Below are 137,497 nucleotides of genomic sequence, written 5' to 3'. Positions count from 1 at the left end.
CACCTCAGACTAGACAACCGAATTATTTTACTAAAACACAGCACTACACTTCACTATATTGAAGTGTTACTTCAATTCTTTAATGTACTTCTGTTGACTCTAATAAATTATTGTTTCTTTTAAAGATCTTTTCACATTTCAATTAAAGTATTCTCCTTCAAAGTATAAATATAAATTTGATGATGAAAATTTAAAAATATGACCAATTCTTTCTCCATCTTCATTTAACATGTAAAAGTAATTTCCATTAATGAGTTATAAATTGTTATTCTTTTTACTAATTTTGTTAGTTTCAATTATAAGTATGGAAACCATTTCTATTTTTAAAAAAAATGTATTATTTAATTGTGTTTTGAGACTGTTTGTGATTTTCCTAGATATTTCAGGCAAATGCTGGAGCAGTTCTCTTTTATATGCAGAGTGGCCATACTTAAATATTTCAGACATGTTCTGTATATTGTACAATTATGTATCAACCTGTTTGAAATATTAATTTATTTAGAGACAATTGTGAAAACTGGAGTTCTGTTTTAAAACGTTTATTAATTTGTACCAGCAGTTTTGGTGGTCCTTATGTTCACTTCTCAAATTTTATGCTAGAGAGAGTGTTGAGCACCATTAAACAGCTGGTCACATTCCAACTGCTGTGTACATCGTTGTTGGTTCGTCTTATGTTAATAAAATGAAAAATTGTTATTCTATGTAAAATGTTAACAAAAGAAGAATTGATCAAGAAAATGTTTAAGTACAATAATTAATGAGTGAAATAATCACATACACTCAAAAGCATTAACTAACCTTCAGTCTACCACTTAAGAAAGCATTTTGAAGACCACAGTACTATTACGTAATGTATAAAGAAATGAATACGTGTAAAACTCTCAAAAGTGGGAAAAAAACTGCAGAAATCTTAGAGGTAGTTATTAAACTCCGAGAAAATCAACAAGAGAGTTTAAGGTTAAATAAGAAATTTCAAGATATTCAGTTCATCGAATTCTATACAATAAAAAATGTTATCATTACACACTACTGTTTAATGTGTAGTCCCATGGAGGATTGTGACTGTAGGTTGCTTTTTTAGAGTTGGAAGTTAAATGAAGTCAGACAAGGTAATCCTAACCTATTTAAAAATATTCTTTAAAGCGATGAAGCAACTGTAAATTATCCAACAGGTAATTAAACACAGATAAATTTTGGTCTGGACTAAGTAATTTCTGTAAAATGTCTATATATAATATGTGTGATAGCATTCAAAATTATTTGAAAAACTACAATCGCTAAAGTTATTCATAATACTAAAAGTAATCTTTTAGCATTATCTTATATGTAATTCAAACAATAAATCTAAAATTATATGGGGAGTAATCAAAAGAGAAAGCAGGTATGGAAATAAAACAGGTCAAATAACTTCACAAATATACAAAAGCACACAACTTCCATTATCCCATTTCCTATTTAGTCACTGGAAGAATTTAATAAATTCTTTTCCAGTATTTCAAAGAAGAATAATACTGATCCATTTTAAACAAAGGCATTCATCTTGAGTTGTTTTGTTGAATCAATTTTTTATTTCCTATTGATACCCAGGAAGTTAAAATTTGTATTTTATATATAAAAAATTAATATTCAGGGGTAGGTGTTGATGAAATTTCTGATTGTATTTTAAAAAAGCCATAGGTGCTATTATTTTCCTGTTACAAATTTAATTAATGAATCTTTCACCGAGATCTAGCATTACTAACTGCATGGATGATAATAATATTGTTACACATACTGTATGTTAGTCATGTTACTCTGTTTCCAGATGCTCCATTGGGTGAAGCAGAAGTTGGCGTTAGGGCAGGTGAGACACCATTCCTTGGTGTATGGGCTGTGGAACCTGTAGATATAGACTGAGTGGTTTCTGAAATGGCACTGAGAAATGTACCAGGGATTGACCAACTTGACCCAGATATTTTCTATCATCTGCTGCCTGTCATAAGAGAGCCGTTTTGCAGACTGCTCTCGGGGTGCCTAAACTGGGATTGCTTTCCAACTTGTTGGAAGGTGGCTTTGGTGAGGGTGCCCTTAAAATCAGGAAAGGACCCAAGTGAGGTCAGCAGTTATTGACCCATCAACCTCTTGCTGGTAATCGGCAAGTTGCCTGAAAGGCTAGTTGTGGAATGGCTCTGGGAAAGCATTGATATGAACTCATTTCTAAATCAAGGCTAGTATGGCTTCATGAAAGGGGTTGGCACCAAGGATTGCATCTTAAATGCTCTTGTCGAGGTGGAAAGCACCAACTGTAAATATGTTTTGAAAATGTTTATGACATAGAGGCATTTCCTTCCATGTGTTGGAGTTCTGTCCTCTATGAGTTGGAACACCACAATGTTCCCGTAGCCCTGCAGGCCGTAGTACGTGACTACTATCGGATTGCATGGCTCTGTTTAAGGATGTGCACCTTGTTGTGGAAAACTCCATCACCAGGGGAAGCCAGCAGGGCTCTGTTCTCAGTCCCTTGCTGTGGAACCTGATATTCTACGGATTTTTGGGACTGGCATTCTCGGAAGGGGTTACGACCCAGGCTTTCGCCGATGCTGTCTCGGTTAGTTCATGGTAATTCACGATTGCAGCTAGAAGACCGAGTGGAGAGAGCTGGATGGACATTCAAAATTTAAGGATTTCTGTGCCCAAGACGAAGTTTATGCTTGTCAAGGGTGCAGACGAATTATACAGTCGTAACCCCTACATTAAGTATAAAGGCTGTGTAATCAGCCGAGTTTGAGTTCATAAGTACCTAGGTGTTTTGTTTGATGAAAAGTTCTGTTTAGCAACCACATTAGGCAAGTAGCGGCAGACGCCGTCTCTGTGATGCACAAGCTTAGGAGGATTGCTCAAAAGGATTACAGACTGTTGGGCCGTCATTTGTACATGGTGTATCGAGGTGTCTTCTAAAGTATGACCTCTTACTTTAGAACAACCTCTTAGTTGTCTGTTTGGGCGCATAGGTTGGAAAGAAATCGAGCACTTATTCAAAATTTAAGGAGTACCCAGTGGTACCTTATTGTATGTACTGGTGTCTTTAAAATCCCTCCTGCAAGGCTACCACTGTATTGGGAAAGGCTCTCCAAGTTGATTTAGTGGCGAATGTTTGGGCGGCCATGTGGAAATTGCGAAGAGGCAGGGAGGCCAAGGTATTTGGGATGCAGTTTCGAGCTGAGCCTGTGCCGGAGCGGAACGATGATCTCAATGCACCGGTTCTAAATTTTGAACAGTTACCCATCTCCCACCTGTGGAGGAGGCTTTACAGCCTCGTGGTGGAAGCATGGCACACCATGACAAAGGGAAGGTCCTTGTATAGATTTATACAGGATCTAGGAGGACTGAATGCCTCTCCTTTGTTTTTAAGGGCAACGGGAGCCCGAGTGCTCTCCAACCATGTAAATTTAAACCAATATTTGTTTCGTTTCTACCTGGCAGCTGCTGAGCTGTGCGTCTGTGGGCAGGTCCAGTTGAATGAACACTTGATGCTCGACTGCCCAGCTCTTGGGGAGGGCCAGAACTCAGGCCACCCAGGAACATAGAGGTCAAGGGAAAAATTGGGCACTCACAAGCGGCGAGTCAATGTGGTGAAAACCACATTGTTGGACCGTGTGGGAGTTCCTTGTTGCGGCAGCCGACATCAGTAGCTTAACTAACGAAAAAGACTCCTACTGTTCTGTTGTAGGAAGCTAACCGAGAGATATGGCTGGCTACCAGCCAGATTAAGGCTCCAAGCACTTTAATGGTGGTCAGGTACTTGCTGGCATTCAGTGGCCTAGGCATGGCAGCGAATTTCTGTCTTTGATGAGATAAATTAATTATTGATAATTATATATATTTTAGTAGTTGACGAGATGCGCCTACTCATTTTAGTGATATTTGACAAGTGGGTGGTGGGACACGTAAGCGAGTGTTGTATGGTACCATGCTTATTCCACTCATGCTTTTAGGTTAGTTCTAGGAGCTAGTTAGGACACTGGTCGGTAAACTGTTTTGTGGCTCACTAGCCGTTTGTCGCACAGACATTCGGTCTTATGCTTTAGGGTGACCAAATCAGGTGGTGGTGGGAGAAATGCCAAGCAAATTAAAACCAAACCCATACTGTGAAATTTTTTGTGTTTTATTAGATGGCAAATTCTTTGGGACGATCAAATTGATTTTGTTTACAAAAAAAGCTGTACTGTTTTACTTTGAAGTGCTATAATAAAACATTAAGCTTGACATAATTATTAAATATTTATTATGCTTCTGCATATTTCCATCTGAAATATAATTACCTTGTTGTTATCGAACTTGACAAGAGAACTGTTTTCATGTAACGCAACACAGTACTTTGGCTTAACACAGTGTCTTCAACCTGCAGGCCAGCTCAGAGAAGATTTTTGTGCCCCTTAGACTGGTAAAAAATACCTTTAAAGATTTATCTGTTATTTTTATTTGTAGTCACATCAACAATTAAAGTCATTAGCGATTTATCAGTGTAATGTGACTGTACCGGTATTTTCTGTCTACTTTACGTTTTCCGTAAAGAATGCATAATCACATGCATAATCTGCATGTGTGTGGTGCGTGTAAATACATAACAGATACTTAGAACAACCTTAAACCAGTTGATGCAATCCACCAGGTGGACAAAAATGACACTCTTCTTTAAAAAAATAGCTACCACATGATAATTGAAATAGCTACCATTTCTTGTATTAAGAGATTGCAGGCTGAAAAGAAAAATTATGGAGTAGTACAAACGCCAAAAAAGAAAAGAAAAGATTCAAAACCTGTTTTAGGCCAATTTGACAATTTCAATAAAAATGTTGTCAGATCCAAAGTCCATGGTTTCTTTTTTAAAAATGAAGTGCCCACACTTACTAAGCTATTTTCAGCTGTCAAAACTGATCTGGATTTACCAAAAATTAGTCAGACACTAGTTTACATAAGCTTCCTTTATTGATGGGTTTCAGATTTGCAGGAAAAAATGGAAATAGTTTTACATTGATAGAGATGACATAAGGATTTGGCAAAGATTTTTTTTTTCAAAGGAAATATTTGAAACAAACTAAAGAGTTTAGAAAAATGAGAAAACGTTTTTTATCTGGATGAAACTTGGGTGAACGCAGGTCATTCAGTCAACAAAGTTAGGTGTGATACTGTTAAAACATTAAACAGGCTTTTCTGTCTGGTTTAAGTACTGCTGTAAATATTTCTGTCATTAAACGTAGCAATGCCCATATTGTAATTTCTCCCTGAACTTAGACCCTACATAAGATGGCTAATGGCTAACATTCAAATAATTGTAAAATAGATAATTATTTTGTATGCTAGTTAAAAATTTCTTGTGTATTCACTTTTATTATGTTACTGTTCTTGTTGAACATCTGAGGCAGAATATCCTGGAAACGGGAAATAGCTAAAGGAGAAGATAAATCAGTAGAATTCACTGTTTTATAAACAAACATTATTTTGTTTCAATCCTTTTAGCACAAATAATTTGTCAGTGCTTTTTCAAAGATTTTTAGAATACAATGTATTGAGAAAAAATGCATGTCTTTACATTTATTACTATTTAGTGTATGATAAATAGTTGCTCTCTTTGTATTTATGAAAAACTTAAAAAAGTGATAATAAAATGAGTGACACAACAAAAACAAGAATAAAAAATGTTTATTCACCTTCAAGATCTGTAGGAAGTGGTTGATTAAAAGTTTTTCAGCTATTGACATTTTTCCTAAAATTTCAGTTACTACTCCACAGTAAATAACTGCAATGATTGACGGTAGAGCTGAGCAATCACTTACATGCTGATGTGATTTAAATAGAAGGTATTTGTAAAAATGCATAACGACCAGCAGATATGAAATCGTAAATAATGGTGATCAACTCTTCAAAACTAGACGAGACTGCGGACAGTCTTGTACCAGATTTGAACTACAAAGTTGAGGTACTTAAACCTCAAACAAGAAATACTGTTTTTTAGTTTATTTAGTTGAATACCTTTTAGTTGTACCAAAAAATTACCTTGTAACAGTGAAGAAAAAAATTATATATGAAGTATTAATTGCTGTATGGTGTACATATATATATATATATATATATATCTCTTTATTATAAGTAAATAATTTTACTATATATATATATATATATATAATCATGCTTTCATGCTAATTTTAACAAAAAATATTCTTTGCTATTCTGAAAAAAAAAACATAATGAAATATTCTTTTTAAGTGTAACTTAAATAAATTACTCATGCTAAATTCAGCTCAGTTCTTTGTCCATCATTTCATATCTTTTCTCCATCTCATTGATAAATATTGTAATTATATTTAAATTTATTTTGACAAAATTAATAGGACTGTTTGTCTTAACTGATCTCACAGTGAAATGAGTGACAAAAGTGCATTAGATTGAAATGGTATTGATTGAGCAAAAATCATCTGCCAGCTATATTCAAAAACAATAAATTTTATAGAAAGCGTTTCCAACAAATTATTTATTACTTTAACTTTATACCCTTCAATTTTCACTATGCTAGTCTTTTGTTCAAGTTTTATAGATGAAGTAAGATATTTTTTATCACTTTCACTCATTTATATTCAAGCCAAAAAAGAATAATTTTGAAATAGTTCAGGCTTCAAAGTAGTTTACGTTAGGTAGCAGTTCTCTATGAATTAACCAACCTCTTAAATGTGAAAATAAGTTATCTAGCAAATTATATCTTTTCTCTGTTTAGCCTCCAGAACCATCGTAAAGTATTAATTCAGAGGGTGAATGAGGATGGTATGTATGATTGTAAATGAAGTGTAATCTCAAGTTGACCATTTCTGAGATGCGAGGTTAATTGAAACCCAACCACCAAAGAACACTGGTATCTACTATCTAGTATTTAAATGCATACAAATGTAACTGCCTTTACTAGGCTTTTTACCTTGCTCTCGATTTTGAAATCAGCTGATTTGCAATGATGAGTTCATCACTAGTCAAACTCGATGGGTTAGCCATTTACATCTTAGCAGCAGAATATAATTATATTAACAATCATCTGCTTATTTCTAAACATTATTAATCATTTTCTTTTTTCTGCTCTTTTAACTGCTTTTTGTAGATACTGGGTAAATGTTTATGAACATGACTTTCATAAATAGGCATTTTCTTTATTTTTATAACAAAATCTCCCTCTACAAATCATGAGACCTTGCCAGTGGTGAGGGGGCTTGAATGCTCAGTGATACAGAGTAGCTGGACCGAAGGTGCAATCATATCAGAGAGGTATCTGTTGACAGCCAGACTAAGGAATAATTCCTGAAAGAGGGCAGCAGTTCTTTGAGTAGTTGTTAAGGGCATAGGTCAGGAGGACTTAAATGGCCATATCAACATCACTCATTCTGTGCACTCATTCAGTACTGTGCAGCTGAAAGCAATGGAAAACTACAGCTGCTTTTTTTCCAAGAAAATGTAATTCTCTGCACTTTCAAATAATAAAGGTGGAGGTGCTTTCATTGGTAAAATATTCTGGAGGTAAACTAGTTTCCCGTTTGGATCTCCGGGTGAGGACTACTAAGGAAGGGGTAACCAGAATATTAAAAAATAACATTCTATGAGTCAGAGCTTGGAATGTTAGAAGTCTAAAAAAGATTGGTAGGTTAGAAAATTTAAAGAGTGTAATGGATACATTAAATGTAGATGTAGTAGGAATTAGCGAGGTTCAGTGGGAAGAGGAAAACAACTTTTGGTCTGGTGATTTTAGAATAATAAACATAGCTTCAAATAAAGGGCAGGGAGAAGTAGGTTTCATAATGAACAAGAAGATAGGGAAGACAATAGAGTATTTCAAAATCCATAGTGACAGAATCATTGTAATAAGGGTAAAATCAAAACCTAAGTCAACAACGATTGTTAATATCTGTATGCCTACATGTGTCCATGATGATGAGGTAGCGTGTTTATATGAAGAAATTGATTAAACACATAAAAGAAGATGAAAAAATAATAATATTTGGTGATTGGAGTGCAAGCACTGGAAAAGGCAAGGAAGGAAATATTGTGAGTGAATATGGGCTGGGCAAAAGGAATGAAAGAAGGGATTGACTCATACAGTTTTGCATAAAGTATAATTTAGTAATTGCCTGCACCCAGTTTAAAAATCATAATAGAAAAATATACACATGAAAAAAGCCAGGTGATACTGCAAGGTATCAGATAGATTATCTCATGGTTAAGCAAAGATTTAGAAATCAACTCGTCGACTGCAAAGCTTACCCTGGAGAAGACCAGTTTGGTTTCAGGAAAAGTATAGTGACAAGGGAAGCAATTTTAGTGCTCAGATTAATAGTAGAAGGAAGAGTAAAGAAAAAAAAACCAACATACTTGGCAGGTATAAACCTAGAAAAAGCATTCGATAACATAGAATGGAACAAAATAGTCATCATTTTAAAAAAAAATTGGGGTTCAAGTACAGAAATAGAAGAGCAACTGCTAACATTTACAGGAACCAAACAGCAATAATAATAATTGATGAACATAAGAAAACCTGTAATAAAAAAGGGAGTCTGACAAGGATGATCCCTATCCCTGTTACTTTTTAATCTTTACATAGAACTAGCAGTTAATAATGTTAAAAAACAATTTAGATCCGGAGTAACAGTACAAGGTGAAAAGATAAAGATGCTACAATTTGTTGATATAGTAATTCTAGCTGAGAGTAAAAAACACTAAGAAGAAACAGTGAACGGCATGGATTAAGTCCTACGTAAGAACTATCCAATGAAAATGAACAAGAACAAAACGAAAGTAATGAAATGTAGTAGAAAAAATCTAGATGGACCACTAAATATAAAAGTAGGAAGAGAAAAGATTACGGAGGTAGAAGAATTTTGTTATTTGGGAAGTAGAATTACTAAATATGGATAAAGTAGGAGCAATATAAAATGCCGAATAGCACAGGCAAAACGAGCCTTCATTCAGAAATATAATTTGTTTACATCAAAAATTAATTTAAATTCAGGAAAACATTTTTGAAAGTCTATGTTTGGAGTGTAGCATTATGTGAAAGTGAAACTTGGATGGTCAGAGTACCTGAGAGGAAAAGATTAGAAGCTTTTGATATGTGGTGCTATAGGAGAATGTTAAAAATCAGATGGGTGGATAAAGTGTCAAATGAAGAGGTGTTAATGAAGAAAGAAGCATTTGGAAAAATATAGTTAAAAGAAGAGACAGACTTATAGCCTTATTTATATATATAAAGCCACATATTAAGGCATCCTGGAATGGTTGCTTTAATATTGGAGGGACAGGTAGAGGGGAAAAATTGTGCAGGCAGGCAACATTTGTAATATGTAAAACAAATTGTTAGGGATGTAGGATCTAGGGGGTATACCGAAATGAAACGACTGGCACTAGATAATGATTCTTGGAGAGTTGCATCAAACCAGTCAAATGACTGAAGAAAAAACAAAATAAGAGATTTATTTGTTATACTTATGTAAATAAATATATGTTTCATGCCAGTTTTCTACCTTATCAAACAATGCTAGTGCATGACTCCAACCTCACTTTCTAAGGTTGATAGATATTCAACAGAAGAAATAATTCTCCAACTAGTTGTAGAGAGTCATCAAATACCAAGAAATCTGGCTTAATGGAATCAGATGATAATCTTGCTACTACGAGGGCTATTCAGAAAGTAAGGAACGTCTTGGAATTTTAAAAAAAACCAAGTACAAGAAAAACTTTTTATTATATACATGTGAAAGAGGGACTAAAATACTACTTTTCAACATAATCACCATACAAATTCAGGCACTTATCATAGCGGTGGACAAACTTTGAAATTCCTGTGTCATAGAATTCTGCCGCCTGTGATCTCAACCACTCAGTGACGCGTTTTTGGCACCCATCTTGCACAAAATTTGTGGTAGCCTAGCTTCTGTGAAACAATTTCAAACAATAAAGTCCGTGAAACTTGTGGGAAACATAGAGAAAGCTCAGTTATTGTGAAATAGCGGTTTTCACGAATCTTTTCGTCAACCTTGGAGACCAGATCGTCAGTCACAATGCTCGGACGTCCACTCTTCTCTTTATCGTGAACGTTTGTTCGGCCATTTTTAAACTGAATGCACCACTTCCTGACAGAACTTTCACTCATTACGTTGTTCCCGTACACTTCACACAGTTCCCCATGAATTTCTATTGGTTTTAAGTTTTTTGCCAACAAAAAACGAATCGCAGACCGCAACTCTCAACTGGCGGGATTTTCGATTGCAGCACACATTTCAAATTTGTATATAAAAAAAAAACGGGCAGTGCGGAGATGTTCCCGTTGTCACGGCTAGACGCTGACTGAGGTGCCAAGCACGAGCACACCAATATATACGCGATTGGCGTGCGCCTGGCGGCGTCAGGCGGTAACGTTCCTTACTTTCTGAATAGCCCTCTTATTATTGACAAAATGTTTAGATTTCATAGTGTCATATAGATAGTGTCATAGATTTCATAGAAAAGATTTCATAGTGTCGTATATAGTATCAATAATATTCTACTTATACACAAAGGACCACACCTTAACACACTTAAACATCATGAAATGTATAAGCTTAAAGAAACAAACAATATACTAATGAACAGATAACAATTTAAATCAAATACGCTTTTTTTTACTGCACTCATAATACAAGTATCTCTAGAGAAATCAATGCATTGTACGAGGTCTGTAAATAAAGTAATGTGACTGGTTCAGAAAAACATTTTATTTACAGTCCAGTTATACATGGACTCTATCACCTTCAAAATAATTCCCTTGTGAAGCCATGCAATGCTTCAGACAGTTTTTCCACCCTTCATAGCTGTGTTGGAACTTGGAAACCGGAATATCCTTCAGATAGTTGGTTACATTTTTTTTTTTATGTTTTCTACTGTTCCAAAATAGTGTCCTTTGAGGTGTTTTTTAAAGTCAGGAACAGGAAAAAAGCAGAGACTGAAGTCAGGTGAATAAGGTGGTTGAGGAACTACAGGAATGTTTTTCTATGCCAAAAAGTCATTAATTGAGACTGCAGTGTGACAAGGTACAATGTCATGATGCACCATCCAGTTGTCTTTGATGGCTGATCTCATGCAGACAACTCTTTTCTGCAGTCTTTCAAAAATTTCTTGGTAAATATATTGATTTACACTCTGTCTTGTAGGCAAAAAGTCCTTATGGATGGTAAAGCAATTACTATCTAAGAAACAAATTAGCACGGTTTTGATTTTTGATCATTTTTGCTGTATTGGGACTTGGTGAGTTTGAAGTGTGCTACTCCTTGCTCTCCTTGTTTTGTTTCTGGGTCGTACTCAAATATCCAAGATTCATCACCAGTAATAACATTTTTTAGAAAGTCTGGGTCAATTTCAATTCGCCATAGAAGATTGTGGCACACTTCCACCCTGTTATTTTTCTATTCAACAGTGAGCTATTTTGGGACCAATTTTGCACAAACTTTTTTCATGCTTAATTTGTTTGCCAAAATTTGATGGACTGTGGTACAATTCAAATTCAATTGCTCTACAATCATTCTGACATTAATCGCTGGTTGTATTGGATCAAGTCTCTGATTTGCTCAACGTTGTGTTCACTTGTTGACGTTAACGGTCTTCAAGAGTGTGAATTTTCCGCAACTGATTTTCGGCCATCTGAAAATGCTTTAAACCACTTAAAAACTTGGGCTTGTGACAGAAAGTCATCTCCATACACCCTTTTCAATTTTGAAAACGTAGCGTTCTCACAGAGTTTAATACAAAACCTGATTGTGTAATGTTGCTCGTAATTAGTAGCACTCATTTTGTAACGCACAACAAAAACTCGTTTCATGAAAATGTTACATCTCACATGTCAACAGACTAAAAATATTAATACCTAATATAAATCAGCTGTTCATATAACCATATGTTTGCTAGTAACTTTACAATGTTGTCACTTTGGCTGCCAAAAAAACTAGTCTCGTTACTTTATTTACAGACCTCGTATATTGATGTCATTTGCTATCAGTTGGGATTCTTTAGTTGTGTACTGATTTTGTTCAGAAGTTTGAATTCATGTGAAAGCAGATAAAACTAATCACCATTAGAATTTACACAAGGCCATTGTATATGTTCTTGTTTCATTAACAGAGTACTGCTTCAAGATGTTTCAATATAAGCCTTATAGAAAAACAGTGTTTTCAAGACTGTTTTAACTCATCATAGGGTTTATAAATTTTATGACTTAATTATGTTGTATTTAGAGAACAACTGCAAAAAATATCAAATTATTCAGTAAAAATTTTTAAGTTCTGTTTGACCCCCTTTTCTCAACAGCTACCTCATATAACATTTTTAATAACAGCTACAACTTTAAAAATGGATTTCCAGTTTTTAAACTTAAAGTTAAACAAAAAATTATATTTTAAGTATGGTTCCATTTAGCCTTCTTGCTTTTTGGGGTTGAAAGTTTATTTACTAGAATAAGTTTTTACTTCATTAAGTTGGCAAAATATTTTGCAACTTTATTGAACAAAGCTAAAACAAATTGTGCTTAAATAAGAAAAAAAAATTGACCTTAATAACACCTTTTTTGATGTGGATAAAAATTAGACCAAAACTGGGATATATAATGAATGTACTTAGCTAATTATTTCAGCCAAATTTTAACTTTTTTGGTGAACAAGTTATCGAGATATGAAAGAAAAACTGTTTAGAAATATTATTGAATATCGCTCACCGCTAAATCTTTACTTAAAACTTTGGAATTTTAAATAACTTAATAAAGTACTTTCATTATACTAAAGCTCAGTTTTGTACAACCACTATAGAAAAGCTTTAAGTATGTAAATTAATACGTATTTATTTACAAAAGTATGATCAATGAATCTCTCATTTTGGCATTATAAAAAATTAAAAATACCAATTTATAGATGTCATATTAAAAAAAATTTTCCCATTATTTACAAAAAGTGGTTTGAAAAAACACTTAACATGAAGAAAAGAAAAATTAAGTTATAAGCTTGTATAAACCAGCAGTAGTATTTTTCTACAATCACTCAGATCTGTTTTCAAATATCATCAAATTGTTTATGTAAGGAATTTTTTGTTAATAAATCTTTCTCTTTTCAAGTTTCCTTGAAAAGCTACTAGAGGAACTAAATTAAAATAAAATTAAAAAGAAATCCTTAAAATTGTCCCATTTGGGGTAAAATAGTGTTATACATAAAGCAGAATCATGCAGAAGAGTCAAATTAAAGATCTCCTGTTATGAAAACTGTTAAAACAGGATTACCTATTTTTACTTTCATTTCAGATTTAAGAAATTACTTTAAAAACCTTGAAGAGTGGCTGCAACTTGTAATACAGAACATAATTTTACCGATAATTGAGTCTTATGTCTTTTTTACCATTCTTATATTAACTCGCTCTTGAATTATGTATGTGAGATTCATGGTACGGAATATTTCAGTCTGAATTTTGAAGCACTTCCTATTATCCATTTGCTCTGAAATTTTTCTTACAGGTTTGCTCCTGATGACAACTCATTTTAGCAACATTCTCAAGTTGCTAAGTGAAAAAAATGCCCCTTGAGCTTATGCAACCTTGTTTACATGCATATTTTCTTAGTGAAAGAATTATCCATGTTTGTGATATTATCATTTCAACTGATTAAATTGAACAAAAGTATTTTTTCTATGGTTGAGGTAAAAATTCAGATTTCATATAAACATTACATTCAATATTTGTATCTGATGATTCATGATAATTATGAATCGCATACTAAAATGAAAGTCATTACTGCTCTTTGATCATAAGTGAGAAGTGCACATTTTCCCCACATAAATAATATCAAAATCACCTTAAAATTAAAAAAAAAACCATCAAAAAGGTTAAAAAAAATCAAAAAAGTAATTTTGCTGCTGACAGAACTTGAACATGTGACGGTACACAAGGTGAAAAAAAATTGTCTGCAACACACTCCGGCTGGAAATTGGAGGCTCTATATTAGACGCACTTAAAAGAAGAAATAAAAAAAATATGTAAAAAAAAAATGTAAAACCACTCTTAAATTAAACATATTAAAAGCTAAAAAATAATTTTAGGATGATATCTCAGAATGGATTTGACAACAAGCTTTGATGGTGATATGTAAGATTTTGTGAAAGTTATAGCTTCAAATTAAATATTTGATGTTTTTGCCAGTTTTTTCATATGTGTGATAAATGTCATAAAGCAGTGGTAGTCAACCTGGTCCCCAGCTTACTATTATTACTTTTCTGAAAGTAATAATGAGACCAATCTGTGTCAACAGTAAAGAATGATGCCTTTTATTTGGTAGATATTTTCAAGAGATTTAATGATGTCAATTTACAGCTACAAGGAGCTAATAAAACTCTTATAGCTTGCCAAAGTATTGTGTTATTATTTACTGACAAACTTGAACTACTTTGTTGTAATTTATTGAAGTGAGAATTTCATCAGTTTCCTAAATTGTCATCTATAAAAGAAGATGTAACTCCAGACGATATGGATAGATTCACTAGCCACCTCAACGAATTTAAATTGGACATGGAAAAATGATTTGAAGATATTTTGAAATTGAAGGTGTATGACTGGATGAACAATTCTTTTACCGCAAATATTGAAAAGACTGATACAATTTGCCAAGAAGAACTGTTAGAAATTAGATGTGATGAAGAAAGTAAACATAAACAAATTTATGTTTACTTTCTTCAAGTAATATCTACCACTTTTTAAAGTGGTGGATATGAAAACCTATGGCAAAATAAAAAAATGCCTGTCATACATCCAGATATCTGGAAAATGATGTTTAGTTTCCCTACTTCATATCTTGTGAAATCAGGCTTTCGTGCTGTTAATCATATTATGATCAAAGAAAGAAGCCGCCTGAATATTTCTGAAAGAGAAGACTTTCGTTTGTTCCTTACAAAAACTGAGTCAGACATCCAGTACTTAGTTTTGCAGCGTCAGCCTCAGGGATCTCATTAATAATTTAATTAATCAAATGTAATTTCATCAGACTTTGTGCTTCTGTGTATGCAAAGTATAAATAAAAAGATAGATTTAACTACAGTAAGTTGTATAAAGATTTATTCTGTCAAACTTAGCAAAAGTCTGACTTAAATTATTTGGTAAGTAATTATTATTATATGCTTTAACTTGCTGTAACTCTGCTTTAAAAATTTTATTAAGTAAAGTTACTTCCCTACTTTATAAATCACCATTACTGTGGAACTGGTGAGCGGTTAGAAAATTTTACCACTAACAGACACAAAAGTGGGCGGTAGATATCAAACAACAACCGCTGGTATAAAGAATGGGAGCTTATGACAAAGTACAAATCTTTGCATCCCACTCTTTAGGGAATTTATCATGCATATGTAAAAATTGGGAAAAACATCAAATTTTTAATTTAAGCTATGACTTTCGCATAATCTTACATATTACCATCAAAGCTTGTCAAATCCATTCTGAAATATGTCCTAAAATCATTTTTTACCTTTTAGTGTGTTTAAGAGTGGTTTTAAAATTTTTTTTATATACAGATGTAGCATATGTGATGAAAAAGGTTTTGTAACAGGTAGTTAAATAACTCATGATAAGAGAGGGAGGTTTTTTAGCGGGTGGAAGTCCCGCATTGTCGTCAGTGCAGGTCTGACGATGACTGGCAGAGCTTTTTCCTCCCCATACGGAGAACAATGAAAAAAAAAAATTAACTATTAATTTATAATAATATAGTAATTTGTAAGTATTATTAAAATAACAGCCAACATTAAATACGGTTAATTTTTAATTAGTCTAAAACAATAATCACAGGGATTTTTTGCTGATAACCTTACATTTTAAATATAAACCAAACATACTGTGGAAATCCTTAATATATTAAAAAAAAAAAAAAATTACTTAGGCAGTACAGGTATAACATTTATTCTAGATAAAATTATTCACTATATAAAAATTATATTCTCTGAAACATTTATCATACTAAACAAGATACTCTTAAATATTTGAATAATGTGGTCTTCATTATTGTAATTTATTTATAGACCTATTGCCTACATAATTAAAAAGTTGGAAAAATATTCTTTATTAAGTAAAAAACTTATTTTAGTAAAAAGTTTGCACAGATTTAAATTGCTAATGTTATAATGTGAATGAATTCATACATAGAAAATTAAAAAGAAAAATATTATTCTTTATATCTAATACATATTTCACATAAAATAGTCGATGAATAAATGCTATAGTAAGGTAGTAATTTTTAAATGATTTTTATTTCAAGAATTAAATAAAAAATACTGTGCTTTTTACACATATATAATACGTCAATACAATTTGTGTACTTTTATTTGAATTTATTGATCTATTAATATAAGGCATTAATGGTGTTTATCAATGCACATTAAAAAGGCATTAATTATAAAACTTATTTATAAATAAATAATTATGCAAATATAAGACTAAAAACTATTTGTATATTAATTCAAAATAAATTAAATTATTTTACAAATGCAATTTTTTTTAAGTCATGCAAACAAGCAGTTTATTATCGTCTGAACTACAAAAAAAAGGGGAAAAAACATAATAAAATAACATTTCTGTGGTAAAACTAACCCATTAATTTTTAAAAGTGAAAAACAAAACTATTATAAACATTTCCAACAAAGATAAAAATAAAAATAGTGTTATTAATGGATCTCATCACTAACAATAACCAATCATTTGACACAAAAAATTCATGATCCATAAGAAATAAATCTTCTATAGAAAGGCTCAATGAAATCAATTGAATATTAATATAATTTTAAAAAAACTAACTTTATCAGTTCTAGTTGTGACGGTTGTATAATCTGAATTTTTCTATTTTAATCATTTTTTTAATACAGTAACAAGCCTATTCAAATTACACAATGAGATAAGTATCACAAAATTAAAAAAAAAAATTAATGTGCGTTTTATTAATGTTTAATTGTATTCAATAAAATAAAATCCATTATTTACTGAAAAACAAATGTTTGTTGATGAATTTATTAAAAGAAACGTTGAAGGAAATTGTATGAAATGGAAGGAAGATTAAGTTTTTGATTGATGTATTAAAAAACACTCATATTCTTTATACACTGTGGAGGAAAAATAAGGACCTGCAGAGCAGAAAACTAGAAGAAGATCAATTTCCAGACACATTATCTAAAAAATGCATACGTTACTTAGACTGTAATTAAAGATTTCATTTACAGAGAGTGAGAACAAAAAGAAAGTTATGGTCATATACTTACATACCGTAATGATTGCTTTTTCATTTAATGCTGAATAGGAATTCTACTTGAAAGTAAGGATTGTACAACTCATTATACAAAAATTGGAATTGTGAGAAAATATACATATGATTGCTAGTCGAGCAACATCAGTTTTTTTTTAACAAATCTTTGTTTATCACAAAGAAAGAAGTTGACAGTGGAAATGATTGAGAAGAAAAAAAGGAATGTTTTGAAGAATTCTAAGACCAGAATAAGCGGTGGATATAGATTAAGAAACAATAAAAATCTATACAAGAAAGTTGAAAGAACATTAACTTTCAAGAAGAGAAGATTAATGTTCTATAGTCATTTTAATAGAATGAGGAAGTTAGTGGACTGTTTTGAAAAGCAGAAAATGACAAAAAAACCGGTTTAAAGAAGTTAAGGAAGACATGGAAAAGGAAAATATCAAGATTTAAGATTAATAGAAAGTAGAAGTGATTGTAGGGATATGATAAAAGGAATTAAGGACTCTCAGGTTGAAAAGAAAACATCAAATCTGAATATAAAATGGAATGAAGAAAGAAAGAAAGCATGTGCATTTAGAACAAGAAAATTTCAGGAAGAAAAGAAAGAAAAATCAAGACAAGAAGAATTCATAATTGCAAGCTTATGTGTGGTCATGTGAGACTACAACAAATTTAAAAAAAAAGAATACAAAAAGGCAAATTACATATTTCCTTGGTTCATTAATCAGTAACTATAATTTAATATCAATTAACATTTTATAAAACAAAAAAACTTATTCTATTAATGGTTAACGATTACTGTGATTAATTCTTAACAAATTATCATATATATTTTTAAATGATTTCTTATTATCAATTGTTCCACTGTTAAATTTCTATTGAAGAAGGTTCATGATGCATACTTTCAATAAAAAGCCCATTTCCATTTACCTGTAACATAAATGAAAATAAATAAATAAAATTATTTATCATGTTATAATATGAGTAAAATTAGTTTTATCAATGAACATACTTTATAAGAGTATCTTGTTCAGGTTGGATATTTTCATATTAGATATGGATGTAAGTAAAACATATGACATAATATGGTGTGATAATGAAATAAACTACAGATCTGATAGAAGTACAACATTGGATAAATTTTTTTTTTAATTGCAAAAGGTGGATTATGTAAACATATAGGTAAATGAAGATATTGTTAATAAAAGTTATATTTTTTTACATATAAAGCTGAAACTTTGTTTGTTTTCGCATCTTATGAGAACTAACTGGCCAATTTCTTTCAAATTTGCAGGATACATTTGTGTTACCCCAGAGAAAGTTTTAAGCCATAGACCAAGGCGTAGCTCCTTTGTGGCCGAAGTTGTGAATTCATGTAAAGATATTCATTAAAGAAAAAAAATTAATCCTTTTACTTCATTATTACACTCGTATTTCTGTCATCGTGGCAACAGAAATAAGTTATGAATTTTTTGTCGTCAAAAGTGAGTGTACTTTAATTAGTTACTACTATTCTGTCTTTACTAATTCAGTTTCTTTTTCAGGTTTCTATAAAGCTTGAATTTTCTATTCTTACAATCAAATTTTTTACCAAAAAACTTGTAAATTGTTAGAAATTAATCCAGATTAGAGACAATCTGATGAAAATACACTGAATTGTTAGTATAAGTAGAGAAATTTGTTTAAAAATGCTCAAAAATGGTGAAGAATGAATCATATAAGCACTGGTTGAGGACTTCCACAAAAGGCAGGATCATTGATGGTGTCATTACATCATTCAGGAAAACTTGTATATAACTGTGCATGTGTTATCTGGAATTTTTAACATCTGTGATGGTGATATGAAGATAAATTATTAAAAAACACCTAATAGATTAAAATATTTGCACCTAATAGATTTCAAAGGTTGTTCACAATGAACACAAGATGCAACTGTCACAAATATTATTATAAAAAGAGTAATATTATTATAGAATATTATCATATCATTGTAGTAAGAGTAGGAATGAGATGATTGATTTTTTTGGAATCTATGATGGTATTGGAAAAAATATCTGAAATTTATGTAGTACATTATCTATGTATATATAAAACATTATTTTCTGTTCATTAATCGTATTATATTGTACATTATACAATTTATTATTATGTATAAGAATAAATTGTGTATTTCTTCATGCCTGAGGAAGATTCAGATTTGTTTTTCAAAGTATTTAAGAAAGTTTGAAATACATGGCATTTTGTTGTAGTTATACTTATTCTTACAGAACATTAACACATTTTAATATAAGGAAATTACCATTTTTCATGTTATGAAAGTAGAAGCTTAATTGGTACAATTCAGAATAGGTAAGTCAACTGACTTAGAATATCATGAGAGAAGGCCCAACTGAAGCAGCGTTAGAAGAATTGGTAGTAGAAAAAACTGAAATTTTTAATTGATATTTAGAAACATTGGTAGTAGAAAAAAACTAAAATTTTTAATTGATCTTTAAAAGGAAACAGTAGTTGTCCAGGAACTCAAAAGTTTAACTGAAAATATAAAAGAATGAGAGTAGATGTTATAAACAGGACCTGCCACAAAAGTTTTTATCAATAATGAAGTTTTGATGTATAATAAACTTAAATTTATAATATTCATGGCTAAATGTTTTGTTCACAAATGTTTATCACTATTTAGGTTTCTTTAAAGTGAATAATTTGAATTATAATGAGGAATGTAAGAGAAATTTTGGTATACTTTATTCAACTGAACAACTTACTCTCCCACAGCTGTTTTCAGTGATGGATTGAGATCATTTGGGGCCCCTAGGCACAGGCAAAAGATGGAAGATGACTTTGTAAATTGTTAAAAAAAATATTAATGAAACAAACACAATTTTATTTACGATAAAAAACTGTTTTGCAATTATACACAGCGCATATATAAAATTATATTTTAACTTTGCATATTTTTGTAGCAGCAAATTCGCAGATTATTTCTTTGAAATCTGTGTCTAACAAATTCATGCTGTATGTACAACAAACTCTTTGAGACGTGGCGCTTCTCTTTTGATTTTTTATTAATGACAATTTGGAAAATAATATCTCCACTTCACAAACTCCACAAGCTAAAGTTAAATGTAATCTAAATCCTATAGCACCATTTGTATAGCAGTTGAATTTTAAAACTTTTTTAATAGTTCTTCAAAGATTTTCTGTGCCAGTATATATATTTTGAACGATTACTTTTATATGCTCATGACTGTTTGATTTTGTTTTCTAATTATTTTTTCATTTAAATCTGTTACTTAATAATTACTGAAAATAAATGAAAAATGTAAATGTTTCTTTATGACAATGAGATCTTCATTCAATTTCAGCAATTAGGCGATCACAGATTACAAAAAAAACCTCTGCTTTAAATTTTTGTTTTGAAGAAAATATTACCAGATTCACCAGCAAATAATTTTCTTTTAATTTGACATATTTTATCACTTTTATAACACATGATTAACTCAAAATCGGATCAACTTCATATTAGTAAAAATTTTTGCAAATTATTTTCATATTTTCTGTCAGAGTTACAACTAGTTTTATAATAAGTCCTTCCATTTGAAACGTGAACCTTACTTTATTTATTCTTTCCAAATATTTGGTATTTCATAACAAAATAAATCGAGAATACATGTAACTATGTATTTTACATAGTTTACACAAGATATTTCTTCTTCATTTCAAGCGTCATAACTTCGGTGAGAATCCTGAGATAAGATTTTCAAAATTAACACAATTTCCATGCAGTTTATTTTTAATGAGTTTAAAGCATTGTATCTAGCTGATCATCTTGAGCCAGAGAGAGAATTTCAACATAAATAGTCTCTCATTAACATTTAAATTCAATGATTTTTTCTTGGATATCTCTTCTTTCATCAAATTCAGCCATATATTGAACCAGACAAAAATTGCATAGTTTTTGTACAACCCCAAAAAATTATATTGTCTCTATACATACACTGGCTGCTGTCCGCCCAACAATATTCAGGGAAAGCACTACATGGTATAAACGCTGCAAAATTATTAAATTCCTGGATAACCTGATATTTTCCAGACATCTCAGCTGCATTATCATAACTTGAAGGAGAGCGGGATTTTTTTATGTTTATATCCTACTCTCTTAAATATTGCACAATTTCTTGATTTAAATCATTTTCATTGTGGTGTTTTTAAAGACAAAACTTTAAAAATTATTTTGAAACTTCAAAAGGTTGCGAGTTTACGTAACTAATTATAACTAAGTTGATTGAAATGTGTCACATCAGGGGTAGTAAACTGCTGTAAACTGTTTCTTTTACTGTTTTAAAATTAAATTAATTACATCGCATTTGAAAGACTGGTTTTTTCCAGTAAGCATATCAGTGATAGGTCATGTTTGTTAAACAGTCATCAGTTAGGAAAGGTATGACAGAGACATTCCCATCAAATCACATAAATAACAAGGATACAGTAGACCAAAAGATTCCCACATCCCAAGTCCAGATCTTGTGAGATCTTGCCAAAGTCCACAGAATACCCTAGGGATGAAGGATAACAAAACAGAGTGGATAATGTGAATAGGACAATCAGCATACAAAAGGACTATGAAACAAGACAGAGAATCCGATTTACGGTTTCTTAAAAGGTCGTTATCCTGGATAATGCAGCAGCACAATGATTAGGGACTGATAAATGATGATATTTGACCTGGTAAAATATATTATGATATGAATATTATACGGATAAAATTAAAAATAGACAAAGAAATAAGGCAGTGGTTTTTGACTCTGTATCTAATGAATATTTTACATACTTGCCTCCCACCACGGCTCCATTATCTATTGAATTTATTTAACAAAACATTTCAATCTAAAATTTTTTCTACAGAATTGACATAGTATAATCCTTTAAAAACATAATCCTTTAAATATAAGAAATTATTGTAGAATTTCCATTTTTAATACTTAAAACATTCACTAATATTATCTGTTATCTGTAACAAAATAAGGGAAATTGTAGTAGGATTCAGAGGGGCAAATGACTTTTTGGAGTGAAAGTGACTGTATTGATGCTGGTTTTTATCTTTCTTTAGTTATAAACTTGCCACTTACATTGACCAAAAAGAAAGCTTTTGGTATTTTTATTGATCTCTAGAGCATTTAGTTTGATTTGTTATGAAGAGTTGTGTTGAAAATTTTACAAATAATCTGGAAATAAGTAATAGCATTTTAAACCATTCTGATGGTTTAAAATAATCATGAAAATGTTAGAGCAAATAGTTATTTGCTCTAACATTTATTTCTTCTACGTGATTATTTCTTCTACAGATGAGCTTTCACGTAAGATTGAGATTATTGAGGGCTTTTTACAAGCAGAAATAAGTCCTTTCCTTTTCAGCCTACATTCTTCTGAGATATGTAGTTTTTCATAAATTCTGGTGTGTTTGAAATTAATTTTATTTGTTTAAGTTATTTGATTAAGATAACTTAAGATGAATGATATTGTAATTTTGTTTTCTACATAAGCAGAGGCTCAGAAAAGTATGACAATTTTGGAAAAATTTGATTTTTCCAGAAAAATTGAATTCTGTATTCATAACTTCTTTTGAAGTCTTTTGTGTTTTTTTTTCAGAAAGGATATTGATGTATAAATAAAAATCTTTACTACTGTAATAACATGATAAATTTTGTACAAATTTACTGAGAGGGGCCCTCTCAGTTCATTTTTTTCAAGATTTATTGATCCTGATTCATTGATTGGAACATTTTAAGGGCTCCAAATCTGTTAACTGAAAATTAAGAGGTATGTGTTTGATGCTTTGGCTGAAACTACTCTGTTTTACCTGGGTGAAATATGGTGATGTAAATTGAAAGTGGACAATTATTATCTATAAAAGTCTTCTGAAACTGTACTTAAACGCTCCCAGAGCGTATGTTCAAATCAGAATGAGAAAATTCATTCCGCCCTTAAAATCTTTAAGATAAAGGTTAATTGATGTTTAAGCTATTATTAATGGGTGATAACAGACTTTCTAGAATTTGTTGCCTTAGACTGATGCCAATGGATGGTGAATTTAAATTACCCTTTAACTGGCATTTGTGTTTAAAATTAAATTTATGTCTATCAGGTCTCAATTTCTCTTAAATTGCGATATGGATTCCATTTAAAGCCAGAGAGTAAATTTGATATTATCATTTGAAAATCACTTATTTAGTAAGAATATAAATTCTACTTTAATTCTTCTTTTTGTTCATGTTATAAATTGTATTAAGCTATAATGATTTTGAAGAATTACATTTGTATTTATATTATAACTGCTATTTTGAAAAAATAGAAGTTTAGCGCATTGTGTCTTGCCTCATGTAATAAAATCTTTAGTGTTGTTTGTAATCTTGATAAGTATGAATTTATCTAGAAAGTGTATGTAGGTTATGGAATAATGACAAAAAGATAATTTCCTTTTTTTTAATGCGAAGTTTAAAAACTGTCGCTTATAATGTACACAGGTAATAATTTTTATTTAACTGTATCAGATGTGATATTTTCTACAGAATATTCTAATTATTCGTTAATAATATTTTTAATTTAAATTTAATTACCAGAAATTAAAAGATGAAAATGTATTTTGTTACCTTATTTTTAGTTTGAAATTAAGGAGATTGTTGCTTATTGGAATAAGAATATTAGGTTAGGTGATTTTTTTTACAGTTATTATTAATATCCAAGCTAACTAGGTATAATGTGTGTATTATTGATCAATTACACACTCTAAGTAGTAAACTTGTATCAGAAATAAGGTTTTATTATAGATATGCTAAAAAAATTTGTTTTCTTCAAGATTCTGAAGTCATTGTAAACACGCCCCCTTAAAGAAAACCATTACTTACCATTCCCGTAATTGTATGCTATGAGTAAGGACCAACTAAATTTAATTGTTCTGGCAAATCTTCATAGGAAACCTTTGAAGTGATATATTTACATAATATTTTTAGAGGACTGTTGATAGAAAGAAAAAATAGAAACAGAAGGCTCATCTAGAAGCGGAAGCTAAAATGGAATGGAGCAATTGATAATGTAAAGATGTACCCAAGAACAAGTACAAACACTGATGATGATGATGATGATGATTAACATAAAAGAGTGATTCTATCATTCTGTATCGCAAAGGAAGGTATTAAATATTTATTTATACTTACTTCACCATTATTCATTAAATTTCTCTTTAGTTTTTGGCGTGCCTTAGCTGACTGTACTCTTTGGCTCAGTATCTGTAAATAAACATTTCAATAACATTACCCAAGTTTTAATTTGTAAAAGAGTATATCTATTTGAAATGGAAACCACTTTACTGTATGTAATTACTAAAAAATTACACATAAAAATATACCACTAATTTACAGTTCTTTGCAGAATATGTAACATCCTGTTCAGAGTAGAAAACACAATTTTAAAACATGAAGAAAACTCACTAAAATTAACACATCTTCCGACAGTACTTAATAAGTATACATAGCACAAATATTCAACTTTTATATAAAAATTACATCACTTAATACAGATACCTTTGTCAGCCCAACAATAAATAAGTAAGGAAAATTAATAAATCTTTTATTTTGATGAATTAGAAGCGGGTAGATATGCAATTACACAGATAAAAAAGGCTAGATTAAGGGAAACCATGGTAAAACCTTGATCAGTGCAGCATCACAAGATACAAAATTAATAATAAAATAGAAAATAGGTATGATTAAAATCCATATTAATAATCTAAAATTTAAACACAAGAAATAAGTAATATTAAAGTAAATACATGCATACTAAATGTAAAAAATAATTGCAAGATAATTCACAATTTACCCAAACATTTATGTAAGTGCTGTCTCGAATACATAGAATTAAAGTTTAAAAAAAAAAATATTATTATTATTTAAAAATTCATCAAAAGAGTACTATTGTTTCTATAAAAAAAAGTTGTTTAATTGTACTTTAAATTGGTGGGAAGAGTATTTTAAATGGTTCGGTAATTTATTAAAAATGGAAACAGAAGCATAATAAAGTCCCTTGCTCGTAAACTGAAGTACCATAAAGTTGCACAAAAATTGTTCTATTATCTGGTTTGTTAGACATGGTTATTGCTATTTTTTAAGAATAAGTGACTATTTTTTTTTTTTAACAAAGATTGCATATTCATGAAAATGAACACAAGGAACATATTTAATTTTCTAAATACGGGTAACAATCAAAGTATGGGCAAAAATCTAATCTGATTTTTCACTCTTAAAAACTTATTCTGGCTTTTTGAAGGTGCCCCAAGAAATTGTATTTCACTTCAGACATTAATTATATATTATTATTATTATTAATAATAATATATAATAAATATGTAACAATAATGACAAACTTAGCGTTTTATTAAGGACGCTTCAAAGGAAAACTGTACAATTTGATTTTGTTACATATGAAATCAATTTGATCATCCCAAGAGAATTTGTCATCTAATAAAACACTTAGAAATTTTGTTTTATGGATACATAAATACTATTGTTATCGTAAATGGAAATTCTACCTATGCGATTAGTAAAGTTATATCTATCTGAAAATTACAGAAAAGAGCTCAATCAATAGAAAATTTGGCATAAGTAATAGTTACCCATCATAGTTATTGACAACATGCAACATAAAATACAGAAAAAAATAAATTCATTCCTATTGAATGAAAATGATATCAACCACAGCTAAAAGTTTCAAGAAAAAAGTTCACTTTGTTGTTTTCAAAAATGTAGACAAGGAACCCAAGTTAAAAAAAAGCCATTAATATAATAAAACACTTTTAAACACAGTACCCAGGAATGTATATCTGAACTGAACTGATTGGACTAAACATGGCATCAGAGTGACTGAACTCGCAGATATAAAAACACATGCAGGCATTAGGCATAGTTTCAGAATAATTTTCTTGTAAATCTCCTCATAGAAACAGGGCATACATACAAATGTTTTAATCAGAACATGTAAATTTTAAATACAGGTCAAAAAACCAAGGGTCCAGCACACTTGAATTCTTAGCAGAAGAAAATCATGTTAAACACACAAAACACAAGTTGAATATACTACAACATTAAATTGTTAGGTAATTCTAGCTGATAGTACATACGCTCTTTAGAGATTATTAACAGCCCTGGAGGAAGGAATGAAAGAGTTAGGAATGAAAATAAATGAGGAAAACTAAAGAATTAGGGACTATGGTGACAGGACTGGGAAGAGCACAATGGAAATAAAAGGAAGTATAGCATTAGCAGAGTAAGCCTTCAGTAATTAGAGGAGATTATTACCATGTAGTAATTTCTGGAATTAGAGCTGTGAAATAAATTAGCCAAATGGAGTGTCTTGTATGGAAGTGAAGCATGAAAAATGAGGAAGAGGGAGGGGACTAGATTGAGGATTTTGAAATATGGATATGAAGAAAGTAAGATGGAAAAATAAATGAGGAATGAGAAAATAGTGAATAGGATTAAAGAAGAAAGAGCACTTTCTGAAGAAAGTGCTCTTTCTGTCAGAAATATGTAAAAGAAAAGGAAAGTGATTAGAGGAGGGTCAATAGAAGGAGAAAGGAAATGAGAAAGAAGAAGATTAATGAAGTTAGTAGATGAGGTGAAGACTGGTAACTACAAGGAGACAAGAAGAAGGCTTGGGTCTGAAGTGGATGGATACAGCAGTGGCATAAGAGATCTGCTATCAGGCAGAACACCACATGATGATGATAAACGCTTAAGTGGCTTTTTAATCTTTTTTAGGTGGATGCTAGTAATAACAGTCCTACTGGTAACTTCATTAGTGAAGACATAACTAATTAACTTCAAAATCTTTTGGAAAAACTATTTCTGTATAATTAAAAGTAGTCATTTTTAGTTTTCAATAGTTTTATAATTAAATTTAAAAATTTGTTTAATATTCCAACTTTTAAATGAAACAACTTATCAAATGTTTATTCACAATGTTTTCCTATTGTTTTTTAATATTTATAATTTTTGATAAAAAATGCCTTCATTCTTCTAATTTGATGAATATAAATTTTGAAACTGGTTTGCCAAAGATACTGAAATAAGAATCTACCAAGTAAAAACTGTTTATTAGGAACCACTCCCATTATTTTATAAGTGAAAATTGTTACAATTTCATAATTTATAAACAATAAATTATTTAAATCATTACAACAACAATGGATCTGCACCCACTTTCTATGTAAAATATATTTCCTTTTTTGGCTGTTATAGAATAGAATACTATATAGTAATGCGATTTATATAATAATGCTTGATAACATTTCTCCAAGCATTAGAGAAATGCTTGGAGAAATGTTAACTCTCTCTCATTTTAATCATGTCTCAACCATTCATTTAATTTAGTTTTTTACTCAAAAAAAAAAAAAATTAATTAATATTTTTTTAAGATTCTTATCTAAAAAATAAAAATAAAGATTATCAATACCTGTTGTCGTCTCTGTTCAGCTTCAGCTTGTTTTTCATCAAGAAGTTCATGTGTAAGTGGTGTTATCTGTTGATCCTCCAAACGTTGCAGTCGTTTTGGTGGATGTTTTTTAATAAGACTTGATGAATTATTATCTTCTGAATCGTCATGAAGAGGGACTTCAAATGCCAAACCTTGAGCTAAATTCAAAATATAATTTGTCCATTAAAAATAATTTTTATAGAAAATGTATCGTTAAATAGTGTGTTTACACATATTATTACTTATACACAATAAATAAATTAAGAAATATTGTTTTTTGTTTTCTTTTTTAATTATACATCATCATGAGATTTTCTCTTCCTAGTTTCTTTGGATTAGGTCTATGGTTGTCCTCCACCTCTCTTTCTTTGAAAGCCAGTTGTAACATCGCCATGCATAACCAAGTTCATGATTGGTCTTCGTATTCCTCATTTAAATACAAGATTTTCTATGGTGATCTTTTCTCTCTCATTTTAATCATGTCTCAAACCGCTGAAGATTTGACCTTATAATTCTATAACTATTCTGTGACCTTTTAACTTTGTTTAACAAACTATTTGATTTTGACTTTCTCTTACTACTAATGTAATCTCTCTTTATTCTACCTCTCTTATGACCTTATCTTAGCTGCAATGTCTTCCTTAAAAATCACTTATCATGAAATTCATCTTCATAGACCGCATCTACTTGAATTTTTCTACATCATATTTCTACTGTATATGTAAATGAATAAAACATGTATTTTACATTGTTTTTATGTTTCATACGTTCCATTTCTTTCTACATATTTGCATTCATCTCTAGTTTTCAATTCTATGAGAAGGTATGTAAAAGAGGTAAAGAAATGATGAATTTTTTATTGACGTGGGAAAACCATTCAGCTGTCCAAATGGGATGAACTAATGAAAGTATTTAAAGGCCAAACAATAGATTAGAAAGATAGGAAGCTAATTAAAGAACTGTACCTGAATTAAAATCAACTATGAAAAAAAGATGGACTAACTCAGTGGTTCAATGAAGAACAATAAGTCTAGCAAGGGTGCTGGCCTATCCCCAGCTTTGTTTAATATATAACTAGAAGATAAAAAATGGTTTAGAAGAGTATGATGAAATTAAATCAATGTAGAAGGAAAGAAAGTAAACAGTATAATTTTTACATATGACAAGATTTTTTTAGGAGATAAAATACAAGTGATTTCAGATTTAGAAGAAATTAAATATACTAAGAAGATGAATGTTAAGAAAACAAAGTAAAGGTAGAAGACAGCAAGCCCAGAAATGTCTTAACAAAAGAAGGAAGAATTGTACAAGCAAAATGGTAGAGGTACCATGTTAACAGGAAATTGCAGAAGGGAAAATGAAATATTTAATAAAAATAGCAATGGCTAAGGACATTTAATTAAAAGAAACAATCATTTTGTAGTATGATGGAGTAAGATATGTTAGATGTTTATCTAAGTACATGGGATTAGAAAACGAATGTTGTATTTGGCTTATACTTCTGTACGGATGTGGAGAGTGGATATGGAGAGGATTGAGGAGATTGGAAAAGAATAGAAGGTTTAAATAGCCAGATGCAAAAATTAAGAAATAGTGAAGAGAATGAACAAGAGTAGAAGTTCAAATGGAATTAGAAGGATAAAAAATAGAAAATATTAAAACGATCAGTTGAAAGTTGCAAAAAGTGGGGCCAGGAAAAAGTAAAAATTATAGAGGATTAATAAGATTGCCTAGCAGGAATTCAAGATTCTTGCTAGACAATTATCTAACAAGAACTCAAAGTTTAGCTTGAAGTAGAGGAGAATGGATTTATAATATATTACTGAATTAATCTTTTTAAGATCATATTATTTTTCTATACTGTTAAATTCTATTAATATAAGCCATCTAGTACAGAATATTGAGATAAGCTATAACTTACCTAAATTATATCGTGAAAGTACTTTCGCAGGATCCTGCAACCCCAATCATGATTAAAATATTTAATTAAACTGCATATTAAACTAAATAATGATAAGTGAATATTACTTTATTATATGAGTACTGCTATCTGTTGCAGTTTTTGTAAGACTGCCTCAAACATTGATGGTTTATAAAACTGAAATTTTGTTTATATAGATAATATTTTTCTAATATATTTAATTTTCTTTCAGATGTTTTCTTTATTACCAGGGTATATGTAATGAGAATATAATCAACATACCGTGTTCATATTAAAACTGTATATGTATGATTGATGTTTGCACTAATCTACTCTCAAAATCCTGTAAACATTTCTAACATCTAATAATATTAAACAAATTAAATTCTTATAATGAAAATTTTAAATTCACATTTGAGGTAGATAATAATATAATGTTAAATTGTTTATATGTCAGTATTGAAATAAACAAAGACAACCAAACTGAAACATAAGTATACAGAAAACTTACATCTAATAATATTACAATTCATAAAAATCAAACCATAGTTGGCATATAAAATTAACACTTATACAAATACGATTAATAGAGTAATCAAATACACATATAATAAAGAAAAGTTAATGAGATAAACATCGTAAAACATATAGCAGTTGAAAATGAATATGATATTACTTTAATTAATCATATTTATAAAAAAAAACTATCAAAACAGTAAAAATATAATATAATTATATATATATAATAATATATATATTATAATTAATATATATATATATATATATATATATATATATATATATATGTATATATATATAAAATATAATTACCTTATGACCATAATAAGACACGAAAAAGAAAAAACATGTACGTAAAATGAGAATTTATACACATTATCATTGATAACATTGCTAAAACTTACAATAAAGAACTGTTTAAACTAGAATATAAACCTAATAACCATGTAATAGAATATATAAAAAATAAAAATAACAATAATAATAAAATAAACAATCTGTGTGGAATTTATAATGATTGTGATTGTAATTGTAGTGATTGTGATGTTATTTATTATTATTATCTTTTATGACTGCATAGGATCACTTTAGTCAGTCTGTTATCAAAGTCTCTTTGATGGGACTGTTTTGGGCCTTGCGGTCCTTCCACAACTTTTTCATACATTCTGATCTTTGTGCCCTTTCTAGTGTTGAAAATGTTCTTGTTGTGAGTTTTTTCTTGTGAGTGTGAAGCGACTGTTTTAGTTCGCTTTCCTTGTTTAATTTTATCTTATCTGTGGTATCTACTGATGTAAGGACAATTTCATTCAAATCCTCTCTTATTTCTCTAAAGGATAAATGAGAGATTTGAAGGACGGACTCATGATATATCCAAAGAATCCTAGTCTCCTCTTATGCATGGTATCAGTGATGGGTTCTAACTCTTTGTGAACTTGTTGGGCACAATCCACCACTGCCCATATTTCTTGTACTTTTTATTGAATCAGGTTCTTCCAATTCTTTCAATTTTCTGGAGTCTTTCTGTCTTTAATTATTCGTTCAGGTGAAAGAGTGTTTCTGCTGCACAAGAGGCTTCTGGCTTTATAACTGTGTTATAGTGTCTTATTTTTGCATTTATTGATAAACATTTTTTACTGTAAGTATATCAGGTTAATTTTTGAGCATTAGCTAATTTGTTTCTTTTTATTTGGATTGAGGTTTTTCTGTTTAACTTGTTTGTTACTATTTCTCTAAGTTATTTTAATTGGGTTACTTATTTGACTTTATTACCGTCATATTTACTTCTTTAAATCGTGTTGGTTTTTGGGGCATAAATTCTGTCTTTTCGAATGAAATTTTGAGGCAAGTTTTGAAGTTCTAATATCTGTGATTTAGCGTTGTTGATGTCATTTGCTAGCAGTGCCAAGTCCATAGCATCTATGAAACCAAGATAGTTTTTTTTTCGGTCTATTTTTACTTTTGGGGGCATTTTTTGAGCCATTCCCTAATTATCATTTCTAGAGTGCAGTTGAATAGTAGTGATGAGAACCCATTGCCTTTGTGCAGTCCTATTTTGATCTCAGAAGGTTCTGAGAGCTCGCCTCTGAATTTTACCTTTGACTTAGTGTTTGTGAGGGTCAGTTTTATCATGTTTGTTAATTCGATGATCTGTAGTCTGAGGTGTCTCAGAATTTTTAGTAGGGATTCTCTGTGGATGCAGTCATAAGTTTTCTTGAAATCTACAAATGTTGTTACCATGTTTCTGTTTCTTTTCCTGTTGTAATCCATTATTAGCTTGAGATTCATGATCTGTTCTGTATAGCTCCTCCAGGATCTGAATGTCCCTGGGATTCTCCTAGTTCTTTCTCGATCTGTGGACCGATCCTGTTGAGGATGACTCTTGAAAGAATTTTGTATGATGTATCTAGGAGTGAGATTCCTCTGTAATTTTTAGGATGTGTTTTGGGGATAAAACACACCCTAATTTTTTGTGTAGCAGATGGATGAACGCTGTCATCCAGTGTTCTGGTAGTTCTTCTTTGATCCAGATGTTGACAAGCTGTTGATAAAGGGCAATTTTTGCTGATCTTCCTACATTTTTCCAGATCTCTACAAAAGTCTGATCTTCTCTTGCTGCTTTGTAATTCTTCTTCTCACCCAGTGCTTCATAGATTTATTTTATTGTGGGAGGGCTGATGTTTTCTGGTGGTATTGTTATTGAGGTGTTGGTGATGAAGTTTAGGAATTCTGTCGGTTCTTTGTAATTTAGGAGTTTGTTGAAATATTTAGCTAAGATTTCTGTATTATCTTTATTGTTATGGCTCAGTTTACATTTTCATTCTTTATTAGTAGGGTTGTGGGTTTGTTTTTTTGGAACTGATTTTTTAAGGTTTTGTAGCAGTCTATCGACTGTGTTTTATTGAATTCTTCTTCTGTTAACTTCAATGTGTCTTTGTAATGTTATTTTTTTATTCTCCTTAGGGTTCAGGTGGTTTCTTTTCTTTGTTTTACTAGATTTTGGAAGGTTGTTTCTGATTTTTGGTATTGATGATATAGCCATGCTTGATGTCTTTTTTCCACGTTTAGTCACATTCACTGTTCTCTACCATTGATGTTTTTTACAGAATTTTATTAGGACTAATTCTTCTGCAATTTGTTTAAGGTGTTTACTAGATCTTCGAGTATAACCGTGATTCTTATTTTTTTGGTTGCTTTTTGATAATTTCCATTCTTCATTAGTCGGGTAGGATCCATTTTTCTTTTAGTTGGTTTTGTTGCTTTTGTGATGCTGTTTATGTGGTAAAAACAAACAAATTCTCTAAAACTAGATTTCTTGAACATTAGAGGAGTTACAAAAATAATTAATTAGGTAGGTTTATATATTATGGCAGACCATGTAATTTACAACAACAGATAGCAGCATTCATATAATAAATTAATATACAATTTTAATTATTTTAAATTTTAATATGCAGTTTAATTAAATAATTCAATCATGACTGAGGATGCAAGATTCCACGAAAGTACTTTCATGGTAAAATTAAGGTAAGATGTTGTCTTATCTCAATTATTCTGTATTAAGTGGATTATATTAGTTTAATTTTAAAAAAAGAAGAAAAAAATATATATCTAGGGTCAAGATACTGAACCTACCTAAGTACAGATATTATATAAACAAATAAATCTTTTGTTCTGATTGGTACATAATGATACAATATGTAGTGGTAGTGGTAGTGGTGGTGTTGGTGTTAGTAGTACATAATTTCAGGTATTAATAGGTAATGTTCTCTATGGATAAAAAAAGGAATTGACGTAGCATTTTCCTGAATAGATCAAAAGAAACCACAGTAAACCTTGATGAGAGCAAAATCCCAAAATGCACTGTTTATTATAAAATAAAAAATAGATGCAATTAAAGTTCATATAAATTATTTTAAATATAAACACTCGAAAAAAATACATGAAGATACTAGATATAAAAAAATAACTACAAAATAAACCATGATCAGAAGGAGTTAACAAAAGTTATTTGAGAACACATTTAGGTATGCGTTGAACAATATCTAGAAAATTCAGGGTTTTTAATCTTTAATAAGATTTTATTTAGCGTTATTTAAATATTCATTAAGATAATATTTTTGCAGTGAAAGAAAACTTTTTAATTTAAAAAAAAATAAACTAGTGGAAAGAATTCTAACCCTGGAGTAGTCGCACGGTTGGCAGTTGTCACCCACCTGCCATTATTTAAGGGTTATTCCCTTTCCATAACCCCCACCATTTTGTTCCTTCCAGTATCTTTCAAGAAGACCCTATTGTTGGAATCTACAGTGTCGTCGTTCAGTTTACCCTTCAACTAAGAAAGGTATTTCACCTCAAACTAGTTTGGTTGACAAGTGACCCCACGCGACCTTTTAAGTTATTTTTCCGGTAAGTAATTTTTTCTTTAATAATTTGTTTTATGAGATAGATATTTATCAATTTGTTATTTTTCATCTATTTAGTTTTTCCTTCCAATAGAAATAATACCTAAACCCTATTTTATTTTTATTTTTACATAGATCATGTCACAAACTAACAAAAGAAAAGTTGAGTACTCATCAGATCCCAAAATTTGGCAGCAGTGGCTCAAAGAATTATCTGATAAAGAGGAAGAAAGGGTTTTCAAGAAGACTGCACACTAGTTTCTTACTGTCCAAAAAGGAATCGGGCAGTTCTTCTAATCTTAACATTATATCACGACAATTATATCGATGAGGAAACAGGTGAGTTGTCTAAGCCTGAAATCGTAACATTTTATAACCACATTAAAATTGGGGTTGATTTACTTGACCAACTAATAGCGAGGTACAGTGTGCAAAGAAATACTCGTCGATGGCCAATGGTTGTGTTTTTTAATCTCTTAAATATTTCAGCGATCAATGCACTTTGTATTTACAAATCAAATTCAAAAAATAAAGTGAGCAGAAGTATATTTTTACAAAATTTGGCATGGGAAATGGTTAAACCACAAATTCAATATAGGTCTACAATATTGCAACTACCTATTGAATTAAGGCGCCGGGCATGTATCCTTCTTGGTACTTCAATGCAAGAGCCAGCATCAACAAAAGGAAGAGAAGTTACTAGAGGAGGTTGCCATGACTGTGGGCGACAAAGAGATAAAACCACAAGGAAATGGTGTGATATGTGAAATGTGGATGTGCAATGATCATTTAAAAAGTGTTTGCCAAAATTGTTTTTAAAATATTTGTATTTTGTATTAAATTTATGATATTCATAACAGTTAAAAATGTGTTTGCTTTTATAATAGAATCTACTTATGGTAAATTTGTGACTTTTACTTGTACTTAAAAATGCTTTTGTTTGCTTTTACAATATATTTTTCAAGTTATTTCATGATTGTTTTTATTTATAAACCCTTTGTAACATTAAAGTAAGGCATAAAGATTAATAATTAAGTAAGTAATTAAATTATAGGATACCAAAAACAAAATCATTCTGTGGGTGACACTGGTCAACCATGCGACCATTCATGTAACTGTTAACCGCGCGACTACTCCAGGGCTAAAATGGTTTAGAAATCTATTAATAAATGCAACACAAATTTTTTTTTTTTTTTTTTTTTTTTTTAATATAAGTGACTTCATTTTAGAAAATATTTTTCATTATAAATATAAACACAAGGATAAATTCAAAATTTTAATTTTCTAGATGTGTATCTAATAAATTTAACATTTTAAATTTATTAAATATTGGTCTTTATGTACGGGTGTCAAAATGATATGAAAGCCCATTTTTGTATCTCAAAAAGCCATTCCAACTTTACTTAAAGATATTACGATGAACTGCTGGGATTTACCCTTAATTCATATCCTTCAGTTTTCAGAATGGCAATCCTTGGAACATTCCAGGTATTGTGTAAACATCAGATTGTAAGAAAATATAGTTTACTATTTTTAGGATCTAACACCTTTTTATCTAATAAAAGCAGTGGAACAGCAAAAATATTTTAAATACAAAATAGTCAAAATTATTATTTATTTGTTACCTTGTTTTTTTTTTATTAAAAAATAACAGTTTTAAAAAATATTCGATTTGTTAGAGGTACATTTATCAAACCAGATTACAGAACTGCTTTTATGTAATTTAACATACTTGTGATACTAGAAAAGGGCCTCTTTATTATGCTTTCATCCCCATTTTTATTAAATGACCAAACCACTTAAAAGATTATTTGACCGATTTATTAAAAATAAAATTAAAGGATTTTTTTTTACAGAAACAATATTACTCTGTTGATGTATTTTAATAATACTAATTAAAAAATATAAAACTGAATTTTCTGCAACTATTCAATGGCGTTTTAATGAAAATTTATTTCAATTTCATAAAATTTTTAAATACTTTCTGAATGGTGAACACTTTGTAATTATTTTATATATAATATTTAAAACGTATTTACCTTAATAGCATTACATATACGTACCTAAAATGTGAGAAATATTTTAAATAATTAAAATGGAATTTAAAAACATCTATGTTTTATTTTATAATTATGTATTTTATGAAACTGTTATCAGGTTTTTACCTTAGTTTCCTTTGATCCATCCAGGCAATTGCTGGGCTAGTTTCTTTGTTTTTATTTACCGTACACATCTCTGGTGTGATCTATATAATGTATTATTAAGCGCTGATCAGAATAAAAGATTTTTTTTATTATGTACAATAAATAAACACATGTTAACAAATATTTTGAAAAAAAATCAGTTGGTCAGAAAAAAATCGAATTTGTTGATTATTTTATTAACAGCTTATAAATATTTAATTTATACTAATACTGAATCAAAAAGCGAGCTATTAATTATAACATGTTGCAAGTATGTTATATGATGATAATCATAACCTCCTGTGCCATAAATATGATTGTAGGCATGAATTAAAAGGCATTCCCTAAAATATTATTCAGCCATTTTCTGGAGCGACTAGTAAGTCATGTCAGACTTACTGTATGAAGGAAGGAATGAGGTTGTTTCCTTTTCACTGATTTCAACTGATTTCACTGATTTTCCTTTTCATCTGATTTGCAACGAATTGTTGCAAATCAGATGATAAGCTCGTTTAAATGCAGATGTTATTCAACCAGATAATTGATATTTTCACTATAGAGTGGAAGTGTCATTTATTGCTCCTGCAGTGAATAGTCACCGTAGGAGCTAACCATATAGTGAAAATTATTACGTTAATCTGGTCGTGAGAAGTTTTACTCTTTGAATATAATCATATTAAACTGAATCCAGGATTATTTGATTTTTTGTTGACATCAAAAATCAAAATTATTACACTTATAATCAGTTAACACGGAAATTCCATTACCCAAAATAAATTTGTTTTCTGTTAAGTTATATTTATAGATAATACTTGTAAAAGATGAGGGCTGTAAACATCTGTTAAAGATTTTATTTCTGTTTATTTCTTTCACTGACACATATCAACTACAAGACACAAAACCTTATATTATTGTGATAAAATAAAACATTCTACCAGTGTCTTCTCTGAATTACTGTATTACAAAAAATTCTAAAAAAATTTATACATATTTTTTTTTTACCTGTTTCAATTATGTTATAAAAATTCTTGACAAGCTATAATATTTATTTTATTTTTACTCACATGCACGTGCAGAGATAGAAATTTCATCGTCAGACATATTGCCGCTCGAAAGAGGTGATACGTGTGTAGCACTATTATTTGGATTATTAGTTTTTGGAATAGGAAAATTAGAGTCAGCTGGTGCCACAGATGTGGCTTTAGAGGCACCACAACCCATTTCATTCAATCATCAAAAAATTTCATGATTTTTTTTTTTTTTTTAATTCTATATCTTCATAGACGACAGTCTGAAACAGAAAATTATATTTTAATTAAACATTTCTTAAAAAGTTTTCACTTCATTAAATTATTTAATTAAATTTTTGTAGATTCCATGTGAAAAAATGAAATGTGTGGATAAATGAAGTAAAAAAATTTGAGTTATGTTGTTTCTTAAACTTTTAGATTTGGCTTAGAGTTAGTGTTTTTTTGTTTCATATACCACCTCTGTTTTTTGATGGTATCTATTTTTATAAAAATCTTTTTTAAGTTACATTAGTCCCAATTAATGTAACTTAGAAGAAAGCAGCTTAGTTGTTTTTTCCCTTTTTACTGAATACCGACTGGACATAATTTAATAGGAAATATAACAATTAAACAAACAAAAAAGAGGAGACGAAGTTGCAAATTTAACCAAGAGTGGTTACAACACGCAGATTATATAAAATGGTTGCAAACAGTTCAAGAGGACGATGAAAAGGCAAGATGTTGATATGCAGTATAACCTTTAGTGCTAAATGGGATGGTGTAAATCTGTAAAAACGCATATGGAAGCAACCAGTCGTACAAAGAATGTAAACTTCACTTGCTTGTACCTCCAATTTGGAAAACTTTCTTAAACCGAAATGTTCCAAGTTTGAAGATCAAGTAACAGCAACAGAATTATCACAAGTTTATTAATGCTAAAAAATTAATGCTACAACATTTCCTAATTCTATGATTTGCAAAAACACAAGACTTAGGCGGACAAAATAGTCTCTGGTATAAAATGTCTTGGCTCCCTATGCACTTGAAATAATTTCAATTAAATTTATTAAATAAGATTACATTTTGAAATAAGAGTATTTTAAAACTTTAATTACGAACAATTTTTTATTATTTTTATAAATGTATATATATTTTTTCATAATTATTTATGTAAACACAAAAAATCTGAAATATCGACTGTAAAGAAAATATACTGTTCTTAAAAAATTAAACAGAAGCATCAAAATATTTTCATACTTTGCCGCTAGATAGCAGATATATACAGATAAACATTTAATATACATTTTATTAGTTTTTGAAAATAAGATGTTTAACGGGTTAAATTAAAATTTATTAAAACAAAATTATCGTCTATACAGAAATACAACTTTTTTTTTAAACGTTTAATTTATTATATCGTTTTGTAATATGTTTTGCGATACTAATTTGGACGTTTGCTATTGTACATTATTTATAAAAACATGCATTTTCGATTAAGTTAATTATTTAAAAATTTATATTGTTGAATTGTTAATTTACTATGCGGTTGAAAGTATTACAATATTATTAAAAAAAGTGATTAATTTCTGGATTTTTTTCTTATTTCTAACACGCAAAAAATATGCGTGAAAGCTTAGCACGGACTTTTTTCTAAGATCGTAATTCTACCAAGCAAAATTTTATTTTTAATAAAATAAATGGTAACCGTACTACTTAAAAACAAGCTGCGCAGAAAACAATTTTTCTGCGCAGCTTGTTTTCTCTTTAAATTTCAATTTTTGAGAGAGTTTATTTCACCCCAAATAAACGGTTAGCGAATTGCTTTAAATTTGTAGCCGATTTCTTAAAAATAAAATTTAATAAAAGAACTGAGAAAATATTTTTTTATTTATTTTTATAGCAGTAACTTCTAAAGGAATTTGTTTGTTTTTAAAAATATTCTATTTTACATTTTTTAATTTAAAATATCGCTAGGCTTAAAAATTATCTGCCCCGTCTGGAATAAGGGAATGTTTTATTTTTTCTCCAGTAAGTTTTCAAACTATTTTTTTCTTTTTTTTTATATTTTCGCGGGAAAATATTTTGAGTATAAGAATTACATTCGGCTATAAATTATGCTATAATCATCCAAAGTTAAGCAGCGATGACAACAGTAAAGGGCTAAATTTATTCTCATCGTCAGTATAAATTCATCGTCAGTATACTGTAAGTATAAACTGTATACTAAAGAATTTTTAAGTTATCTAAAAAAACTTATAATGGCACCATCAGACAAATGTACTCTTAAAAAAAATCAAAATACTATCAAGATTAAACTGGAAACGATTGCTTTTGAAAGAGTAAGCCTAAAATGTAAAAACATCTATACACAGGTCTAATTGAGAACCTTCTACTCACAGAATGGCTTTTAAAAGCCATTAACAATGATGATTCAATTAAATTTAGCAAAATTAACAATGTTACTTCTTACCCCACAATATCACTATTATTATTATTATTATTTTTTTTTTTTCATTTTAATGGTTTAATAAATAAGCTGACGACGGAAAGTTTTTTCATATATACCGCCGCCACTAAAAACGACGTCCAAGGCGAAGCGGTAACATCTTAGTCTTTCGTCTGGAACATCTCCGATTCGAATACCAGTCAAGTACGACTTTTTTCTTACTCTACGAGATTTCTAATCTATATCCTCACCCGTTTCCTTTAATCTCGATCGCGAACTACGAATACGTTTTCATATTGACGCGTCAAAAACCTTATCGTTAAAAATTTCTTCTCCTTTTTTTGTTTTCTCTTCTCAGAAACAATTTTTGTGAATTAAAACTTTTTCCAGAATTGTTTTAATCTCTTATTAATTTAAAAATGACAAACTTTGATTTCTTTCGCTAAGTATATCGGGTATAAATTTTTACAAATAATAGTGAATTTCTTGCACTAAAAGACTTAAGCTTCGCTTTAAGTAATCAAAGGTATCCGATCTACTGCAAAGAGGAATTTTAATCTCGGAAATCTCAACGGTTAAATAGCTAATTAAATAATTATTACGCTGCGTGTATTCCCGCCTGAAGTATAATTTCTTAGGCTTCCTCAAGCAATCAAAACGAAATTTCAAAATATAATTTCTGTCGGATAGTCAGATCGGTGTTACGCGCCTATAAGTATGGATCGCGTACACAGATATTTAGACATTAAAAATGTCGAATAATCCTTATATTTATCACAATTTACAATTTGTTCGTGAAAGTTATTTGGAGACGCATTATTTATGTACACTATGAAAGAGATGAAGAAAATTTATGGTTTTTAAATTTTTTAATCAATATTTAGTAAAAATTCATCGACAGAGTAGTATTTCTAGACAGGGTCGCACGAACACTCGTTAGTCCGTACCCCGGCACGGAGTAAAAAAGTGGAGGGGTGCAAAATTGCCAAAACAACATGAGGAAAAAATTGTAACGGATTTTCTGAAATAATTAGAAAGTTTTTGAACAAAATTCTAAAAAAACAATCTAATTTAATGTACTAATGACCACAAAACTTTCAAGGTACTAATTCAGTAATCTGTTTATATATAAAAGGCAATGTCTGTGTAACTGTGTGTGTGTGTCGATTTTTTCGCCTTTTTCAGCGAAGTTCCTTACTAGAATTGTTGAAAGTCCGGAAGTTGAACAAATACAGAAATATTTTTTATACCTCCTAAAACGATATCTAATACCCTCCAAAAAGAGACCAATTTCAAATCTGTACGATAATTAGACACGTGTCAGTAATTAATTAAAATAAGGACACTTTTTCGGACGAAACGCTATTTTCTCCTTAAATATTTTTGTAAATCGCGATAAAACCTTTACTACCTGTCATACAAAAACGACTTTTTTTTTAGAAAATACCTTCAAGAGCTGGCTTTCAAATAAAAGAAAAATTATTCAAATCCGACGAGAAAATCGTGGAATAAAGTTTTTTTTTTCCAAAGCCGTAAGTTTTAAAAATTACCAGCGTTAAGCATGTTCCGAATGCTTCTGGGAAAACATCTTTTTCCCTTTTTCTGTTCGTCGTGATTGGCGGACGCCTGTCACATGGTTAGAGGGGAAGGGAGAAAGAAGGCACGTCCGTTGCGAAGAGGAAAAATGGTTATTTAGCATATCCAAATTTTGGGTTTCCCGTCGCAGTCAATTTTCTTATCTTATGTTTTTTAGTCAAGTAACTGGAGGCAGGTGCAGCAGTCGCGTCGTACATACAATAACAGTGGCAGTGGCGGTGTGTTAGTTGGACCGTCGCCCGTACACCTTCGTATCAGTTAAGAAGATAACAAACAGTTTTATTTTTATTTATTTACGTATTTTCGAAATTTTTTAGTGAGCGATTGCATTCGGAGCGACTAATAGTGAGCAAACCACTTTATTTTGCCTTGAACTAAGCAACATACAAAATACATAATATATATTAAATAATCGTAATTTTTGTTTATCTCTAAACAGCTCTCCCGAAAGAAGTTTGCCCAGAGGTAAGACTTGTCTCTGTTTTTGTTTATAAGTGTTTAATTGCTCTGACCGTTGGAATTGCCGATCTAGAAAAATTTGGATAATGATTATAGCGAGATATGATTATAAAAATATTTCACCGTCAAACATGTTTATTTCGACACTTTGTATAAAAGTATTTTCTCTGTGATGAACATCTACATCGGAAAATTTATAGAATTAGATGGCCAGGAGATTACGTTTTAAGTTCGTTTTGCATTTATTTATTTAACATTTACTTATTATTCATTTGTTTAGTATTATTAATGTTTTTTACTTTGGTTTTAGTATTTTATTTTAGTTTACTTATTGCCATATATTCTACTTAGCAATTTAGAACGATTTGGATAACGATTATATAACGGAATAATGTTTTTTTTTTTATTTTGATTTGTATTTTGCTTTTGTTTTCTTTGTGATATATATTCTGTTCCAGGAGATTCCGTTTGAAAGTATTTTCTCTGTGATGAACATCTGTAATAATTTCCAAGGAAATTATCCCCGTTCATTTGCACTGGAGTTCTATGAAAAAGTATTTATAAAGATTTGCAATTATTTACTTTGTAATTGTTCAATATCTAATTTTGTTTTTTATTAGTAAATTTTATTTTTATTTTTTTATTTCGATTTGTATTTTACATTTGTTAGCTCGAAAACGAATTGATGGATTTGGTCGGTCTTTTTAGATATTGAAATTTTGTTTCATATAGATTTTCATCTAACAAACTGTTTTAATGTATCCAAAGGTAAAATATTTGCACTATATACAGGGGGAATGGAAAAGTAAATATGAAAGATTGTTAATTTAAAAGTAAATTTTCTCTTTAAATTTGTATCCCGGTGATAGTTTATTTCCATTGTTTCTTTATTTACATAATGTCAGACCGTAAAAAGAAATTATCCGTTAGTCAGTTCAGGAAACGAAAACTAAAGACGGAAGCATCCTTAAAAAAAAGCTGTGGTTTTGGAAAAGTTTTTCAAAATAATTCTGGGCTCAGTACAAGTGAAAAAAATCAAGATGATTTGGACAGCGTTGAAGTTGATGTCGTTGTTCAAACAGAGCAGTCTTCATCGATTTCTGCGCGGTCAGGTATCTGATCGTATTGAGCAACAAGAAGATGAAGAGGAAGAAGCGAAGTAGGTAAATAATGCATCGCACTTGCAAGTGGAGACAGATGAAGATTGTCCTGTCATTTTGGTTTTGAGTCCTGATCCGGGACTATGACCTGAATGTATTTGCGATGCAGAAGGATTTGTCTTTCGAGAGCAGGTCCAGCATCCTCAGTGTACCACTTTGATTTTACTACTGATACCAGCGGACGTAGGTTCACCTCAAACAACTATACAACATATTTCAACAACGGAGAGAAAATTCACAGAAATTGGTCGGTGTATTCTATAGGCAAAAACTCAGTTTTCTGCTTCTACTGTAAAATTTTTGCGACGGCTACATCTTCTTTAGAAAAGATGGCGATAGAGATTGGCGGAATATAGTACAAACCCTCAAACATCATGAGATTATAAAATAAAAATAAAAACATTTTGAAACTCAGAAATCCTGGTTTGAATTGAGTATTTGTTTAAAAACTTCGCAAACAATAGATGCTACTTCTCAATGATTTTGGAATGCAGAAACCCAGCATTCGAACGCCGTTTTTCATCATATAGTTTCGATCGTCAAACGTTTAAGAGAAAGCTGCTTGGCATTTAGAGATAGTAACGAAAATTTGTATGATCATGATAACGGAATCTTTTAAAAGTTATCCAACTGTTAGCTGAATTTAATCCTGTCATGGAGGAGCACGTAAGTAGGGCTTTGATCAAAGAACATAAAATAACCACATACGTGGGTAAATCCATTCAAAATGAGGTCGTTCACCTAACTACACGTAATGTTAAAAATCGCATATTAGATGAAGAGAAAAAAACAAAATATTCAGTTATATTAGATTGCACATCTGTCTTGAGTAAAACAGAACAAATGACCTTCGTTATAAGATATGTGTGATTGAACAAGAAAAGATCAACATTCGCGAACATTTTTTCGGGTTTCTTCCGATTGAAAGTTCAACAAGCCGACTTTCCGATGTCTTACTTCGAGATCTAGGAGATCGTTGGCAAACATAAGAGGCAAAGGATACGATAGCGGGGCAAATATGAAAGGAGAACATACGCGGGTGCAAGCAAAGATTAGAAATATCAATCCTCGTGCTTTTTATACAATTTGGCAACCACTCCCTCAATCTGGTGGTAAATGATGGCCAAACCATCATTAGAAGGAGCTAACCTCTTTAATATTGTTCAAAAATTGTACTTATTTTTTTCTTCATCGACTTTCAGGTGGGCCATTTTTTTTTTTAGCTCGCGGAAGAACTAACCTTTCGGCGACAGCAGGTGGGAAAGTCGAATTGATGCTATAAGCTGCTGAGTTATCAAATCGGTCAAATATATGATGCATTGCTTAGCATTTACGAGAACAGAGATATAAGTAGTTCAGTAAGAGATGAAGCATCTGGGCTACATAGGCAAATACAATTCAAATGACCTCGTTCTGTAGTGATGCGGTACGAGGTATTAAATCATGTCAATGCCGTTTTAAACTCGTGCAGGGAAAAATTTACGATACTGCATTGGCAATAAAACTTTTGGAAAGTTCCAATATTTTTTTTGGAATTTGAAATCGGATAATCACTTTAACACCATCCTTGTCGATTCTGATGAATGGCATCCGACACAGAAGCAGATAAAAATTTTGTACAAATTCCTAGACAACGAGTTCGTCGGCGAAAAAGACAGTTTGATAATGAAAATCAGAATGAGCCCGTAATCGATGCACAGGAAAGATACAAAAATTGAATTCTTTTACCGGCTGGTTGACACTGCTATCAATTTTTATAACAAATATTTTTTCAGATATTATTTCAAATATTATAATAATAATATATTAATGATAATAATATTATAATGATAATATTTTCAAATATTATTTCAGATGTAACATCACAACAGTTACTTCTGTTTTTTATATCATATGAATGAACTAAAAGATGTTAGTTCTTCTGTAATTTTGGCCGATTGAAGAAATTTGGAAACCATTTTAACAGATGAAGAATCATCGGCTATAAACAGCCTGGAAATTTGTGATGACATTATCAGCGGTGGTGTTCTCTATTGGAAAAAGATTTACTACCTTTGGAAGTTTTGAAAATTGATAACAAAAATGAATTTTACCTCTAAACTTGAGCATTGTTCTAAGAATTGTACTAACTCTTCCAGTAAATGTTGCATTCGCGGAACGTAGTTTAAGAACTATTTACGAACAACATCTCATTAGGAATTGAGTATGAACTCAGTAACGATAAAGTAGTTATCTAAAGTTATGTTTTGTGAATTCTCTGAACTAAATTTCGTAAAAAAAATGTCTGATTTATGCTTCTGTTAACTGTTTTTTTTTTTAAAGAAAAATTTAAAATGAAAAGTTAATATAAGTATTTGCTTTAGTTACTGAGTTACATTGTTGTTTTTTGGACGTTCGCTAAATAATGTAAGAAAGACCATATACTTTTTTTTTTTTTAGATTGATTAGTTCCATAAGGGCGCAATTTTTTATTTTGCACGTGGCGGTTCAAAGGCTAAATCCGATCCCGTTTCTAGATCAACTGTACGCAAAAATTTTATAATTCTTGGCTAGCAAGAGTCCGACAGCAGCTCTGCTAAACATGACGTACTGTCCGCTGTAAGACTAGATTAAAGAAAAGCGCTGAGAAATAAATTATCTTGTCTTAAATCATCGCTAATATAAAAATCTTGTTCGGTTTTTTCATTACTAATCCTTAAATTCGAATGCTCAAACATTATATTTAAGATCGTTTTCTGCTCATTGAAATCTATAAATAAATTGTGTCGCATATCTCTCTAACGTATTTGTATCTCTTTTTTAAAGAGATTTGAATTACGTTGACAATTTTCTTCTTTTGCGCCTGTGTTCCGTCTAAATCTATATCGATACCTTCTAATATAAATTTCAACAAAAATTGTTTTACCGTGAATCGTCGTATAACAGAACTGTAAAAACAAAGTTAAGTCGGTCGACAACGAACACTGAATCGATCGGAAGCGATACATTTTTTAGCGATATGATGATGCATATTTATTAATGTGTCAACAAAAATTGATCGGGCGAACTGGTACAAGGGCGCTTGTTTTGACCGAACGTCAAACCAACTTTTTTCTTCCGCTCGTTTGTACATTAAATACGTTAAATTCAAATCAGAATTAAAGCTTAAACGATCGTTTCGACGAGGTACGCTTCCAGATTAAATTTTGACTAAGTAAAGGTAATAAAATAAAATAAAATGTCTCCTCCTACTGACTTTTCTCAAAAGGCTTTCCGGTTTTGCGCCTACTGCGCACGAAACAAAGCGGTTATGTTATTTTACGGGAATTTATTTTAGTCAAAGCTTGTTCGGCTAACTTCATTAAATTTATTATTTTACTTAAGTTAATTTATTAGGAAACTTTTTCCGATCGATCGCGATCGGTTACTGAGACTGTTTACGTCGACTAGAAGCGAATCGTCCTTAAACGCACCCGACCTTTGTAAGTATTTAATGAAGCGTCTGTTTATATATATTATATTCGTTTTTTAAACAGATCGGCCGAGTTAAAAATCTGATCGGGTGGTCTTTAGAAATACCGTACTCTTTTTCGACGTTGCCTCTCGCTTTTCTACGACCGTTTTGTACTACGTATACGTATCCTGTGTCCGGATCGAGAAAGTTTTCGATCGGTTTTCTATTATTTAAATCGAAGGGATTATACATTTTCTCCAAATTTTGTTAATAATTTTAATTTACTTTAATAAATACCGTTTTTTGATTACCGTTCGTTCGTTGCATTACTACTTAGAGTCGAGCGTGCAAAATTGCGCTTTCGTTTATTTTACTTTTACTTCCGTCTATTTTAGCCGTTTTATTTAATTTTTTGCCCTTAAAAAAATTATGTATTTATACTGCGGATGTAGTAAAAATTATTATAATTTATTTTTCACGAAGGAATATTTCAATCTGACCTTCTTAATCTACCGTTCGCGGACCGGTAGGCTAAAAATGTTTACGACTTGAGTAAGCCGCGTCGGGCGGAATAAACCGTTCTTATACAGATACGCCCGGATCGTTCCTTATTTTTATCTCGCGTATCGTTAACGATTCGTAAAAGCTTTCTTACGAATTAAATCTTTTAAATTTTCTTACGGGTTAAACCGGGTAGAATATATTTGTAGTAATAACCTAACTTAACAGGATAAATTTAATATCGAGAATATTTTATTTGAATGTATTTTATAAGCGATATTGAATCGTCGGTCCAGTAGTTTTTCTTTTTTAATTTTGAAACGCCCCCTCTACAATTTTGTGTCCCAGAGGATTTTATGAGTTCCAGATATAAGAATCGACTATTTTAGTCGTCGTTTTTTTAATTCGAGATCGATCTGCCGAGTGATTTACAACTTTGAATTTCCCCTCTTTTTGAGGCCTCCGAGCAGATTTAAAAATGTTTAAGGCTTAAAACCTAACAGGGGTCAGACTAGAACCGCCTTGCCGGTTTCATCGAATTCGGCTCGACGATTAATTTGTGATTCTCTAACAGATAGAGAGATTTTCATTCTTTTTAATATAAAAAGATCTTTCCGATAAAACTTTACGCTCTGTGTATCTTCGTTATGTAAAAGTATTATGCTTTAAAGATGGTATATAATTAGAAAAATGTGTTGACGGCCACCTTACATACTATGATAAGGGTTGTCGTACGGTCGTAGTAATATATATATATATATATATATATATATATATATATAAAATATATACCATGTATAAAATCTTTTTTTTTTACTTTTTATCGAAATACGTCACCGACGTTTTTATTCGTTATGTTTTAATTCTTAAATCAGTCGCCTTGTAATCATTCATAAATAGAAATGTTAGCTAGTTCATGTTGATGATTACGGTGAAGTCAAATTATGAATTGTTTGGACTAAATCTATATCGGCGTCGTTGATTATAATTCAAATCATTGTTATTAAATTTATAGAAACGGTAGGAAATCATCGTGACATTTTTCCTTGAAGTCGATAAGGAAATAAACGTTTTATTCCGGTTGTTATATCACGATACGTTATTTATAGATCGCTTCGGGAATAGGTATATACGAGTAAGCTACTCCTCCGATTAAAAGTAGGATCTGATCCAGGATTTGCTGGGAAAGTCCAAAGGAAACACGGTAAAACCTTGACCGCTGTCAGCATCGTAGATACAGAATTTTTAAAATCAAAAGTACATGCGATTAAAGAAAATTTTGATTATTTAAAATGTAGACGCGTGAATGTGAAGATAAATACATTAAATACAAAAAACGACAAAAAATTAATAAAATTCGGAAAGCATTAATAAAAATTAATCGAGCAAATATTTACGTATACGTTGAACAGGTTGCGTACAACTCAGATTAAAAAAGTTTTAATTAGTATCGTTTAAAAATGAATCGATAGAATAAAAAGTTCATTCGTACAGAGTAAAATTCATCGTTTCTACAAAAGAAAATCTTTTAATTGTACTTAAAATAGATAAGTGCAAAAAAGTATTTTAAACGGTTCGGTAATTTAGTAAATTTTTTTTATTAAGAATAAAGTCCTTTATCTTAATCCGATTTATTGTGTACCGAGTTACACGAAAACAGTTCTTTTGTCTGACGTAGTTATCTTTTAACAGCGATCGACTATTATTTTTAACGACGATTGAACATTATAAATTTAAACACGAGGAAAAGTTAAAGCTTCTAATTTTTTAAATATAGGTCTACATGATTTATTTTACGGACAGCAAATAATGATTTGAAAGTCTATCTTTATATCTTGATACTTATTCTGACTTTTTTAAGGACTTAGAGGATATGATGATATTACACCTCGGATGGGAATAAACATAAGCGTAAATGTCTTTAATAACGATACGTTTAGCGGGTTATTAAGGCGCGTTCTAAACAAATAGTATGCTGTGTTGTTGCCGCATACGAATTCAATTTGATTATCCCGAAAGAATTTTTTATCTAATAGAACATCCAAAAATTTCGCTCGGGCAACAAGAAATACTGTCGTTATCATTAATGAAAATTCTATCCGCTCGATCGGCAACGTTACGTGTAATACGTATGTTGCTCCGTGCAAACCTTTTCTGGATTTAAGTTTTGAGTTTTTCTTGAATTTAAAACGATTTTTTTTATCTATAATTTTTTTAAAAGCTTTTTCATACGTAATTGTTATCTGAGATAAGATTTTTTTACGCGGTAAATATTTATTTTAGTAAATTAAAAGGGGGCGCCGTTTTGACATTTTTGAAAGTGACGTTTTGAAAATTTTCTATTTTGCAGAATAAGACGCTAGTCTTAGATTTTCCAAATTTAATTAAAGTTTGTTTACCCGTTCCTGAGAAATAATTTTTTGTTGAAAATCAAAAAATGGCGTCCAGAAGGAAAACAAAGAAAAAACATTTTGGTGCCCTAAATCGGTTCCTGAAGTTCGGCAAGTACGTCCCGGGACACTCTATATGTACAAAAATATACGTGAAAAAATGTATACTTTTTACATAAATAAAAATAAAACAAAAATAAATATATGTAGATAGAAATAAATCGGTAATAAATGATCCATTAACGTCTAAATTGCAAATACATGGAATAACTGACAAATAACACCAGAAAGTAATGTAATAATAAATTAAAGAGTTGCATGGAGGCGACTTTCTAATAAAATTAGACGAAAAATATATAAATAATAACTTGATAACAAAGTACAAGAATCGTGAATCAAATAATTAGAAAAAATAAACACAAGTTATCTATGTAGTGTAGAGAGAGAGAGAGAGAGGGAGAGAGAGAAAGAAAGAGAGAGAGAGAGAGCGAGTGGGGGGGAAATTGATTGAAAAAGTGAGCGAAGATTATTTTGAAATATTATAAACGAAACATTTAAAATAAGAAAGTCATTGCAATACACGTTATAGAATCTCAGAATTCTGTTTAATACGGATGTATCACTTCATATTAACGGATGTCAGAATATATTAAGTACAAAGCGCATACTAGTATCTTACGGAAAAAATTCTATTAAAACATTTTTTAACATAATATATAAAATATTGGGGTTGGGGAAAACGTTTCTTCATATTCTCCCTGCAGATGAATTTAGAATCGCATAACCGGTAATATTAATCGAATCTGTCAACCCTTGCGTGCTTTGAAAGGTAACATATTCCTGAGTATTTTCGAAAAAGATTATGATTGTATTAGTTTATTTGTTTAAAAGTTATCGCCTCTTTGAAAACGAATGACGATAAAGAAGTTTGATAAGTATAGAAATCTTACGAGTATTACAAAAAAAGGATGTATGCGACTCAGGTTGCTAAAACATTTTGTGATTAGTTGCCGGTACATTGCCGCCACACAGCTGATTCAAGATTTTTCAATCTAGAATTTTGATATCGATGATGAATTTCGTTCTATTCGGCCGATGACTGAAATAAATCGATTAAATCATGGAAAGCACTGAGCAAGACCTTAGCAGTCGAGATCGGTAACAAAATAAGCACAGACAGTTTTAAACATCAAAAGAGTTTTAAATCGTTTGAAGAAGGCTGGACACAAAAAAACATCGATGTTTGAGTGCCGCATGATTTAACAATATAAAATTTAACGAATCGTATTTCCATCTGCGAAACGTTGCTAAAGTGAAAGGAGATCGAACCTTGTTTAAAACGGCTCACAACCGGTGATGAAAAATGGATCACCTACGACAATATTGCACGGAAAAGTTCGAAACTAAGTGAAAATTACTCAAACGGTAGCAAAGTCAGAAACGATACCAAGAAAAATGATGCTGTGTGTGTGTGTGTGTGTGTAGGATCGCAAAGGAACTGTTTATTATGAGCTGATGCCACCCGGCCAAACGATTAATTCTAACCGCTACTGTCGACAACCGGAGAGATTACGCCAGGCAATCGAGATGAAGCGATCAGAAACGATCGATAGGAAAGATGATATGTTCTAGACGACACCGATTTTCGATCGGTCGAAAATTGAGAAAGCTTGACCGGGAAGGTTTTATTCATCCACCGCATAGTTCTATTTTACACCGGTTTCTATTTCCCATCGATTTAGGTTCTATAGAATTCTGTTAACAGTATAAAGTTGGCTTTAAAAGTAGGCCTGTGAAAATCACTTAACGGTGTTTCGTTCGGAAAACATAGAAGTTCTACGGTGAGGGGATATGATTTGCCTCAAAAATGGCAAAATGTAGTTGGTCACAACAGCACATACGTAGTTTAATAAACTTAATTTGAATTTTAAAAAACTTAGTTTTTCTTTTGCTATAAAACACGAAGAAACTTTTTCCACCACCCGATTGGTAGTTTTAACTATTAACAGTTATCTGTTAGTTATTTTAACTAGTTTTTTGCGTTATTTTTATACATAACAACAGTTATTTTTTTAACTGAATATATGAAATAAATACAAAACAAATTTGATATTTACAAACCAGTAAGTTCAAAGAATCTCTGCTCGGCGGTAATTACTATAAGTAAGTAAGAACTAACTTTCGACGCTGTTCTCTACAAATGTACGCGCTACAATCTAGCACTTATTGTCATTTAAAAACAGAATAATCTTTATGAATTTAGAAAACACTCTAATTCTTAACTCGTATAATCAGTCGAAATGCCAAAAGATTCAACTGAAATAGAATTTCCCATTGTTCGATCAGTTAATCGCTTATATATATATAAATTAACGATATAATAATGGTTTATTAATAGGGCAATTTTGCTATTTAATATTTTATTGTTAGTAGAGAAATATTTTAATACGCTTCTATTACAATAACGGGCGTGTACAGTAAGTGTACACGTGAGATTGTTATTTAAACGTATAAGGTTACAGAAAATAAATCATTATGGCTAAAACTAGTAATTAAATCTATTAAATTTATTTAAAACAAGTAGGCAACTTAGAATAATAACATTTAAAAACGTTTAATTATTAAAAATTGTCAAGTTCTTAACAAGGTTACAAATTAAAAATAAATTATATACGAGTATATACATAAGCGTAGTCAAAATTCAATTATTTTTTTATAATATATTACGTAAACAGAAAAATTTGAAAATAAAAATGATAAATGACAAATGAAATAAAAATACGGCCTCTATAACCGAAATAAGTCAATACTTACATTTAATTACGTTACATTTAATTCAGAAAATTTATCGTACATTATACGAAGTAGTTTAAGGGGTTTTTAATAGGTATATTGAAATGTCAGTTAAGCCCATCGGTTAAGTCTTAAAGAAATTCCAAAATTAAAAAATAAAGTATTTCCAACGTTTCTAATCTAAGACAGTTTATTATTTATTGACATTTTCTTTAGTTATTATACTTAGATCAAACAACTTATAAGTAATAGCCGATTTAGTCGATAAAACTAGACAGGTGGTCCTTTGACATCTTATCTTTTATGTATAATCGAGATCTGTTGTACCTAATTAGTATAAATTGATACGAATTCATGTCTTCATAGATTATGATATTTTTTTTTTTTCAATGTATTAAAATCTTAGTATATATATATATATATATATATATATATATATATATATTAAAAAAATAAATTATTTAAAAATTAGTAAAGGGTCTTATAGATATTTAAATTTTTAAAAAAATAAACTAATAAATTTTTAATTTATAAATAAGAATAATAGAGGTTATTGTTCAAGCTATAAAAAAAATAAATAAAATTAGTAATTTAAAGCCAACTCAAAAAAGGCGCTAAAAAGGAAAAAAAATTCTTAAATTTTTTTTTTAAATTATTAATATAATAAATAATATAAATAAAATAATAAATAATATTAATTATTAATATTTTTAAATTATTTTTTTAAACTATATTTTTTTTTATTTCTCTTTCTATGTACTGTATAGTTGGCCGGTACGGTATAAAGGTAAGGTATATTAATAGGATTCAATTTTTTTTACGTGTCGGGGATTTTGCCGATCGCGGCTCCCTTCATCGATAAAACAGTTTTAGGATTGAAAAATTCCGGTAGGATGTACGTATACTGATCTGTTTTTTGTTGAAGTATTATTCAGACTGGGTGGACCGATTCGGATGAAATATGGTACGATGATTTCTGTAAAAGGGGCGTTGACTCTCGTTTTACTTTATTTTTGTCCAATCGGGCATCGGGGTAAGGAAGATACGGATGTTCTGGATCCGGTATCGGAAAATTTTATTTAAGGGTAGTTAGATATTTTCATTTAATTTAATTCTTAGTGTAGTTAAGATAGTTTTTGATGTGTTCTTCTCGTTAAATCTCGTAAAGCGGTGAGGGTAACATTTTTTTTTTGTTATTTTTGGATTCAAAGTCAGAGATTGTTGTAGTAATTATTCGATTGTATAGCATTAATATATGTATCTATTTGGGTAATTTCATTAAACCCGGGTTAATGCTCGAGTTGATAAGCATAATTTTAGTTTATTTTATCAATTGTAGTTTTTTTACTTGAGTTGGATTAATCGACTTATACGAAATTCCGTACGATTACTTTTGGATCATTTATACAAGTTATTTTTCGTTACAGTTAGTCAAGCTTGTTTCGGAAAAATTAAATTATACGAGTATCTTCGGTGTGTTATTAATAAAAACAATAAGAAAAGAGTTTTTTTTATCGATGCGGGCAATGATAAACGCGGGTCTAGAATGTAGTCATCGATTAAAGAAATATTGGAAAATTTGATAAAAATACTAATAAAAGGATGAAAAAATAAAAGCCATGTTAGAAATAAAACTGAAAAATAAGAAAAAAATAAGGGGTTAACAAATGAAATTAATTTACTTCCTGCAGGAAGTAAAATTCTTTAAATCGATGGAGATGAGCGCGGAACGTTGCGAGATCGAAATGTAATAATGGAATATTGTCCGTGGGGAAGAAAAAAAAATTGGAAGACCAGGAAAAAGGCGGAGCGATGAATATCTTAAATACTGGAGGAGAAAGCCGGTTTAAAATACCTTAGAACAGCAGAAGGTGAAGAAACTTAGAAAAAATCTACATCTAGAAAAAGATATCCAAAGATTAGAAAAAATCAAATTTTAATTTATTTAAAATACGGATAAACCTACAAAAAACTTTCTGTACTAAAAAATGCGTTCGCAACAAACGCGAGGCAAAAAACTTGCGTATCGATAAAAATAAAAAAAAAAATAGAAAAAAATTATGAAAACAGACTCCGTCAGCTAAGGCTCTTTGGAATGCAGAAATTTATGGCGATTTTTTTTACCAGAAGGAATTTCTCGTAAATTTGGGCGATAGTACTGTGAATGTAAGAACGATTTGCGACTACATCATTATGAGCAATCACTGCGCCATTATGATCTCACTGCTGCATAAAGAGATATCGTCTGTTTCGTTTGTTCCCGATAATCGCGAACACTACCGAATCGATCATTACGAAATTTTAAGTGCAACTTTTTTATCACCCCGGAATGTTAACCGCAGTTCAATCCTCTTCGATTTCGCTTCTATATAAATCATAAATTAAAAAAAACTCATAACTTATTTTACTAAATTTAATGTCATTGTCTAATCTGTAGGCGACCCGCGGGAACCCAGCTTCAGTCGAATGAAGTAGTAGCGCTCTGTAGATTTTTATATCCTGAACTAAGAGAAATTAGTTCCATGAGAGTAAGCCTTACACGTAATCGGAATTTTTCGAAACTATTTCAAATTGAAAGGAGAATATTGAAGTTATTCAAAAACTAATTCGGTAGAGCAAAGTCCAGAAGTTTCATCGTTCCATTTTTTGGCAACGCAACGGTTACATATTTTAATCGGTTTACCTGCTTGAATATCTTTAAAATTCAGGTATTAATTTTAGCTTATAATCAAAAGCTATTGAACTCGATTTTGGGCCAAGCGTAAATGTTGTTCCTCAAGTCTTCGATCTGGTATTAATATATTCGTAACGCCTAGGTCAGCGGGATGGAAAGAAGAACTTCTACGGCTACTAGAATTTGTAATCGTAGAAAACATGAATTTACAGTACGTAAGACCATTCTTAAAGACTTGAAGAGCAACGGTCGATGTCAAATACAAGCGGTCAAATACAAGCCGATGAAATATAAATTCGACTTTGAATTTCTCATAAAATCATCGCAAAACGTTATGCAAGATAATAATGGTCTACAGAGTTTCAAGTACAATCTTGAATCGAGATCTTTTAATGAATTAAACAATTTGAAATCGATTATTCATGTTGACAAGATTCCAGTAGGTGAATATAGAGGCCGATATAATGCGCCTACAGTCGATGAAGTATCTGTATTATTAGCGGACGAAGACAAAGGTCCAGGAGATACTGTGTTACACGGTCGATTACAACGTATTTCTGAGCTTCATCGGTCTTATCAACCGATAGAGTAGTACGATAATATAATTCAAACAAGAAATATAATTTGCCCAGAAGTTTGATAGTTCTTTAATTTTCATGTTTTATGAAATTTTATTTTACTGAAAAGTTGTTATTCATTCAAATTAATCTATTTTTTCCGGTAAGATGTGAAAAGCGATATCTCTTAGAGCAACAGCCCACACACTTAATTCCAAAACAATATTTCCAATTATTGAAGATCTACACGCGTATAGCGCAGGGTAAGTAGCAGCGGAGAATGGTAGTATATGTTCACACACACACACACACACACACACACACACACACACACACACACACACACACACACACACACACACACACACACACACACACACACACACACACACACACACACACACAACACACACACACACACATACATACATATATATACTTTTTTTGTCTTCAGTCATTTGACTGGTTTGATGCAGCTCTCCAAGATTCCCTCTCTAGTGATAGTCGTTTCATTTCAGTATACATATACTCGTATATATCCAGGCAATTACAATCCGATATTAAACAATAATGGGGATAAAAGAATGACAAATATCGTTAAATTATTGAGAAAATATAATTTTTTGTTTAAAAATTTCTCCATTCGTGTCATCTGGTAAAAACATAACGAGATTATCAGCGTAACTTCTTAAAAAAAAGTCATGAAATCGGTCCGTGTAATGAAAAATAAAATTTGAAAAAAAATTAAAAATATAAACAGGCTCCTTGCGTTAAAAGAACTTCCTTCTTTTAATCTCAATGAAAATGGTTTTTAATGATTTCTAGTTATTAAAAAAAATTTAATAATGTTTTTTGTGAATAGTTTTGAATTAAAAAAAAAAAAACTAAGGTTATATATATTTGTTGACGGCATGGCGGCCTTTCGTTTAGGGGAATAATTAATTACAATTATTAATACTGCTTATGTCAGTGCCAAATTACTTGATTATTCCAAATACGTGTTAACTTAGGCGTATTAAAATAATTATTTAAGATAGATAAGTGGCTTACTCTGCATACCTGTATTTGTAGCATTTCCCTTCTCTTTACACGTACATTCACATAGATTGAACGATTAAGTAACCAGTTCGACTCGATAAATTCGCCTTGTAAGATAACTTGGTTGGTTTTTTTTTAAATAGTTTAATTAGTAGAAAGGTAAAATTGTTCGGTTACAATTGAGTTAGGCCAAACAAAAATATACAAAACTGCGAGTTTAGCTTCACTTTAAAGAAGAAATGCCATCCGATATTTTGAACAGAAGTTGGCGTAGCCGCTAATCACCTTTCCGGGATATTATTAGACACAGGCTGAAGATCGACCGATCGCGGATATTTTAAGTCGATTCTTAGAATTACTAAAATTTTATGAGAGTCGTTGAATAATTAAAATACAAATGACCGTAGAAAAATTATTTATTCAACAACAATGAAACTAATTCTTCTTTTCAACATAATCCCAGACTGCATTTAGTCACTTGTTCCATTTCTTTGTGAGCGTAATTATTCCAGATGTTCGTTCATCTAAGTGTCTAAACCGTTCTTGTACCGCATTCTTTTCGAACTTGGTGCCACTTATTTTAGAGGACCGAAAACAAAAAATCTGATGCTGATCGGAACTGTAAGGTGTATACGGAATCAGAACCCGATTCTAGGTTCTATTCTGGCTCTGATAGTATGTCTGCCGTTGTATGCAGAAGGTAACTTGATTGTGTCTTCATTCGGCAGCTCTCAGATAATCATCAGGTTGTTGTCTGTTTGGATGTTCAGAACTCGCATCTATATTTGCAAGTTCATATTTTCAGTATAGAAATCCTGCTGATCATCATCTTGAGGTCTGGGATAAAATCCTACGATTCTCTAGGACTAAATCACCAATCATTATTGGTGCGGATGTTAACGCTAAGTCACTATTGTGGCATAGTGGTTTCACTTACGGTGGCGGTGAATTAATAGAGGAGCTTTTTATCCCAATTTGGTCTACAGGTATATAATGTATTTGGTGACTTGCCCACCTACATAGGTATGATAGATGAGTGTCGACTGTTTGGTGGAACGAACATCGACGTTACAATTGGTAGGTTTATTCCTGCCATTGTTTATAATTGAAAGGTGGTTGATGATTGCTCAACTGATTATCAATTGATTGTCTATGAAATTTTTGGTGGCCTGAGTGCTACCGATGTAACGTTTTGGTTCAGCAGGGTCGTTTCCTATCCCACCTGGCTGGTCTAGTGGTTAACTTGTCACCGCAAATCAGCCGATTTCGAAGTCGTGAGTTCTAAGGTTCAAATCCTAGTTAAGACAATTACTTTTATATGGATTTGAATACTCGATCGTGGATACCGGTGTTGTTTGGTGGTTAGGTTTCAATTAACCACACATCACAGGAATGGTAGACCTGAGTCTGTTCAAGAGTTCACTATATACCCTCGTACATTCATACATATAATCCTCATTCATCCACTGAAGTAAAACCTTAAGGTGGTTTCCGAGGCTAAACTGAAAAAAGAGAGGATGAGAGGGTCGTTCCTGTACAGGCATGCGGATTGAAGAAAATTTGTTTACTTCCTTTCAGCCAGGCTTCGGGTTTTGGATCGGAATCTGGATGTCTTGGATTTGGAAGACTTGGCAGTGGGTTTGTAGGTGACTTTCATTGACACCGGCGAGTGTTCAATCCCCCGTAATTACGGTTGAGGCTTGCCCCGTGGTGGAGTAGGGAATTGTCAGCTTTAAAGAGGGCTGTCTGTCGTTTGCGGAGAGCGTCTCAGGGTGAGGGTATCCGATACACCGGGCGGTCCTTGTTGCTGAATTTAGAGATCGGAGATCTCAATATTTCCATAAAGTCCGGACTGTGGAGAGGGATCCTGGCGTCCCTTTTTGCATGAGCAAGGGGGGAACAAGGATCTCTGGAGAGTAGAACATAGAGTCTTGGGACAGAAACGGCGAAGGACGTTTTTCTGTCCGCTCTCTCGACCAGGTTTGGTGTAATTTCAGATACGTCTGAAATTTTACACAGATTACTTGACGATTTACTGCCCGATGACAGTAAAGCTGGATCCATCTTTTTTTTACATAACCTTACAGAAAATAATCCAGCGACGATAAATTACACGATCTTTTAGATCGATTTTTAACTCTTTTGTATCTCGCCAAGCGTCTTCCAAATCCGTATTGATCAGTTCCTGCCACAAAAAATAATTTATCATCGAAGCGTTCGGCGTCTACCATAAGCGCTTTATCGTCTTCATTTTCAAAAAAAAAGTAGAGTCCAATAACGCTCTCGATTCGTTAACTTCAAGATATCGTGAGTAAAATGACTATTCGTGAACTTATCTTGGATGTTTATCGCCCCGAATGCGAAAATTCTACTTTCTGATGAGCCAGTTAAGATAAACAGGCTTCATCCCTGAAGTTCATTTTAACTACTATGTTTTCAAGCTACTAATTAACAAACGTACGATGCTTCTAAGGATTTGCCGACGTGATTCGATGCGCAAAATAAATCTATTTCGCACGTAAAATCGAATCTACCTATAAACTTAAAGCGTGGTAAAGATGGCATCATCAAATCGCTTCAACCGGGGTGGAGTCGACTTAATCGGATTTCCTGCAATATTTCCGCAAACCGAGCCGATGTTTTCAACCGAACGAAATCAACTAACACTGTCAGGGGTCTGTAAATCTTATATAAGCCCGCTTTTCCAGTATGTATTCACTGTAATACAATTTTTTGCTTTATCGAGTGATTATGAAAATTGAAAAAAATCACGAAGTTTGCCAAATGGAGTTTTCACAGAACACAAAATACGTTTTAATGATATCGACGTATAGTTCCTATTGTGAATCGTATAACGGGTAAATTTATTAGTGCCAACAAATGACGTAAATAAAACTCAACAATCGAACAGTATAAAAGTAATCTAACGGACATAATGACATCTGGTAGTTACTGGAAAACCTACTACGAAGTTAACAGACTGACGCTAGAACGGCTTATATAAAATACAGTCGGACATTCATTCACCGTGAAATACGTTTATTTTTTGTTTAGTTTTTCAAATAATTATTGACAGTATTACCAGTTACAGAAATTTTTAGGTCGATAGAAAAGCGGTGAAGGATGCCATTCTTTATTTTTGACCGCCTTAATTAAGGGAGTTATTACCTATCTGTAGAACTCCGTTTTGCGTAATGACGATGGATTGAAATGCGTTTGAATCCAGAGCCTGCTCACTTATGTGATATTGCTCAATTTTATATCGCGACCGGCATTGTTTAACCGGCGCATTGTTCACTTATTTTTTAAACGTAAATAATGCTGTTATAAATCTACTATTTATTTATAGATTATAAATCTATAATATTTTTAAAATATAAATATCTACTACCTATAAATCTAATTTTTTTTTTCATTGTCTTTGCTGTGCATTTGGAACCTACAAAGCTTTTGTGTGTTTGAGAGCACGCACACACAAGCGCCTATATTCGTATACCGTCGTATTTTACATGTTTACCGATACCTTCCTTTTTAATTTTTACTTCTAGATCGATATTTACTTAAATATAAAATAATGATAATAATAATAACAATAAAAAATAGCTTTGCAAGGTATTTATTCGTAATATTATGAATAATTTATAATAGTTTAATGCCGCACGAACACAAAACGGTACCGAACGTTCAGAAACGGAAGAACAACTGCGAGTGACGAACTGCGTGTCATCTGCAAATACGACGGGCAACGCGGAACGCGTGAATGAAATGAACTTGTGTAACCGGCGGATTAAAATTAGAGTGATTGCAAATGAACTTAACACCAGTTATGACAGTATGTTTGCGATTATTCACGATCAGCTTGGTTACCGTAAGATATATGCACGATGGTGCCACCTGTTGACCGCCAACCACAAACATCGATGTTTTGCGTCTGCTCTTTCTTTCCTTGAACGTTATTTTAGGAACGGTCCACAGTTTTTGAAACAAATTATCACAGGGAATGAGAGCCGGGCGCTTCATTGCACTCCTGAGATTAAACGAGCGTTACATGAATGGAGACACAAAAATTCACCGCAGCCGAAAAAATTGAAATCGTCCCTACACGTTCGAAAAGTTATCCAGACAGTCTTTTTCAATTCTAAGGGAGTTGTTTACGGTGAATTTATGCCTCGAGGAACAACTATCAATGGCGAATCTTACTGTAGACTTTAAAAAAATTGCGTAAAGCCGTTAAGATCGAATACCCGGAAGGAGCGATGGGGTCGTTTTTCTTCACGACAACGTTACTCTTCATTCAGCTTATGTGACGAAAGAGTTACTGTAAAAATGTAAGTGGGAAGTACGGTCTCATTCGCCTTACAGCTCTGACCTAGCACCCTGCGACTACTACCTCTGTTTGGTCCTCTCAAGCGAGACCTGGGAACGTTTCGTTAATGATAATGAACCGAAGGAAGCGGCCCTTAAATGGTTGAAGGAAATTGGTCGACAAATTTTATAAGAGTGGAATTAAAAAACTTGTCACAAGATACGAAAAGTGTTTACAAAAACGTGGTGATTATGTCTTAAAATAGATAAAAATATGTAGTTTTTTGTTCAATAAAAAAAGCCTGTCTTATAAATATGTGTGTTTCATAGAGAGGGTGTAACTTACTTTCTGATCGTGTAAATTATTTTCATTTTTAAAATGATTAAGATTTGAAATTTCTCACAGCTGCAGACTATGACAATCCAAAATAACACAAGACAAAAATTATGCGCGGCTTAATGCTAAAAGGTATGGTAATCTGTTTATAAACTAATTTAAAAAAATTATTAGTGTCCGTGAAATAAATATTTAATAGTGTATGATAAAAATTAATTCAAGTGTGTAAAATAATTACCGTGCTACAATCTTTGAAAATTATATAAAAAACTCTGAGTTAAATAAATAAATAAATAGATTTAAATAAATAGATATATTATACGGATCGTTATGTAAAATATATATTAGATAGATCACGTCAGCAACGGATAGATATGGTATTCCGTAGATAATACAGAGGAACTGCTCCAGAATTTGTGTGAATGGATCAAAGGAAACCGTGGTAAAATGTTGATCAGAGCAGCGTCACAACCGATACGATTAATAATAAAATAAAGATAGGTGCGAGTAAAATCCCAATAACTATTTAAAATATAAACACGTGAAATAATGTTAAGGTAAATTTTAAGAAAACACAGTATATAAAAGATAACTCCGAAGTATATCGTAATTCATAAGGCGTTAATGAAAATTGTTTGAGCAAACATTTATGTAAATGTAGAACAGAAATGTCAAAAATTCATCGTGTTTTTTAATTTAATATTATTTAAAAGTTCATGGACAGAGCAATATTTTTTCTGTAAAATATAAAGTTGAAGGAAAATTACTTTAATAAGGCCCTTTCTCGTACGCCGAAGTATTTTGTTAAGTTACAGAAAATAGTTTTATTACGTGGTTTGATACGAACGGATGTTGTTAAGAATTATTGTCATCGATATTGTTAAGTGACCGTTCTTTTTATCAAAGATTTTCACATTTACATTCATATTAACTCTTGGATAAATTAACGTATTTCTTTTTCTAAATATCGATTTACATTACTCACATTTATTTGCGCAAAACAATGACCTGACAAGCCGTTTCTGTATTTTAAAATTTCGTTCTCATTTTTTAAGGAAGCCTCAAAAATTGAAAGTATACTTCAGTTGCGAAAAAATGTAAACGTAATAAATATTTTATAACGATATAAGCTTAGCGTTCTATTATGGCGCTTCAAACATACAGAGCACGGTTTGATTTTGTCGCGACTAAATGGATTTAATCACCCACTAAGGGTAATAGAAAAAGTGTATTTACAGATTTGTAATGTACGCAAAAGAAGTAATTCAAGAAATGGTATCACACTTAGAGAGACACATTAAAAACTTTTTTTTTTGTCTTATCAGTGTAATAATTACAATTAAAATTCCTACTTCTATTTTACAGACATTTACGTTTATCTTGATTTCTTTTTATTATTTTCCTTTTGTGTTCAGTGAAGTCTTCTCTTTTTATCATCCAGTAGTAGTTCACTCATCATAGATTCATCCCATCTGCCTTGTTAACATTGTTCCATTTACAATACGTCTTGGTGGAACCTTTCTTCTTTTTCATCACTGAAGTCGCCCGAGTTTAAAGGGAAAACGTCCGAACGAGAATGTAAAAAAATGAATGTTCAATTTCATTCTCCAGCCTAAATTTTTGTGTTTTACTAAGAGTTCATTTATAAGCCGATCGTGGTCAAATATATTTTCAGGAATAAATTTTCTTATTTACGGTCCGAAGAATATTCTCTCTTTTAATTTGGCTTCACTTACAATCGTGAAAGACCCTCAGCTAAATGTTTAAAGCCTTCTCCATTTTATATAATGCTTTTAAAAAATTCTTTTAAAAGCCTCTTAAACGATTCTTTAAAAGCCTAAATTCTTTTTTGTAAAGCCACTCTGGAGACCGAGAAGAAGCCTTATCGCTTTCAGAGCAGCGATGATTCGCCATGAGTGTTCATCATACTAATAGATTTCAAACTTTTGACATTCTTTCATTCCTACAGCAACTGCTACCGGTAAAGAAGAAAACTTATTCGAATTACGCAACAGCACTGCGCTTAAGCTTCTTTTTGATGGTTCTATAAATAAACGCCGATCGTGAATAACATACTCAATTTCCAGTTCAGACATTAGGCCCATAACATCACTGCAGGAACAAATAAAAACTTCTCTTTTAAAGTATTTCACTAAATTTTCGTTTCGATTTCTATGTACTGAAATTTTAGTATCCTTGTTTAAAAATTTCCATTCTTTAAGACGTGAACCTACGGGTTCTGCGTGTCATTTCGACAAATACAAGTCACAAATTAGGTCGCTCAGTTCTGCTCGTGTGATGAGGCTCAGTCCAGTATTTGCTTCTTCTGGAGCATAATTAATATCTATTGAAGTTGAGGTCGAGCATTTTGGGGAACCAGAAATTTTTTTCCAAGAAGTTGGAGCGATCAGAATCGGTAAATCAACGCCATAAAGTACCGGTCTCACAGCTGAACGAAGATTTGGGTATGCGATACTGCTTTAATTGTTTGAATTAAAACCGGTAACATCTTTAAGCAAAAATAGCAGTCATTATAACGGTTAGTAGGCCGTTGCTAAATCATAGGTACGTCAAAAGGTAAATGCTCTTTGTCCTTTTAACCGCCGGGTTAGTTTAATATAACACTTGATGCATGCTATATGTGAAGCCCAGGATTTATCTCGGTCAGACAAAATTATGTCTGTCGAGGGACAGACAAAATAACGTTTGTAAGCGGTTTTTCAGCAGATTCGATACTGGATTTCGTTGACTTTTCGTGGTGAATTCTGCGCAACGTAACAAAAAATATTTGGAGAATTTTTACTTCATAAAATTGTTTCACCATGGAGGACTATAAAACATAGCGCGAAACACATAGACGCGCGCGCACACACACAACTTAACAAATCTTGATATACAATAAAATAATACAAAAAGTTATTCTGTCATAAAAATCTTTTATTAAATTTACGGCATCACTTATGAAACAATCTTTATAATATGCGTTTGATAAAACCACTACCGCTTGAACTCATACTGAAGAAAATTTCATCGTTTTATTTGACACGCTAACGTGTCTATACATGTCTGGCTTGACGTGAAATGACATCATTCGACTGTTGTGTATGACGTATAGGTATACAGCATGCATCACAGATGCATAAATCAGATGTGAATAAGCAAACATACAGACGTACTAACTTATTTGTATTGTTTGTTCCACGAATGATGGAACAAAAATCTTTAAGGGGTTGTAACTTAAGAACGTTACGTGATAGGTTGTTTCGGAATACATATTCAGATTCGGCATGTAAAATACTACATAGCACACCTACTTCCTTTTCGGTTCCATTTTATGTTGACCGGTGATGATAGACGCTTTTAAACATTTTTAAAAATCCACTTAAAAAAGCGTCCTAAAAAGGAAAATTAAAATTTTTGAATTTTCTTAAAACTTGGTCATTTAGAAAGAAATCTAAACCGTATTTAAAACAACGACCAACAACTTATTAAACAGCAGTTTGGCATCGACTTCAAAAATTTATAATTTAAAAAAAAATTAAAAAGAACTATAATTTTTAGGGTGATTTTTATTAAGAAGAATTTATTTTTTAAATATTTTTTATTTTACGATTTGAACCTTGCTATTTTATTTTAATAAGAGTCCATGAGCGGTCGATAAGGAATAGGTTGCTCTTGAACCTTGAGACAATCCCCACGATACTATAATAACGAAAACACTTACTATCAAATATGCGTATAAAATCGGCAATTCTAGTACCAAGAGGGTAACTACAACTGTTAATTTTGGCGTAACATTTGATGAGAAATTATTTTTCCCGCAGCATGTAGATGCCACGGTATCAAAAGGTAGCAGGATCTTAGGATTGATATTGTGGGTAAACCGTCTGTTTATTAACGTTGAATCAATCTTAAGGTTATACCGAACTAACGTTAGATCGATTTTGGAATATTGCACGGTAGTTTGGAATTACAAGAGGTTGTAAACTACTTCTAAGATTGAGGCGCTTTTAAAAGAGATTTTTTTACCATCTGCTAGAAAGAGGCTTCGGCGGGCATAATTATTAGCTGCCAGGAGCATTGTATCTGTTAAAGCTTATACTCACTAAAAACAGGAAGGACATTGCAGGATGTCGTATTTGTTTATGAGGTCCTTAATGCCAAGATAGACACTGATATTTCGTATGACGGGGTTAGAGGCCGAGATTAAATGTAAGGAATCATCGTGCCTTACGCCTGAGTCAGAGAACGCGTTTTTCGCCGTCGGCTAGAGTACGGATATTATTCACGGATTAAGCAGGTACACTGATATTTTTGATATGAGCTTTGTTACGAAGCTCGAAGATCAGATTTATGTAATGGAATTTGTTAACCGTTAATATAAGAATGCTAGTGATGAAGAAAGTAAAAGGAACTATCGGCAATTAAGAAATGCTATAAACAGGAAGTGCAAACTGGCGAATGAAGAGTGGATTAAAGAAAAGTGTTCAGAAGTGGAAAGAGAAATGAACATTGGTAAAATAGACGGAGCATACAGGAAAGTTAAGGAAAATTTTGGGGTACATAAATTAAAATCGAATAATGTGTTAAACAAAGATGGTACACCAATATATAATACGAAAGGTAAAGTCGATAGATGGGTGGAATATATTGAAGAGCTATACGGCGGAAATGAATTAGAAAATGGTGTTATGGAGGAAGAAGAGGAAGTTGAGGAGGATGAAATGGGAGAAACAATACTGAGATCTGAATTTAAGAGAGCATTAAAAGATTTAAATGGCAGAAAGGCTCCTGGAATAGACGGAATACCTGTAGAATTACTGCGCAGTGCAGGTGAGGAAGCGATTGATAGATTATACAAACTGGTGTGTAATATTTATGAAAAAGGCGAAGTTCCGTCAGACTTCAATTAAAGTGTTATAGTCATGATACCAAAGAAAGCAGGGGCAGATAAATGTAAAGAATACAAAACAATTAGTTTAACTAGTCATGCATCAAAAATCTAAACTAGAATTCTATACAGAAGAATTGAGAGGAGAGTGGAAAAAGTGTTAGGAGAAGACCAATTTGGTTTCAGGAAAAGTATAGGGACAAGGGAAGCAATTTTAGGCCTCAGATTAATAGTAGAAGGAAGATTAAAGAAAAACAAACCGACATACTTGGCGTTTATAGACCTAGAAAAGGCATTCGATAACGTAGACTTGAATAAAATGTTCAGCATTTTTTAAAAAATTAGGGTTCAAATACAGAGATAGAAGAACAATTGCTAACATGTACAGGAACCAAACAGCAACAGTAATAATTGAAGAACATAAGAAAGAAGCCGTAATAAGAAAGGGAGTCCGACAAGGATGTTCCCTATCTCCGTTACTTTTTAATCTTTACATGGAACTAGCAGTTAATGATGTTAAACAATTTAGATTCGGAGTAACAGTACAAGGTGAAAAGATAAAGATGCTACGATTTGCTGATGATATAGTAATTCTAGCCGAGAATAAAAAGGATTTAGAAGAAACAATGAACGGCATAGATGAAGTCCTACGCAAGAACTATCGTGTGAAAATAAACAAAAAGAAAACAAAAGTAATGAAATGTAGTAGAAATAACAAAGATGACCACTGAATGTGAAAATAGGAGGAGAAAAGATTATGGAGGTAGCAGAATTTTGTTATTTGGGAAGTAGAATTACTAAAGATGGTCGTAGCAGGAGCGATATAAAATGCCGAATAGCACAGGCGAAACGAGCCTTCAGTAAGAAATATAATTTGTTTACATCAAAAATTAATTTAAATGTCAGGAAAAGATTTTTGAAAGTGTATGTTTGGAGTGTCGCTTTATATGGAAGTGAAACTTGGACGATCGGAGTATCTGAGAAGAAAAGATTAGAAGCTTTTGAAATGCGGTGCTATAGGAGAATATTAAAAATCAGACGGGTGGATAAAGTGACAAATGAAGAGGTATTGAGGTAAATAAATGAAGAAAGAAGCATTTGGAAAAATATAGTTAAAAGAAGAGACAGACTTATAGGCCACATACTAAGGCATCCTGGAATAGTCGCTTTGATATTGGAAGGACAGGTAGAAGGAAAAAATTGTGTAGGCAGGCCACGTTTGGAATATGTAAAACAAATTGTTAGGGATGTAGGATGTAGAGGGTATACTGAAATGACTAGCACTAGATAGGGAATCTTGGAGAGCTGCATCAAACCAGTCAAATGACTGAAGACAAAAAAAAAAATGTAATTTGTATTCCTTGTCTTTATTGTGTAAGTATACCAAGGTTTTACTGTTCCATTGTGCAAAAAAATATATATTAGTAGTTAAACAAGGAAGGGTAGGACTATTCAAAAGGCAACTCAAATGGACGCAAGGCGTTCTCCCTCAAAAAAAAAAAAAAAAAGTGTAAAACTTGTGTCAATAAAAATAAGAAAAGGACTACTGTGGAACTTTTTTGACTTTCCTGAAAAAAAAACCACATCAGATTCATATCATTATAACAATTTATTAATAAATAAAGATAACGATAAAAAAGTCGTTTAAGTGGACAATGTAATTTTTTCTTATATTAATCTCTCGCTGAAGGCATCTGAAAAACATACATTGAGATTACCAGAAGAATTTCCTATATAGAGTAAAAGAAAAAAGAAAAATCGATCCGTTTGTTGAAAACCATACTTGAACATACATATAAAAAAACGCGTACGGGTTGAATCAAGGACCTTCTTTTTTGAAATCATTTAAAAATAAATATAATTCAAACGTGTGAAAATAATTAATAAATAGAATCCGTACAAAAATAAAATAATAATTTAAAGGAATTAGTTGAAAAATATTCGATTACACATACAAAAACAAGTTAAACGAAGATATACATTTTCTGGTTTATTTAATTATTTAAAAATCATTAACTGAATAATATTGTTTTTATATAAGAAAATCTTTTAATTTTATTTTAAATAAAGTTATAATTTATATTGAAAAATGTAAATAAAGAAGAAAATAAATCTAAATGAAAATCATTAATAAAAGTTTTATTTACTTATTTTGTTTGTACATTTAAATAAAAAGTATTTGTACAAGATGGCTGCCGTATTGCGATAGGCTGACGGTAATGAAGGCGTAATGGAAAAAAAAATGATAGGGTGTGATTCGTTTCTTCGATTTTGGATTTCAGATGAAAGGGGCGTGGTTTTGAGCGAAGATACGAAATAAAAAAAAAAAAATTATTAGATAAGGAACCCATTTGTAAAATTTAGAAGAGTAACAGAGTTTTATTTATAAGTTAAATTCGAGGAAAAGTAATAGTTTAATAATTTTAAATAGCTAAGACACATTTAAAATTATTTTCGATATCAGCCGTGGAATCCCTTAAAAAGAACAGAATATAAAAATAAACTATATAAACAAGAAATCATTCTTAGAATCGTAGATAAATTTAGTTTTAATAATTGTTTCTTATTAAATGTAATATAATTCTCAGCTTTTGTCTTTTGTACCGTTTATTGTATTTATAAGGAAACCTTAGCGCGACTCATTTCGGGTAATACTCGAATTTCGTTCTACCAGGATAGTAGCCTTATCAGCCGCAACCGATGTGAAGTACGCCTGAAATACCTCCAGGAAAGACGAGGGACAATTTTAACCTGAATGTTACGAGCTAAACAGGGTACAATGATCAGAATTCGTCCCCTGTTATAGAACGGAACAAACCGCGGAGGTTTAGACCCTCGCGAAGAGTGCAATATAAACCCGAAATGGAAACTCTCTAAGCGGGGTAGATACTACGGGGATTTATTAACTATCATCCTGGCTACATCTACAGAACCGTATTTACTTACTACAAACCGTAGTTTGTATAACTTACTATCAGACAAATTTACATTAGAAAAACAAATATCTTAATAAATAATTTTATATTACGTAATAAGAAATGAGCTCACTCGTAATGACATAACGTGCAATTAATTTTTAAATCTCAGAGAGTGCTATTATAGCCGTTAAATAAGAAAAAAATACGGGATGAGAAAAGTGATTTTGTTTGTAAAAAAATCGTTATTTATTGTTTTTCTTTCAAGCTCGTTATTAAGACGGTAATAAGTTTGTTGTCGCTATAAAATACTTATTTTTTTTACGTATATTCCCGCCTGAAGTATAAAATTATCTCCTCAAAAAATCAGAACCGATTCTAAAGAAACAAAAAGATCGCTGTTAGGCACTCATATCAACTGATATTTAGAAAATTAAAAATTATAACTTATCTTGTATTTATTAACATTTAACCTTTGTAAAAGGAATAATTACCTATTTAAACGAAATAAACAGTCTACTTCTATCAAACCAGAAAACAAAAATATTTTCGTGTAACTTCGGCTAACGAGAAAGGGCCTTATTCTATCGTTATCGTTTTTAATAAATTACCGAATCATTTAAACAACTTTTCCATCGGTTTATTTAAAATACAATTAAACGAATTTCTTTGTAGAAACAATATACTCACTCAATCGGTTTTTAAGTAATATTAATTAAATAATCTCTTAAAAATCTGTTTATTCTGATCAACGTTACATTAATGTGCGCTTTAATTTTTATTAACGCCTTCTGAATTATATTATATTTAATTCTTTATACTTATTTTCATGCGCCTTAATATCAATAACATTTCGTGTATTTATATTTTAAGTAATTAGTATGAGTTTAACTAAATCGGTTGTCTATAGACTTTTCGAAGAAAAGTACGGTATTACTATCGGTCGCATGGTAGGAGAAGGAAGTGAAAATGAATCTTCATTATGTTTTGAAGTATGAGGAGTACGGAAATACCATTCACTTAAAAATCGGGTTTCCTTTTGTATTTATTTATAAATAGGCATATGTATAAAATTTTGAGCCGACTAGAAATTTTTAAAACTTAAAAAAAATATATTTTCTACATTTTTGTGAAAATTTTTAAAACTACTAGACGATTTGATTGAAATTTAGATATCGCTGTAGCAGTGTATCTGAAGTTGTACATGTGAAAATTTTATACGATTGGTCGATTCGTTCTTAAGTTACGTTCGATTTAAGATCGAACAAGTTTTGAGATTATGTTGCTGCGTAGTGATTGTAGCGGTTTTATTTCATAAGCGTTTATGCAGCGACTGTTAGTGGTGGGGGAGTTGAAACTTGATGCTTGTTTTTTATTATTCTTTTTTTTAGTGTAGTCGTGCTTTTTTGACATGTAATTATTTTTTTACGGATCAATTTTGTTTTTGTAAAATCTTAACTTTGAAGAGTCGATAATTTTTCAAAAGGAAACAAAATTTTTATTTTTTTAATTTGTTGTTAACTGTGTGTTTTGTGATGTCGTTACGATCAAGATTTTACAACAATTTCTGTTGATTCATCCAAACAAATGCAGAGACAGTTCCAGTTTTTACCTGTGGAGTAGCATATTCCACGTCCATTACTGATGTTACCTATGTAATGTATTACTGTCTACCGATCAGAATAAAATATTTATTTATTTACGCGGATAGATGCAAACCGTCTTAGAGATTGCTACTGACATGAAATAAGATTTTTTTGGAATTCGACGAACCTTATATTTTTTTTTTTAATTTTCTTAAATTTTCTCATTGAAAATACTTTAACAGATCGTGAGGTTGTATATGACACTTTAACAATTCAATATTAAACATTTATAACAATACGAAAGAAAATTTCGTAAAACTTTTTATTTAGACAGAGTTTTTAATTTTGAAAATATTTCCCATATTATTTACCGAGAAATAAATTATTTATATGCAATCGGAAGAGGAACCTATTTCACAAAAAAAAAATCAATCGAATACTATTCGGTCCAATTAATAAAGAATACGACTTTATAAGGGGCAATTGTATTTTGTATTAGTTAAGATATTTTTTGAAAATTATGGTATTCATAGTGTTAATAAAAAGCAAGGACATCAGCTTGAAAAAATGCAGACTGATCAGCACAATTGTTTTCCCTGTTGCATCCTACGGTTGTGAAACGTGAACCAATAGGCTGACAGGAGCAGGATCGACGCTTTTCAGCTCTGGTGTTGACGCCCGGTGCTAAATATCCCGATGGCGAGCAAAATAACTAACATAGAAATTTCAGATAAAATCAAGCCTATTTTTTCCTTTAAAAGCCAGATGCTGAAGCTGCAACTATCGTATTTTGATAACGTCATGAGGAAAAATATTTCCTTAGAAAAGGATATCTTATTAGGTAATATGGACGGAAGAAGACGACTGGGTCGTCCAAGAACCCGTCGGCTAGATACCATTAAAGAATCGATCAGCAGGACCGTGGCGGCAGTGAAAGAAGCTGTAGGAGATCGGAGGAGGTGGAGGAGCATGACCCATTAAATGACAGAGAGCCGTACATGACTGAACGATTAAGAAGAAAGTTGTGAACAGTCTCATAAATAATTTTTTCCCTAGCTTTTAATGATAAGTGTTTTACGTGCGTAACTTTTATTTCTTTAAAAATTCGAGGATTTGTTTGATAAATGCAAAAATAATAATGTGAATGTATGTAGAGGCCATAAAAGTTAAACGTCCAATTAACCTAACGCAAAACAAAGTTGACATTAAAAATGTTTTCAAAAGTGTACCGTGCGGGACCTTATTCGGGGCATTGAAAAGATGTAACATCAATCTATATATGAGGAATTTTATGCAGTGTTTCCTCTCCGAAAAATCGACGACGGGCAGTTCTACCGAGGGAGAAGTGCTGAGTTCCGCAGCGCTCAGTGTTAGGTTAAACATTGTGAAACAACGCTTATGAAAAAAATCCTGAAAGTTGTGCTCTCCAAAGAGGCAGCACTGCCAGAATTCGCCGATTACTTGGCTCTGGTCGTGAGAGCTAAATCGGAGCGACTAGTAGTGGACACCGGCAACGAGGCGATATATAGGATCGTCTCGGGTCTTCAGAATATCTTGTTGCAGCTTTCACCGTAGAGATCCGAGCGGTTATGATCTCAAGCAGGCAGAAGCTCATCCCAATTCATTTACGGTCGGAAACAGGTCACCTACCTCTCTCCTGCGGTGAAGTACCCAGAGATATGAACAGACAAAAACGCCACGTACTTGAGGCGTTTGACCGAGGTATCTGAAGGCCATTTTATCGGCCATCAGATAAAAATCGGTCGAATAATGACCGACAATGATAATATCCTCGCACATCAAAGCAGTGGTTTTTGTCAAAGCTGGTGCTCTCAAAAGTTTTGTACGGAACAGGAGCCTGGTCTGTTGCGCTCGAAAAGGAAGAGCCCAGGCAATATTAAACCGAGTAAATAGGGCTGACTGCCTACGAGTGTGCACGTAGGCAGCTACAGAACCACCTCGGCGGTGCCGTCTTCGTAATGATCGGCCTCACTTCCCTGGATCTCCTCGTTCGTAAGAAAAAGGCTATGTACCAGGGGTATATGTTACGCAGGTGGCAGTAGAGATGGAATCAGTTAACGAAGAATAGATGGAACCCCGACTTCCAGCGGTGGCTCTATCGCAAGCACGGAGAACTGGGATACGATCGTCCCTGTCTCTGACCGATCACGGTCTCTTCAAAGTATATCTGTGCGCGCGAGCATCGAGACTCTCAGCCGTGCGAGATTATTACGAAAGGGAAGACACCGTGTTGCGGGAGGTTCTTGTAGCACAGGGAAGTATGCTCGAGAGAAATTGCGTATTAACCGCCGATAACATCACGTTGTCTACGCTGCAGAACGAACGGGTACGCGGGTCGAGGATGTTGATGTCAATCATCAGTACAAAGATGCCAAAAGAAGTCTAGGGAGGAATACTCCTTGATTTTCCCGTAGCACTGTATTCGTAATTAAACCAAATCCGGTCTCTAGAGAAGTAATTGATAAAAAAAGGTCTCTTTCGGCACGCCGGAAGGCGGAGGTAGATTTCACCGGTGCTAAGTAGGGGATAAAAAAAATGTCCACCTTAAAGTTAAGGAAAACTTCAAATTTACTCGATAAGACTATGGTTGCATGTGAAAAAAGTTTCACATGTTTAGCATACGACTAGCCCCATCTTACAATTCAGTAACATTTTGATCATCCCTTTCCGTAAGTGTTGGTCCTACCAAAAATTGTTTCAAACAAATGTTTTACGTAATATTAGTGGACTAATGACCACTTTAAATCGATTCGATACTCAGCGTCTTAAAGGAGGTATGATTTTTTTTGTCTTCGAAATCCCATTTTTCCACCCCCTGGGCCAGTGGTTGGTGATATAAACAAATTTTTCTTACATGTTTTAGGCCCTTATCCAAAGAATAGTAGGAACTTTAAATGAATTCGATATTTTACTAAATAAGAAAGTTATACAGATATTTTGTTTTTTTCGAAAAAGCCTCCCCCCCCCCGTTATTTCCAACCCCATGGTCCGATTTTGGCCGTTAACGAACTCGACCGAGATTTTGGAATGAGTTATTTTTAAGGAATACTTTGAAAGTGATTGGTGCAAAATTACGACAGTCATCGTGTCCACAAGAAGTGAGATACACGAAAGTGAGTTTATTATATATATATAAACTTCTGAGCTGACGGTGGTTTTGGGGTCTGGAGGATGTAAAACGCGAAGATATGTCGAAATTTTCTGGAAGTTGAATCATGGTACCCGTTACAATAGGTAGCTTTCTTATGAAACCTACCTAAAATGAAAAACACACTAGGAACAAGTAACTTCCAAAAATGTCACAGCCATTCAAAAAAATAAAATAAACATCCCGTCTCAGGTTTACTAAGAAAATTTAAGAAATAAACAATTTCCGTCGTGTACTTTAATAAATTAAATATACTTTTGCGTCTGAACACTGAAATTCAGATCGTACAAAATACTCCTTCACTCGATTCACCGCAGGAACTGATTATAAAATAAACGTCATTAATACTTTTACCAGAAACTACGATTAGTACCGCTCGTATTTTTTTACATGTGTTATTGTCCTAAGAAAGAATCGATGGATAGAGTAAAGAAGCAAATCAAAATTGATGTACAGCTATTTAGTTACATAGCATCTTAATTGCTACCGTACACCTTACGAGAACGAACAAAATGTAATGACTTTCGAGATTCGATGACTTACATAATCAAATCTCGAAATTTGAACCCGCCTATTTAAAAATATTAACCCGATTATTTTAATTATTTTTATAATGTATATCCAGCAAATTATCTTCAAATAAAGGCAAATATTGAGCATTTTATATACAAATGAAACGTAATTACAAATAACAGAATATTCTTTTAACAAAAAATTCTGAACTACCTAGAGTTGTAATTATTGTTTACTTTTTCGACAGATTAATCCTAATTTAATCTTTTTCTAGTTTACCTTCAGAACAAAAGACAGCCAAAGTAGAAAAATAATTAAAAAATAAAGTAGATTTAAATAAATTTACCGATGACCTATTTTATCAAATAAATAAAAAGTTATATTTTTAGTTAATTATTAATATTATTAATAAACTTGAAAATAATGAATCGGTAGGTTACGTAAAATGAAGTATTATTAAATAAAAAGGGTTGCGGACGTGAAAAAATAAAACTAGACTTCAGTGCGACAATAGATGTAAAAAACAAGTGCTACGCAGTCCTCAATCAATCTTCTATCAAATTTATATACACGGTACATATTTTATTCCTAACTTGTTACTTAACATTTTAATATTTATTAATTCTAAAACCGTTCAGCTACTTACGTTAGTGACACACTTTTTTCCTTAAATAATTAATAAGAGACCTTGTCCAAGATAAGTTTATTGTTGAAGTTAGATGTTTTTTTCTATTTCTACACGGGTGTATTACTGAAGTTTAACGGGTTTAAAAAATATTTTTGTTAATTAATAGTGCGTTTTAAATTAGAAGGGCATCTTTTTTCAAATGAAAGAAAAATCGATTTTTTAATTATATATTTTTTTTCTTGTTTATACGGAAAAATATGTTTCTTGTTATTTTAAAAATATGTAAAAAAATATTAAAATACTAAAGTATTGATCACAATAAAAAACGGGTGGACGATACGACTGAAGGAATACGGGTAGGTTAAAAGATGTATTACTACCAGAAACATTGTAACAGTGGTCGATCAAATCATACAGTAATAAAAAAACGTTAAAGGACTATTATTCCCTCTGATGTATTGAGGAGGTTTAGGAAAGGTTTCTTCGTATCCTCCAGGTAGAGGATCGCATAAATAAAATAAATCAAATCTACCGACATTCGGGTACTTTTGAAATGTGACACATCCCTGAATATTTTTAGAAAGGTTGTGATATGTTTATTAAAAGTTATTGCGTTTTGAAAGTAAGGAAGTAATTCGATATATTTTGAAATTTTTTTATAAAAAAGGAAGAATGCGATTTAGGTTTCTAAAAACAATTTTTCGTGTTTATAGACAGATAACAGGTATCACTACATGCGACACAAAGCTGGTTCAAGAATTTTCAATCTGAAAATTTTTATGTCGATTTTGCACGCTCGCCGTAGAATGAAAAAGTCGATAAAATCATGAAGAACATTGAGCAAGGGAGGCGCATTATCGGTCACGATATGAGTAACTAAACAAACATCGATCGCAAAACGGTTTTAAACCGTTTGAAGAAGGTCGGATACAAAAACACTTGATGTTTGTGTGCCGCAAGATTTCAACAGTGAAAAATTTAATGGATAAAATTTTCCGTGAATCCTTGAAAAGGGATGTACAACAATAATGTACGGAAAAGTTCGAAGTTAGATGAAGTTACTCAATCGGTGGCAAAGTCAGAAATGACGCCAAGAAAAGTGATGTTGTGTGTGTGCGCGCGTGGGGTTGTAAAGGAACTGTTTATTACGAGTGCTGCCACCCGATGAAACGATTGATTTAAACCGCAACTATTGACAACTGGAGAGATTACGCCAAGGAATCGAGCGAGATAAAGGCGTCAGAATCGATCGATAGGAAAGATGTCTCTTCTAGATGACACCTGTTTTCAACCGGTAAAAAATTGAGAAAGCGTGGCCAATAATTTCTGATGCATCCACCGCTTAGCTCTGTTTTGCACCATCAGATAACCATTTGTTCAGGTCTCTACAGAAGTCTTTTAACGTTATAAAGTCGACTTCAAAAGAAAGCTGTGAAAATCAATTATTCCTTCATTCACCCAAAAAACACAGACGTTTTACAGTAACGGTATTATGATTTTACCTCAACAATGGCAAAAGATGGTCTATCAAAACGATATACATTGGATTTAATAAATTAAATTTGAATTTTAAAAAAAACGAAGTTTATTTTTGCTTTAAAATACGAAAAAACGTTTTCCTCAATTCTTTTATTTTATGAAAAAATATACCCGGGAAGATGAAACGAAGAGTGGCTAAATGAATCGCATACTATCGCAGAACATCAGCGGATGAAAATCTTTCCACAATAATGTAAACATGAAATAGTAGAAATACAATGCAGGTGAAAATTATACTTCCAAATCCATTCCATGTACACCTAATTATTTCAATCAGATCGTTGGAAGTAAATTTAGAAGAGCCAGTACTGCTAGGAAAATTCTAATATGAACTTAAAAAAAATGCAAACGAATCGTTCGTCTATGATATCCCGGCATGAACTTCAAACTCGGCCCTTTTTTTTGATTAAAAGCACTGTTTTAAAAGTAAATATGATGCTATAATTTGTTTCGGTAATGGAATATTGTCAAATTAATTATTACAAAAATTGTCCTGAGTACGAAAAGAGTGAACACAAGGAGAAGAAAGACATCGCATCGATGTCTTTCTTCTCAGTGAAACTAAAAAGGAAGCAGGTTTGGTATGTATAGAACCAAATCTCTGAAAAAAAAATTGATAAAAAAATTGGTCCTGATAATTCATAATGATATTCAATATGATTCATTATGATATTTCATAATGTTCTTCGGAATTTCAAAAATTCATTAACAAAAAACTATTTCACTCATAAGAATAAAAAAAGTACTGTACGAAAGAGTATTTCAAATAGTTTTTTCCACATATACTAGGCAGTTAGTACACCATTTGCTTGCTAGGCGTCGACAGTACAGAAAATGGCTGCCACGGGAAGCGAGAAGTCGGTTTGTGTGTTAGAATTTCACTTGTCAAGTAGTAATTTCTGTGCAACGTGCGTTTCGGTTGAATGTCATAAGGAGCCACCAAGTGACAATTCAATTTGTGCACGGTATAAACAATTCAGTGAAACCGGTCGCTTGTGCAAGCGAAAATCAACCGGTCGTCCATCAACCTCAGAAGTCAATGTCGAACGTGTGCGTGCAAGTTTCATTCGCAGCCCGTCAAAATCGACTGCGGCTGCAGGCAGAGAATTAGGAATTCCGAAAACATCAGTGTGGAGAGTTCTCCGTAAACGGTTATTATGCAAACCGTGCCGTCTTCAATTAATCCAGCGTCTTACTGATGGAGATAAAACACGTAGGCTCGATTTTTGTTTACAATTACAGGAAAAGATGTTGTTAGATGAAGGTTTTCTAAACAAGATAATTTTCAGCGATGAAGCTACTTTCCGTATTAGCGGCAAAGTAAACCGTCATACCGTGCGAGTTTGGGGAACTGAAAACCCACACGCTTATGCGGAACACATTCGGGAATCTCCGAAAGTAAACGTTTTTTGTGCGATCTCTCGTGAGGCAGTGTATAGGCCGTTCTTTTTTGTGGAAACGACAGTAACCGGCACGATATACCTGGATATGTTACAATTATGGCTTTGCCTCAGGTACTTAACGACTTCATTTTCCAGCAAGATGATTGTCCTCCCCGTTTTCATAACGAGGTTCGACAGTACCTTTACACAACATTACCTCGGCGCTGGATAGGACGTGCGTCTGAAGAAGACCAACACATTATGCTGCGGCCACCAGATCACCAGACCTCACGCCATGTGATTTCTTTCTCTGGGGTTACGTGAAAGATAAGCTGTTTATCCCGCCGATGCCGCACGATATCGCTGGGCTAAAGGATCGCATAATCATTGCGGTCAACTCTATCGAAAATGACATGTTAGAACGAGTTTGGCAAGAGCTAAACTTTCGTGTTGATGTGTACCGTGTCACCAGAGGAGCACATATTGAACATTTATAGATTTTAACAAACCAATTAAAATAAGTACCACTATGATATATCGTTGAAAAGCTCTCAATGATGGCTTATTACTGCAGTTAAGAAAATGTCCAAAAAACCTTTTTTTGAAATTTCAGCTTTTTTGGACACTTTTGATTCAGTCGATTGCAATCAAAAGGGGTGTTGCACAACTAGCTGTTACAAAAGTCCTAAATCAAAAATTTCAATATCCTACGGCTAATCGTTTTTGAGTTATGAGAGATACATAGGTACGTACAGGCGTCACGGTGGAACTGGTCAAAATGGATATTTCCGTTGAAATCTGAAAACTAATTTTTTCGCGATCACAATACTTCCTTTACTTGGTACAAGGAAGTAACACAATACTTCCTTTACTTGGTACAAGGAAGTAAAAAGAATAATGCTAACAATTCTGCTTAATACAATTTTTCTCACTTGGAAATTTTCGCTAATATATCCTTAACGAGAAGACGTGAAAAAAAGAAAAAGAAGTCATTTCACCTAAAAGATGTTTCTTCTAGGGAAAGTCTTTAAGATTATATCTCATCTAATTTTTTTTTTTAACATAATCAGCCCCATTCGAGTCAAATTTCAACTTTTTTGGATATAGGGAAGTATCCGTTTCGAGTAGAAAATGAATAGCCACTAGCAATTATTTTTCTTGTATTTTAAAAATTTGTTATACGGTAGTAAAAGTAATTTTTTTTTAATCTAATTACCAATGAATATCGGATTTTGTTAATAAAGAAATGTTGTGATAGACGAGGAGACGAGTAGCTAATCGATCGAATTATTATTTTTATTTATAAATAATTTAATACGTAAGAGAAGAACCTACGAGAGAAATAAACGATTCGCAAATTAAGTTAAACGACAGAGACAGGGACTACGGTTCGGTGCGTGTGAATATTAGTACGTGATTATTTAATAGCGTAATGAATCTTCCTAAGAGAATCAACGATTTAATTCCTTCTCATTAAGTTAATAAATAAATGAATGAATGAATGAATGGCATTCTCACCCGTCTCTTCTTTAAGATAAATTAAATAAATATAATTACATAAAATCGGACGAAATTTTAAACAAGAGGGGAAATAGAAAAAACAGGAAATAATATCGATAACACGAAGCTGTAAGTATGGTGATGTCTTTGTCGCAGTTTTCACGAGAGTCCAGTAATAGCCCAGTTCTCATGGCCTGCATCACGCGCCGTCCAAATCTGTAAGCGTCATCACTTTGTTTTTATCTTACGTATACCAAACTGTTTACGACTTTACGGTGTGTAGACGATCGGTTATTTGTTTATCATTTTTCATCAAACGATCGATCGACTGCTCCACATTTGTCTACGTAAATCTAAATAATGAAAGAAATATATTTTATAAACCTCCACATCGTAATCCTTATAGATTCAGTACTTCTGCGTAAATTTAATTTTAAAAAAAGTAACGGAAAATTGAGGCTTGTCTTATTTTATCACCCGATTATTCATATGATAACCGTTGAGATTGAGATTTCATTAAATTTTTTGGCGCCAATAAGTATGAATCGTGAAGACTAATATTTAGAATGCTAAATTATCCACTCTTTTATATTTATCGGTGTACAATCTTTGCTAAATATAAGTCATTTATTAAAATAAATTACTTATCTATCTCTAATGAAACAGAAAACACGATAATTCGGCTCACGAAAAAGGACTTTATTACGCTTAATTCAAAAGATTTAAGATCCGTTTAAAAAATCTTCTCACCAATTTATTTAAAATACAATATAAAAATTTTCTTTTACGGGATCGGTACTATTGATGAATTTTTAAATAATACTAATTAAAAGAATTAAAAAAACCGCTGAATTTTCTGTTTCCCGTTCAACGAAAACATAAATATGCGCTCAAACAATTCTTATTAACGCCTTCTGAATTTTGGAACTATTTTACGGTAATTTTTTTTTTTAATTTAGTGTAATTTAGTGTCTTTATACATTTATTATTATTTAAAATTATTACTATGTATTCTATTTTTTTTTAATTACAATAATTTATGGTTTAGTGATGTATTGATCAAAGTTTAACCGCGGTTTCCTTTTGATCAATCCTGGCAAATGCTAGAGCAGTTTCTTTTATTTTACTTGCGTAGTAGCATACTTATTCATTCCTAATGTAATGTATCATTATGTACAGATTAGATTAAAAAAAAAAGCTGACAACACAGTTGCAGGACTTTCCCTGGACGCAGCTTTTTTCCTGATGTACAGCGATAACCCTAACCAAAATGGCATCATTTAATATCTTTAACGGTTAGTTTCGATCTACTTTCAAATGTGGCTTATAGTGATCCCCCTCGATTTGTAGTTTCATAGAGAAAAATAGGTCGTTTTAGAGTAGTAGCAAATATTATATTTCATTTATTTATTTTTTTTTTTTTTGTTTTACTGCTGAGCAGTTATTTCTAAAAGGTACTGTAGACCGCTTTTCAAACTAAAAAAATTAAATACTGCCATTTTGGTTAGGATGATCGTAGCTCAACGTTTTTACGTAACATCTTTATTTTCAATACGCGTTAGAATGATGTTAAGACCTTATCTACGTTTTCCATTTGAAATATTTGACCTGGCCCCTAATTTGAGTATCCCGGATTCTAGGGATGCGGTGGTCTCATACCGAAAAATAAACTGTTTCGAAGTAAGAGCGTTTGACAAATTTCATTTTTCTCTGTTTAACTGAAAAATGAATTTAAGGATTTCCATACTTTAACAGTAAATATGTCTTTTTCTTATTCTTACGTCGAAATTGTAATTGATATTTAGTATTTATCTATAAATTTAATTTTACGGAAAAAAGATAATTCAAATAAATTTATTTTTTCATTTGAAAAATGAACCGGTGATCCTACAATAGATAGCCAAAACTATTATCTTCTATTTTTTGGTTGCAAATAAGCCATTTAGGACTTAGAGGCGTTTTTTTTCCTTCTTTTGAGACCATATCTGTTTCATTCTTCTACCGGGAGCCTGTTTTCTCTCTTTGGTCTACGTTTTTCAGATCTTCTTCTTTCTCGACTTGCCGTTTCTGAACGTTGGTGAAAAAGTCAATCCGTTTCGACCGTCTGCTTGAGTTATTCCTGTCAGCTTTACGTCATTGTTGATCTCAGCAATCCATTTTATCGTGTCTGTATTTGTTTTACTTCTGTTTTCATAGATTTCTACTACTGTCCGGATTCATTCTTTTGATATATACATAACATTTTAATCCGCGTTTTCTAATGTCCACATGAAGTTTTGCGTACTGCTTGATTTCTTGATCGCGTCAATGTCTGTATTGTTCGCCGGTACATTTTGATTTTAAACTCTTTCTCGACGTTTTCTTGTCCGCTTTTCTATTTAAATAATAATAGTAATAATAATTATTAATATTTTTGAAACATTCCGTAACGGAGAAGTAGCGTCTTTGATTTTTCGGAAAGTACCGGGTACGAATCCCGATCAGGATTGACATTTTCACGCGACAAAATTTAATTTCATATTAAAAAAAAAAAATAAAGAACGGGAAAATAACTGAAAGCGGCCGTAGCTTGCAGTTACTTAGCGTGAAATAAATAAATAATTATTTCAACCGTACCGTTTCCTTCATTAAATATGAAATTCAAACGTACGATATTCTTATTACGAGGAAGTTATAAAAGAAAATCATCCCTTTCGTACTAAAGGTTTTATACTACTTTCTTATTAATATTTAAACTTGCTATAAATGCAAATACGATAACAAATAGTTCAAAGAACTTCCATTCTGTTATAGCAAACGTATTTAAGAAAATAAAAGAAAAACTAAATTAAAAAGTCGGAATTTTACAGTTTAGCGTAACGTAAACAATACACAACACCGGTGAAATCTTTTGAAATCGGTAAAATGCAATTTGTTTCCGTCATTCAAGAATATAGAATTGATTTCACAAAAATCGATACGCCAACTATCGAGTATCAGTCGGTAACTGTTCAAAACGTTAGGTCTAAATACTTGCAGTTCATTAACATTTTAGCGTTCAAAGCGCGTCCGAAGGTTGAAACGTCTCCACGTGCTTGACTTAAGGGCTACTGAATGACAGTTTGATAAATGAAAACGCCATATCTAGTGATATTATTCTCGTTTACCTTTTTTCTTTATTTTCTTCGATTTTACTATTTACTTGTTTATCGGTTATTTTTTATTTATTAATATTTTGTTTTTACGGACTATTAAGTGTCGGCAGAAATTTTGTTTTCTCTAATGGACTTTAAGATTACTGCTTACCGATAACCATTATTATGAATACTTATTACGGGAGTTCCTTAAGAACCCCTTAACATGCGCTTCTTATTGTACGATTTACTTACGGTTTCGCTTAAGGAGCCGATTGTAAATTTACTGGTTATAGAACAAAAAAATTTTAAAAACGTCTAACTCCTCTGAAGAATTGTTTTTTTTTTTGTCAAATACTTTGGACGTTAAAGTTTTTTGCGACCGAAAAAGAAATAATTTCATATTTGATCTAATAAGTTAATAATTCCCAGAATGAACTGATCGAAGAATTACACAAACAAGTATTATAAATTAATTAATATTAAAGTATTAAAATATATTAATTAAAAGATTCATTAATATTAGTACGTTGACGAAAAAGAACAGGATATATGTTAAATATGCACAAAAAACCAGTAGATAAAAAAAAATCCCACACCAAAAAACTTTACAAAACGAAACGGAAAATTATTCCAAAAGTAAATAAATAATTTTTATTCTAAAAGAATAGCAGGAAGCATATAATACTCGTATATATTTCTGAAGAGAAGATTATCAAATCCGGAAATGTGGAAAAATTCCGGGAATACTATTATATAACCTGATATTAAAAAGTTTATAAAAATTAAGATTTACATGAACCCGCAATGACAATCACGAGACACAGACGAAGAATATAATACCTCACTTACGAGAATCAAAAACTGTTAAATTTTTACGCGCTAATATTCTCTCAAACTGTATTAATTGAACTTATTTTGTTTGGAATAAAATAGGGTCCGTCAATATCGATTTTAAATTGTCGTCGGTATTGACAGGATTTAACATCAGATATCTCAAAAAACTTATAGTAATTCATTATAAATCTATTTAGAACTGATTTTCATATTAAATTAATATCTTTTCTGTTATTCCCTGCGGTTCATAAAATTTCAATTTTCAAGATATTTTATCGCAATTTGCGGTAGCATAAAGGTAAAATTAATTACAAAACTTCTCATGTTGTAACTCGTCTACGAGCGTATCTATTAATTACACGACATAACCGCATCGTCTTTGGATAGCATGAAGAAAAAACTTCTTCAAACAAACGATACGTGAATTTGTGCGAGTGATTTTTTACGTATTCGTTCAAGAATTTGATTTAAAGTTTAATTCGATTTCGTTATATTATTTCTAATTATTTTTTTTTGTGTTTTACAGTAAGGTGTTAAGGATAAGGTTAAGGTGAAGGTTTTTAATATGAAAAATGAAACGGTGCTTGTAATTAAAAGGATTTTAGTCGGGCTTGACTGTCTAGTCAAGCTTGTTTGAATTTTCACAAAAAACGTTAGTCTTAACTTGATAAATATCACCGGGATAGTTTTTTCAATGTTTTTCCCGAATTTCCCGTACAAAATTACATTAATACCTCTTCTTTTATTACAAGCCCACCGTTAACGCTTGAAGGTCAAGCGGTTAACTCGTTGTCGCAAATCAGCTGATTTTTGAAGTAGAAAGTTCTGAGGTCCAAATCCTAGTAAACGTTAGTTGTTTTATACGAATCTGAATTAGTATTCAGATCCGAAAAAGGCCGACTTTTAAAGTTTTTAAAAGTCAGTAGACCGGCATCATCCGCTGTCTAGTGACAGCGGATGCCGGTGTATTATGGTGATCGCCCTTTCTTTTTCCTTTTAGCCTCCGGTAACTATCGTTTAGATAATACTTCAGAGGATGAATGAGGATGATATGTATGAGTGTGAATGAAGTGTAGTCTTGTACATTCTCAGTTCGACCATTCCTGAGATGTGTGGTTAATTGAAACCCGACCACCAAAGAACACCGGTATCCACGATCTAGTATTCAAGTCCGTGTAAAAATAGCTGGCTTTACTAGGACTTGAACGCTGGAACTCTCGACTTCCAAATCAACTGATTTGGGAAGTCGCGTTCACCGCTAGACCAACCCGGTGGGTGTACTATGGTGATCGGGGTTCAATTAACCACACTTCTAGGGAACGGCCGGTATACCTCATTTACATGTCATACATATCATTCTCATCTCATTGGACAAGGGGAAAGGTTCAGTAAGACAGATGTCAACGTACCCATTAGAAAAATAAAAAAAATTTAAAAAACCTTTATTACAAACATTTAGTAGGGAATAACAGGAAAGATCCTTAAATGGTTTTCAAATTATTTTAATTGTTATTTTTCTAACTACAGTATTATATAACTATAGTATTATTTTATGACTAAGTTATATAATACAAGCGTGTAACATACAAAATTAGCCGTAAGAAATAATAAAGTTGCCATAAAAAACCGCTAAAAAGTAATGATTTTTTTTCTATTTCGACGTTTTATATCCGCACTGCTTAATAAGTTGTTAATTTTTTTTGGCAGTCTTTTCACAAACTCGAAAATTATAAATTTTTAGTTGTGATTTTATTAAAGTTCATTATAGACAAACAACTTAAATTTTAATTAAAACTAGCGTTTCTCGGCACGTCACCACTAGCGAAATATATAATCAGAATTTGAACATGAATACAAAAAAATCTGATGTGGACAACACATGTCTTCCTTGTACGCCTATTAAATTACATTACACATGTTTTGCGCAGTTCATTTAAACTTATTTCATTTGAAAGTGAGATACGATCCTCCAATTCTTTAATAAAGTGGACAGTTACACGATTGCTGAAATATTAGTTTTTATTAACATCAAATATTTTTACAATTTATTTCTCCAACAATCTTACATGAAATATTAGGAGTAGAAGTCCTTTTATTACTCGTATTAATATATCTGAATTATTAGTATCTTCGTGAGTTGCTGATTAACAAAGGTTTCAGATTTCTGGTGTGTCGTGTAAATCAAAGTTAATAATAATTAAACTATTCCCTTTAGTGAACTCCTGTACACCGGTTACAAATGTTAATTTCGACCTTACGGTGTAAAATATCTAGTTTTTATTATTGGATTATTTGAGGAATAATCAAAAATGAAAAAGAAACACTCAAACAGGAAAAAGAAAGATAACATGAAGATAACATATATCTCAAAAAAGACAAGGAGATGAACGTGAGGAGGAAGAGAATGTTAAGAACAAGGGAAGAATAAAAAAGTAAGAGAAGATGATAAATATAAAGAGGAAGAAAATGTTAAAACTAAAATCCAAATTTAAATTTGGATTTTACTTTTTCTTCTGCAGTACTAAGCCCTCATTCAGAGCTTTTCAACGACACATCATAAGTGAGACTTATTTTAATCGGTTCCAAAGTTACAGCCAAATAAAATTTTAATTAATGAAATATTTGGACCTTAGAAGGGGAAGGCACATAGGCCCGATTCAGACTTCTTTTTTTAACTTTGTTTTAAATTTAAATATATTGATTTATTAATAATTATTAATCCACGCTCGGAAAATCGGAAAAAAATTTACAATAGTTAATAATTCAATAATAACAATAAAATAAATAAATATGAAAAAAAATACTGACTAACAATAGAGCATTAGACAAATTCATTTAATAAGAGTAACAAAAAAGTGGGAATTTATAAATAATAAGAAAAGCAGTGAAAAATTGTTATTTTTACAAATAAAAGAGAAGGAAATGAAAGCTGAGTTTTAAATAAATATTCGATACATGAAGAAAAACAATCACATAAATAAAAAAAATATATTATTAATATATATTTCGCATGCATATATGCGATTTATCGATATATAATAACATAAAAAATTTACAGTAGCCCACCACGAGACATGTACCAACGAATCGGGATTTTCCGTTAATAATTGTTTTATTGCGGTGCTAAGCTAAGAAGACGCACACACAGTCAGGCACACGTACAAATGACCTTTAGTAGGGTAGGATGCGAGTCCAGAAACAACAAAACGGAAAACAATATTTTCTTTTACCTCCATCCCTTTATAGGCATACGAGTCAGAAAGTATTTTAGCTAAGAGTCATTAAATTATGCGGAAAAATGAATTTAAAACACATTTCAAAAGTTTACCCTTTGTGTAAACTTTTGAAACGTGGAACCAGTGAGATCTATATCGCCTTATTCTCTTGTTGGATTGTGACCAAAATCAAATTATATAAATATTTATTTATGTGTACAGAAATGATCATGTCAGCTTTCATCCAAATCGATCCATCCGGTCTAGAAACGCAAAAAAAAAAAAAAAAAAAAAAACGGGCCAACATAAATTTTACAAAATTTGACGTGATTAGCATATTTTCTGTCAAATAATATACTACTAACTATACAGCCGGGAAAGTAAAACACGAAATGGTTATTATCAATATGAAAAATGAAAAAATAAATGGAACGCCCATTTATCTCATTTTATGTATACAATTAAGATTCAGGTTTTTTTTTTAATAATTAGCGCTGAATATTAAAATCTTTTTTTATCCTTATGAAGGTGGAACCATTTATGAATATTTTTATTTGTTACGTATCATAGTAATGGTATCATGATCGGTCGGACGCGTTGTTTGAATAACTCGATTTTGTCCGCAACAGGTTGCCGTTTCTGAAATGGCTTGAATATTATCGCCGAGTAATCGCTATAAACAGAGAAGCCGATAAACTTTTTAAATTTTAGATCTAGTTATCCGAGAACTTACTTTAAATTTCGTGTTTAATATTTCTAAAAAATATTTAATCCTCGAAATTTTTTTAATACCCTCTAAAAATTTTGTAAAACAAGATGTTTATTTATTTTAAAATGTATTTTTTCCTGAATTTCAATAATAAATTATTTAAATATTTACTCGATCGCAACCTATAATTAAAAGCACTTTTTAGATAACTGATAATTCTTATAAATAAAACTAACCATCAAATGATGTTATCCATTAAAACTGCTGAAAAAAAAATGATTCTATTTATTCAAGGAACTGTAATATTTCAAACGATATAGAAATTTTAATTAAATATAAAATAAATAAATAACTTATAAATAAATTGTATGTTCGTAGAGATTAAATTCATTCGTTTTTATTTTTTCACGTTTTTAATCGTTTTCAGCGTCGGAATGAATTTATTATACTCAACAGAATATTCATTTATCACTGAATTAAATTAGTTTAATTAAAAAAAGGAAATTATTGAAATAATCTAACGAGTAGAAAAATAAGTAAGAACGAAAGTAAGGGGATCCTTAAATAAGTTTTTAAATGTTCAAAATAGAAAAAAGAAATTCAGGAAATTCTCTTACCTCGAAACGATCTATTTTCAGTACATATAACACCGATATCACCGTACTTCAAGCGACCAGGAAACAGAAGGGGCAAATAAAAAGTTTTAAACGGAAAAAGTAGCGGTTTTGACGCATCATTTTAAAATGGATTATGATAAACACAAATCTTATCTAACAAATGTTACTTGGTGTACACAATGGCACCGATTTAATATTTTGTACTAGATTCAAAAGTCCCTACAGTACATTGTAGCTAGCGGTCTCATATCTACAAATAGATTATTTTGAGGTAAATCTGCTTAATTTTATTCTCTTTTAGTTTTTCACTGTTGAGCAGTTTTGTAATGAGCCACGGTTTTTTTTTACCGACGTAAGGATTAGTCAGTCGTTAGGACTTTTTTTTAATTTTGCACCGACTTCAAAAATTTTAAATAATAAGCGAGTGAAAAAAGTATTACATTTTACTCTTACGTATATTTTTTAAGAAGCTTTTTTTCCGCGATAAGTCGCTATGAGCTCCACTTTAGATTGTTTTCTCTTTTTTCAGTATCGATCTATTTTATCTTGTTTGTTCTTGTTTCATTCTGAAATTCCCTCGTTTTTTGTTTTTGTTCAGGAAAAGTCTCGGTTGTTAATCGTTCGCTTTCAATTTCTAGTTTAGATAAATCTTTCTGTGCGTCTTTAAACCGGTCGTTTCTTGTTTGTGAAAGCGCTTCACACAAAATGAGGTGACAGCAGCCATCTTCAAACTGAAGGACAAAAAAAGTCCCAGGAATGACATAGTTGGGGCTTGTTACTCCAAAAAAGACTAGGATGCTTTTTGCAATTTTATCTCTGTTCATTCTACGGATAAGACCGTAAAGTTTTATTCTTATTTTGATCGCGGTTTGTAGCGTTTCGAATTTTTTGTAAAGTTCTTTGTTCGATCTAAAATGAAATTAAGGTTAATGTCCGAGGATTTTCCATAATATTTTTCTTTCTTTTTTAAACTAAATAAATAAAAGGATTTTTTTATTTATTTTATCATTAAATTCCTATTTACATGAACGATTCCTAACAAAATTACTAATTTACGTTGTAATCTCTTTTAATCTCGGTGTTATTATTTAAGTTCATATACAGAAGTTAGATTATATTTTAATGAGAATTAATGTTACGTTATCGTAATAATGGGTATTATTAAAATTATTTTACTGTAATTCTTGTAATATTGTAATTAGTTTAAACGACAAAACATTGCATTCCCTAAAGGAAAATAACCATATGTGGAGGTCTGTTTAACCTGTCTGTCTATATATACGCATTTATAAAACGCTGTAAAAAATAATAACACAATACACTGTAATCGCTACTTGCGAAATAATATTATTATTACTATTTACCCATACGTCCACTACCTGCTTGCAGGTAATATGTAATGATTTTTTTTTTTGTACTTTCGAATGCATTAGAGTGTACTTACGTGCACGAACATTACTTTGTCACGCTGCTATCAAAAGTCCTTCGGCTGTATATCTAAAAAATATAACAGTACTTTTACTTATTTTTAAATTATTTGAACACATTCTCTAGTTCCTCGGTGTAAATAATTTACATGCAGTAATCTACTTGTTTATTACATTATTATTTTTCCTCGATTTAAAACGGTATGAAAGTTTTTTTAAATAAATTCTTTTTTTTATTTTTGTAATATTTATTAATTTTTTAATCCCTCATTTGAAAAAGCTGAAGAAGTTTTTTCTACTTTTTCATACATTTGCTTACTTTTTATAATGTTTTTATAAAATAATTTAATCGTTTAATTTTCCGTTATTAATTACCACAACGTTTGTAACTTGTTCGTGAAGTAATACCTTATTAGAAAATTTTTACTTATTTATAATTAATCGAATGAAGACGTTAATTAGATCGGTTAATCTTTCAACGTTTAGAACATTTTTAATATCTTATTCCCATCGACTGTGTTTAAAAAAAATGTACAAAATAAAATAAAAACTGATAAATAACATTTATTTTAAATAAATGATCGAAGATAAAATATACCACTTAATGCTGATCGATATTAAAAACATGACATTGACATTTTTTGTTCCATGACTTCTTTGATGACTTTTTTTAGATGACTTCTTAAGGGATTCTTAATGAACTCTAATAATAGTTCAATCAATACTTAAGGATGAACAAAACAAAGATTATCAATAAGCAAACTTCTTAAGTACAAGAATATTATGCATTTACTTCGTGGTTCACGAAAATAAACGATCAAGAAATAAATAATAATCAGCCGGCAAAAAAATAAAAATAACCTCGTACATAAGTAAACTCAACAAACGCGTTAGTCAAACGATAGACACGTAACGATGTATATAGTAACAAGAGCAATGTAACAAGTAACAATTAACAAAATAGTAAAGAAATAAACAAAAATAATAATAACGGTTTGTCATCCAGTATTCTCACGGGGAGACCATTCGTTTTACCAAATTTTTGTTTTATTAATTATTTATCACCGCTGTTCTATAATAAATTTCTTCCAATCTACTAGAGAGAATTCAATTTCTTAATGAAAAGATTATAGGGTCACATAGGCGGTTAATAGATTTACTTTTCACTGGGTTCAAATACAGTGATAGAAGTACAATTGCTAACATTTACAGAAACCAAATCGCAACAGTTATAATCGAAGAGCATATGAAAGAAGCGATAATAAAAAAGGGAGTCAGACAAGGATGTTCCCTACCCCAGTTACTTTTTAATCTTCGCATAGAACTAGCAGTTAATGATATTAGTTAATGATGAAGAGCAGTTTAGATCCGGAGTTACATTGCAAGGTGAAAAGATAAAGACGTTATGATTTGCTGATGTTAGAGTAATTCTAATAGAGAGTAAAAAAATTTAGAAGAAACAACGAATGGCATGGATGAAGTCCTACGCAATATCTACCGCATGAAAATAGACAAGAACAAAACGAAAATAATGAAATGCAGTAGAAATAAAGTAGATGGACCGCAGAATATGAAAATAGGACGGGAAAAGACTATGGAGGTAGAAGAAGTTTGTTATTTGGGAAGTAGAATTACTGAAGATGGACGAAGCAGTAGCGATATATAATACCGAATACCATAGGCGAAACAAGCTTTCAGTCAAAAGTATGATTTGGTTACATCAAAGATTAATTTAAACATCAGGAAATCATTTTTGAAAGAATATGTTTAGCGCATATGAAAGTGAAACTTGGACGACCAGAGTACCTGAGAAGAAAAGATTAGAAGCTTTTGAAATGCGATGCTACAGGAGAATGTAAAAAAATCAGACGGGTGGGTAAAGTGACAAATGAAGAGGTGCTGCGGCAAATCGATGAAGAAAGAAGCGTTTGGTAAAATATAGCTAAAAGAAGATACGGAGTTACAGGCCACATCTTAAGGCATTCTGGAATAGTCGCTTTGATATTGGAGGAACAGTATTATGGAGAGAGTTGTTCGAGTGGAAGCAAGATCTACGAATGGATTGATCGCTTTAAAAATGGTAAGATTTCTCTGTGTGATAAACAGCGGCAAGCTAGGCCTTTTACTTCAAACACTAACGATAATAATGAACCGGTTAAAAACGATTCTCGATAATCGACGAATTACAGTTGATGACACTGCACCAAGATGACCGGACGAGGCCTATAGCGAAGGCAATAACCTGAGTTATTAAATCACCGACGCAAATGTCTATCGAGGTATTTGCATCGATGGCATCCCAACAAGGCCAGGCTTACTACTATGAGATGTAAGAAGTTTGAATATTTCTCAGAAGCTTTTGAAACGTTACGAAAATGAAGAAGACTCGTATCTTAAACGCATAATAACCGTTGATGAGACATGGATCCATCGCTTTGAACCCGAGAGTAAGCGACAAAGCTTAGTGTGGAAACATCCTTCATCGCACGCAGCAAAAAAGTTCAAAACTCAGATGTCTGCAGGAAAGGTGATGATGACGATATTCTGGGATATGGAAGATTCACTTTTTGTTTATTTCACACCTGAAGGTCAATCGGTAAACGGTAACAATTACTGTGAGCTACTGCGTTTACTTAAGAAAAAAATCAAATTCAATTACGCGGTAAACTTTCTAAAGGCGTGATTTTACTTCAGAGTAACGGTCGAACTCGTACGGTCAGAAAAACAGTCCTTTGCCTTCAATATCTCGGTTTTGAGCTGCTGGACCACCCTCCATTCAGTCCGGACCCGGTTCTAAACGATTTTCATCTTTTTGGCCTATTAAAAGAAGAGTTGCGTGGGAATCATTATCGATCAGATGAAGAGGCCATAGAAGCGGTGAAATGTTTTCTACACACCAGACCGAAAACTTTCTTCGAGGAAGGAATTCAAAAGCTCGTTAAAAGGTAGACTAAGTGAATAGAAGTAGGAAGGAATTATGTTGAAAAATAATGCACGTATCATTTACGTAAGTAGAAATAAATATATTGATTTCAGAATTTCACATTACTTTTTGACTTGCCCTCATATTGTATAATTTTTCTTATATTGATGTGATTTGTATAATGAATTTTTTGTGTTCCGATTAGAAAAGCATTATTTATTTAACGTAAATAAATAACATAATTTGAAAGAGTGATATGTGATAATTTCTCGCTAATTTGGTAATAATAAGAAAAATTCTGTAAACAAATACCTAAAACGCTTCGTTTTTTATTTGTCTTCCTATTTGTGCGTTTGAGTTTGTTTTAACTGAAATTGAAATATTTTATTAAGTATATACACATGGTTAACCAAAATAAATACTTTTTGTGATTTTTTTCAGAATTCAAAAACGGCGACCGCTTAAATTTTAAAACCATTAATAACTCGTAAATTATAAGGTAAATTATATTTTATTTTTTTAAATTTGAAATAATTAATTTGGAACTAAAATGACTCATCGTTTACGTCAAATCACCGAGTATCGAAGAAAAAGGTTTTATATGTCAGTGCTCCAGTTCCAAAAAACCTATAATTCAGCGGCGTTATATATGTCACAGTTATAATAAACATAGGGACAGATGATGTAAACCTGCAGATTGATACATTCCTTTTGCGTATTACTTGTATCTCGGTTAGTATAACCTTACTAGTGAAAATGTTTACCTTATTTCGTAATAACTGTTTCTATTATGTTTAGTCGGATTTAAAGCTATAAAAAAGTAAAAAAAATCTCTTATTTTGATCTGATATAACGCAACATTATATTTATAATATCAGGAACGGTTAGATATGCTACTTCATAGATAAAAAAAGAATCTGATTCGGCATTTTTCCGGGTGAATCTAGGGAAACTGTGTAAAACCTATATCGGAATAATAACAACAAATACACAATTAATTATAAATTAGAAGGCAGATGTGAATAAGTCCATATTAATTATTTGAAACACAGATACGTAAAATAATGTTAACGTTAATACCTGATGATACTAAATATTATAAATAACTACAAAAAAATCATCATATTTAAAAAATCATCGACAAAGTAATATTTATCGGTTATGGGAATGGGAATGCAAAGTTGGCAGGAGTCTATTACTCCCTACTTTATCGCAGAACCTGGAAAGAGTCCCTTGCTGCTGGATCTTTCTAATCGGGCTTGTTTTATTTAAAGGGTTAATTTTTAATCTCGGATCTAATTTTTCAATTTTTCTCTATTATTATTTTAGTGAATTTAAGACGGATTTAATTGCATTCCAATCCGTTGTTGAACCAGCGTTATCGAACCCATTTCATGGGCCGACCGCGGAAGGCTAGGCTTATAAAGCCTGTCCTCCCGACGTAATTCCCCTTCAGACCGTCCACTGAAGTACTTTCGGTGCTAACTCTTTAATAGGCTAGCAGGAATACGCCACAACGGGGCACTAGCTGTAAGGAGGGAGCAATGCGTCCCCTTTTCCGGAGGAGTCGCAATTGCTGGGTTATTTTGTCTGATTGTAAGTTTTGAAATGGGAGAGGTTGTGTAGAAGCTCTTCATCCGCTTCTGGTATGGCTGCCCTTCAGGACGCATCTCTGCTGGGCTCTGTTCCGGACTCCAGTCCGTGATGTTGAGGCGAGTGGTTGGTCTTCCTTCTTCTTCATCTTCTCCCTCTTCTTCTCCCGAAGACCTCTTCGTTCTTCTTTGGCCTGCACTTTCCAAGAAATGGTAGTAACCGAAGTTACATACCATTAACCTTGTAATTCCCGAAGCCCCGAAGGGCTGAACGGGGGAAAGTGCAGGTTTTTTCGCTCTTCTGTGCTGTCAGTGGCTGCTGGGCAGGTGGCTGCTGGGCTTGCGACTGCTGGGCTGATGGCTGCTGGGCTCGTTCCCTCTTTCTTCTTTCTTGAAAGGAAAGGAAGGTAATAGGGAACTTACAAATGGTGATACCTATTCGCGATCGCGGTTTTGGGGCGGCGATTTTCTGGAGAGAAGTAAACAGTAATTATTCACTCCACGTAATCATTAACCTTCAGACACACGTGTGTCTGAGAAGGGGTTGGGGGTTATCGGTTATGTAAAATAAAATAGTTTAAATTTATTTTAAATAATTTGACGGAAAGAAGTTTTAAACGGTTCCGAATTTATTAAAAATCGCAACGGAAGCGTAGCCTAATATTTTTCGTAAGCCGATGTACTTGCGTCGAGTTAAACCGAAACATATGTATCTTTTGTCTGTTCGACAGAGGTAGATATTGTTATTTCTTTTAGGAATAATAAAAATTGCGCGTTCATAAAAATAAACTAAGGATCGTTTAAAGTTTTTAATTTCACAAATACCAGTTTACACGATTTATATTTAGGCTGAACGACGATCAGACAGCGCGTTTTTGTATCTTAAAAACTCTTTACGCTTTTTGAGGGAGCCCCAAGAGATGATATTACGCTTAATTCGACAGTATATGTAGGCGTAATAAATATTTAATACTGGCGACAACCTTAGCGTTTTATTAAATCGCTTCAGAACAAAACAGTACGACTCGATTAGTTATAAACGAAATCGATACGATCATCAAAAATAGAATTTTTCATTTAATGAAAAAAAAAAATTTCGCTTCACGGACAACATATTTACTTTCGTTATAATCAATGGGAATTCTATCCGAACGTTTAGCGATGTTACGTCTACCTGATAAGTATTACAGGTTTTATCCTTAGACGGTTACAGTCCATTCGTCCTTATATATTACTGGACGTCTAAATTTCTACACGAGTACACTTTTAATGACGTTTAATTACTGTGTTTTTTCAATCCGTAATTCAATAAAATATAAAGTAGTTTAATTCAAGGTAAAAAAAAATAATCGATTCCATGTTTGTAACGACATATTGAAGCTAAACTATATTAAAATTCTAGCTTAGATTTTTATCCGGCTAACCTTCCGATCATTAATGTAAAATTTACCGCTTATTATGGGAAAAAGGAATTATACCTAATAGACGAGAACATCTCTTTAGTACCGTGTAGGCTTTTGTATAGCTATAATGGGAAAAACGCATAGATAAATAGAAAACGATGATAAATTTAACGTAAAAAAGTGAGTGATGAATTTTAAATGATTTAATTTTACACCGTAAAAATAAATTTTTACGGTGTAAAAAATATTTACGGTGTACGGTATAAAAATGTTCTACATTTTTATAAAATGTAGAACATTCAATATTAATGTTATTTAGGCGATGAAAAATTCCCCGGCGAATATCATAACCTAGCAGTAAATTATGGTCATTATTATAGATAAAAAAAAGACATTGGTGCGAGCGAATAACATTGCGTTTGTCCTATATAATAAGCATGTAGATCGATTTTTCCCTTTCATTTTTTATTCACCGCATATACAGAGAAACACGTACAAAATAAAAATTAAAAAAAACATTATATATAAACATACACCTACACGTGTTTGTTAGTTTATTTTGTGTGTGTCACTTTATCACGCACTAACAGAACAGAAGTCAGTTGTTGATAAAATCACGATTTTGTGAAAAGAACATCACGTCTTTTGTTAAAACTGAATCAGTCGCCGATACATCTGCATTTAATGTAACAGAAGCAACATTTCTTGTCGATTGTTTTGTTTGTTCGTTTGTTTGCGGTCGTACATGTATACATATGTTTGTTTATATTTAGTCGTTTTGTTTGTACGTATTCACTTTGCTCGTTCGTTTGTCTCTGTTATAGAAACACCTGCTATTCCACACCTTCGGCTGTCCGTTCCCGATAGTCTGAACATTTATTTATTTAACTTACGGATAATAAGGAAAAACCTTTTTGTAAAGCGAGTTAAATAAGTGAATTTAAAATGAATATACGCGAATCGCTTATATAACGATATAGTTAATACGGTATAACGTTATTACTATTTGATTTTTGTAAAACAAAGAGCGTTAATCTATCGATTTTACGTAAGCCAAATTTGACGGAGATCGGTTCTTTTATGTGAAACAATACAGAAAGAATGAAAAATTATAAATGAATTTGACGTAGTAGACTGAACTACCTAGTAATATTAATGAACGTTTAGCGATAAAATGTTTGTACAGAACCAAGATTATCGATTAAGATCATTATAAAAGAGATTATGATAAAAAAAAAGCTTGTTACGGACCCCTGGAGGAAGAAAATTATGTTTAGATTTTCTTCCTCCGGGTAGAAATTAAATTCTGGGAAATTTAAAATTCTGTTAAAATTTTAAAATATTGCTAAAATTCGGCAATTATTTTCTAAAATAAATCAATTTTTATTCTGATCAGTGCATAAGAATACATACATTTCGTAGATCACGTCAATATAAGTTATAAATATAAAAACAAGTTACACGATAAAAAATAGATATGTTTAACGACAATATCTATTATTAAATATAAATACGTGAAATAGTATTAAGTTAATAAATTATAAATAAAAAATTACTAAAAATAATTCACAATTTAGAAACCCCTACTGAATATTATTTTGAGCGTACGTTTACGTAAACAACGTACGGGATGCACATACATCGTGTGTGTATTTATATTAATATTATATGTATTAAATAAGTATTATATGTATTATATGTGTGTGTATATGTATTAATATTTTCTTTATTAATATTATTTAAAAATGTATCATTAGACTAAAATTATTTCAGTAAAAGAGAAAATTTTGACTGTATTTTAAATAAATCGCCGGAAAGATTTTTCACAGTTCGGTAATTTATTAAGAATGGTAACGGCAGCGTAATATGACCCGAAGTATTAACGAAGTAATTTCGTCAGTCGAAGTATTACGTTGAATTACACGACAACAGTTTTGTTTTCCGGTTAACTAAAAGGGGATATGGTTATTTTTTAATAGTAAGTAACCGTTATTTTTAGCAAACATTACGTTTCATAAATATAAACAAAAAGATATGCTTACATATTTAATTTTCTAAACATAATTCTGTACGATTTATACTTATGGGAACGAGATAACGATCTTGCAGCCCATTTTTTGTATCTTAAAAACTTTTTTTTATTTTTTGACGAAGCTCCAGTAGATGACACTGTACTTTATACTAGAATATATGCAGGCGTAATAACCAGATTGGCGTTTTACTACGATGCTTCAAAGCAAAACAGAACGGCTAGATTTTGTTACAAACTAAATCAATTTGAACATCCCACGAGTGCTTTTTATCTAATAAAACATGCGGAAATTTCGCTTTATATGCAATAAAGATACTATTGTTATAATTTACAAGAATTCTAACGATCAGCTATGTTATGCCTACTTGAGAAACAAAACGCATCAGTTTTAAGTTTTAATGCGGTATATTGTAAATAATTTAACAAATTAATTAGAATTTCTCATAAAAAATATCGCGTTAATGCAGTTTTATAGTTCCATAAGATCGTTAAAAATTTCAACAAACTATGACGAAAATATATTTCAAAACTGGGTTTTGTCTCTTGTTTAAATACATCTAATGAAATAATTACGACGATAATTTTCAATCGGCTGCTGTTTAAAAAAAAGCTAACAGAAAGTTCAAAAAATCTTTCCTGGAGTTGTCTCTTACGTTCAATAAAATCTTAAAACGGAAATAATATAATAATTTTATAGATTAAAAAATCAAACATTTCAACGAAGTTAATAGCAAAATTGAAACGTTGTTTATATAATAATATATTTGTTTATGTAATTATTGTAATCATTATATTATTATTAATAAAGAGAACAGCGTTTTTATTGGTTCGGCTACCGGGTATAGGAAGCACATTTGACCCGCAAATCCGAAAAAGTTTAGGTTCAATTTGACCCCTTGATTGAGTGACGGTTTTTCTTTTAAAAAAATATGAAGTATTAAAAATATAATTGAGAAAAAAAATCGAAATTCTTAGTAAAACCGTTTAATTCCTAGTTTACCCACTGATAAAATGATGTTTTTTTCATCAAAATTATATTGTACTAGCGGACCCGACAAACGTTGTCCTGACGCGGCATTATTCAGTAATAAATGCACACACATAAATATAAGTAACTTAATTATGTTAAAATTAGCAGGAATGTGGACGAAATTTCATTAAAATGACTATTATCAGTTTGTGATGGTTGTATTATTGTAACGGGTTTATTGATTAATTATGTGTAGTACGGTTAATATTTATTTTCACTAAATATTGAGATTTCCAATGAAAATTGAATTAAAAAATCGAAACGTCGTAAAATTAATAATTAGTGTAATTAATAAATTTTCATGTACATTACTACTAATTTTCACTTAACAACATTCTAAAAAAGTACCTCCTACATATTTTTTTTTTTTATTTAATAATTTTGATGTTTCATAACCATGTAAAAGCTTAATTAATCAATTAATAAAAAAATTAAAGCACTGTAAAAAAGCAACTTGGTTAAAATTTTAGTAGAAATTTTTGTCATTTTTCTCATTCTTTATTTTAACATCTATTTTACCAAATTTTAGATAATTGTAAATTAAAAATAATTTTAGAAAACTTTTTATAAAATTAATCAGCTAAAACATTATAAATTAATTTTTTTAAATATACTTTAAACTATATTATATTTTAATTTTATAAATGTTATAATTTATTTTACAAAAAAAATAAATTTTTTAAATTTTTATTTTCAAAGAGCCGTTAAATTTATTTTATTTTTAAAGTGACAATTTAAATTTGTAGGTTAAGTTGATTGTTATTGAATGCACGTGTACACATCATTAAAATTCATGAAAAATCATGTAAAATACTCACTTCAATACTGCACCTTACAAATTTGCACAATGTACTTTTTTTTAATTAAACTTTAAAACGTTATTTCAATAAATAATATAATATAATATTCTCAATAAGCGCGCAATTGTAGCAGACTCGGGGCAATGCCTCACTATTGCTAGATCTGAGTATACATACAGATTAATGACAACAATTGAAAGTTTCATAAAACCTTAAAAACTGAACGTTAGCAATTTAACAAAATTTAACCTTTCACTTTATAAAAGTCAGAATGTAAATAAATCCAAATGGCAAAACAACAGCACTACCTATCGGATTTAATTCACACCACTCTCTAATCACAGTATTCGGTAGAAAATAGTTTTTTAACGAAAAGTGTTGTGGCTGCAAAATCATTACAATTAATACTGAACATTAAGAAACTTACAAAACATTACGGAACCTTATAAAATTTCACCTTTAACTTTATAAAATTCAGAATATAAATAAATCCAATTGTCAGAACAGCAATTACCTATCGGATTTAATTCAAACTATTCTCTAAATACGAATTTTAATGTAAGAACAACACTAAGCTACGACGCAAGTAACTGATATGCGAAAAAGCAACAAAATTAAAAAAAAAATCATGGAATCCGATCGCAGCACCAACTACCGGGTTTGACTGATAAACCAAAAATTAAAAAAAAAAACTTCTAAAACGCGATCGCAGCTCTGCCTACCGGACCCAATTGTGAACCTTAACCATCCCAAGATCAACAACACATAAATAAATTTAAAAAACATTTTCGCTTCAATACTGTACCTTACAAATTTGCACGATGTATATTTTTTAATTACACTTTAAAACGTTATTTCAATAAATAATAATATAATAATATTTCTCAATACGCGCACAATTCTAAACGCGATCGCAGTGCTGCCTACTTGTTACTTAATCAGTTGTGATTTTGTTTACATTGGCAACGGCCATGCGGGCTCTTTGTGATTGGTCGTTGTGTTTGACAGCGGCCATCTTGCACTGATCTGATTGGTTTTCCTTTGTTTACATTTCCATCTGATTTATTAGCCTCTTATTTATTAAAAAACTGTTTTCTCGGGATTTTTTGTAACATAATAATAACACAAAATTACGAAATATTTTTCTCAATTTGATGGCAGCACCAACTGTCGGGACAAACTAAAATTAAAATAGAATATTATTGAATATTCGATACTGCGATGGTAGTGCAGTCTGCCGGATCCAATGTAAAACATTCCAAAATCAACAACTACTTATAAATAAAAAATTAATTAAAAAAACATTTTCCAGTGGACCAAATTGTGAATCTAAATCATTCTCGAATCCCCTTGCACACAATTTCATCAAAATCAGTACAGCCATATAGGAGGAGTTCACTTTCATACACACGCACACAAGAAATATATATATATATAAAGATTTAGAGCACAATTGCTAAATAGAAAAAAAAAATCAGCATTTTTAGTAAAAACATTCCATTTGGGCTCTCTTGCTCGTCACCTACCTTATATAATAATTTTAATTACAGACAACTTGAAAAACAGACGAAGTATTTCAAATTAAAAAAAAAAAAAAAAATTAATTCTGAAGACTTATCCCGTGGACCCTCCTTTTTAAAAAAGTCCCCGTGTTTTCAACATTAATGCTGAACACAACTGGATTTTCAATCTTGAAAATTAACGTTAAAAACAAATTATATTTCAACTTACCGGTTCCATTCTGCCCCTTATATGATGGAACTTAAAAGTTTTTTATATACGCGAACAGGTGAATTATGGACAACGCAAATATCATTCCTTTGGACTTTCTTCTTTTCTTTCTCTCTTTCTATAGGTGTTTCACTCTTTGAATGTGAAGTTATTCCTTTCTTCAGTTCATTTGTTGCCGGCATGTGTTTTCTTATTTCCCTCAAGAATCTTAATTTTGTCGATGCGTTTTCAAAAATTTTCTCTATTTAAGCGGTCGTCATTAAATTTAAATTTTTGGAATTCTTTGATTTTTTGGAAGTAACCTCCCGTACTTTTCATTCTGAATAATTTTAAAAAAATTTGATTGTTGATTCTGTAAGGGTTCATTCTAGCCACGTGTCCGTAGAATATTAGTCTTCTTTTTCGCATTGTGGTTTCCGGGTTTTCTAGTTTTTCATAAACTTCTTTGTTGGATTTTAAGTGGTATTTTTTTCTTTGATTCTAGCTCGTGGATCTTTCGATTTTTAGAAAATTTTATAGATCGAGTAAGCCGCTTAACTCTGTGCCATGCAGGATTACTGGCTTAACTACGGAGTTGTAATGTTTGATCTTGGCGTTGGTAAATAGGTTTTTCTTGCTATAAATATCCTTAGTCGCGAAATTCAGTTTACCTAGTTTGTGTTTCTTTGATTCGATTGTCGGTTTATCTCCTCCACTAAAGTTTATAACCTTTCCTAAATACTTAAATCGGTTTACCGTCTTGATTTTTCCGTATTTTGTTACTACTGTTTTTGAATGTTTTATCTGCCTAGTTATCATTTCGGTTTTTGGAAAAAAATGTTCAACCCTTTCTTTCGGTAATTTCTTTAAGTTCATTGATTTGAGCGATTGCTTGTTGTTCGGTTTCCGCTAGCGGAGCTAAGCCGTCTGTGAAGGCTAAGCATTTGACTTTAAAACCCTTATTTTGAGGTCATATTAAGTTTATTTATCGGAGGAATTATTTATTTCAATAAATCTGTCTCTTTTGGTGCAATATTATTCAATAAGACTAAAAAAAATTGTAGTTTATTAAAAAAAAGAAGGGATGATGTCCCATTCTCAGATGTGTTCGAAAATCAGACCGAAGATTGGGTGCAATAGCCAATACCTGTGCTAAATTTCAGTTTTTTGGACAACGGGTTTTCGAATGTGCGGGAAAAATAATACTGAATATCCCCTCACCTCTTATCCGATTGACTTAAAATTTTGGAATTCTACATATAATAAGTATTCACAATAAAGCTCAATTTTCTACAACCGCTATCAAAAAGTAAAAAATTAAAAATTACGAAAACTACCTTTCTCCTTCTTTTTTTCCAAAATTTGATGTCGAGTGCATTATATATAGAAATATTTCGAGTCATTTAGGAAGAATTTTGTACAGCCAGTCCGGAGATATTATTCAAAATACAGGCTAACACACGTTAATACGTACATACAAGATGACACAAAAACAGGAATTTTTGAAACGCGTAGTGGCAGGCATGTATAGTTGGCAGCACTGCTTTAAACAGAGGTAACCTTACCGCTAGATCTTCATGGTAGTGGAACAGTCAACATCGTGTTTTCGCCATAAATATGTCTTACAAAACCATTTATTTGGAAGACGCACAGAGGTAGTTCCGACGGCATTACAATTTAGGGCGTATTCCATCAAAATATGCGATAAAAACGTTGATTAAAAATTCAGAATAGACTGGATCGCCTCTGAAAAAGAAGCAGAGAGGACAACCAAGAAGTGCTCCATACAATATTGAGTCTGTAAGCGTTTCTGTAGCATAGAGCCAACGGCGTTCAATTCGTAAACAAGCATCTGCGATCGGGTTGTCCCGAGACAGTAATTCTCCATTTCGACTTAAAATTTCATTCTTACAATTTACAGGTTGTAAATGAACTGAAGGAGAAAAAACAAATTTTTTCAAAAAAACAAAATATCGCTATAACCTTCTTAGTAAGTAAAATATCAAATTCGTTTAAACTTCCTACTATTCTTTAGATAAGGGCCTAAAACTTATCAAAGTAAAGTTTTTGATATCAGCAATTGGCCCAGGGGTGGAAAAAATAGGGTTTTGAAGACAAAAAAAAAAATCATACCTCCCTTAATAGGCACAGTATGAAATCGGTTTCAAGTAGTCGTTAGTCCTCTAAACGATACCTAAAACTTTTGTCTGAAACAAATTTTGATATGACCAACACTTACGGTAAGGGATGACCAAAATGTTGCTGGAATTATAAGAATGTGCTTGTCGTATGCTAACCATGTGAAACTTTTTTCACGTGCAACCAACCGTTGTATTGAGTAAATTTGACGTTTTTCTTAACTTTAAGGTGGAAATCGTTTTTATCCTCTACTTAGCACCGGTGAAATCGACCTCCGCCTTCCGGCGTGCCGAAAGGGATTTTTTTTAGTTTTCTTCCCGTTTCTCCAATGTATGTTACATTTCATTTACAATTTGTTTTGAATATACCATTATTGTTGTATTTTTTTTTTTTTCTTTAACGTTACTACTAAAAGTCTTTTTTAATATATTATTTGTTTTTATAGACATTTTTATATTATATTTACTAAAGATTTAATTAATCGGGTAAATTTCATTCCCAATAAATGTTAATTTGCTCCGATTAAAGATTTCTTTATCGTTTATTGTTTTAATTTCATTTATTTATTTATTTTTCCGATCGTTTCTTATTTACACCCTTATTTTCTGCTACTTGAAAAATAGTGTTTAACTCTTTTTAATATATTAGTTTCTTTAACGGTAATTTACGTAGTCTATCATCTATGTAATACCCGCTAATTTATGCTCCGTTGGATGATTCAAATCGTAAGCTATGATGTTATCTGTATACGTTTCTTTTCTGTATATTTCAAAATGTAGATTAATATTATTTATTTTTATTGTAAAATCCAAAAACATTTAACAGTTCATCTTTTTCTTTTTCCGTCGTATATTTAATGTTACGGTGGAATATGTTAATTTCTTCCGTAATATTTTCTTCATTATTATTATTTTTATTATTTAATTACTAACAGAGTTTCATACGCGTGTCTAATATATTCTAAACATCTGTATTTTTTCATCGCTTAGTATTTACTTCGCTTAGTATCTCTGATAGTGGTTTACCCGTGCCTAATTCATTGTTGGTTTTATGAATTTTATTATTACATTTAAATCGGTTTCCTAAATTAATTGTTTGTAAGTTTTAATAATTTCTATTTTCAAATTAGTATTTATTTTTTCCTCATTTAGTTTCTTTTCTTAAATCTTTGTAGTTTTTTTAACGGTGTTGATGTATATAAATTTTCTGTACGATTCTGCATTCTTCTGTTATTCTTATATTTTTTTTATTTTTCTGCTACTTTTACCGTATACTGAATTTTTTACCGTATACTGGTTTTTCAATATTCCTATGTCTTTTAATATGTTTGCTATATATTTTGCTAATTTATATTCCGGTGCATTTGTGTAATTTATTGTAGGTCTTAGCGGTAAATTTTCTTTGCGGATTTCAACCGGTGTTCTCGTAATCGATGTACTCGGATACCAGCATGTAACAAATGGTCTTTAATAACAAAAAAAGAAGATATTTACAGTAGCAGTTCATCGAAAAAGAAATAAATTATTTTCGAAGCCCTCTGTAATACTGTAATAAAAATCTTTCTCAAATGCATTTGTTCGATAAACAGATCGATGCGAAATTATTCAAAAAATTGGTAATTATATTTTTTAATAAAGGATATAAATTGTATTCGTGAATTATCGTGATATAATAATTAAATCGTACGATTGTAAAATCCCCTTACCGATTCTATACGATTATAACTAATGACTAAGGTTTTAGAACGTGTAAGTTATATTTTCTTTCAAAAATAAGTTTAACGTAAAAGAAAGAATAAATATAATATAAATTTTGTTACGTCACGGTATTGTAATTATAAAAGAAAGGATTATGTTCTTCTATAAAGGGGAAGTATCTTAAAAAGAGTATTAAAATTTTAGATTGCAATTAAATATAATATAAATAGCTTTAAAAAAACAATATCTTCAAATGAAGACCCGAAAAAAGCTATTTAAAAATGAAATATTAGTTCATCGGTAGAAAATAATTAATAACATACAGCGATCGGTTTGCTGTATTTGAATGAAATTAAGGAAGTTGTATAAATATCAGACAAAGTAGATATATACAAATTGAGCTTTTGTAAAATGCAGTTGATGTAAAAGAAGGCTGATCTGAGTGTTATTTACTGCGTTTCCTAGCACTGTCACCCTAACATTTGTAGTCGACGTATTTCGAAGTACCTCCATTTTCAAACGCTGAAAATAATTTTGAGAATGGAGGTACTCCAAAACGCGTCAACTACGAACGTCAGAGAGACGATGCTAGGAAAGGCAAATAATACCGCTCAATTCACTTACGATTAATCCTAGTAGAAATATTAAATATTGTGAAAATTTTTTAAATTAGATTTTTAAGACGCATTAGTTCGGAGGATTGTGAAGACTACGGTGAGATTAAATAGCGGGAAATTCGATGCGAGTTAATACAGTGTTAATTCTATAAAATCTGTTATAATTTTATTTTAATTATTATTATGACAGATATTTACTAATGTAAGTAACTGCATCTTTAGGAATGATGGATATTCAGTCGGTAATTATTCCAGAACACGATTTAATCAGCGATTCAGTAACTTTCCCCTACGAAAAATTAGGATATAAAATACGATCGCATTACTGTTCACCAAGTAATAAGATTATTTGAATAGATTTATTCCTAAAACCGTCCTTAAAATTCAGTTAAAATAGAGATAAATTCTTCCAACTTTTCTTTAAAAGAACACACGAACATATAAACAAACAAATTCATATTTAAATAAACAAAGATAAAATTTTGTTTTAGCTTTTTTCAATTGTTTTTATTTTTATTCCTATAAATAATGCTTTTTTTTATTAGTGAATTTAATGCCGAATATAAAATAAATTTGCGATCTGTCCTGATAGATGTTTTCATCTGTAACTTAGATAATTTGAATATTTTTTATATCCAAACTGTTTAAAAGATACTAGAAAACTTGAAAATGGTATACGGTATAAGCATTACGGTTTGAAAGAAATGACGATTTCATGAACTGTATTGTACTGTTCAATCTTTTTTTAAGGAGTAATCTTTAGAATTCTATTCGCACTTATAAATATTGCTTTCATCTTTTCTGAACCGGTTTGAAACGCGGATGATAACAAGTTTAACCGATAGGATTTAAATAATTATTGTAACAATATTATAAATTAGGCCTCTTTGACTCCCCGCTGAGTTCTAATTTTAAATATTCGTTCGTTTAAAAAAAAGATCAGATTATATTGTAACATTTTATTTCTTGACAAATTTTTAATGAACTTTTTCTATTTTGTAAAAAAAAAATTATCTTTACTTAAAAAGATTGTATACGTTGTAACCGGAATAAATTACTTTAATTAATTCCAGTTTTAATTATATGACGTATGTGTCAGCGCACAGTTGAATATATTTTTGCTGACGTTTAATTTTTTTGATATAGTGTCGTTTATCGCAAATTTATATAAAATTAAATTCCATTTTCCTCTTTTTTAATCGCAACTGGTATTTTTTGATATTTCATCGAGTTGAAATGCGTAACATTTTTTATAGACATCGACTGACAATGAGAAGCACCAATTTAAAAAAAGCTTCCGAAAGCGATAAAAAAAGCGGTTGATGTAAATTAAACCGTTTTAAAATGAGATTAATTTTGCGGTCCAAATTTTTCAGATTCTTTCTGTTCAAATGAAATAACGAACAATATTTTAAAAATTCAATATATATTTTTTTTTAATTCTTAAAGATTCAATATGTTAATCATCAAAGGACGGTATAACGTTTTACTTATTTAGCGATTATTACTTGTTTACACGAACGGACATTTTACATAAAAAAAGAAAAAAAGTAAAAATAATGAATAATAACGCTGCCGTACATCAACTTATTACATAAAATTACGGGATATGTCACCGCCAGAAAATGCGACTCCTTTTACAAAGGGGAGCACATTGCATCCCCAAGATGCTAGGGTCCCGGAAAGGCGCATTTCTGCTAGTCCGGAAGGCTCTAGCACCGAAAGGACTTCATGGGACGGACTGAAGTGGAATTACGCCGGGAGAACGAAGCTCATACGATCTGGTCTGTAAGGTCAGCTCCGGTCAAACGATTTCTTCCCGGTCTAAAGGATCGGAAAGCGATACAAAATTCTGTCCTAAATAAAACACGATATTTATAACCGCCATTAATTAAATAATTACCCGCCCCATAAAAGAAAGACACAGCGGCAACGGACTTTTGTCGATGTTCTGCGATTAGTAGCAGATAAATTTCTCCCGCTATCCTTGCGTTCCCTTCAGGTTCTAAAATTATTGACAATTTCAGAAAGTATGATACTATGTTGCTTTCAAAACAGAAAAAAGTATCATAGACTACAAAAAAATGTACTAACAAAATACACATCGGTAAATATACAGCCCGAGAAAATGCTGTACTAAAACTGACTTAGTGAGTGTGTGTGTATATATAAATATGCACGGGAGTGAGCAATATTAAAACCAAACCCATTTGAACAGCCCAAACACATTTGCAGTATGTACATTTTATGAAATGAAAACGTAAATTAAATTACACGCTCTATTTACATTATCAAAAGTTTACATATTTACCATATTATTATAATAGATAAGCGAGTGCCCTGCCCAGCGATGCCCTTTTGTGCTCGAGAGATCATAATCACCTAACGCAAAACGTTATTAACAATGCCGACGATTTCTTGTTGTATGTTCGCCTTGAGGTTATAGATAGAGTGAGAATTCGATTCGTAAACTCTAGGCTTCAAATAGTCCCGAAGGAAAAAGTCGTAACTACACAGATCTGAAGAACGCGGAGGCCACTTTTCCCTGTGCTGTAGTTCGTAAAAGCCGCATTAACGCGTGCTAGTGAATCATTTTATGTGTGACGCGTTGCTCCGTCTTGTTGGAAGAAGGCGTATTCTTACGGTTCACGATCTGATAACGGTGAGTAGAATTCTTAAGAAATTATACGGTATACTTCTACGTTAATAATTCGGTCAAAGAAGATCGACCCCGGTATACGATATCCAGAAACAGCTTTCAACTTACCAGAAATACACCGATTTTCTCATTGTCAAGTCTCGCTCAAACATCTGTTAAGGATTTTCAGTCTGTTGTGATATCTGTTGTGCGAATTAAAATGTCAAGATAAATGAAACCTTACCTGCTCAAAATGTTCTATACATATATAAAATCGTTCTCCTGATATATATATAAGCATGTGCGTGTGTGTGTGTGTGCGCGCGCGCGCGTATGGAATCTAAATAAATTATGGGTATAAATATTTTTTCAACAGTGAAACAACATATAAAAACTGGGAACTTAATTATCTCCTTTTTAATTAGCTCCTTTTTTGAAAAAAAGAATTTCGGTCTAATTAAAACAATAAATAGATTTTATTACCATTAATTTGATGCCGACTTCAAATTAAGAGACGAATTGAACATCATCTTTTTTATACTTTACTATATATTTTTTTAAATTTTGTTAATCAGATTTCAATAAATGAACAAGGTCTTCTATTCGACCCCGTGTGTTTTATTTTTATCTATGATCAACCCTTACTTTTATTAAAATCCATCGATTTCGACGGTTCTTTCTAACATATTGTAGAGGAAGTTTAGGAATAAGTTTTTTCAAACAAAGTAAGAGAAAAACTTTTATAATGAAAAAATAAATTATCCATCATGATTTGTAGATATTTTTAATTTTTTACGAAGTTGTTGCTTAGAACTGGATTATTATATATCCAAGTCATCAGCTTAACACCTTTATGAGATTCTCAAAATATGAGAATCCTTTATAAGAATTTAGATATGCTGTAGTAGTATGTCTGAAGTTGTGCGTATGAAAATTAGTCGAGTCGTTCTTGAGTTACGATCAATTTAAGTTCGAAAACATTTGAGCGGAGCAAGTTAGAAGCGTGGTTCGTTACGATGCTGTAAGTTGGAACGTAGACGGTTCTTTATCTGCGGCATCTATTGTTAGCAATATTGTTCGGCGTAATCGGGTAGCGTTATGATGACCGGGTTGACCGGGTGTGTATTTAAGCGGGGTAGAAGAAACAAAATAAAGAATAGTTGTTCTTACGCAGAACTGTGCAAGATTTTTTTTAAATTTGGAATGTTATTTTTCTCCAGGTAGAGAATCATCGATACTTGATTTAAAGCCGGGAATATATATTTCCCGGTAACTCGGTAATAGTTTTCATGTAAGAATTTTTTTTAAAATCGGGATCAGAAAAGGAATAAATTGTTTTAAAAAATTATTACTTATTTCAATTTTATACGTTTCAAGCGATTTAAGCTTTTAATTCTGTAATTTTTCTTTTTATAATAAAAAAAATAAAAGGCTTTGTTAGTATAATAGTTTATTTTAGAAAGGAGAAGTAATATTTAAACATTTTCGACTGCTGTCGACATTTTAAAGGATTCAATTCAATTTTTTTCCGCAATTCCAAAAATTTTTAAATATACAATAGCAAAGTAAAAATGTCAAGTACAAATGTTGCAATATAAAGAACTAATGTTTTAATATAAAAATAAATGTAAAATAAGCGAAATTAGAAGTTCTGAAATAAGATAAACTTTTTTTAAATAAATTATATTTCGATATTTATTTAAGTAATTAATATTTATCGAAAATTATTCCATATTTATTTTATTAAATTTTGATGAGCGTATTAAATAATGAGCGTGATGAGCGAAAATCGTATGTCTATTCAAATCATCTCATCCGAGTTACGCATTCATATATATTTTTAAATATTATTATTTTATTGTAGTTTTAAAAATTCGTATACTTTTCAGAACATTACATCTTTTTAATCTGTTGGCATCGTACTCCTACTCTTATGGCGTCAGTCAGTGTTGACGTTTTTATCCGCTTTAGAAGAGATGTTTTATGCTTGATTAACGAAGGCCGTTTAGGTTTGACGTAATTTATTTTATGTCGCGGAAATCTTTTTATTAAATAAAACTTCATAGCAAAAAAATATAGTTATTAATTTTTTTTTTTAAATTAATATTATTACAATTAATTAACTTTATTAATTTAAAAAGAATAAATAAAATTAAAATAATTTACTTCTTTAAGGAATAGTTCATTCTTCCGCATGTTCAGAATATAAAAAACAAGTATTTTATTCCGTTACATTAATTAAATGTTTAAACCGTTTAATGAGAGAAAATTATATACGCGCTTGTTTATTTTATTTATCTATTTTTTACATTTTTACTCGGCTCTTCCTAGCCTAGACGTAAAAAGACTATTTTCAGATATATAATTGCCTGCCGTAGAGTTTTGTCGATTAGTAAAAAAAAAGTTATAAAAGTTAAATCGATATTAAGCCTCAGTATATTTACCTGGAATATTTTAAACACATTTCTGCACTTTTTACTTTCCCAACTACATAGTTATACTCTATAGCCGTACAATATTTAAGATTAAGTATGTTGATCGAGACAAAATTTGTACGCCGGGTTTTTGCAGATTCGATGTTTTTATTAAACTTTTTTTAGTTACCCCTCGTGGGAACTTGAGTGAGTGGTAAACCTCATACCGATAAATCGCTTTGATGTAGGAGTATTTGCTAAATTTATTTTTTCTACGCTTAACCGTTTTATTTAAAATTTGTCAGTTTAATTTTAATTAATTAACGCAGCGTTTCTCAACGTTTCAGTATTTGCGACCCAATTTTTAATCGTAATTTTCATCGCGTCCCCCTCTCATACAATAACAGTGTATACAATGATAATGTATTTTGAGTATTTTTAACGCTAAATCTATCCTACGACCTTAAAAATTATCAAGAAAAGTAAATTTATTGATATTTGTCAACACGGACCGCTGCATTGACAAAACCAGAATCGATGCCTCTCTATTGCTCTCTGTTTTTCGTCCACTAAATCGGAAATTCTCGCGGCTTCGCGAGAAGTTCCGATTTGTCTCGAACATTCTGGAACGTCTGCGTGAACGTGTATAATGCTGCACCTCTTTCGATTTTAGCCACTCTCAGTCAAGTATATTCTTCTATCGTTATGGAATCTATCGTGAATGTGTATGTTGTAATTTGCGTGGTAATTGCAATTCGCGGTGTTAAATATTCACGGCTGTAAATTTACACAGAATCATGAATAAATTTTTAAGCGGGCGTAAGCAAACATTAGACGATAGTGAAGCATCAACAAGTGTACAGACGAATGCGGTTCCGAAAATAAAATCAAGAAAATATTCTCATGGATACTTAAATTTTGGGTTTACAAGTGATGAAGTAAATGAAGGAGAAAGTAAATGAAGTAAATGACACTTGTGTGTCATTTCCTCAAAGATTTTGGCAGCAGCATGAAACCTAATAAGCTAAAACGACATTTGGAAACGATTCATAATGAGTGCATTAACAAACCCCGAGAATTCTTCGAATTAAAATTAAAATCATATGAAAAGCAAGTATCGTTTTTAAAAATCTTTGGCTTCTTAGAAAGTTTCATATAAAATTGTCAGATGTAAAAAACCTCACACCATTGTTGAAGAGCTTATTTTGCCAGCTACAATTGTGATTGTAGATACTATGTTTGAAGATAATTTTTCGAAACAATTGCAGTCCGTATCTCTATCAAATAATACTGTTGCCCGTCGAATCGGTGATAGCTGAAGATGTACAGCATCAGCTTTTCGGGAAGCTGCGCGACAAATTGTTTTCAATTCAGTTTGATGAGGCTACAGATAGTAATAAAGATGCTCATTTCATTGCCTATGTTCAATTTTGTGATGGTGTTTCAGCAGTAGAAGAACTAATTTTCTGCAAACCGATAGAACTCAAAGCAACAGAACTCAAATTATTTGCTATATTAAATGATTTTATAAACGAGACAAATATAGAGTGAAAAAATTGCGTCGGAATATGCTCCCTTATGCTCGATCAATGTCTGGAAGATCCAGAGTACACAAGCACTTGCGAAAAAAAAATCTCCAGTGTCTGGACACGTTGCATTATCCACAGGGAACCTCTGGCTTCCAAAGAAATGAGTCCTGGTCTGAATATTGTACTAACGACGGTTTTAACCGTAGTAAATTATATAAAACTGAAACCCCTAAAATCAAGAATCTTTTCTGCACTTTGTAAAGACATGAGTGGAGTACATTCAGCGTTACTAAATTATTGCGAGGCAAGATGATTATCACACGGGAAATTTTTGCAACGAGTTTATGAATTAACAGATGAAATCGCCATTTTTTCTAGAAGAGGAAAACCGACCGGAAGTCGAGAAGTTTCGAGACGATTATTTGGGGTGGAATTCGGCTACTCGGCCGACATATTCCAGAAATTAAATACGTTGAATCTTCAACTCCAAGGAGCAAATATACATATGTTGAATACGAGTGATAAAGTTAATGCTTTTAGTAGAAAAATGAAATTGTGGAGTAGAAATTTAAAACAAGAAAACGTAGAAACGTTTGCAAATGTGGATGAATATATTAAAAATTACAAAGCTGTAGAGCAGTGTGTGAAAGTTGTTTTTGTAAACAACTGAAAATCGCTGTAAACGCTGAAAATCATTTAGCCGTGCCGGCAAAGAATTTTAAAAAGTGTTTTCTTGCTGACGACAACTCGGTAGCAAGTTAGGATCCATTTTAAAATACTCTTGAAGGGCTTTCAACTGCCGAAGAAGAAATCTTCATAGACTTCACGGCAAGTGGCAAAATAAAAACACAATTTAGCAATAAATCACTCTTTCAATTTTGGACCGGGGTGGATGATGAGTTTTCTGGACTGAAAACAAGAGCATTTCGTATACTTTTACCGTTTTCAACATCCTACCTTTGCGAAACCGGATTTTCTGCGGTGGCTGCTTTGAACACAAAATATTGATCTCAGCTAAATAAAGAAAAATAACTCAGAGTGTGTATTTCTAATATTAAATCTTCCTTCTAAAACTTTGCCCTCCAAGACAGGCCCAAGGGAGTGACTAATAATATTAAATTTGTTTTTAATTTAGTATTGATAAGTTAATTATTAAATACATTGTTCAGTACTGGTACAGTCCTATTTATAAGTGTATTATATCAGTGGAAATGTGTATTAAATTATTTATTATGTCAGAATGTATTTTGTTCTGTTTTTCTTTCAGTAAATTAATAATATTTCCTTTTCGATATGCTCGCGTCCCCTAAGGGAGCGCGCCTCACAGGTTGAGAAATACTGAATTAATGTTATAACTTTATTTATTTAAAGGTTGCCGTACTTTTTTAACATCTGGTATTTATACCTGTGGATATATATATATATATATATATATATATATATATATATATATATATATATATATATAATTAGATTATAGCAACACTAATTAGATTATATCATTAGGTAACACTAATGACAACAGCGAACAAAAAATATTTATTTCTGGGGTCACGTAATTTTTCGTTTAATAAAAACTGCTAATGTTAACTGGAGAAAACTCATCGATGGGCCGCTATAGAAAATTCTTCCAAAGAGAAAAAGAAAGAATCGTGTAAATCGATTCATTTTTCATAATTAAAGGATTGAAAATACAAAAATGCACATTTATCAACGCAAAGTCTTCTTCGTAAGCTTCGGTAGTGAATTAATTCTTCAGAAAAAAAATTGGGAACCTCGTCTTTACCTGCAGCCAAATAAAATTAAAAAAAATTGACAGGAGGTCAAATAGATACAGGAAGGTATAAATTAGAAGGTAATAAATACGTTTTGAATTCCTATCACCCACCTTACAATTCAAGTATACACTAAACCCACTAAACACATTATGAAATTATAATGTAAAATTGTTTCTGCGTTGTTTTTATCGTTATTATATATATATTTAATAAAACCTGCTATATTCATTTTTAATAAACCAAATAAAAAAATTTTAAAAAATCAAACATCATTATTATTACGTTGAAATAATTTTTTTTCATTTTTAAACATCTAATTGCAGCCGTTGATGAAGAATAAACTATTGCAGCGTGTGAAAAATGCCTTCTTTTTTTTAAAGAGGTGGAGGAAAACCCATTTACGGGCGCCTAAGCAGTGTCGGGCTTGCTAACAGGTTCCGCCAGTTATACCCAAGGGCGTATACCTTTCTTTTTCCTGTTTAGCCTCTGGTAACTACCGTTTAGATAATACTTCAGAGGATGAATGAGGATGATATGTATGAGTGTGAATGAAGTGTAGTCTTGTACATTCTCAGTTCGACCGTACCTTAGATGTGTGTGTGGTTAATTGAAACCCAACCACCAAAGAACACCGATATCCACGATCTAGTATTCAAATCCGTGTAAAAATAGCTGGCTTTACTAGGACTTGAACGCTGGAACTCTCGACTTCCAAATCAGCTGATTTGGGAAGACGCGTTCACCACTAGACCAACCCGATGGGTTCCAAGGGCGTATACCTGCGCACTACCGACTAAACCTTCACTTCTGGCTTCCCCCTTCCCTTCCTGGGACTGCTTATAAAAACGTTCCATCAGGGTGTGAAAAATGCCAACCCTGGCTCGTAATCGAACGTAGGACGAACCTACTTGATGGAAAGCAGAGATGCTACCACTCAATCACAAAGGACAAGGACCACATTAAAAGATTTTTATAAATAAAAAAAGGAGGTTGCTAAATTTTTCCCGGTTTTGACCTTGAAAGGTTTTTATCTCGTATAAGCCGTGATAGTTTTAAGTCTCTAAGTATTTATGCAATATTTAGAGTGCAGTTACGAAAAAATCAAAATGTTCATTAAACACATTTGGGTTCAGTTGAGACTCTTCCTCGACAACTACGTTAGTAAATATGTTATATAACATATTTACTATAATATGTTATAATAACATATTTACTAACATTATATAACATATTTACTATAACATATTTAATATGTTATATAACATATTTACTAACATCTACAACCCAACAAATAAATAAAGCATCAGAAATTATATAAAATTTGAAATAATATTTAATTAAAGTCGGGTCTCATGGAACACCTATTTTAAACAGTTTTTATGTCGTCTACGTTAATACTAGATTGGATTTTTAATCTTGAAAATTAAAGTTTAAGAATATTAACATTTAAATTTGGGAGGCATCTGATCAGCTTCCTTAAAAGTTTATCGGAATAGTTATTTACTTCAATAAGTTATCGCTATTTAATGCAATATTATTAAACTAGGCAAAAAATGTTATAGTTACTAGAAAAAATATACTCAACGAAATCCAAGCTGATAACTTTTTGCCTGTTTTATTTCCTCCACTAAATGTAATAAAAATTATTAAGAGTAAATAATAGTAGTAAACTAATAACAATGATCAGCTTGCATTACGGTGCGCAAGCGTACGGCCGGATTAATTGTCTGCAATAACTCGATTGTTGGTCAACGGATTTTTACAAATGAGGTGTCATCTTGTTAAAAATAAAACGCTTAATAAATTTTGTAAAGTAAAGATTTGATCGTTCAAATAATTACACAGATATTGAAGATTAAAACACTAAGGTGGCCGCCAATTTTAATTTTTTGAAGGTGAGATTTTCAAATTTTTTTATTTTGTAAAATAAGACACTATTCTTAGATTTACCAAATTTAAGTGAAATAGGTTTATTTATATATAGATAAAATGAAATTAAACTTTACCAACAAGTCATACGTGTTCTATTTTCTAGCGCTTTCGGTCATTCGACCATCCCCGGGAAAAGTTATTCTTCAGTTTGAGATCGTTAAAATTAAACTTTTCAGAATGTAAATTTATAAAATGTTAAAATCACAACTGGTCGTCATAGTATAAAGTTAGTCTAGTTAGAGTTAATAGTCTGTTGGTAAAGTTAGTTTTTATAGTATAAAGTAGGTTTATCCGTTCCTGAGAAATAACGTTTTTGTTGAAAATCACAAAATGGCGTCCAGAAGGAAAAAAGCATAATAGGATTTATGTCGATTGAATTTCTTTGCTCATTTTGGTGTCCTGAATCAGATCCTGAAGTTCGGCTAATATGTCCCGAAACACTCTGAATATTTAGGTTGTCTAAAACGTCTCATGTCTTTGGAGGCCAAAATTGAGAATCCATTTATTATTACTGGAAAATAACATTATAAAACCACATACCCACCTTTTTTGTATGACCCTCTGCCATTTTTCCGGCAATACCATAATCCCGTTGCTATAGAACTTCTGCGGTTTCCGGTCAAAAAATTGTGACACGCGGTTTTCACAGGCCTCTTTTGAAACAAACTTAACACCGTTCAGGGAGTTCTGTAAAGACCGAAAAAATGATAGTCTGACGGTACCGGGTCCGGACTATACGGTGGATATATTAAAACCTACCGGTCGAGTTCTTTCAAGTCCTGACGGGTCGTTAAAAATGTATGAGATATGGCGTTGTCAGCGTGGTATATGATACCCTTTACGTTGACCGATCCATACCGTTTCTTTTGAATCGCTAGATGTAATCGTCGACAATGCAGGTCTGAGTCTATCGCAATGCCTTGCGCCAGCAGCTGGTGATGCACGATGCCCTTCTGATTTTACCAAACGCACAGCATAACTTTCCTGGTCGTCAGTGTGGGCTTTTCCACAGATTATGGAGCTTCTCCTCGCTTAGACTGCCATCTTTTTCTCACGTTGTTGTCGCAGAATATCCGCTTTTCATCACTCGTGATCAACCGTTTCAGAAACGGCTCGATTTCATTCCGTTTCAGTAGATATTCGCAAATAGCAATTCGATCGAGTGAATTATTTTGTCAGATCATGCGACACCCAAACGTCGAGCTTCTTTTTGTAGCCGGCTTTCTCCAAATGTTTTAACACACTTTGGTGATAGACGTTTAGGTCATCGGCGATGTCTTGACCACTTACATGCCGGTCTTCCTCGACTTTCGCCAGAATATTATTAATTTTTTCTGTAATTGTACACCCATTACAAGGAATATCTTGGGCATCGAAAGCAAATAAACCGTCTTTTGGCTGTTCCTTATGACAACATATCTTGCCCGTAAACAGCACAAATTTCTGCACGGGCCTGCGCAGCATATGCGCCTATATCAAAATAAAATTATCGAAATAAAACTCAGTTTTGAGGGAAACTCACTCGTCTTCACGGCGCAACACCTTAAATATTAGTATAAGACCTTCAATACTTTTCGTATATCAGCTAGCTTCAACCGTCAGCTGTCACATGACGTCCTGACCCTCTGCGACTCATACATGATAAGAGTTAGAAGCTAAAACGCTATCTCGTGCACAAAAGGCTCACTACTGTTTAAATTAGTTATAGTATGGGTACCATATATATTCGTATGTAATATATATATATATATATATATATATATATATATATATATATATATATATATATATATATATATATAATATACATTCTGATGATTAATTCAGCGAATAAGCCAAAGTTTGTGCATGGGAATATGAAATGGAAATTCTCTAGCGTATGAAAAATACCATGCCTGAACGAGATTCGAACCCGGGACCTCCAGATGAAAGATCAGGACACTACCACTACCACTCTTATTATTTAGAAATAATATTGAATATCCTTCAAACCTCAATGAGATTGACTGGGAAAAACTTTGGAATTTTAAATAATTTAATACGGTCTTTTATAAGCTCTTTTATTTTCTACCTCTATACAAAAACTTTAAAACGACGAAAATATTCCTTCTTCCCTCTTTTTTAATGTTGTCCAAAATGTAATCCCATCACTAAATATATAGAAATATTTAGAGCCATTTTCGAAGAATTTATGTGGAGCCAATCCGCTGACATTAACCAAAATACAGGCCAATACATATCATACGTACGTCTTCCAAAAGTTTCTGTAACATTTCTTTGTGTTTTTTGAACCAAGGGGATCTTAAAACGTTGTCATTTATTGAAACCCCCGATCGCTATACTTTACCTTATAGTTATGTTGCTGCATGCTCTGTAACAGGGAAATTAATATAAAAATATTCAAATATACTAGTCGTTCTTTTGGTCCGATCTGTGAAGTATTTTAACGCCAAAATATTCACGTATTTAATAAGCTTATTTCGTTACGATTTTTTAAGAAACTCCAGAGTATATTTCTAAATTTGTCGCTTGTATTCGCTAGCGCTAATAAAGAATATATAAATTAAAAAAATAAAGAAAGAAAAATATTAAAATAAAGACCTAATTCGATATTTATTATTTAGGTATTTATTATTATTCGATATTTATTAATTCATCGAAATACGCTTTTTATTGTCTTTTTACATTTATTCTTATATCAACGCGCATTCATTACGAGAATAAAAAAACCAGGAATCACCGACTCATGAGTACGCATTAAAAAATTTACACGCGCGCCGGCACGTGATACATATACGGATTTCCATAAAAATTAAACGGCTGTAAATACATTACTGCGGCTCCGTGTTGAATATTGTAACGAGGGTGTGGTATCGATATTTTACGGTCGGTAGACAAATGCTTGTGGCATCGGCTGAAAACTATTCGTTTATTATTTTTTTTTAACACTTTATATCGCCGCTAGTTTAAGTTAAAAGTCGTAAAATAATGGTTATACATTTTCTTTACGAGAATTTTTATAAAATATTTATACTTATTTAACAGTGTACTTGTATCGTTGTTCGAACTATACATTAACTTTGCCACTGCGGCTTTTTTGCTTTTTAACTCGACACGGTTTGCCGCCAAGAGATCATCGTCCGGTGTACGTCAGTCGCTTTTCTTTAACCGTTCGATTTTCTGTTCTAAACGAATAAGATTTTAAAATGACACGCGTATGTTGATCTATCACGCTTCTCACTTATGACAACATCTTTAAAAGTTTCTTAGAATTGTATTCGCATCCTCATAACTTTACTAAACTATATATATTTGACCTTTCTGGCTTTTTCCCTTATTTTTTTTATCCGTAATTCCTTTTACCTTCCCCTTTTTTTAGTTGTTAATATAATACTACTACTAGCACTACTTCTACTAATAATAATAATAGTAAAGTCATCACATTTTCTTGAATATTAGTCCGTAGTCTCGAACTCAAAAGTTTTACCTTGTATTTATAATAAACTTTTTTATTATCATATATATTTATATACCGCCTTAATAATGAGTATATTTAAAAAGAATTTCTTCTGAATTAATACTCTATTTATTAAATACATGTTTTTTTTTCAGCCTTTGGTTTGTTCAGAAATCTACTTTGTGTTGTTCTTTTATTATTAATACAAGGGTGCCTGTTTATTGATTTATCGTTTAGATTTTTTCAAACCGATGTGCCTTCCCCTTGTCAGATCCAAATATTACGTTAGTTAAACTTGGCTATAACTCTGGAACCGATGAAAATAAGTACCGCTTATGACAATCATTGAAGAGCTCTCTATAAGGGCTTATTACTACAGTTAGGAAAAAGTCTAAAATTCAAATTTTATTGGATTTTGGGCTTTTTTGAACGCTTTTTGTCCAGTCGATTGCAATCAAAAGGGGAGGTGCACAACTACATGTTACAACAATCCTAAATTCAAAATTTTAACATCCTACTATACTAGTTTATATATTAATTTTGTTTCTCGGGGCTTAAGTAGTTATGTGGTGTAAATGAGAACGTGACGGATCCCTAATCGTGGTCACGTTGGTTCGAATCTGACCTCATATATATAGATTTTTTTTTTAATTTAAACATATTGATTTATTAATAATTATTAACCTCTGTAAAAATTGTTCAATTAAATTGGAAAGTATATAAAATTATATGAATATAAAACAACTGTTTAATAATATTTCTTTATGAATAATTTTGAAAAGAAATATAAGGAAATCACATTACAACGCATCTTCTTCCAATTTTTGAATGAAATTCAATGGATTTGCCAGATATCTGACCGGTTAATTTTTGTAAGCCGCGCTATTGAAATCTTGAATATATATATTTTTTTATATAGATCTTCTACGAAAGAAAATTCTAAATAAGAATGTAAAATGTGTGATAAAGACGTAATATAGGAATCGGTGATTAAATGAAGAAATTTTGAGCGGAACACTTAAATCAATTTTAAATTCCTTTTTTTAGCACGACCAAAAATCTGATTTAGATGGTTTTAGGATGATATTTTTACAGTAATAAATTTTTTTTAAGTGAATAGGTGACTCGTAACGAATATGTTAATAGATTCGCTTAATGGGTGCTTTCAAACTACGATACTTTGTTTTAATTTAATGCGGTCAGGTAAACCGTTCTTCCAGATGAAGCCCGAGTTAACGAACGGTTGTGTGTCGGGGAATAACTATGCTATTTAACAAATACGATTATATCACCTTTCTGCGTAAGATGAAAACGTAACACGTGTAGATTTTGTCAGATTAAACTTCATTCTCAAGTTTTCAAACCGTCTTTCTACGAAGTGCAATTGTTGTAATCTTAAAATAGATGTTTGTACGGACTCGTATAAATGAATGTTACGACGCAATGTCGATGCGATCTAAGCGCTAGGGATGGACAAAATTATACATTCATTTAACGTCATCGAAGAAAAATAAAATCAGTAAGTCTCTATATCTGAAACGATAACTCTTAGACGTACAAGTCCGATTTATAATTAACATCCGATCGAGTAACAAAAATAAATTGAAAAAATGTATTACTTAAAAAAGTTACACACAAATTTAAATTACTTCTCGAGGCAGTCCCAGCCCGAATTCGAGCACTTGTTATATTATGACACCGGATTGTCTATTTCCTCTTTAATTTTAAACATTTTGTTCGGTACTATTCCTTTCATCGAATCCAATCACGAGTTCATCACCGCTTTTAAAGTGTCGAGTAGCCAGCCAATTTTTCAGTTTTCTGAACCGTTGAAATTCAGACGGTGGCAAATCAGAACTGTAATGGAAGCGGTCAATAATCTGCAAAATAAACGTGTTTATTTATTGTTAGCGGTGATGTGAGATTATGCGATAAACAACCCCTTTGTCTTCCTTTTACTGGAATAAAAGGTGAAATATTAAAATAAAAATAAGAATATAAGGCGAGAGCATTTCTTGCATTTTGTTCTGTATCGCTTTGTCGCCGTTTCACAGTAAGCGTCTGCGGATATTATCCTACACGGCTCTATAAATTTTCCCAAAAAACTTTTTTAAAGTCTTAAAACACGGAAGCCGTGTTTTTCTTGTTCGAATCGATTTGTTGGAATTTTTGGGTTCGTTCGGAAAGCGTGTAGATTCGCTGTTTGGACTGTTCTTTTACCTCGATATCGATGAACCGAAACCTTGTCTCGTGCCCGGTAACAATATTGTAATAAATTCACTTCCTTTATTCCGTTATCGCCGAAGAAAGTCGACGTCACGCTTCCATTCTTTTCGTTTTGCGGGCATCTTTCAAGCAAAAGTCGTTTCTGTACCCTTGTGCACAGCACTTATGAAAACAAGTAGAACATTTGCAACATCGATTTGGATGTTACAGGTCGGCTGCGGTTACATTCGTGTGTAAAAATACCGTAGAGAGTGTGCCTTGAAATTTGAAAAAACTTTCCACCGAGTTCAGTAATTGTGAAGCGGCATTTATCACGAATGGCACGTTCAATTTTTTCACCAAGTTCATTAATCACAATGGAATATCGGCCTCTTCCTTCTCCGTCGTATAGATTAGTTTGCTCTACGCCGGAATTTCCTCCATTATTCTCTCACAGAACCATCACCCGTTATATAGTACCGTAAACTACGCCCAGCCGACGTTGGAACTCGGTCGCAGATGTTCCGTCTACTTGCAGGAAACGAATGACGCTACCTATCTCGCAACCGGCGGCAGCCGCTACAATTGTCTCCGTATTTCACCGTATACTTCTCGTGCGGTACGTAAAGAAGAAACGGTGACTGATTGTAAGCGAGACGATATTTAACTTCGGTGATGTCGACCAGGCACGATCTGTATGTTGCTACAGAGACCGATTTGTTTTTAAACAAATAGAACTTTAGTTAACTTACAAACGGCCTACGTATTAATAGGTATCAAATGCATACCTATTGATACGTTAGGTTTATACATCGAGTTATATTAGGTGAAGTGTCTGTTCCCTGAAGGTTTATAATATTAAAAAATTTGTACGGTTTCAAATAAATAAATTTAAATTTCATTTCCTGAGGAATTATTTTGTTTTTCAAAGAATATATTCTCTCACGATTTAGTAAATTAATCATATTCCCAGGCATGATTTACAATTTTTATTTATGCATTTTTTTTTATATACAAGTTAAGAACTTGATAATTAATTTATAAGAAAATATAAAACTTTGAAAAAATTAATATTTAATTTATTTATTCGTATATTTATTTTTACGTTTTAAAGTTATTTCTAACAAGTTCTATTAACATATAGAATATCAGATAAATTTATCAATAAATTGTAATTTATTCAATTAATACCGTTAAAACGAATTATAATATATTTTTTTAAGTTATATATTTTATATAATGTGTTGTTTGTGAATAAACATGATCGCAAAGTGGATTATAAATGTATTCAGTGTATATATCCGTTTACATCATGTGGCCTGGAAATTTCCAGTTATTCTAAAATCAAGTCCACCCACAATTTGTTTTAATTTTTTTTTGTTTTTTTTGTTTTTTTAATGTGTAAATAAGCGCCCATATATTTTGTAATCTAATCATATATATATATATATATATACATATATATACATACGCGCGCGCGCGTGTTTGTCGTAAGGTCGATTACCACCAAACGGTAAGAAACGCCTCCACATTACATTTTTTCTTAATTTAAGAATTTATTTATCTGAACCGGTTTTTTCGTTTTTATACAATTTAAAAATTTTAGCAGAATTAAATTAAGTAAGAATACAGATAATAAAAAAGATCATTATGTATAAGAATAGAGTAGAAAAGTTTAAAATACTTACACCTTTTTTTTTAATTAATATTAATTATAAAATTTGAATTAGATTTTCATTTCATTATATTATAAATTAGTTAATTAATAAATATTTGTCAAGAATATTTGTATATCTTAAGGAATTTACGAGTTTACAAATAAAATATAATAGTAAAAATACAAATTATCAACACCTCTTTTTTTTAAATTATCTCTCTATCGCAGTAGTGTGGGTTATTTAAAAGAAATGTTATTTATTTGTGAACAGTTATAATCTACTAACTATTTTATCGTAGAAAAATATGTTTCATAATTTTTTATACCTTTAATTAATTTGAAAAAAAAAAAATTAGGAATTACAGAAAATTATCTATAAAAAGTACTACGTCCTTTCGGTTTTCCCAGAGATGTAAATTCGACATTCCATAACATTTTTAAGTCGATACTCTCTCAAAAGGCAGGCGAAGTTTTACAATCAAACTTTCTGAGCGCCTTCCGTTCAACAAATGTTTAAAATAGAAATAATACAATAAAATTATGTTCTTAGTAAAATCTAACTTTAAATAAAAACTATAATTATTATTATTAATAATAGTGAAAATTGAGTTTTTAATGATTTGGCTGATACAGGAAGCAGATTTAACCCATCATTTTAAAAAAATGAAAATGTTTACTTAAAAACGCTAATAACTGTGAGTTGTTTCTGATATATGACTTACACACATATCACACACAACTTACGAGTAATCTAAAATATTTATAATTTTATTTAAATATAATAATTTTTCGCTTATTTAATTCAATGATTCTAACTAAAGTTCGTGCGCATATCGTGCTTAATTCGCGCAGGTGTGGCGATTCTGCGGTGACGGTCGGTACTAACTAAATTATATAATTTCCTAACATAGAACAAATTTCGCTTGTAAGGTAGGCAAACCGGTGTAGTCACGAGGCTTAACGCATCAAGTACCGAGTCGATAAGGCGATAGAGTTTGAGACCCAGCAAGACCAGAGTTACTTTTTCGTACTTTAAATATTATTGATTTATTTATTTCTACCGATCACAATGTGACGTCACAATGTAGCGGACGACTACAACAGAATTTTTTGGGGTGGGGTGCAATTTTGCAAAACCTTTTTTTGCAAATATTGTTATTTCTTCATCGTTAACAAATCCGCCTAAGAAAAATATTACTTTAATTAGGCGAAATCTCGAGATACTGAGGGTGACCTTGCTCTACAGTCTCATCCCCTTGACGTTTTAAGTTGAAAATTTAATGGGATCAATGCCCCATACGTAGAAATAATCTGACCGAGTTTTGTCAAAATCGTTCTAGTAGTTCTGGAGATATTAAGGTGATTTAGAGGGCGACACCGAACACACATGCATGTACATATGAATATTAACATCCGGAAAATTTCCATCCGGTTTTTGGGTTCTTAGGTGTCAAAAGTCAAGATCCAGTCCAATTGCAATACTTTCCTTTCTAGAGCTATGGCTCTGCTATAGCGCTATCGAGACGGGAGAGTAAAATGCGTGTCCGATTTGACTCCCACGATTAATGAAAGTTAAATTGAGAAAAAATATTAATAGATTTTATTAAAAATGCTACGCGAGATAGTTGAAGAGCACGAGGTCCAGGTCGATCTCTTTAACCAAATCGTAAAAATTTATCATAAAAATTATACTTAGAATATAATTGATGAAAAAAAAAGATTTTTAGTAAAATTTTGGATCCTTTTTGACCCCCTTGATCGGTAACTACGTCGCATAACGTATTTAATAACAGCCACATTTTGAAAAATAAATAAAGTACCAGAAATTATAAGTTTTAAAAAACGTTTAATTCTTCGGGTCTCATGGAACCCTCTTTTTTAAAATCTTCTCAAGTAATCTACTTTAGATATTCCCAGTTGGATTTTCAATCTTAAAAATGGATATTTTAAGTACAGGTTCCATTCAGTTTCCGTGGTTTTCGGGGCTTAAAAATTTATTTATTAGTGTAATTATTTACTTCAGTAAGATGTTATTGAAGAAGGCTAAAAACCTATAGGAGCTCTTTTTTTATTTTAGTAATAATTTACGGAAAGATAATAATTTTGGGTCGTAAATCAAGCCGAACATGGGGTGTATACGTATGTAGTCAGATTTTTGTGTTAAATTTCATATTTTTTGGATCGGATTTTGTTAAGGAAAATATTGTTTAGAAAAAATGTTGAGTATCCCTCCACCCCTGAAACAGATCTAAAATATTAATCAAAATAAAAGCCGACAAAGCATATCTATGAACGAACATACCTACCTACCTACCTACCTTTAGGAATATTCTTCTTTTTTTGTATTTTTTGAACCGAGTCGATATTTACACCTGTCCCAAAATTTTGGTCGATCGCTATACTTTCCCTTTGTATGTAATCTGCTGTAGCAGGACCAACACACACACACACACACACACACACACACACACAGAGAGAGAGAGAGAGAGAGAGAGAGAGAGAGAGAGTGAGAGAGTTATAACCGGGAAAGTAAAAATAATAATAAATAAACACTAATGTAATTAAACATAGTGCGTAAAAGAGATTTTTATCTATCGTTTATTTTTTTATTTTTACTTATGGTTGGTTTCATTACAGGAATATTTTATTTAATTTTTGTGCAGGCTGAAAGCAAAGATAGAAAGGTTTTCTTGTACCGAATCGTTTTAATTTACTATTGCGACATGTTCACCGTTTGATAACTTCAACAACAACAAGTCAACAGTGATAACAAGTCATAACATTTTGATAACAAGTCAACAGTGTAATGGAAAAAAAGATTGGCACGGAAAAGAGAAATTCAATTAAAACCGCTGAAATTTCAACTGTGCCGTTTTAGGAAAAAATAAAACGCTGTACTGCCGATACAGATGTAAAACGTACAAGTTTAGAACTATAATACAATTACGTGAAATAACTATACTCTTCGAACAAACGATCGAGATCGCCAATAGTTTTAATGAATTTTTTTTCCATTTTGTATATCTTCTTTCAACACACAGCTCGTGAAAATTGTGAATTATGTACGTAATATAAGAATAAAAATTAATTATGTATGTAATGTAAAATATTTATACTCGGTTAGATGCGAAAAAAATTTTTTTTTTTTACCTACGTTCGAAATAGGAGTATTTTTTTAATGACCGCCACTTTGAAACTGACTATCGGAAAATTTTACAAAATATTTAAATGACATACAAAATTATTTTTTTAAATAGAAACTACTGTGTTTTTTTTCATTTAAGCTCTTATCGAAGATATGAAACACAAAAATAGAGATACTTAAGCGTCATATCTACAGGTTTTCTTCAAGTTACCATTTACAATACTAAGGGACAAACTTCAGTTGAAGAACAAGCTTCAACACGATATAAAACTAATTTTTATCAATAAATAAAAATATATATATACATACTCACGCGCAGGCACACATGCACGCATTTACATTTTATTAGGAATTTCTTTTATGAAGTGTAAACTGATTGTAAAAGAAAGATTTTTTTTGTAATAAATTGAATTAATTGGCCGAGAAATATCTGTATAATTCTGAACTCAATTTACTGCACCTGCATTAATTGCAGATACATACATTACAAAACTTAATCGTATATATTTCATAAGACAACACGCCTGTTAATCGTTCTGCATTTCATAACAGAAGTTATTTATTCGTAATTAATAATCACCATTTTTCGAGAAAAAAGAATTTTCCCGAGTTCTGAATTCGATAAATTCAGTACGCGTTGATATTACAAACCGATTGTATTTAAAAGACAATTCATTTAGCGGATGAAATTAAAAATATACTTTTTTAATATTGAATAATTTAACTTGATATTTTTCCCTGTCACTAATTTTTCTGTTAAAAAGACGGCTGATCGAATATGAGTTAGCAGATAAACTATTAAAAATGCAAGTTATTAAGTTTCCATATGTCAATTTGAAATTCACAAGAATTTCCCGTTTTTACTGAAAATTAACTTTCAATTTAATTTATATTTAAATTATTCAACCTATGTAAGATGTACGGTTAGATCGTGATGGCTAATCTGACGTCTAGCTTTCAACGGTTTAGACATTTTTAAGCTAAATACACTCATTCTACTGGGATTCCTAAAAGACAATACTTATTCTGTCATGTTTACTTTTATTATAAAAATAAAAAAAAAAACATTTTTAGAAATACCAACTTTGTATTGTTTTGTAAGTGTTGTTTAAACTTGTCAATTAATATTTACTATTAAATTCTATTTGCTTGTTTTCTCCAATCAGTTTTCCAGCTAGTGCCGGAAATATCAGAGTGTGTGTGTGTGTGTGTGTGTGTGTGTGTGTGTGTGTGTGTGTGTGATTACAGCTACCTTGCCAGGCCTGACGTAGCTGCATACGTACTACATTGTTAAGTGTAACTATACCGGTACACATATGATCTAGAACAGACTCAGTTCGACCGCTCCTTAGACGTGTGGTTAATTGAAACCCGATCGCCAAAGAACACCGGTATCGGAAGTCTACCGTTCAAATCCGTATAAAACCGACTGTCCTTACCAGGTAAGGGAATTAGGACTAAATTTCGTTGTTGCGATCAACATGTTAGGTGGTATGTTGTGTTGATTTTGCCTCAATTTACGAGACATTCACGTAATTGGCTCATAATAAGTAGAACTAGGCGCGGGGTTTGCGCTTCCGCGAGCTCGGTTAGCTAGTTCAGAGAGATACGATGTAGGACATTCAAGAAGTCCGGATGAGGCCTACAGCGAATGCAATAAGCCGAGTTATTAAATCACCGATGCAAATGTCTACCGAGGCATTTGCATCGGTGGCAACCCAACGAGGCCTGGCTTACTACTACGAGATGTAAAATGTCAGAGGGCGATAGACGACTCCCGTTAAAGCCCAACAGGGCAAGTAACGGGGGGGGGGAGTGGTGTGGCGACCGGAACGTCACTAGGCGGGTGTCTTTCCCTTCGGGGTTGGGATGTTCTTGCAAGGACTCGAAACTTAGAACTCTCGACTTCGAAAATCAACTGATTTTGCGATGAAGAGTTTAACCGCTAGATTAATCCGGCAGGTTTATTAAAGATCTATTAACGGTATTAAATATAGTACTGTTTTGCTTTGTAGCGGCTGAATAAAAGCTAAGCTTTTCATCATTATTAAACATTTATTATATTTAAATATTTTCCAGTCTGAAGTATAATATCGTCTCTTGGGGCTCCCTCAAAAAGTCAGAACGGGTTAGAGAATATCGAAAAACAAGCTGTAGCTCATTTTTTGGCTTTCATATGAGTAAGTATGACATGCAAAATCGTATTTAAAAAATGAAGAATGTTAATTATCCATACGATTGTATTATGAATATGTAATCTTTGTAAAAATTATAGTGACTTACTCGTAAAAAAATAACAATATCCATATGTGCCAAACCAGACGTCGGAAATGTTTTCGTATAACTCAACAAAACGCTTTAGAAAAAGAAATGGTCTTATCACGTTTCCGTTGACATTTTTATAAAATTACCTAACAATTTGAAAAACCGACCCGTTTATTTAAAATACAACTAACAGATTTTATTTTACAAAAATAGTATTTTTCTATCGATGAATTTTAAAATAGTGCTAATTAAACAGGTAAAAAATTACCTTTATAATTTCTGCATCTGATCCAAGTGATGCACACAAATAATTTTTATCATCACCTCCTTCCTTTTGAATTGTTAATTATTTTGTAAATGTTTTAATAGATAACTCAAATATATTTTATAGATACTTAATATTAAATATAAAATACCTAACATTACCTCAGTGTTTAGGTTTTAAATAATCAAACTGGAATTAAATCATATTTACTTTTTTATTTAACCATTAAATTTGTATTTTCTTATTCTCCTCTGAGCGAGATTTTACCACGATTTCCCTCGACTGAGATATTGCAGTTAATTTTTTATCCATAGAGCATATATAACACTGATAGACAAAAAAAAATGTTTAATGTTTCTCTAAGTGTGATACCATTTCTTGAATTGATTTTTTGGGTACAATACAAATCTGTAAATACAATTTTTTTATCGCCCTTAATTAAAAATAAATTACGCTTAAAAAAAAAATTAAGGGAGAACGTAGTTAAAATCAGTAAAATTTATAATTTTGCATGGCCCTACCAGTGTTAGAATAATTTCGCTGATGCTTTTCTTTTATAAATAGCCTCAGGCGCATCCCGAATTAATACCCAACAAGAATAGCTAGCGTGTTAGTATTCCATTTACCTTTATAGCGGCTTTCCATCACCGAAATATCTTGGTGGAAACGTTCACAGTGATCGTCACTTACGTCTCCGAGGTTGTCCGGGAACAAATCCAGATTGAGTGGAGGAAATATATTTTCGAAAACAAATTACTTCCTATAGCTCTGTATGAAGTAAGAAGTTGGTTAACAATATCTTGGTAATTGTCGGATTTTTGTTTGCCGAGAAAATTTTTGCAAACGTCTTTAAGTGAAGCCCAAGCTGCACTTTCTACACTACTTAACATCGACTTAAATACATCATCTTTGACCAACTTTCTTATTTGAGGACCAACAAATATTCCTTCTTTAAATTTTACTTCACTTACATTCGGAAATTTCTGCCTAAAGTACAAAAATTTGTGACTATTTTCTTCATTGCTTTTACAAAAGTTTTCATTAGCCATGACTTGATTTGGAGGGGGGGGGTAAAAATATTTTTTTTGGATTCAACTAATGGCTCGTGAATTCGTTTCGTCCACTCGTTTCGTTGTTTCGTTTCTTCCACTCTTTGCTAACATATTGTTTATCCCTAGCTCGGCTGTCCCATTCCAAAAACACCATGTATTTAGTATAGCCTAACTGCATTCCTAACAAAGTAGCTCTAACTTCCAAATCATCACATATGTTCCATATATGTTTATTATAATTTATTTTTTCAAGAACGTCTTTCATCACATCGTATGTCTCTTTCAAATTAATACCGTAAGCGATTGGTATCGAAGAATTTTTGTTACAGTTGTGTAGTATTTTTAAACTATACTTGGACGAATCTATAAAAAGGCCCCAGTCCTCAGGTTTATGAACTTGTAAGTGCAACATGAGCTCATCAATATTTGTGCGATAAACCAAATTATTTTCATCAATAAAGTAGTGACAAAATTCTTTTTTGTCGGCTTCGAAAGCCCGAAATTTTTGTAGTTATTTGAAGTAAATTCCAGCCTTGCAGTCTTGATCCTAACAGCTCAGTTTGATTTTTTGATAAATTTAAATCCCTAACCGAATCATTTAATTCACCTTATGATATAATATGTGGCTTATCGGAAGATAATTCAAAATCAAAATCATTGTTGTCTTCTTCTGTACCGCCTGATTTTTCATCGCTGCTTTCGAAACATACATTCACAGGCGGCTCAGGAACCGGAATAATTTCACTGTGAGGTACAGGCCTGATTGTAGATTGCGATGAAGGATATTTTACAATTGTTTAGATTTTTTTTAAATTCCAGACACACTTGTTAAACAAAAGTAACAGTCGGTTACACGATCTTATGGTTCATGCCAAAGCATAGGTACACCAAATGGCAAAGACTTCCGTGTATCTTTCAACCATCCTCTTAAATATACAGAACAATTAGTGCATACTATATGAGGAGCCCACGTCTTATCCCGGTCACCAATTTTACACTGAAAGTACAAACGATATGCTTTTTTAATTAAAGGTGTAACGTTTTTCTATTTGATTTTACGGAAAACTCACCACATACATAACAAAAGGCATCCACATCATTTACACAATTTCGAGGCATTATGACACTGCACTGTTAACAAACTTATGACTGAACAAAATTAATTCATACCTAAATCCAGTGTTTAATACAAACAACACAGCTGTGTTTTCAGCTGCATGTTTTCACCTGCAAAGATATGATTAATCTTGTCTATAAAGGCTCACTCTTCGGTATTAGATATTATTTCATAATATGTGACTACGATATGATTTTATTCTTTGTCTAGTATTGTTTATTTGGTTAACAAAGTTAAACAATAAAAAATTAGCTAACAAAATAAAATATAGGAGCTTAAAATGCTAACTATACGTTAAAAAATGAAAAAAAAAAAATAATTAAAATTTAAAACCTTTTCAAAAATGGTGGGCGATAGAAAGATTCTTATTTCATATTCATTTTTAGCATCAAAAAACCAGATTAAAATCATGCATCGCATGTTGGGAAACAAAAATTATGTTTATCAACGTAGTCGTTCCTGACGCGATTTATATTTATTATATACCGATCAAAATAAAAGATTTAGATTATTTTTTTCATTATTATTTCTTTATCATTAATTTATTTTTGAATACGGTAACTGTTTTTTTCTTCGTGTATTACGAGTATAATCATTGTTGTTTAACCATCGAAATAACCTGTAATTTTAAATTATTAATAAAACCAGTCGTAATAGTTTTTAAACGTTGTATTAATTAAATATTATTTGTTAATTTTTTAAAGTTTAAATGACTTAATTTTATTTTGTACCTTTGTATGAGTGTACGCAAATATATTTATTTATTTTATTTTTTTCATTTTAAAGAACTTAATTTTAGGTTTATTTAAATAAATAATTTTTATCGTTCTGTTTTCGAGATATATCATTTATAAAAAATGTATCTGGATACAAAATAATTAAAGACGTATTCGCATCAGGAGATATTATTTATTTATATTTTCAATCTTTTATTTTACTGAAACCGCCTTAGTTGCAATAAAATATTATAACTTGCAACAAATTTTTTTCCCGCTGCTACAAAAAATTCTTGCGCCTTTTACCTTAAATTCTTATCAGAGTTTTAAATTTTAATTTTTAACGTTAGTCGTTGATGAATACATTTTTTAAAGAAAGTAGACTTTTAATTTTATTTGAAAAATTAATTTAAAAGTAAAATATGAGACATTTTTAAATACTCGTATTTAAAATTTATTTAAAATCACCTAACATAATGAATAAATATCAAACCTTTGAGTTTGATATTTCTAATTAATGTTTCTATTAAATGCACTTTATAATTAATGATTTAATTAATATCTAATAATACACGTCGAGTGACGTGCTAAATATTAAAAAAGGGACAAAATCAGAACTAGGATTAAAAGAAAAACTACACTAGTGAAGAATGTTAGACGATTTCTGAAAAAAGGCTGAAATATGAGTAGCCTGAGTATCTTAGTAGAAAAAAAAATATCGATGGAGCAACTCAAACTAAAAGGAAATCTCCAAATTTGAAAAAAAACAAGGTCAGGCACTTAAAAGGATATTAATAGAAATCGGTTTAATAAGACAGGTAATAGGGGATAATGATCGACGAATTGGGGAAGAGTGCTGTGAACTTCGGATTTAAGGCACGGTTGTCACCAAAATGACTACTATTCCTTTAAGAGAATGCTTACATATTTTACGTGAAAAATAAAAAAGTTTGTTTTTTTGTAAGTATTGAATATTTAATTGTAAATATAGTAATGTAGTTTTTTTATAGATTTATTTGTACCTAAAGCTACATGATTATTAAAGTTGGTTTCATCTCACATTAAATACGAATAAATAAATTTAATAAAAATCTTTTTTTTTAAACTGAACCGACTCCAAAACAGATAATATAATTTTTTTTTAAATTGCACTGAAAATGAGAATATAATTGTTCGACTATGCCCTTTTTAATGCAATCTTTGATAAGTATTATTTGAAGTCAGCGTAAAACTTTTAATTAATTAAGAGAACAAAAAAAAAACAGATTACAAAATTGTTTCAATTTAACACCGAATTCATAAAATAGGATTCACAATCATTGTATTGGGGGCGTAGTGGAAAAATTAATTTTTCTTTTCGGTGCAGTTTTTTAAAAAAATTATTTATTTTATATTTTTTGGAATCGGTTCAATTTTTTTAAAGCTTATATTTTACTCTTTTTACTTTTGTAACTTCATCAAAGCTGAAATACGGAAAAGCCTACAAAAGAGACTGTTTGAAAGAGAAAATAATTTTCTCTTGAAACAAAACGACTTACAGATTTAGATAAAGAGGGAAAATAGGACTCGGAATCAAGAGTGTGATATCGTACATTAACAGAGGATGTCTATAATAATAAGGAACGTTGACATGATTTGGTCCGCCAGCGCCTTTCAAGAACAAAGATCATACCGTTTTTCGTTTATTCATAAACGTATTTGTAACGAATCTCTTGAAGAACGTTCGCATCGATTGACTGTTGAAAGAGGGCGTCATCTTGAAAAATTTCGAAAGGAAAGAGCCGATGAAAGATGTACTCGTTTTCAGAGGATGCATCAAGTATTAAGTAATAAAGGTACGTATTCAAAGCAGAAGCTTTTCAAAAAGCGATAAGTTCGTTCTGCTACTTAATCCGAGTGTTTCGTCCGATATTTATTTGTAACGATCCAGGTTAAAATATAAAAGTTGAAATATTAAAATCGGGCCAGGTTCACGTCGCTCTCAGTCGTGTAAAAACATAGAGGCTTAGCTATATCAAGTTAGGAACCAAATAAGCTATTGAATAAACTACACGACGAGAGATCTTCACGCAGAAATGCGAATATTGAGGTCTCTTCCGCGGTGAATGCCTACCAGTATTTTTTATTTTATAACGGGTGTTTTTTTTTTTTTTAGAGTGATACTTTTGATAGAGATAGCTGTCATTTTTTTGTTTGTTTTGATGACGGTTTGTTTTGCCGTTTCAGATCAGTGAGCATTGGCAAATGACCATGGAAAAACTGAGGCTGCAACAACGTTTACAAATTGTGGAAATATATTTCTAAAATCAATGTTCTGTTCGCCAAACGAATAGAGCACTTGATAATTGTTAGCTGCACATAATCGTCCATCAGAGTAACTTATTCGTCGAACTATTGAAAAATTTCAAAAAAACATTTACTCTACTCATCGCAAAGCCAACAACAAGACAAAGATCTGTACGTACAAACGAAAATATCGGTGCTGTCAGTGATAATGTTGAAGAAGATCCGATTCGTCGCCGTTCTCAACAACGTGGACTTTGTCCATCCACTACACGGAAAATTTTACGTAAAGATCTTGATCTACACCCGTACAAGATGCAACTGATGCAAGAACTGAAGCCGCAAGACTATAAGCGTCGTTCGGTGAACGGTGCATAAATCTATTGGAAACTGATCCACTTTTTTATCAAAAAATTTTATTTAGTAAGGGAAGCTCATTTCTGGTTAAACGGTTATGTCAACAAGCACAATTACCGTACGTGGAGTAAGATCAATCCTCAGGAAATTTACGAATCTCCATTTCATCCAGAAAAATAAACTTATGGTGTGGATTATATGCTGGAGGCATCGGTGGTCCTTATTTCTTTAAAAATGAGGCCGAAGCGCAATTTACTGTCAACGGTGATCGTTACAGATCAATGATCAGTGATTATTTGTTTCCAAATTTGCATGACATCGACTTGCAACAGTTTCGGTTACAAAAAGATGGTGCCGCACCTCATACTGCTACCGAAACAATCGATTTATTGAAACAACAATTTAGCGACAAAATTATTTCACAAAACGGTCCAGTGAATCGGCTTCCAAGATCATGTGATCTAAAACCAGTGGAGACTTCACATATCCCCAAAGAAAACAACTTTGAGGATATGTGAAAATATACTAATTGAATTTACACATATATTTACAATAAATTCAGTTTGATTCGGTAATAAATTAACGATCGATTTTATATATTAACCGTTAAGTAAACTAAAAATACAGAGTACAAAATAAAACAGGTAAAAGTAAAAATGACAAACTGAATAAAAAGAATACACTTATTTGTTTTTTGGACATTACTTAAAATTACTCTTATTTTAAAACCTTCCCTTGATGAATATTTAAAAAATGAAGATCAAAAACGATCAAATTTTTTTTCATTAATTAGAAGAGAAAAAATATTAATAAATTTGTCCTGAGTAAATATTAATAAATCCTATAAGGAAAATCGACAGAAGAAAGAACTACATCGGAAATTTTGAACCGGATGTTAAACGGGAAGCGATCAAGAGGTAGACCGAGGTAAAATACTCGTCATCGTTGAGGAAGCTATAATAAGTAAGATTGTAAATTAGAAAAGTAGCTGAAAGAGGAGCGTCGGAAAAATATAAAATAGCTGGTCTGTTTTATTCATGAGATGACGTAGAAAACTTGCTAACAGAGATACGGAGAAAAAAAATTAATAAAATATTGAATTTAGATTAAATTTTTTTTAATCTATTTTAATTTTATTAAAATCTTTATTTTTAATTTTGTAATTTTTAATATGTTACAACGACAAAAACAAAAACTTAAATCTTAATATATTAATTATCTTAATTTAAACGCTCTAGTTAAAATAATAATTTAAAATATAATATTTTAAAACAGATTGATGCTGTACGGAAGATTCTGGGTTTGAATTCATATTCTTTCATTTTCAAGAAAAGTGAAGGAAATAATCGGATTCCGTACTTGCATAATTAATTAAATAAATAATTTAAATATTACATTTATTCCAGTAACAAGTGAATCAAGCGATTGAAGTAAATAAGCTTTAATTCTGTTTTCATGATATTACGCAAATTTATTTTGTGAAATAATATTGTACACGATATTTATTCTAATTCCCTCTCTAAATAAAATTAAATTTAATATATTTATAATATTAGATAAATAAATAAATAGAAATAAACATGACTGACTTATAAGAGTGATTTCTGAAGTAGAGGATCTTTGTTTTAGACTTTACAGTCTATTAGCGACGATACGAGGTGGTTGCTTGATGATGGAAACAAGCACTACTGTCAAAACATACAAAGTATTAGTAGTAAACGATTGAAAGTAGGGTGGACAAACCCTTCTGATTTGTTAAAAAGGGTTATTTTAAAGCGCATGCTCAACCCTTCCGACAGACATGTTACTTATCTTTTATCAATCTACACTTACACACGTCGAGTATAAATTATGTATAACAATCGTTACAACCACCTCTATTCTCCGATTTTTATTTTTTATTTTATTTTAATTTCATTCCTCGAATTCTAAGAAGTCACAAATCATAAATAATAACAAATCGCTATAACTCCGTCGGTGGCCTTTCATAAATTCTTAAAAATTCTTTATTACTGTACGTGTTATTCATTTCCTTGAATTTAAATGAGTCGTATTACATCAAAAATTTTTCTATTTATGTCGTTTTGAATTTTACTTTTCAAAATTTACATTCTATAATGTTATTAATTAATGTAATAACTCTATTTTTCCTTGTTTATTATAACAATTAATAATCAATGTTTGATTATTTGTTTGTGTGTTTGTATAGGTACTGAGTTAAAATTTTTTATGTATTACTTATACTTTACAGTCGGTAAGAAATCGTTAATCTCAAAAATTATTATGTTAATCTCAAAAATTATTATTACAGATAAAGCTTTTTTCTTAATTATTAATAATAATGTTATTTTCCGGCCTCCATGGGTGGTGAGTGGTCTCGTCTCCGCCTTTCACCCGGAGTTCCTGGGTTTGAATCCCGGTTAAGCATGGCATTTTTCATACTCCACAAATTTTCCATTCGGGCTTAATGACCACAGCAATCGATGCCCGCACATCTCATTAAATAAAAATAATAATATTATTATTATATTCAATTGGAAATATAAACAATTCGTTCAACTCGTATTTACAGTTTAATACATACAAATACTTTAAAATTTAATACGCAGAAAAATAATATTAGTTGTTTTCTGCAACCAGTTTTCCAGCTGCTGCCCGGTCTGGGTGTGTGTGTCTGTCTGGCTGTCTGTGTGTGTGTGTGTGTGTGTGTGTGGGTGTGTGTTTTGTGTGCATAAGCAAATGCATTGTTATTGGCTTGCCAGACGTGACGTAGCTGCAATGTAAGTGTAAATGCACCAGCAAACATGTAGTCTGGAACAGACTCGGGTCAACCACTCCTGAGACATGTCATTAATTGAAATCCAGCCGCCAAAGATCACCGTTGTTCTCACCCTTGCATTCAAATCCACATAAAAGCAACTGCCTTTACAAGGACTCGAATCTTAGAACTCTCGACCTCGAAAATCAGCTGACTTTTGCCATGATGAGTTTAGACGTTAAACTAATCCGGAGATTTATACAGAATAACTCGATTCCGGGGCAAAAAACAATTACAAATCAAAAGATATTTAAAATGTTACAAACTACAGCATAATTTAGATTCATTTGATACTCTGGTACTCTCATTTTGACCGCTGGTTTGACATCAAGTGGTGAATCGGTTGTAGCCTATCGTGTGCCTGTTTTATCTACGTAACTATACATAGCCATAACGTATCTACATCGAGTATAAAGCATTATTTGTAACTTGTTGTGAACTCTGTGTGCAATAGAACCTCAGCAAATTTGAACTAAATTTAACAAATTTAATTCTACAACGGTATGGAATTAATGAAAAATTCAAAAAGAAATCACCGATCGTAATTGATTATGAAAGGTTTAAACGGTGCCAAAAATAATCTTAATTGTTTTAGTAACATCAAAAGCGCTGTTTTTATTGGAAAAGAATATAATTGAGTGACGGCTGTCAAAAATTTACGCCAGGATTTAACCTTAATTGAATTGGGGGCTTAATTTCAAAACCATGCGTGTTCTATATGAGGGTGTTCGCGAAACTACAATGCTGTATGCTGCACCTGTCTTGGTCATCGAATGAAGTACAAATGTTATTGGAATATTTTTTGAGAGCCCAGCTTCTCCTACTTTATCTGTGA

At 31.5% G+C, this 137,497-nt stretch overlaps 1 protein-coding gene across 2 annotated transcripts; it reads right to left on the bottom strand.

Moving 5' to 3' along the window:
- Nucleotides 1–17,875: 17,875 nt before the first annotated feature.
- On the bottom strand, nucleotides 17,876–135,646 carry LOC142328025 (uncharacterized). 2 transcript variants are annotated; one of them, XM_075371469.1, is made up of 5 exons: nucleotides 135,434–135,646; nucleotides 37,416–37,642; nucleotides 27,806–27,984; nucleotides 24,514–24,585; nucleotides 17,876–18,232 (listed from the first exon to the last, which is right to left on the bottom strand). In XM_075371469.1, exons 2-5 carry the CDS (start codon nucleotides 37,570–37,572, stop codon nucleotides 18,170–18,172), a joined length of 471 nt encoding a protein of 156 aa, XP_075227584.1. In that variant the 5' UTR covers nucleotides 37,573–37,642; nucleotides 135,434–135,646; the 3' UTR covers nucleotides 17,876–18,169. The 2 variants fall into 2 exon arrangements, with proteins under 2 accessions (XP_075227584.1, XP_075227583.1); XM_075371468.1 differs by lacking the exon at nucleotides 135,434–135,646 and adding an exon at nucleotides 38,210–38,291.
- Nucleotides 135,647–137,497: the final 1,851 nt, after the last annotated feature.

This window comes from Lycorma delicatula, chromosome 7 (genome assembly GCF_047948215.1).
Source record: "Lycorma delicatula isolate Av1 chromosome 7, ASM4794821v1, whole genome shotgun sequence".
Lineage (NCBI taxonomy): Eukaryota > Metazoa > Arthropoda > Insecta > Hemiptera > Fulgoridae > Lycorma > Lycorma delicatula.
Note: the sequence above shows the minus strand (reverse complement) of the source record. Positions and strands in the feature narration are given on the sequence as shown.

Coding starts and splice junctions, on each gene's coding strand:
- LOC142328025 (XM_075371469.1), bottom strand. CDS start 37,572: ATGGGTTGTGGTGCCTCTAAAGCCACATCTGTGGCACCAGCTGACTCT. Junction 27,985..37,415: donor TTCTATCTCTGCACGTGCAT/GTGAGTAAAAAT, acceptor TTTTGAATTTAG/CTCAAGGTTTGGCATTTGAA. Junction 24,586..27,805: donor CTGAACAGAGACGACAACAG/GTATTGATAATC, acceptor GTTTATTTACAG/ATACTGAGCCAAAGAGTACA.